Genomic DNA, 140,426 nt, shown 5'->3' on the forward strand with positions numbered 1-140,426 from the left:
TGAGCCCTATAATATGGCACTTCCTGCTCTTGTCATGGTTTGAGGGTCTTTTAAACATTTAGTTTGCAGCACACATGGAGTTCTTACTTGGCTGATAAAAATAGGGCCCATTGCCAATGTTATAAATAGGAAAGTGATCATATGGCAGAAGAGGTGGTGGTGCTGCTCACAGGGCCAGAGAAAAACGTAAAAAAAAAACTTTCAACATTTTTGTAAATTGGCAAAAACAGCGACTATTTTCATTTTAGCTAAACACAGTGAACATTGATATTTGGCTCAAAAGAGCTTTAGAAATAGGCAGAAATAAACAGGTATGATCAATGATGGATACTGACTGTTAAAAGCTTTGCCATATCTCTTTGGACCACTATCATTTTTATCTGATTTTGTTACAGTCCAGACTGACCTGGTGACCCTCTTTAAGAGTTTCCCCATTCTACTTGGCTGCAAGACACGTCCTTTTTATTCCTACATCCTATCCTTGAAGCGGCTTCTTGGATCTCATCTTGTCCATTGCAGGTTTGCTCTTTCTCCTGAACTTTCTTGGGGGTGGGGGTGGGGGGTGACATGAGTAGCCCACTTAAGCCAAAGTCACCTTCATAAATAGAGCCGTATTGTGTGATACTAAAAGAGATTTTGTGCTGTTATCAGCACGCTTTCTTCATCAATTATTTCCAGAGTTACAGATTAACGTTCTGCATTCCTTAATTTATCCATTAAAAAGAAACCAGGCTAGAATTTAAAGAACACTAAGTTCTATATATAAATAAGTACACATCATTACCACATTAGAAAATCTGTAGCCCTCCTGCAACACCAAAGTTACTGTGTATGATGTCTACAAGCTTTAGTTTTTCACCCAAACATGCAAGGATTAGAAGCTTCCAGTGGTCATTCCCCTCCTCGTGGTTAGCCTTCACCCTCCTGTGAGCAACGCTTCTCCTGTGGTCACCCCTCCTCTTCCTATGATCACCTCTCCAATCCCTGTGGCCACCCCCTGTCACCCAGGGTCACCCCCTATCCTCCCATGATCACTGCTTCTCATCTTGTGGTCACCTTCCCTACTCCGATGGTAACCTCTTCTTCTCCCATTCGCCTTCATTCTTTTGTAACCACCCTTCATTCCTCTTCCATTAGTCACCTCTCCTCCTCTCAAGGTTACCCATCCTCTGCCTATGGCCACCCCTCCTTCACCCATGGTCACTCCTCATCCTTCCATGGTCACCCCTCCTCATTCTGTGGTCACCCTAACTCCACCTGTGGACACATCATCTCCTTCTCTGGTCACTTTTCCTCCTCAGCATGTAGCTGAGCAGATATGAATTTAGAAAAAAAAAAACAAAGCTCAAACAAGCCTCCCACAAAGCAATAGCAGCTTTCCATGTTACCCACATTCAACTGGTTAGTCAATCAGTTACACAAGGCACTCAGTTCTAGGTGTACAGCTGAGACTGTGAGTACAGGGTACAATATTCTAGCAATGAGAATGCAATGCATAGCCTATGCAGAGGCAGAAGCAATTAGGGCCTGGATGGGTGGCAATGGCAAGCAGGGCATGAGTCAGAGGACCTAATAGAACGTACAATTCCAGTACTAAGTGAAAGCAATCTGTAATTGACTAATGCTTTCTGCATTGACTATAATTGTGCTAAAGTCACAGAGTCCTCTCAGTTTACATTGATCTGGGTTCTTAGTAATCCCCTAATTACTAACCTTAACTCTAACCATGATTCTAAACCTTAAACAGATAATCAATTTTAACCATGACCCTAACCCTCTACCTAATCACCTAATTACTAAGTATAGCCATGACTCCAGCGCTCTATCTAATTACTAAGCATAATCATGACTCTAGCCCTGTGTCTAATAACAATGATGCACTACTAAGCATAACCATGACTCCAACCCTCTACTTAATCACTAAAGCCTAACCCCTAATCATGAGCCTAACTCTGAACCTAATAACCAACCCTACCCCATAACCATGACCCTAACACTAAACCTAATGACTAAATCCTAACCCCTAATTATGACTCTGAGCCGGAATCGTATAACCAATCCTACCCAGTAACCACGACCCATAACATAATCACTAAATTCTAACCCCCAAGCATGAATCTAACTCTAAACCTATTAACCAACCCTGCCCCTAACCACAACTCTAACCCTGAACCTAACTTCTAAATTCTAACCCTTAACTATAACTTTATTTCCCAAGCTAATAACCAAACCTAGCCCATAACCATGAGCCTAACCCTCAACCTAATCACTTCTGGCTTGTTCACACCATGTCTGAACAGAAAAGATTATTGTTTTCTGGTATGAACAGGCCCTAAATCCTAACCATAACTCTAAGCCTCAACCTAATCATCAACCCTAACTCCTAACCATAATCCTCAAACGAATCATCAACCCTAACCCCCAACCATGACCCTAACCCTCAACCTAATCACTAGCCAAAATCCCCAATTAAGAGCCTAACCATGAATCTAATAACCAACTCCAACCTATAATTCAAACTCTAACCCTCAATCTAATAACTAACCCTAACCACTTATTAAGGGTCCTCAAGCTAGTTAAAATTTCTAACTTTAACCCATAACTATGACCCCAACCCTCAACCTACTTACTTACCCTAACCCCTAAACATAAGCCCAAGTATGAACCTAATAACCAACCCCAACTCGATTCATGACTCTAACCCTCAATTTTATCACTAACCATAACCATTTATAATGAACCCTATCCATCAACCCTAAACCTTAACCAGGATGCTAACACTCAACTTAACTGCTAACCCCTAACAATGACCCTAACCTTCAACAATATTAGCCCCCATAACCTAACATTTAAAGTATACAAAAACTAACTGTATTTATTAAAACCTAATAAAAGCTCTAAGCTGCTAACCAAAGCCCTAGTCCTCAACCTAACTACCATACTGTACATCTAAGCCTTACTCCCAGCCTAACTCCTACTCTTTACTCTACAATCCCCAAAATCACACAGTATCCTATTGTATGAACAAAATATGTTTATAAGTAGAGTAATTTGTGGTTAAAAAAAACAAATCACCCAGACATCGGCCAGGAATACATCTGATCCATCAAGTTCAACTTTCTGTAGGCAGCTCTGAGCGGTGAACAACCTTCAGCACAAGCCGAGCTGCCAGCGATTGGAGCATTTTAATTACAAAGTCAATTATTAACCGCCAGGATATTTTATTATATCAAGCCACTTAATTTGGCTTTTTGTCCTTCACGGATCAGATCAAGTAAGTGCTTGTTGTTTTTTCTTTTTTTCTTTAATATTGGTGATAAATGGGTTTTTATATTTAGTTGTATCAGAACTGAATTAGCACAGTTTGGCTCAGTGGTGGATCTGTATAGACATACACAGCCGATCTCATGAGGAATCTGCAAACTCGTTTTTTCAAACAACCCCACTATCCAAGAAATGTCCTCTTTCCTTTTTTTCATGCAGGTTCTTTAATCTATAGCAGCCTTTCTCAACATTTTTACCCCAGAGGAACCCCTCATATGTTTTTTGGGTCTCTGGAAACCCCTACTAAACCAATTAATCAGAATGCTCCTTATATTGGTGATTAGTGGGAAGAATGTCCCTTACATTGGTGGTCAGTGAGAATAATGTCCCTTACATTGGTGGTCAGTGGGAAGAATGTCCTTTATATTGGTGGTCAGTGAGAAAAATGTCCCTTACATTGGTGGTCAGTAGGAAGAATGTCCCTTACATTGGTGGTCAGTGGGAAGAATGTCCCTTACATTGGGGCTCAGTGGGAAGAATGTCTCTTACATTGGTGATCAGTGGGAAGAATGTCTCTTACATTGGTGATCAGTGGGAAGAATGTCCCTTACATTGGTGGTCAGTGGCAAGAATGTCCCTTACATTCGTGGTCAGTAGGAAGAATGTCCCTTACATTGGTGGTCAGTGGGAAGAATGTCCCTTACATTGGTGGTCAGTGGGAAGAATGTCTCTTACATTGGTGGTCAGTGGGAAGAATGTCTCTTACATTGGTGGTCAGTGGAAAGAATGTTCCTTACATTGGGGCTCAGTGGAAAGAATGTCCCTTAAATTGGTGGTCAGTGGGAAGAATGTCCCTTACATTGGTGGTCAGTGGGAAGAATGTCCCTTACATTGGTAGACAGTAGGAAGAATGTCCCTTACATTGGTGATCAGTGGGAAGAATCTCCCTTACATTGGTGATCAGTGGGAAGAATGTTCCTTACATTGGTGGTCATTGGGAAGATTGTCCCTTATATTGAAGCTCAGTGGGAAGAATGTACCTTAAATTGGTGGTCATTGGGAAGAATCTCCCTTACATTGGTTATCAGTGAAAGAATGCCCCTTACATTGGGGCTCAGTGAGAAGAATGTCCTTTACATTGGTGGTCTGTGGGAATAATGTCCCTTACATTGGGGGTCAGTGGAAAGAGTATCCCTTACATTGGTTATCAGTGGGAAGAATGCCCCTTACATTGGTTATCAGTGAGAAGAATGCCCCTTACATTGGTGGTCAGTGGGAAGAATGTTTGTTACATGAGCGGTCAGTGGGAAGACCTGGTTCGCAATCAGCGTTCCATTCCGCAGGTGATCGGTAGGGTTGAGGTCAGGGCTCTGTACAAGACATTCGAGATCCTTCACACCAAACTGGTCACACAATGTCTTTATGGAGCGCGCTTTGTACACAGGGGTACAGTCATGCTTGAACAGAAAATAGACTTCCCCAAACTGTTACCACAAGGTTGGAAGAGCACAATTGTCTACAATGTCTTTTTATGATGGAGTATTACCAGTACCCCTCACTGGAGACACCTGAACTCCATCATTTGGAGGGGGAGGGGCTCCATGTACTTTTGGTGTGCACTTTGCAAGTGCAGTTGATCCAGAGCTTAGTAAATGAGGTGAAGCTTCTCTTTGTAAAGAATACCCAATCATATGCAAGGAAAAACAGCATGATGGAAGTCAGCAGAGCTTTCCCTCAGTTACTCAGTTCTGGAGTGCACAGTCTATTTGTCTTTAGTAAGTCAACCCCATTTCATGTATTTGATTTCCAAGGAAATGACAAAATTCTACTTATCAGATGAAGAATATTGAACAAACTGCATTTTAATTTACTGTTTTAAAAAAGTATGGATCAGTTTGGCCAACACAACTTATATTTCCAGTATGTGATGCATATTGTTGTGATAGTGAGCCTGTTTTTTATTTGCAGCGTGTTTGCAGGATGTCATGTTTGTACCTGGCTGTGTTCTTCTGTGTCTCAGTTCAGGTAATGTACAATATTCTCTACCATGTGTGCTAGAATATAAAAACACAAAAAAAAAATTGACATTCCAGGAGGTCAGCTTATAATAACTGCGGTATATGTCAGAGCCATATAAATGTATTATAACTAATAATAGGGTGTGACTGTGGGGGGGGGGCATTAGATTTGACTGGCTCAGTGCTCTCTGTACTGTACTATGGTATTTGTCAGAGCTATATCAATGTATGATAATAATAGTGTGTGACCATGGCGAGACATTAGAGTGTAAGCTCCTCTGGTGCAGAGACTGATGTGACTGGCTCAGTGTTCTCTGTACAACACTACAGTATACTGTATAATAATTGTGTAGGACTGTGATGATACATTGGAGTGTAAGCTCTGCTGGTGCAGAGACTGATGAGGCTCTGTGTTCTCTGTACAACACTGCGGTATATGTCAGAGATATATAAATGTATAATAATAGTGTAGGACTGTGATGATACATTAGAGTGGAAGCTCTTCTTGCGCAGAGACTGATGTAACTGGCTCAGTGTACTGCACTACGGAATATGTCAGAGCTATTTAAATGAGAATAAGAAATACACTGAGAGGTTTATCTGTGTGCACTTCAAATATAATATGAATACTGATACAATGTTGCGATCTTTTATTGGATTTCGCAGGCTGTTTGATCTTTTTATTCTGCTGTAAGAATTAATTGACAGATTAATATTTGGGAGTCTCTGTTTGGTGCAGGTCGGGGTCTCTTTTACCCCTTTGAAAAGGATTCGGGTCCCTGAGAACTACAGAGGGCCCTGGCCCTGGTATCTGACCAAGGTAAGGGGGGGTAATAGATCCATACTTGTACATGCAGAGTCGGTGTGACCTTGTACTCAGGGGGTTTTAGCAGCTCTCCTCTCACTTCCCATAACACAGAAAGAGTTCAGGAAGAAGACAGGACAATAACTTCCAGACCTCAGGGGGGCTCTCAGCTCCGACTCTGATGGCAGAGAGTCAGGATCAGACAGAGGGAAGAATATAAATCCATCATAAGTCTGGCTGCACAGTGATGATCACATAAGATCTTGGCAGGAGGCCAGTCATGACCGGTTCTCTTTATAGAAATGCGTTTTGTGCGGCGGTCCCACGTGAGAAGCAGAACCCGTTTTCATCGCAGCGATCATCACCTATCGGGTCACGGCTGGCGCTCTGACGTTCTTCCATCTGGCATTGAATACAGTTTATCTGAGGGACACGTGATGGGGGAGCAGCACAACCTCGAACTATTCACGGGGACACAAAGCAGACATGTGGCGGCAGCGGCAACGCTTACAAAGACGCCAATCTTATTAGTGCAGGTGAATGGAAGGTGCATGGCTGTGAGCTTCTCACTCTGTGCATTAGAAGCGGCAGCAAGTCATATAGAGCCTGCCTCATTCCTGGCTGGAGGACGTCTAACAACATCTAGGCCTTTCCTCCTCAGCTTGACTGTCCCTGGTCCGCCCCTTTCAATCATTGTAATTCATTTCATTTAAAGGGACACTAAAGGTTCGTATTTTTTTACCTTAATGCATCCTATGCATTAAGGTGAAAAAACACCCGTCCGTGACCGGCCCCCCCAACCCCCTTGTCTTACTTACCTGAGCCCTGGAACTTGTCCCACTGGGACGCGATCTCTCTCTGCAGGGGGTTGTCGGCTGTTCATTGGATAGATTAATAGCAGCGCAGCCATTGGCTCCTGCTGCTGTCAATCAAATCCAATGACGCGAGTGCCGGGGGGCGGGGCCGAGTCCTGCATTTGGCGTCTATGGACGCCGAATGCTGGACTCGGGAGCGCGCCCGCAAGGTAAACCCCCCCCCCCCGGGAGAGTGCTTCTCCCAGGGGCTTATCTGATGTGGGGAGGAGTCGCGAGAGCCGCCGGGGGACCCCAGAAGACGAGGTTCGGGGCCACTCTGTGCAAAACAAGCTGCACAGTGGAGGTAAGTATGATATGTTTATTATTAAAAAAAAAAAAAAACAAACCTTTAGTGTCCCTTTAATCATGGAGGCTCAGCATCACGTGTGGGTGTTACCTATGTAAATACAGCCCAAGAGGGAACACCCACTACCCCAGACTGACACCCACCCATCAAGGCTTGTTGATATTTGCATAACTCCTCCCAAGAGCCAGCCTAATGCTTGCATACAAGACTGAGGGCTCCTGAGAGGAGTACTGAGGCAGCCCCTCCCACCAGCCATGATCCGACTGCATTGCATAGAGAAGCACAGTGGCTCAGTGATGAAATCACTGGATTTAAAATGAGGTATATATGACATCAGAATAGTTTATTTTAACTTTTCATTAGCATGACTGGGGATGGGGAGGAACCAGGGAAAGCAAAATGCTTTCTTAAGGTGGGATGGTAATAACTGCTTTTCAGCAGCAATGCGTCGGCATTTTATAACACTGGCAGTGGCGGCTGGTGCTCCATTTTTTGAGGGTGGGCAGCAAACACATTCCCCCCCGCCAGGTCCACACTTACCCCATCCAGGTCGTGGATTCCCCAGCTTCTCCTCCCGGCTAATCTGGTCTTAAGATCAGTCTCCTGTCCTGATTGGCCAAGCCGGAAGACAATAGCGAATATTGATTCGCTATATCACAAGTGGGTGGGTGGGCTCAACTTTTTTAAACTAATTAGAGCCTCAGGCTCTAATCACGTGCTTCAAAAAAAAACTCATAGAAACCTATGAGTCCGGCACCCCGCATGGAGATTAGGGGGCGGCGCCCCTGTGCCCCTTATGAACTGACCGCCGCTGAACACTGGTGAAGGAGTGGTGAGGCGAAACTGTTGGCACTTTTTGTCTTGCAGCGCTGGGGTCCTGGAAAGAATTTACAGCTGTAAAGCATCTGCATTGAGTTGTATGTTCCCTCCATATTTTTATGGTCCTCACCACACTATGTAGGAAACATACTGGTGGGTTAATTGGTGTCAGCATATAAAAATATTGAATAAAAATATTTAATAAATATAAACTGGGCCTGAAGGTGCCTACAGAGCCCAGAAAATCCGCCCCGACCTATACATACCCTGATCAGGGTCACCTTGCACATATGTATATGTCCTCCAATAAACATCCAAACAATTGGCTCCGCTGAGGCGGTGCCTTTCTGAGCACTGTCTGCCCTAAGAAGCCCCACCCACCTGATATAACCCATGACATTTCATCCACTATGATAGCATTTATTAACAATGTTTTTATGGCTCGGATGTTGTGCCTCATCCAGGCTGTTGTCAGTCATGTGCCGCAATGATGGAAGGGTTCAGTACATGCAAACTTTATGTAAAGCCTAACAATGAACGCATCTCCTCCCCTTTGGTCTGATAAATATTCCTTTGGAAATGTTTTGTCATATCTGTTCAATAAGTTCAAAATTACCTGTTGATCCTGCCAAAAGTCTTGGAGTTGATAACTTCCTGTGCTCTCAGACTGGTATCAGTTAGCATTGCCCCCTACTATCCCTGTGGACAACAGAACAACCCCACTCTATATTTTGGAGATGAGAAGAGGGGGAGGTGTTCTCTAGTCCTAACACATGTTTTTGTCTCAGGGTGACATCACTGTTCCTCTATAGACCCTGTACATGTACTTACCATGGGTTGGTCCCCCCAGACCCTGCCTCTACCTATGCGAGGGGGGGGTTCCCATCACATCTACTGGTTGGACTTACCCAGGCTCCACCTATAGTATGCAGGGATTGCCCATCACACCCACTTTACTCGTTGATCTTACCCAGACTCCACCTATAGTATGCAGGGATTGCCCATCACACCCACTTTACAGGTTGGCATTACCCAGACTCCACCTGTAAGTATGCAGGGATTGCCCATCACACCCACTTTACTGGTTGGCATTACCCAGACTCCACCTGTAAGTATGCAGGGATTGCCCATCACACCCACTTTACTGGTTGGTCTTACTCAGACTCCACCTCTAAACATCCTGGGATCATACACTAACAGCCCTGATCCCCACAATTACGTTTTTTTAAAGTAACTGCACATGATCCTGGGGCATGGTCCGGGACACAGCATTGATAGGACAGAGGACCAAGATGCGGGACTGTCCTGGCAAATCTGGAACAGTTGTCATGTATGAGTGCAGTGAGTGAGCGTTGTCGCCCTAGGACAGAAAGTGTGTTAATGGCAGGATCACCAGGTGAAAATTAAGGGAAAAAGTCTGAAAAAAGAAAACAAATGCAGCCGCCACATCCAGCGACTGGTAAGATACAATATAAGACATTATTCTTCTTGGGTTTTTATTACACTTTGAACTATTGTCCACCCAAACATCTCCCTGCTTCTTTTTCCGGTCGCCCGCTGCCAATCTTTTTTGCACTGGCCAAACCTTTCCTCTCTGACCTTACAGTAAACTCTCTTCTAGATAGAAATGGCAGCAGATCTCTGGCAGAAGGCATCGCTGGTTGGAAACGAGGATGGAATGTTTGAGCTGGATCCAGTCACAGGATTTCTGTGCGCTCTCAAGCCCTTCGATCGGGAGGAGAAGGCGAACTACACCATAACGGTAATCTGGCCTTGGTGCTTTCATATCCGTCAGAAACAGTGTGGATATCAAGTAGCTCTGAATGTGTGATAGAACAAAGGGCATGCTTAACTCACTCCAAGCAAACTCACACACTGCCGTATAATAATCAGAGCAATGTTCTTTCTTATGTTCTTCCCTAAAGGGCCCTTCAGTCTTTTAACAAGTCGGTATCATTTTTCAGTAAAGCTCCACCTTTTATCATGAAAAAGCTGCCCCTTGTGCTCCAGTCAGTGACTTTGCCTAGGCTGAGATGATGTCATCAGTCTGCTGCAGGCAGAAGGAAGCATTTCCTCAGTCTTCCCTCCCCAAGTGATCAGGCTGCAACATTGTACCTGGAACTGGGTTCTGTTTAAAGTGGAGCTTTCAATAAGACCCGGTTCACACAGGGGCAACTTGTCAGGCGACTTAGCCGCCTGACAAGTCGCTCTCCATTCTGTACAATGGAACCGTTCTAATAGGACTCAAGATGCTCCGACTTAGAAAAAGGTTCCTGTACTACTTTGGGGCAACTTCAGAGCTGCTTGCATTGAGTTCTATACAGAAGTTGTTTTGGAAGCTGTGCTGAAGTCGCATTCCATGCATTAAGGTGAAAACCTTCTTTAGTGTAGCAGCCCCCCAGTGCCCCCGGTTTACGTACCTGAACCCTGTCTTTTCCGTGCCGGGAATGAGTACACCAGCTCCAGCTGGTGTCTTGTGTCTTGATTGGATAGATTGATAGCAGCTCAGCAATTGGCTGCTGTCAATCAAATCCATTTTTTTTTTTAAGCCCGTGGCGTGTGAACACACTCAGACTCCACCCGTTGCAACAAAAAAGTGCACACCAAAAAAGTGAAACACAAAACGTGCACAGGGTGTACACATGGTCCTCCTCCGAAGAGAAGGGACCCTTGCCCTGATCCCCTGGGACGTTAGGCTCCAGACAGGGACTGGGTTACGTCACATGGTCCATCTGGCCAAAACCAGACGGACCCCGTTCTCTGGGAGGTCTGCCGAAACAGACCACCCCAAGTACTAGGTGGGGCTCCCCTGAAGGGAGACCCCATGAGAGAGGGTGAACCAAGCCAGAAGGCCATATCCACCCCCCTCACAAGACTTCCAGGGCAGGCCCAAGGACCTACACCCTACTCATCAAACGTGAAACAAAGTGTACATCCAACCAAAAAAATAAGAAAAAGTGACAAGACACGACAAACACACAAACAGTCAATCAAATCCAATGACATGGGAGCCGGGGACGGGGCCGAGCCCTGCTGCCTGTGTCAATAGACGCAACAGCAGAACACAAGAGCGCACCCAACGGGGCACTCGAGAAGAGGAGGAGCCAGGAGCGCCGCTGAGGGACCCCAGAAGAGGAGGATCGGGGCCACTCTGTGCAAAACCAACTGCACAGAGGAGGTAAGTATGACATGTTTGTTTAGATATCCTTTAATGGTGTGAAGAAGCCTTCACTCAATAGTCGGTATTTAGGGAAAGGGAGGGTTTTGGTGGCCTCGCCTTGGTTTTCATTCAATTGACAGTACAAGTAAAGTGTGCAGGTGGGGAGGTGAATGTGTGCGATATGAGAACTATGTATGGTCCACCACATCAAGGAAACCGTACTTCCCTTCCCTGTTTTTGGCACACAGGTGATCGGAGGTAACCAAACCATGACGGTAAATATAGACGTGATGGATGAAAATGACCACACACCGGTCCTGGACAAAAGCACGTTACATGGCATTGTCTGCAGAGGAACACAAGCAGGTCTCTTCAAATTTATTTTACTTCACTAAAACTAATGCCGCGTACACACGATCGGGATTATGGTCGGAAAAAGATATGATGGCTTTTCCTACGGGATTCCGCTCAAGCTTGCCTTGCATACACGCGGGTCACACAAAAGTTCTCTGAACTTTCGACCGTCAAGAACGCGGTGATGTACAACACTACGACGAGCCGAGAAAATGAAGTGCAATGCTTCTGAATTGTTTCTGAGCATGCGTGATTTTTTGCGCGTCCGAATTGCATACAGACGAACGCTTTTTCGGATAGGAACTTTTTCCGACCGAAAAATAGAGAGCCTGCTCTCAATCTTTTGCTGGCTGGAATTCCACCAGCAAAAGTCAGATGGAGCATACACACGGTCGCATTTTTCGACCAAAAGCCCTCATCGGTCTTTTGCTGGCGGCATTTCCGATAGTGTGTATGGGGCATAACCTGCCACCTTCCATGCCGGCAGCGAGGATGAGTGAATGTTCACCTTAGCCGAAACTGCTGTGAAGTCTCACCATTTCAGTGAAACGCATTGGAGTCAGTGGGATGGTTTTGTAAGACGTACCCTTCTTTACTCCTTTTTAGTCTGTTTAATATACCAAAGATGTGCTCCATCTGTTCTATAAGTGCCAAAAATACATGTTGATCCTGCCAGAAATCCTGTGTTTTTTTTTTTCAGCCTTACCAGTTATGTTGTTTCTAGTTCACTTTTGTGGACTACAGAACACCCCCCCCCCACCACCACCACCACCACCAGGTAGTTGAGATGGTGACAGCGGGGGGTGTTGTGTAGTCTAAAAATGCTTCCTATTCTAAGGTGACAGCGCTGCTCCTCCATAGATGCAGTACAGTGAGAGAGTGTTGACACCCTAGGACAGGCAGTGTGTTACTGGTAGGATAAGCAGGTGAAAATGAAAAGGAATGCAGCCACCACATCTAAGCACCCGTAAACGGCAATATATGACTTTTTTGTTCTTGGGTTTAGATACACTTTAAATGGATTCTGAAAATGTCAAATAAAACTACGAAACCTCACAAATATATTTTCTTCCCTTTACCTTGTGCATTTTTTAAATATTTTCTGTTTATTCTGTTGGAATTTGATGTTTTTACAGAAAGAAAAAAATAAAATAAACAATTAAAAATAAAAAGTAAGTGAGAATGTAATTGTGCTTTTTTTTATACTTTTTTGTGTATTAGATGGTAAAGTAATATTTATATTTAAATATAATTTATATTTATTGGTATTTAATTGTTAACAGAAAAGAAACTCAACAAATAATCCACCAAAAAAACAAAACAAAAAAAAAAAAACAACACATTCTCACCTATTGTTTTCTTTATTCTTTAAAATTGTTTATTTAACTTTTTTGTCTTTTTTCTTTTTGTGAAAAAATCAAATAATAAAATACAATAAAACACAAACTCTTTATGAAGCAATGTGGGAAGATTTTCATAAAGATATTTTTTAAAGAAAATTTGATTAAAATATAGTGAAATTAGAGGCCAATTCTGCCGAAATTTTGACAAATGTGATGAGTAACTTTAAAGTCCAAACCAACTTATCTGAAATCACTCCTCTCCTTGATAGGGGGCAGTTACTTTTTTAATTTAGTACATTGTCCATTTGTTCTCCAAGTGTCAGAGCTGTATGTTGAAATGTAGTGACTGCGAGAGGTTCTGGTGATGGGGAGAACACTCTCACCAATGGCGTCTCTGGCGTTTAAATTTGCCATACTCACCTTACCCCGCTAATGTTGCTCCAAGTCTTCATTCTGGCACACAGCCATTTCCAGGTTCCTCTCCACATTGCCAAGGATGCCAATGAGTGTTCAAGTGCTGAATTGTCCTGAAAGGAATATGCAAAATGTTGCTTGGTTTGAGAAACAGGTTACTTCGCCCAAGCCATCACTGTGTCCCTCCAATGACTCCTGTGTCTCCAGTGTCTCCAATGACTCCTGTGTCTCCAATGACTCCTGTGTTTCCAGTGACTCCTGCATTCCTGTGTCTCCAATGACTCTTGTTTCTCCAGTGACTCCTGCACTCCTGTGTCTCCAATGACTCCTGCACTCCTGTGGCTCCAAGGACTCCTGCTCTCCTATTTCTCCAATGACAGCTGCACTCCCATGTCTCCAGTAACTCTTGTCTGCTGTGTCTCCAGTAACTCCTGTACTCCTGTGTCTCCTCCGACTCCTGCATTCCTGTGTCTCCAGCAACCCCTGCACTCCTGTGTCTCCAGTGACTCCTGCTCTCCTGTGTCTCAAGTGACTCCTGCTCTCCTGTGTCTCCAGGGACCCCTGCGCTCATGTGTCTCCAGTGACTCCTGTACTCTTGTGTTACCGCCAACTCCTGCACTCCTGTGTCTCCAGTGTCTCCTGAACTGCTGTGATTCCTGCACTGCTGTGTCTCTGGCGACTCCTGCACTGCTGTGTCTCTGGCGACTCCTGTACTGCTGTGTCTCTGGTGACTCCTTCACTCCTGTGTCTCCAGTGACTCTTTCATTTCTGTGCCTCCAGTGACTCCTGCACTCCTGTGTCTCCAGCGACCCCTGCACTCCTGTGTCTCCAGCGACCCCTGCACTTCTGTGTCTCCAATGACTCCTGCACTCCTGTATCTCTGCCGACTCCTGCACTCCTGTGTCTCCAGTGACTCCTGAACTCCTGTGTCTCCAATGACTCCTGTGTCTCCAGTGACTCCTGCGCTTCTGTGTCTCCAGTGACTCCTGCTCTCCTGTGTCTCCAGCAACCCCTGCACTCCTGTGTCTCCAGCGACCCCTGCACTTCTGTGTCTCCAGCGACCCCTGCACTCCTGTGTCTCCAATGACTCCTGCACTCCTGTATCTCAGCCGACTCCTGCACTCCTGTGTCTTCAGTGACTCCTGAACTCCTGTGTCTCCAATGACTCCTGTGTCTCCAGTGACTCCTGCACTTCTATGTCTCCAGTGACTCCTGCACTCCTGTGTCTCTAGAAACCCCTGCACTCCTGTGCCTCCAGAAACCCCTGCACTCCTATATCTCCAGTGACTCCTGCACTCCTGTATCTCCAATGACTCCTGCACCCCTGTGTCTCTGCTGACTCCTGCACTCCTGTGTCTCTGCCGACTCCTGCACTGCTGTGTCTCCAGTGACTCCTAAACTCCTGTGTTTCCAATGACTCCTGTGTCTCCAGTGACTCTTGCACTCCTGTGTCTCCATTGACTCCTGCACTTCTGTGTTTTCAGTGACTCCTGCGCTCATGTGTCTCCAGTGACTCCTGCACTCCTGTTACTCCTGTCCTGCTGTGTCTCTGGTGACTCCTGCACTGCTGTGTCTCTGGTAACTCCTGTACTGCTGTGTCTCTGGTAACTCCTGTACTGCTTGTGTCTCTGGTAACTTCTGTACTGTGTGTCTGTGGTGACTCCTGCACTCCTGTGTCTCTGGCGACTCCTTCACTCCTGTGTCTCCAGTGACTCCTTCACTTCTGTGTCTCCAGTGACTCCTGGACTGCTGTGTCTCCAGTGACCCCTGAAATCCTGTGTCTCCAGCAACCCTTGCACTCCTTTGTCTCCAATGACTCCTGCACTCCTATGTCTCTGCCGACTCCTGCACTCCTGTGTCTCCAGTGACTCCTGCACTCCTGTGTCTCCAGTGAAACCTGCACTCCTGTGTCTCCAGTGTCTCCTGCACTCTTGTGTCTCTGGTTTGTCCAACACTCCTGTGTCTCCAGTGTCTCCTGCACGCCTGTGTCTTTGGTGACTCCTGCATTCCTGTGTCTCTAGTGATCCCTGGACTCTGTTGTCTCTACAGACTCTATGGCCCATGTGCTCTCCTGTGATTCAAGTTTCTCATCCTGTGTCTCCTGCACTCCTATGTCTCCTAAGACTCTGTGTCTCCAGTGTCTGCAGTGACCTCTGCACTACTTTGTCTCCTTGGACTCTGTGACCCCAGTGACCCCAACACTCCTGTGCCTTCAGTGACTCTGTGTTCCTTGTGCACTCCAGTGACCGCTGTGTCTTCAGACCAGTGTCCTCAGTGACTCCTATGCTCCTGCATCACCTGTTGACCTCACAGCACCCCGTGACTCCACATCATCTTGTGGCACCCTGAGACCCCAGAGCTTTCTGTCCCATGCAGTTACCCCAGAAACATCCTTTATCATCATGTGACTCCGTTGTGCCTGGAGCATCTCTGTGGAACCTGTGTCTCCACCCAGCCTCAGGTACACCCCTGTATTTCCTGGACTGCCTCTCTCTATGGATATGGACCCCTGCCCATGGCAGAATTCAAATGGTTAATGTGGAGAAAAGCGATGGAAATGTCCATCATATTTTCAGTGCTCCCCGGGGCAGATTAACCCTCATATTGTTCCCAGCGTGTGAGGCAGAGGGGCCAAGGTGGGATTAAATTACCCTTTTATAGATGACATTCTGGAGATGGAAACAAAGACGGAAAGTACAGTAACACATGTGACTGATTGTTCCAAGTCCTCATGTGGCGGTGGGGCTGTGATGGATGTCAGTGCGAAGCTTCCCACACACCACTGGCCACCCGCTAAAATGTCAGCACAGAGATACCGGCCCATTATAGCCCACTAATCTCCCTGGACGGCTTCTCTTATCAGCAGCCGATAGCTACAGCAAATCCCCCAACTCCATCCAGAGCTGTTCCCAAAACTGCCATGAGAGCTAAGAAAAGACCCCCACAGCCCCCCCAAATATGATATTATGTCTCATTGTTTCCTATCTAGTTTGTTTCGCTTCTGGCAATTGAGCATAAACAAACAATTATCCGAGTGACACTGTTATTATCACAATTGTGGGAGGGGCAGAGACACTAACTACTGCAGGGAAATCTCACCATTGTGGGAGGGGCAGAGACACAAACTACTGCAGGAAATCTCACCGTTGTGGGAGGGGCAGAGACACAAACTACTGCAGGAAATATCACCATTGTGGGAGGGGCAGAGACACAAACTACTGCAGGGAAATCTCACCATTGTGGGAGGGGCAGAGACACAAACTACTGCAGAAAATCTCACCATTGTGGGAGGGGCAGAGACACAAACTACTGCAGGAAAATCTCACCATTGTTGGAGGGGCAGAGACAAACTACTGCAGGGAAATCTCACCATTGTGGGAGGGGCAGAGACACAAACTACTGCAGGAAAATCTCACCATTGTTGGAGGGGCAGAGACAAACTACTGCAGGGAAATCTCACCATTGTGGGAGGGGCAGAGACACAAACTACTGCAGGGAAATCTTACCATTGTGGGAGGGGCAGAGAGGCAAACTACTGCAGGAAATCTCAGCATTGTGGGAGGGGCAGACACAAACTACTGCAGGAAATCTCACCATGGTGGGAGGGGCAGAGACACAAACTACTGGGGAGAAATCTCATCATTGTAGGAGGTGCAAAGTCACAAACTTCTAGGGGGGGAAATCTCACCATTCTAAGAGGTGTAGAGACACAGACTTCTGGGGTGAAAGCTCACCATTGTAAGAGGGGTAGAGACACAAACTTTGGGGGGAGGGGGGTGTTGAATCTCACCATTGTGGGAGGGGCAGAGACACAAACTAATGCAGGAAATCTGACCATTGTGGAAGGGGCAGAAACGCAAACTACTGGGGGAAGTCTCATAATTGTGGGAGGGACAGACACAAACTATTGCAGGGAAATATCACCATTGTGGGAGGGGCAGTAACACAAACTACTGGGGAAAGTCTCATCATTGTGGGAGGGGCAGAGACACAATCTACTGGGGGAATTCTTATCATTGTGGGAGGGGCAGAGACACAAACTACAGGGGGAAGTCTCATCATTGTGGGAGGGGCAGAGACACAATCTACTGGGGGAATTCTCATCATTGTGGGAGGGGCAGAGACACAAACTACAGGGGGAAGTCTCATCATTGTGGGAGGGGCAGAGACACAATCTACTGTAGCTGAATCTCAACATTGTAGTAGGGGCAGAGACATAAACTATGAAATCTCAACATTGTGGGAGGGGCAGAGACACAAACTACTGCAGGGAAATCTCAATTTTGGAGAAACTGTCCACATTTTGACACTTTGAGGCCCCATCCCGCCTGGCACCTGTGTGGAGGGGTAGGGCATGGTCTGTCCCATCGCACTCGACCACTCAGGGGACCCCCCCATCCAAAGCCTAATGTGAGAGAGAGGCCACACAGGCCCCCCTGGAGCATTGGTGGGGTTATAATTGTGACCCCTGCAAACTCTGATGCTACTTCTAGGGAGTGGTCGATGACCAGGGAATGCTGCCAGTGGGAACATGCTATGAGCTTTTGTATACTGAATGGGACATTCCCTGGGCTGTTGGGTGGTAAAACTGGTTATGTGAATATCAGGTGACCCCAGTGTTGTTGCTCTGTGATGACGTTATATGGTCACCATTTATGTATTCTCTGTACAACCGTCATCTCTCTTATAATAAGTGGACACTATCTTCTCCTTACATACGTTGTGTTTTATATCATTGTAGGGGTCTCATTCCTGCATGTCGTGGCCACAGACGGAGATGACCCAACCACAGAGAATGCCGACTTACGCTACAGAATCATCCAATCAGATGAGAGCTGGTTCCACATAGAGCCAAGGACAGGAGCGGTGTCCCTAACAGAGCAAGGTGAATCCCCATATATACAATAGATGACTCTGGAGTGGTACAGTAATTGTGAGCCTGGGGTGCGGGGACTTTAAACATTATGTTTCTATAATTAGTCTTGCACAGTGGCTCCTCTCCTGTACTGAAATGGCTTACTCTGATTTTACTGCACACTGTGAGATTCTCACAATGTGCATTACAAGCTGCAGTAAGTCAGATAGAGCCCACCTTATTTTGTGGGTGAAGTGAGTCTGAAGAGCAGCGCAGCCAGCCTGAGCCTAGGGAGAGGAAAGGAAATTAGTACTACAACTCCCTGTTGGATCCTTCTTGGAGTTGGGAGTCGGCAACGTGTCTGACTCACTAGCTCGGGCTGCGGAGCTGGTATGGGGGCACCTCTGGCTGCAGTCAGTGCATGCAATAGAAGTTGACCCCAGGACACTAGCATTACCCACCCCCCAGGACTGGAGGAGGCCATGCAACTTGCAAGGAGGAGGACCTGTCCTGCTGAGCTGAGCCTAGGCTGACTGTATATATATATATATATATATATATATATATATATATATATATATATATATATACAGTATCTTATATATACAGTATCTCACAGAAGTGAGTACACCCCTCACATTTTTGTAAATGTTTTATTATATCTTTTCATGAATGAATGAATGAATGAATAATTTGTAAAGCGCTGCAAATGCGAACTGAATCGCCTCAAGGCGTTGAATGTGTTGTGTTGTCAGCTTCTTAGAAGAGGTAGGTCTTGAGTTTTTTCCTGAAGGCCAGATGGTTTTCTTCCATGCGGATGTTAGTCGGAAGAGCATTCCATAGCCGAGGTCCTTGGACTGCGAACCTTCCTTCTCCCTTTGCTTTGTAGCGGAATTTGGGAATGAGGAGGAGGTTTTGGCTAGATGATCGATTGGGTGTGTAGTGTTTTATTTTATCTCGGAGGTATTGAGGGGTGTTTCCGTGTATGCATTTGTGAGTGAGGCAAAGGGTTTTGAATGTGATCCGATTCTTTACGGTTAGCCAATGTAGGCTCCTCAGGGATGGGGAGATGGACTCCCAGGGTTTTTTTCCTGTTAGCAGTCTTGCCGCCACGTTTTGAAAGGCCTGTAGGCGCGCAAGCTGAAATTGGGGTAGTCCTATGTAGCGAGTTTGCGTAGTCGAGTCGTGAATTGATGATTGTTCCAACTACTGTTGCTTTGTCCTCTTCTGGGATGAAGGGGATGAGTCTACGTAGCAGGTGGAGGAGATGGTGGGATCCACTAACTACTGATCCTATTTGATCCTATCATGTGAAGAAATGACACTTTGCTACAATGTAAAGTAGTGAGTGTACAGCTTGTATAACAGTGTAAATTTGCTGTCCCCTCAAAATAACTCAACACACAGCCATTAATGTCTTAACCTGCTGGCAACGAAAGTGAGTACACCCCTAAGTGAAAATGTCCAAATTGGGCCAAAGTGTCAATATTTCGTGTGGCCACCATTATTTTCCTCTTGGGCATGGAGCTCACTAGAGCTTCACAGGTTGCCACTGGAGTTCTCTTCCACTCCTCCATGATGACATCACAGGGCTGGTGGATGTTAGAGACCTTGCGCCCTCTACCTTCCGTTTGAGGATGCCCCACAGATGCTTAATAGGGTTTAGGTCTGGAGGCATGCTTGGCCAGTCCATCACCTTTACCCTCAGCTTCTTTAGCAAGGCAGTGGTCATCTTGGAGGTGTGTTTGGGGTCATTTTCATGTTGGAATACTGCCCTGGGGCCCCCGTCTCTGAAGGGAAGGGATCATGCTCTGCTTCAGTATGTTGGCATTCATGGTTCCCTCAATGAACTGTAGCTCCCCAGTGCCAGCAGCACTCATGCAGCTCCAGACCATGACACTCCCACCACCACGCTTGACTGTAGGCAAGACACACTTGTCTTTGTACTCCTCACCTGGTTGCTGCCACACACGCTTGACATCATCTGAACCAAATAAGTTTATCTTGGTCTCATCAGACCACAGGACATGGTTTCAGTAATCCATGTCCTTAGTCTGCTTATCTTCAGCAAGCTGTTTGCGGGCTTTCTTGTGCATCATCTTTAGAAGAGGCTTCCTTCTGGGATGAAAGCCATGTAGACCAATTTGATGCAGCGTGTGGCGTATGGTCTGAGTACTGACAAGCTGACCCCCCATCCCTTCAACCTCTGCAGCAATGCTGGCAGAACTTATATGTCTATTTCCCAGCCTCTGCATATGATGCTGAGCACGTAAACTCAGCTTCTTTGGTGGACCATGGTGAGGCCTGTTCTGAGTGGAACCTGTCCTGTTAAACCAATGTATGGTCTCGGCCACCATGCTGATGCTCAGTTTCAGGGTCTTGGCAATCTTCTTATAGCCTAGGCCATCTTCATATAGAGCAACAATTCTTTTTTTCAGATCCTCAGAGAGTTCTTTGCCATGAGGTGCCATGTTGAACTTTCAGTGACCAGTATGAGAGAGTGAGAGTGATAACACCAAGTTTAACACACCTGCTCCCCATTCACACCTGAGACCTTGCAACACTAATGAGTCAGATGACACTTAGGGGTGTACTCGCTTTTGTTGCCAGCGGTTTAGACATTAATGGCTGTGTGTTGAGTTATTTTGAAGGGACAGCAAATTTACAGTTATACAAGCTGTACACTCACTACTTTACATTGTAGCGAAGTGTAATTTCTTCAGTGTTGTCACTTGAAAAGATATAATAAAATATTTACAAAAATGTGAGGGGTGTACTCACTTGTGTGAGATACTATATATATAAAATTGTGTTTTTTGGTTGCCCCCTCCCTACTTTTGTCCCTGTCCCCCCATGTGCCCCCCCCCCCCAAATATGAAAGCTGGAGAAGCCACTGCAGAACAGGCAACCTGAATATTTAAGAGACTCCAGCCAATCCCTGGGGGGGGTGTGCCCAGAAGGTGGTGAGAAAGCTCATACATTGTCTGATGCCTGAGCTGCAGTTTTCCTGGGTCCAGTCCTGCAGGAGGATACTCTGCCCCCTGGTGCAGGGTTTTAGGGGAGGCCTTGGGGAAGACAAAATGTCCCAGCTAGTCTTGGCTTGGAGGGCTCATTTGCAGATATGTATCCAGGATCAAGCTGGGTCTGGAAGAAGCTCACTGGGAAGAGCCAGAAGGAAGTTGGTGGGAAACCAACTGTCCTATGGTGGTGTGAGTCTACATCTCCATCACTGGTGGATATGGGCAGGAGGCAACCAATGATCCTGTGGCTATGTGAGTAGAAGACCTCAGTGCTGAAGGACTGTGTGTAGCATTTAGGAGTACAGGTCACCAGCAGCAAAGAGATCCTGTGGAACATTCAGCCTTGTACAGTGCAGCCAACAGTGTGTTCAGTGCAGACAAAAATTGAGTAGTCCTCAAGTTATCCAGTTCTACAGTTTCCAGGGTATACCATATTCTCTCTCCCTATCCCAGTTTATCGTTACCAATAAAAAAAATCGAATTTAGTGCAGCCAGAAATCGAGGAGTCCTCAAGTTCTGCAGTTCTGCAGTTTCCGCGGTATCCCATACTCCTTTCTCCTATCCCAGTTGATCGTTAGCAATAAAAAAAAACCTAAAAAGAACCCCTAGACTGTTTTCTGTGCCAGTGGAAGAATGAAGAAAATTCTGTGTGCCTGGCTGTGTGAGCTCTAAGGGGGGGCGATAGGATTGCATTCACCAGTGGCTCCTACAGGTATGCGGAACACTAGGATCAGTATGACAGCCAGGGAATTAGCATTTTCAGAAGGGTTGTGCATTCCCGCTATGACAGGTTTGCTTTAACCGATGAATAACAAAACTTCTTTCACCTAAAACAGCTAATGAAAATTGTGTTGTTAATGTTTCAAGGCCCCTTCAATTCGCCTCGCTGTCATAGTGACAGAGAGGAAAAGTACAAGCAACAACGGTTTATGCCTTAATTACCATCCGTGGCTTGCCTGACACGTGACGTTGATTAATTCATCCATACAATGCACTCATTTTCTGTATGGATAGAAAATGCCAAGGACGGTCATTTCTCAGAGAAGTAGACTCCAGATAGATAATGTTTCCAGGCTGCACTTTACTCATCGTCAATGCGGCGGGTCACTCGAATTGTGTGAGTCACTGAGGCCGTCGCTTTCAGCGGGATCAGTGAATGGGCCTCAAAACACGGGACTGAGATAGAGAAGGTTTGCATGGGGGATGAATGGTCTCTGATTCACTCTATGAAACAAAACTCCAATGATAACATTTTGTGAGTCAATTATTTATAACTAAAAGTTTTGAATAAAGATACAATGTTACAAAGTACGCCTTTCATAACACGTGAGCAGACGTGACAAAGATTCAGTAAGCTGAACTATTAGAGCAAATTGGGGGGACGGGGAAGGAGATCACAAAACAGGGGCCACATGGTGGGAATTATCGGCCAAGATGTTGAACATGTAAAAGGTAACTAAAATAAAATGTATATAAGGACAAAACAATCAGACAAAAATCTGAAAATTTATAGACAATTGATGGGAGTAACCAAAGTGTGAGTAGATGAGTATAGCCCTAAGGAAAGCGGCACAGAAAAAACATTAGTGAATCCTATAGCAATGTGTTAGCAAGAGTAAGATACGCTGGTTGAAACCCCAAAAGCCAAAAAAAGCACTCCAATTAGAGCAGAAAAGACCCACAAACCAGACAACCAAAAACCGTCTGCACCATAACAATTTATGAATGCTGTGCAGCCCAGCTGCCTGCATTTTGAAAAGCAATCATGCTGCCTTAGCAACCAAGGATGCTGTGGGTCCCAGGTCAAAAGGAGGTCTTTTTGATGGTCATATAGAGAAATGTCTTATTGATGGTCATGCAGAGAAATGTCTTATTGATGGTTATATAGAGAGATGTCTTATTGATGGTCATGAAGAGAGATGTCATATTTATAGTCAATAGGAGAGATGTCTTATTGATGGTCATGTAGAGAGATGTCCTACTGATGGTTATTTAGAAAGATGTCTTGTTGATGGTCATGCAGAGAGGTGTCTTATTGATGGTCATGTAGAGAGATGTCTTATTCGTGTCATGGTCATGTAGAGAAATATCTTGTTGATAGTCATGTAGAGAGATGTCTTATTGATAGTTATATAGAGAGATGCTTTGTTGATGGTTATGTATCTTATTGATGGACATGTAGAGAAATGTCTTACTGATGATATATAGATAGATGTCTTTTTTTGACGGTCAAGTAAAGAGATGTCTTATTGATGGACATGTCGGGAGATGTCCTATTAATGGACATCTTGTTGATAGTCATGTAGAGAGATGTCTTATTGATAGTTATATAGAGAGATGCTTTGTTGATGGTTATGTATCTTATTGATGGACATGTAGAGAAATGTCTTACTGATGATATATAGATAGATGTCTTTTTTGATGGTCATGTAGAGAGATTTCTTATTGATGGTCATGTAGAGAGATGTCTTATTGATGGTTATATAAAGAGATGTCTTATTGATGGTCATGTAGAGAGATCTATTTTTGATGGTCATGAAGGGAGATGTCTTATTGATGGTCACGTAGAGAGATGTCTTATTGATGCTCATGTAGAGAGATGTCTTATTGATGGTTATATAGAGAAATGTTTTGTTGATGGTCATGTAGAGAGATGTCTTGTTGATGGTCATTTAGAGAGATGTCTTATTGATGGACATGTAGAGGTCTTATTGATGGACATGTAGACAGATGTCTTATTGATGGACATGTAGAGAGATGTTTTTGATGGTTATATAGAGAGATGTCTTATTGGTGGTCATGTAGGTAGAGAGATGTCTTATTGATGGTCAATAGGAGGGATGTCTTATTCATGTCATGGTCATGTAGAGAAATATCTTGTTGATGGTCATGTAGAGAGATGTCTTATTGATAGACATATAGAGAGATGTTATGTTGATGGTTATGTGTCTTATTGATGGTCATGTAGAGAGATGTCTTATTGATAGACATATAGAGAGATGTTATGTTGATGGTTATGTGTCTTATTGATGGGCATGTAGAGAGATGTCTTATTGATAGACATATAGAGAGATGTTATGTTGATGGTTATGTGTCTTATTGATGGGCAGGGCTGGACTGGGACAAAAATTTGGCCCTGGACTTCACCCAGACTGGCCCACTTTGACAGGTCTCTCCCATGCCGGCTTGCCACCCAAGCCCCCCCCCCCACTAGCTATTAGCCGTTCTACATTATTTCTCTTATAGGCAGTACCAGTGGGGAAGCTAGACATTATTTCACCTGGGGCAAAGAATCAGTTTGGTGCCCACCCCCCCAATGGAACAAGATTAGGCAGGAAAGTGAGGCCGCCCTCCTTCCAGATCGTATGATGAGCTTCTAAGTGTTGACTCCTGAGCATCATGTCTGTATTCAGGCGCGCTGCATAACTAGCCAGGGAGAGGAGGTGAGCAGTGCGGGGGGGACAGAGGACTGGAGGGAGGCAGCGGTCCACTGTCACTGAAATCGGCCCACTGAGCCATCGGCCCACCGGGAAACTCCCTGTAGTCCCAATGGCCAGTACATGCCTGTTGATGGGCATATAGAGAGATGTCTTACTGATGATATATAGATAGATGTTTTTTTGCTGGTCATGTAAAGAGATTTTTGTTGATGGTCTTGTAGAGAGATGTCTTATTGATGGTCATGTAGAGAGATGTCTTACTGATGGTTATTTAGAAAGATGTCTTATTGATGGATATATAGAGAGATGTCTTATTGGTGGTCATGTAGAGAGATGTCTTATTGATGGTTATATAAAGAGATGTCTTATTGATGGTCATGTAGAGAGATGTCTTATTGACTTTTATCACATTTGTATTTCCTTTCTTTTTTCCTTCAGGTGTCACCTATCTCTCTCGGAGTGATGTCAGCCATTTTCGGCTTGTGGTTCAGGTGAAGGATCTGGGCGATCGTCCTTCAGGGTTTGTGGCTTCCAGTAATCTGGAAATTGTTGTGGCAGAAAACATCTGGAGCTCTCCTAGCTCTGTCTCCATTCCTGAGAATCTGAGAGGAGATTATCCCTTCCTCATATCTGAAGTAAGTCAGAGGATCCTTCAGGAATTATTTGCTGTCACTGCCCTCCAGGAAAGAGTGTAGTTTCAGAAAAGGCAGAAAGTTCATTAAAGTTATCTAACAATGAGATTTATAAGACCCATTATAGAAAACAGAGACTTCAGTTGAGCTTTATAGTCTCTGTTAGGTTTTTATTGCAGTGTCTCCAATGGGGACTGTCACACTCACCTCTCCTGGGATGCAGCGCTGGGTCTCATCTCCATTGTACAGCTACCAACAGGCCCGTCGCGACAGGACAGACAAAACAAGCAATTGCTTGGGGCCCTGAGCTGGCCTGGGGCCCCAGCCGCGCAGCCTGCCGCCTCTTCCTATAAGCTGCAGCCTGTAGCGTGGCCGAGCTCCTCTTCCTTCCTCCTGCAGTCCGCGTGGTACAGGACTCAGGAGATTCAGTTTCCTGTTCCCGGCCGGACTGACAGGAAGTGCACACACTGAGTGCTCACTTACTGTCAGTCCGGCAGGCCGGGAACAGAAAACTGAATCTCCTGCCGCGCGGTACGCGGTAGGGAGGGGGGTTAAAAAGAACACGGGGGGGGGGGGGCATCAAGACCCATTGAGTCATCAATACCCATTTAGTAATAAAAATATGGTAGCTTGCTGGCCATAATAAAAACAATTACCATAGCTTTCTTTCCATTTTCTTCTTTCTTTACCAACCCATTTCCATCTTATTGCTTCTTTTTTGAATCAGGTAATATTTATTAAAGCTTTTTGCAAAAATTTACAAAGCAGAGAAAAGTGATTGCCTTTGCAGAAAACAAAGCTCGCGAACAGCAGTTTTAGATAATTTGCACATGTTTGTGAGAACTGAAAAATGTTAATGTGAGTGTTGGATTTAGTTATTGTGCACTTTTTTAATGTATATTTGATTTTATGATACAGTGGTGTTTTTTTGCAAATGTTCAATTGTTGAAAATGTTCAAATTTTATGCACATTATATGCAACAGAAGTATTTGCACTGTAAACCTTTTTTATTTATATAAAGTGTTTATTGAACTTAAACTGTATCGCTATGCTGTGATTCCTGTAGGCTTTGCGTGCGTGCGGGGGAGGGGGGTTGGGGGGGCCTAAATGTCCATTTTGCTTGGGGCCCCCAAATTCCTTCAAACGGCCCTGGCTACCAACACTTCTGGGACTTATTTGAACCACTGGCACTGTGGCCATATCAGAGACATACCTCCTGATTGGTGCCACAGCCAATGGTGTATTTTGGTTTTGTGCTGCCCTAGGCAGGACTAAAATCAGGCACCCCCTATCTAAATTTGTCCCACCTCTATTTGGGGTCTCTAGTGGCTATGTTAAGTCACTGGTGGCTATGCGGGGTCTCTGGTAGCTGTGTGGGGTCTCTGGTGGCTGTGTGGGCTCTCTGGTGCCTATGGGGGGTCTCTGATGCCTATGCAGGGTCTCTGGTTGCTATGCGGGGTCTCTGATGGCTGTGTGGAGTCTCTGGTGCCTATGCAGGGTCTCTGGTGGCTATGCTGGGTCTCTGATGACTGTGTGGGGTCTCTGGTGCCTATGCAGGGTCTCTGGTGGCTATGTGGGGTCTCTGATGGCTGTGTGGGGTCTCTGGTGCCTATGCAGGGTCTCTGGTGGCTATGTGGGGTCTCTGATGGCTGTGTGGGGTCTCTGGTGCCTATGCAGGGTCTCTGGTGGCTATGTGGGGTCTCTGATGGCTGTGTGGGGTCTCTGGTGCCTATGCAGGGTCTCTGGTGGCTATGCTGGGTCTCTGATGACTGTGTGGGGTCTCTGGTGCCTATGCAGGGTCTCTGGTGGCTATGTGGGGTCTCTGATGGCTGTGTGGGGTCTCTGGTGCCTATGCAGGGTCTCTGGTGGCTATGTGGGGTCTCTGATGGCTGTGTGGGGTCTCCGGTGTCTATGCAGGGTCTCTGGTTGCTATGCGGGGTCTCTGATGGCTGTGTGGGGTCTCTGGTAGCTATGCAGGGTCTCCGGTGGCTATGCAGGGTTTCTGGTGGACCGCGGGGTAGTCCCCCCCCCCCCCCCCGCTAGGAGAAGAGATAGAAATAGGAAGGAGAGAGAGATGGGGGACATGGGAAATTAGAGAAATGGAAGAAGGGGAAAGAGGTGGGGGGTGAGAGAGACACCCCCAGTGTCCACACTTACTTCACACCCTGGCCCACACACTCACCCCATACACCCCCAGTGCCCACACTCACATTGTTGGGCTGGGTGATGTAGTTGGTCTATACAAGGTGCAGACCAGCCATCATGCATAACACACAGCAAATCACCCGGGTAACATCCAGCATCATCGCTGCAGTGGGGGTCTGGGGCTGATCCGTTAATTGTTAAATTGTATCATCTTGTTACATGTAAGTATTTCCTATGCTTGCTTCATCTAGTGGTCATAATGTGGTATTTTACTACTGCCTACAATAAAAAAACATTCATTCAGAAGAGAAAATAACCTAAAGAACATTCATTACTGGACAATTCACACAGACCCTTAAATGTTAAAGCATTGTGTAAAAAGGCTGTTTGATCCTGTCTTCTCTGATCCTCTCCTTCTGTTACTGTCCCCAATCCATCTGTTGATAGAACAGAGCCCTAGGAGGAACTCTGCACATGCTCAGTTTGGTGTGTATTGCTTGAGAATTTTTTTTTTTTTTTGGGAGAGTGCATGTGATCAGCACAGGGCCAATCAGCACTGTCCAGACAGAGGGTCGGGGGTCAGCAGCCTCATAGCACAGTCAGAGGAAAATGAAAACTCCTCCTACAAGCTTTAACCAGGGCTCAGCCAGACAGTGATAGAAGTCACAAAACTGCTATATACTCAGTGGCGGACGCCCATACGGGGCGCAGGGGGGCCGCACCCCTAATCCATGCACCCAGCCCCTAATCTACATGCAGGCATCGGACGCATGGACGTCAATATTTTTTGGAAGCACATAATTAGAGCCTGAGGCTACAATTGGCTTAAAAAAGGGTGGGCTCAGGGGGGGGGGGGGGGGCACAGATTACTGCGCCCCAAGCCCATCCAGTTGTGTGACATTAGCGAATTAATATTCCTGTTTCTCCTCCCAGTCAATCAGGAACCGCTTCTTGAGACCTGATTGGCCGGGAGTCCTAAGACCCGATTGGCAGCGAGTCCCAAGTCCTGATTGGCCGGGAGGAGAAGCGACCGACAGGACTCGGGAAGAGACGCGGGGGGGGGGGGGTAGCAGCTGAAGCCGCAACCAGGATGGAGTAAGTGTGTGGCTGACGGGGGCCTGGTGGGTGAGCGAAGCGGTGATCGATTGATCGAGTGACAAGGGGGTGGGGGAGAGCGGCGATCTATCAATCGAGCGCTTGGGGTAGGGGGTGGTTGGCTGGGTGGGGACCACGGCCTGCTCCCCCCCCCTCCCAAGAAAATTGAGCACCAGCCGCCACTGTATATACAGCTGATGAGAAAAGGTATTTAGCAGTTTATATTTAACAAAATAATTGAATTTCCATGTTCTGTGTACTGTGGGAGACCAGACATAGTGAATGCAGGCTCCTGGGTTTAGTAACACTTTAAGATCAATGACACGTACAGCCACAGTTGACACTGACAGTTGCTACAGAGAGATATAACCCGGGGGCCATTCACATTATGCTGTGGGGCCCCACGATTCGTAGGTCCCCCCCCGGTATGTAGGATCCTCCCTTGTTTGGCTTCTCTGGCTGTGTCGTCATTGATATTAAGTGAGAAGTTTATGATTTCGGGAATGTGCGGGGGGAACCTCTCGGGCCACCGTGGTGGAAAATCTCCCCAATTTACCAAATTTGTTATTGTAAACTGTCACCTATATATTTAATAAGGTCTTATAGATGAAGGAGTGCAGGGCCCCGTCCGGGAAGCCATGATCCCGGCTGTAAACACTGGAGAGATGCGACCTTGATAGATAACTTCATGGGAAACGAAACGACTTGTATAAGCGGAGCCACGCGGTCTCCTTCTTAGGACGTTCTCCTTCTTAGGACCTTCTCCTTCTTAGGACCTTCTCCTTCTTAGGACCTTCTCCTTCTTAGGACGTTCTCCTTCTTAGGACGTTCTCCTTCTTAGGACCTTCTCCTTCTTAGGACCTTCTCCTTCTTAGGACCTTCTCCTTCTTAGGACCTTCTCCTTCTTAGGACGTTCTCCTTCTTAGGACCTTCTCCTTCTTAGGACGTTCTCCCCCATGTGTGCCGCCCAACATCAGATAGGCCGTCGCTCAGCGCCGCTGCCAAGACATAACAAGCCGTCTTACTTCGGTAACAATGGAAACAGCTGCGATTTGCTGGAAGTCCCGACTTATTACGAGCCGCATGTCTCTCACTACATTTCTTTAGAAATCATAAAAAATCCCTTCTTAGTGAAGGTTGATTGGCCCGATATCACCGGCGATCCCCATTATACAAACTGTTTCTATTGGCTCCCAAAATGAAGGCGTGTTTAGGTTCAATCTTCATTATCAAAACTGGGTACCCGCCCCCCCCCCCCCCCCCCAAAAAAAAATGATAATGTACTAGAGGAGGGGAGAGGAGGACATAAAGCAGAACTTCCCCTTTTGGTTTCTTTGCTCTGTTGCAAAAATAATTAAAAAAAAACACATATGCATTTTTGCTGCATTTCCAGTGCATTTTCTGGGTTTCTACTACCCAACAAATGTAGACATGCGACTCAAAAAGCGCACCAAAAACACAATGCGGGTGCATTTTTCATGCATTTCTGATGTTTTTTTGTTGTGTTTACTATTAATTTCAGCGGAGACCTGCATTGTTTTATGTGGTTTTGAAAACCGCGCCAAAGATGCTGCATGCAGAACTTTTCTAAATGCACCGCACCTGCAGTGCAGTGGTGTGAAGAGTCCCATAGGATTTGAAGGGATTGCATTTTTGTTGTGTTATTAGCACGGTACAAAAGCAGCAAAAACGCGTCAATGTGAAAGAGTAAAGTTCTGCTGTAAAGTGCAACTCTGAACAGAATTATAGTTGTTTCTAATTGTTGGGTGTGCGCCATGTCAGCACACCGGCCCTCTTTACATACCTCCCAATATTTTGAGATGGGAATGAGGGACACCTACTAACAAAGGTATGTAGGCATAGGACACGCCCCCTGTCACACCCCCTTAAAGGAGAATTAACCAAAAAAAAAAAAGTTAGTTAAATCCACAAGGGACTTTTTTTTTTTTACCACTACTATTCCTTTATATTGGCTTTTAAACAAATGCAGTAATTTAGAATATGAATGAAAGATTTAGTACTGAGAAACACTTTTTGAAAGATAAAAGGTGCATTTTATATACAACTATATGGATCAGACCAAAATGAGGGACAAATGAGCAGGAAAGAGGGACAGAGGGACATTGTTCCAAATCAGGGACAGTCCCTCGAAATCAGGGACAGTTGGGAGCTATGTTTGCGTCATGTCAGCACAACGCCCCTCTTTATCTTCTATTATAATGCAAGGCTTCCAGTATCTATGCACATCTGACAGTTAGCATAAACCTGGTAAAGTTTGCCCTTAAAGTGGAACCAAACTCTTGGTTCCATGAACTACAACATGAACTATTTTTAATTCTTATGCTGCTAGCTTTAATAAATAGATAGGAGGATATATTATATTTACTTGGTATAACCTTTTTTGTTTTTACAATTCTTCAGTTGCTCCTTGGTTTCTGGCCTAGGCCAAAATGATATCATACATCCCAGGAATCTTCATGGGAGGAGAGGAGGAGGGGCTTTCTCAGCTAAGCACATGCATTCATGCCTGAGCTAAGGGCAGGTGGATTCCAGGAAGTAAATGCTACATGAATCATCTGTCCTTACTCAAGATGGCCACAAATAGAAATGGCAGGGCGGGGTGTTTTTCAAAGTGATTTCTCAACAGAGTAATACATGGGGACATGGATGGATGGGTCAGTTTGCTTTGAATATTAAAAATGAAGTATATAGCATTTTCAATTTGTGATGCTCAGATATTCACTATATTACCAAAAGTATTGGGACGCCTGCCCTTACACACACATGAACTTTAATGGCATCCCAGTCTTAGTCTGTAGGGTTCAATATTTAGCTGGCCCACCCTTTACAGCTATAACAGCTTCAACTCTTCTGGGAAGGCTGTCCACAAGGTTTAGGAGTGTGTCTATGGGAATGTTTAGCCATTCTTCCAGAAGAGCATTTGTGAGGTCAGGTACTGATGTTGGACGAGAAGGCCTGGCTCACAGTCTCCATGCTAATTCATCCCAAAGGTGTTCTATCGGGTTGAGGTCAGGACTCTGTGCAGGCCAGTCAAGTTCCTCCACCCCAAACTCGCTCATCTATCTATCTATCTATCTATCTATCTATCTATCTATCTATCTATCTATCTATCTATCTATCTATCTGTCTATCTCTATCTCTATCTCTTTATATATATATAAAGCATATCAGCGGCCGCCACATGAGATCCAATGTAGTGGCGTGACGTCACACATCAAGCTCCATCCAATGCTTCGAAAAAAAAAAAATTCTACAGGTGAACAGCAAATGGCATGATGGTAGAGCGTTGGACCCAGTGTTGGGTGAGATGGGGTTTGGATTCCAAATTGTAAATACAGGTGTCTGTTAACTGGGGTAACCCCAGGAGGTCCCCAGAGTAGTCTCAAAGGATATGAAAAGAATGAGAATACCACAGATCCAATGTGAGTTCAGTTAGAGCTTTATTCCATTTTTATTCCACATTACAAGAATTCAGCCATTAAAGCCAATGCGTTTCAGGGACTCAAAGCTCTCCTTCATCAGGGCTTCATCAGGAGAGACAAGATAACATAAAATACTGTAATAAAAGAGAACTTAAAAAAACAAAAACAAAAAAATTGAAAAAAGAATATTTAAAAATGTCATAAGATACAGTTTTATAATTTAAGGCTATTTTCACACTGAGGCCGTTTTCAGAAGTTTTAGCGCTAAACATATCGCCTGTAAAGCGCCTGAAAACTGCCACCCCAGTGTGAGAGCCCGAGTGCTTTCACACTGGGGCGGTGCGTTTGCGGGACAGGAAAAAAAGTCCTGCAAGCAGCATCTTTAGGGCGGTTTGGGAGCACTGTATACAGCAGGAAGCGCCGCAACATGGGCGGTTTTAACCCTTTCTTCGGCCGCTAGCGGGGGTTAAAAGCGCCCCACTAGCGGCCAAAAAGTGCCGCTAAAACGACAGTAAATCGCCGCTAATGTGAGCGGCGCTTTACCGCCAGCGCGGCTGCTCCATATTATAACTCGTACAAAGAAAAGTGCACTGTCTCTTTAAAACTCCACAATATCGCACATGCTCATACTAAGCAGATTGAACAAATTATTTAACAAGAAAAGTGAACAGCCATAAAAAAATATTTCATATTCTATGCATAATCAAAAACTTACACTCTTAATTCATAACCAAGCCGAGGATTCAAATATATATATTGGTTCTGTATTATAACGCATTGTGTAATGTCACAGGTGCTCTGGAACAGTACGGAGGTCCGCTATGAACTGTCAGGAAGCTTTGTAGGAGATCTGTTCACCATTGATAAGAGTGGAAATATTTATGTCACCGAAGAACTCGACTGGGAGAGACAATCGGAGGTGAGACAATTTCTGTGTCTACACATTACTAAATCCTAACAAGAGGACCTGTGGCGTGTACATGTCCGTATGTCTAAATTCCTGACACCTGACAATGTGAAACAAAGTTTATTTTTTTTAGAAAGGCTCCACCTTTTATCATTAAAAGGCCATCCTTGAGCTCCAGTCAGTGTGTTTAGGCTGAGATGCTGTCATCAGTCTGCTGCAGGCGGGAGGAAGCATTTCCTCAGTCTCCTCAGTGATCGCCCGAGTCAATGAGACTCGGGTGATCACAGATCCGGGTAAGGGGCCATTCCCGGGCCCCTTACCACGTTGTCAGCTGTCAGCCAATTTCAGCTGATAGCGTGATGTAAAGAGAGGATTGGTAAAAAAAGCCGATCATTGGCTTCTGTTTGAAGGGACATCGGTCCCGAAGAGGAAGAGCCTCATACGTGCCCACCAGTACCGCCTGCCAGTGCCACGAATCAGTGCCCACAAATCAGTGCCCAGAGTGCTTAAGTGCCAGCAATCAGTGCCATCTATCAGTGCCCACAAGTGCCACCTATCAATGCCCACCAGTGGTGCCAATCAGTGCCTCATCAGTGCCACCTAGCAGTGCTGCCTATCAGTGTGACCTACCAGTGCCAATCAGTACCCATAAGTGCCAGTTATCAGTGCCACCTATCAGTGCCACCTATCAATGCCCTTCAGTGCCGCCCATCAGTGCCACAAATCACTGTCACCCATCAGTGCCACCTCTCAGTACCCACCAATGCCACCTATTAGTGCCCACCAGTGCCACCTCATCAGTGCCCACCAGTGCCGCCTATTAGTGCCCATCAGTGCCGCCTTATCAGTGCCCATCAATGCAGCCCATCAGTGCCCATCAATGCAGCCTATCGGTGCCCATCAGTGCAGCCTATCAGTGCCCATCAGTGTCAGTGCTGTGTTTTGGCCTAGGCCAACAAGGCCCAGGCCTAGGGCGGCACTTTGTGGGGGGCGGCAAAAAGCCGCCCCCCCCCCAAAATGGCACCCGCTCTCCTCCCGCACAGCAGGGCACATCAAGAGAGTACAGCTTGGGAGTGCAGCGGCTGCAGATGGGGCCAGGAAGCAGTTAAATCAGGAGCTGTCAAGCCGCCCCTGTAAAGCTGTGATTCTCTCTCTCTGATGTGGCCAATCATGGGGAGGGAAACAGCGGGGAGGAAGCTGGGCGGCGGCACAACCAATTAGAGCCGCTCTCTCTCTTTCTTCTCTCTTCTCCGTTCAGCTGACAGAAAGGGGAGGGGGGGCGAGCGGGGGAGTTCTCTGGTAAATGGAGCAGCGCTGTGACAGGGAGAGGAGAGATGCGGGCTGTCTGTGTATCTCCCCCGCTCGCCCCCCTCCTCTTTCTGTCAGCTGAAGGGAGAAGAGAGAGAGAGCGGCTCTAATTGGTTTCCCTGTGCCGCTGCCCAGCTTCCTGACTGTTGTTTCTCACCCCATACTTGGCCACAGCAGAGGGCCAATCAGAAGACTCTGGGGGCATCATGGGAAGAGTAATCCCTGAAGAATAGCAGCCCTGTGTGTCCACAGACATCATGCTACAGTCCCCAGCATGAATGCACTCTGCTGGGGGGGGGGTTACAGGAGGAGAAAAAGAGAGTACTGTGCTGGGGGAAGCCAGATAGGGAGCCACGCTGTACCCGCACCACCAGAGCCACGCTGTACCCGCACCACCAGAGCCACGCTGTACCCGCACCACCAGAGCCACGCTGTACCCGCACCACCAGAGCCACGCTGTACCCGCACCACCAGAAAGCCACGCTGTACCCGCACCACCAGAAAGCCACGCTGTACCCGCACCACCAGAAAGCCACGCTGTACCCGCACCACCAGAGCCACGCTGTACCCGCACCACCAGAGCCACGCTGTACCCGCACCACCAGAAAGCCACGCTGTACCCGCACCACCAGAAAGCCACGCTGTACCCGCACCACCAGAGCCACGCTGTACCCGCACCACCAGAGCCACGCTGTACCCGCACCACCAGAAAGCCACACTGTACCCGCACCACCAGAAAGCCACGCTGTACCCGCACCACCAGAAAGCCACGCTGTACCCGCACCACCAGAGCCACGCTGTACCCGCACCACCAGAAAGCCACGCTGTACCCGCACCACCAGAAAGCCACGCTGTACCCGCACCACCAGAAAGCCACGCTGTACCCGCACCACCAGAAAGCCACGCTGTACCCGCACCACCAGAAAGCCACGCTGTACCCGCACCACCAGAAAGCCACGCTGTACCCGCACCACCAGAGAGGGAGCCACGCACCACCAGAGAGAGAGCCACGTTGTTCCCGCACCACCAGAAAGACGTTGTTCCCACAACCCCAGAGCCATGCTGTACCCGCACCACCAAAGAGCCATGCTGTACCCGCACCACCAGAGAGCCACGCTGTACCCGCACCACCAGAGGGGGAGAAAGATGAAGCCACTGCCAGGGTAGAGATGCTACACTACTGACTAGAGTTGGCCTGGGCAACCCAGAGTGAGTGAACGTCCAGCCGGAGGAATCACTGTTGCAGTTTCACCGGATCTGGTAAGAGAGCCTGTTGGCCATTATACATTACTGTTCCCAGGAACTGAGCCATTAGGAAGTACCTAATCTGATATCCTCTAGGCCAACCTTAGTGACACCACTGTCCCAGAGCCCAAAACAAGTTACGGCACTGAGTTTCGGTAACTGGCCAGAGAGGGATGTGCCAGCGTGGGCACCCAGGACATCTGCCGCCCGGAGTCCCACAAGCGTCGATGGGCTTTCAGTAGCAGCCCACACCTCTCTCCCCACTGTCAGCCACACACACTCAGTACACAGCCAGGAGGAGGAGGAGCCACAGAGGAGGGACACGACTTCAGTGCAAGAACCTCCCAAAGCACCCAGCACATATCCCCTTACCCCCAAATGAAAAGATGCTGTATCGCTCACTGTCCTCCTCCCGCGGCGTCCCTCTGTCCTCCCATGAAGATGACAGGGCGGATCTTAAAAAGGAAGGGGTGTGGCCTTGACAGGAAGGGGTGGGTCATAGTTAAATTAGGGGGGTGCGCGAGCTTAGTCAGGCCTAGGGCAGCACAAAACCTAAATACACCACTGATCAGTGTAGCCTCATCAGCGTACATCAATGAAGAAGAAAAACTACCTGTTTGCAAAATTTATTAACAAAATATAAAACGGTTTTGTATTTTTTTTTTTTAATTCTGACTTTTTTAATTTTTTTTACCAAAAAATGAAAAACCCAGAGGTGATCAAATACCACCAAAACAAAGCTCTGTTTGTGGGAAAATAATGAAAAAAATGTCATTTGGGTACAGTGTTGTATGACGGCGCAATTGTCATTCAAAGAGTGACAGAGCTAAAAACTGAAAATTGGTCTGGGCAGGAGGGGGGTTTAGCTGCCCAGTAAGCAAGTGGTTAAACAAACCTGCATTCGGCCCATACTGTGAAAAGTAGAAAACCTGCATTGTGTGTAAATGCTTCTCGCTGGATCTGATTTCTGGGTCTGTATTTTCTCTCCAGTACCAGATCATGGTGTCGGCGCTGAACGATGAGGGCGTCCTCTACAGTGAGCCCTTACATATAACAGTCATTGTGACAGATGAGAATGACAATGCCCCGGTATTTAACCAAAACACCTACGTTGTAGAAATTACAGAGGCCACAAGGAAAGGTTGGTACAGTGGAGCAGAGGGTCACCTTTTATGTACAGCACCTTAGCAAGTAGTGATGTGTTTCTTGCAGCGCTGAGGTTCTGGGCGCAATCTCTAAATGCATGAAGTACGTATACTCTTACTATGTTTATGCCGGTTTATCTAATAGAAACATAGAGGTGGAGTGATTGTATTCTGATTAAACTGAGGTGTGTGTGACTGTAGTGGGGGCAACAGATGCGTTTGATGAGTCTGTAGGAGATATCCCTGCCCTACCCGCCAATCATATAAATGAGCAAACTAGGATTAGTCCGGCAGACATGTTTATGTGGCAGCCTGTAGGTAGATCGGGCTCTGCCTTCACCCCTGATGCTCTTAAATTATTATTATAATGCTCCTGGGAGCTTACAGTCTAATAGGAAGGGTGGGGGGTTAATAACTGTGAGGGATGAACTGATGGGAGTGATGAAATATTCAGTTGTTAGCTGAAGGTAGGTCAGGCTTCCGTGAAGAGATGACTAGGAGATAGCCAGACAGATTGGGGTAGAGAGTTCCAGAGGATGGGAGAGGCTCTGGAGAAGTCCTGGAGATGAGCATATGAGAGGGAGACAAGGGAGCTACAGAGCAGGAGGTCCTAGGGGGAGCGGAGAGGACAGTTTGGGTGATATTTGGAGACAAGATTGGTGATGTAGCTCATGGCAAAGTTGTAAAGAGTTATATGTCTGTCCTTGGTAGACATTGCGTGAGGTAGCACTGGACTTAAAGGGTAAGCTGTGTCAGCTTGATTCAAGGAAGGTCCTTGGGGGCCCTCAGATGTAGAGAAGTTATGGAAAAGGAGAGAACCCCAGAAAAAGTCTTGGAACTTGGAACAGTCATTCCAAAAGTTAACCTGTGTTTATTAGTATATAACAGTGTAAAATACAGCTAACTCGTTTTGGGGGTTTAAGGCCCCCTTCTTCAAGGCCTAATAGACATATTAATACCAAGTCAGATTAGTGATTCAGTTGGGTGGCTTCAGAAATTGGTGTCTAATTGGTGTATTTTTAGCACATAATTTTCTCCAAAGCTGACAAGAACCGCATTAGATGTATTAATCACGTCTCTAAACCAATAAACACAAGTTTATTTTGTAAGGACTACAAGTTTCTGATATTTTATTTCCCGAACCCCCTCCCCCTCCTCCATAATTTCTCATATATCTGTGACTTTGGGGCAGAAACATCTCAGTGTATACAGATCAGTACGGGGGGTGACTCCTGGAGAACAGAAGTTTGGAGGTTCTTATCGGTTGCTACAATTATATTAGGCAGTTTTATTGGTTGACGTGTACAAAGTCCAATGAGGGCGCCAAACCAAAGGCCTGAGTCCAAAATTTTTTAATATTGATATTTGTTCACAAAAAGACATCATCAAATATTAATCTCGTTTGATATATGTACATGGATAGAAGTACTTGATCGATTGGTCAAACAATCAATGAATTGGAAAACCCTAATGATTGTGCCACCCTTGCGTCCTCCTATCATCCTTAAGCCCTGAAGAAGGGGGAGATCTTTGAAACGCGTTGGTTGACCTATGTTGTATTTCTGTGAAGAAATATCAATATTAAATTATTTTGGACTCTCAGACCTTTAGTTTGAGGCTCATGTGAATCTTCTAATCTGGGTCCCCTGTTTTGGGGAAACCCTGCTTTTGCTGAGGGCAGCCTTACCAGAGTCTTTGTGCTTCATCACAATCTGTTTGATCTATTGGTAATTTGAATCAGAGGTCTTGTTTCTGCTTTTTCCAGTGTTGGTGATTGCACACTTACATAGCTATATATTCCTCTTTCTTTTTAATATGCTCCTCAGGTTCTCTGCTCCTGGAACTGAAGGCTGAGGATGCAGATGACCCCTCTACTCGGAATGCAAAAATTGAATATAACATCCAGAGCCAGGAGCCTCAGCTGCCCAGGGATGGCCTCTTCCATATTGGAAAGAGAAGTGGGCAGCTGACCTTACTGGACGACAGTCTGAAGCCCAACCGATATACCCTGATAGTCTCTGCCACCAACTGGGCTGAGGAACTGGGAGGTAAGCAGCCCCTAGGGACCCCAAAGCCGGCTGTGCCTGGGGGGGTAGGTGGCCTCTAGGGGCTGCAGAGAGGCTGGGAGTCGCCAAAACATGAGTTAAAGGAAACTGCCTTCGCTGACCTCCTTCTGAAACCATCAGATCTTACTGGCAGAATTGGAACTGCGCTCCTCCCCTGCAGAACCTCTCCCAGCAGTCATTATGCAGAGATTCCCATCACATTCACAGAGGATCATTAGATGGAACTAGGGATGAGCCGAACACCCCCCGGTTCGGTTCGCACCAGAACCCGCGAACGGACCGAAAGTTCGCACGAACGTTAGAACCCCATTGACGTCTATGGGACTCGAACGTTCGAAATCAAAAGTGCTCATTTTAAAGGCTAATTTGCATGGTATTGTCCTAAAAAGGGTTTGGGGACCCGGGTCCTACCCCAGGGGACATGTATCAATGCAAAAAAACTTTTAAAAACGGCCGTTTTTTCGGGAGCAGTGATTTTAATGATGCTTAAAGTAAAAAAAAAAAAGTGAAATATTCCTTTAAATATCGTACTTGGGGGGTGTCTATAGTATGCCTGTAAAGTGACGCGTGTTTCCCATGTTTAGAACAGTCCCTGCACAAAAATGTCATTTTTAAAGGAAAAAATCTCATTTAAAACTGCTTGCGGGTTTAATGTCATGTCGGGTCATGGCAATATGGATGAAAATCAGTGAGACAAACGACATGGGTACCCCCCAGTCCATTACCAGGCCCTTTGGGTCTTGTATGGATATTAAGGGGAACCCCGCACCCAAATTAAAATAAGGAAAGGTGTGGGGCCACCAGGCCCTATATACTCTGAACAGCAGAATACAGGCGGTGCAAACAAGACAGGGACTGTAGGTTTGTTGTTAAGTAGAATCTGTTTGTAATTTTGAACATTTTTAACGTGTTTAGCTCCAGCCAAAAAATCTTTTCTAAGCTTTTTGGAAAACATAGGGAAGGGTTATCACCCCTGTGACATTTGTTTTGCTGTCTTTCCTCCTCTTCAGAAGATTTCACCTCACTTTTTTGTCCCAATGAAAAATGTTTTTTGAAAATTTGGGTTTTTTTGTGGAACAAGGATTGGAAAGCATCAGTGGAAAGGAGAAATTGTTTTCCCATATTAACTCTTACAGGAGAGAATTTACCTTCCTAGGGGTAGATTTCATCTCACTTCCTGTTGTCTCCTTCCGTTTGCAAGTAGGAGTCGTTTGTAAGTTAGATGTTTGAAAGTAGGGTCCTGCCCTATATACTCAGCAGAAATTTGGGCCTTAGGTGTTGCTGTGGCCACAACACTGTAAGCCCTCACAGGGCCCTGCTGTGAAATATTAGATCAAGAATTGTAATTACATGCCCCTGTTGAACAGGAGCTGAAAAATTAGGCCTTAGGCACTGGTGCTGGTGCCACAACACTGCAACCCCTCACAGACACTCTAGTTGGAACGCAGGAACGAGCCCTGCTGCAAAGTATTGCTTCAAAAATTGTAATTACACGCCCCTGTTAGACAGGGGCAGAAAAATTGGGCCTTAGGCACTGGTGCTGGTGCCACAACACTGCAACCCCTCACAGACACTCTAGTTGGAACGCAGGAACGAGCCCTGCTGCAAAGTATTGCATCAAAAATTGTAATTACACGCCCCTGTTAGACAGGGGCAGAAAAATTGGGCCCTAGGCACTGGTGCTGGTGCCACAACACTGCAACCCCTCACAGACACTCTAGTTGGAATGCAGGAACGAGCCCTGCTGCAAAGTATTACATCAAAAATTGTAATTACACGCCCCTGTTAAACAGGGGCTGAAAAATTGTGCCTTAGGCACTGGTGGTGGCGCCCAGAACCAAAAATGTTCTTACAAGCTATCAGCGTGATGATTGAGGAGGAAGAGGATAATTACTCAGGGATAGTCACTCAGCATCAGCATAGGCAGTCTTTGAAGGGATCTGAGATTTCAAAAAAAATTATTCGGTTACATCAGCATCAGGTGCTTGGTAGCTGGTGGTGATCCAAGACTCATTCATTTTTATGAAGGTCAGCCGATCGACCGAGTCGGTGGACAGACGCACCCTGTGATCGGTTACCACGCCTCCAGCAGCACTGAATGTGCGTTCCGAAAGAACGCTGGATGCAGGACAGGCCAGTAGCTCAATTGCATACTGTGCAAGCTCTGGCCAGTGATCCATCCTCAAGACCCAGTAACCCAGAGGATTTTCGGTGGGAAAGGTGTCCAAGTCTGATCTTGCCCCTAGGTATTCCTGCACCATGTAAAACAGACGCTGGCGATGGTTGCTGGAACCGATCATACCTTGGGGCTGCGGACCAAAAAATTGTCTGAACGCATCGGTCAGACAGCCACCTTCTCCACCGCTCCTTCTTTGACTGACCGAAGCCTCAGCAACACGTTGTCCAGAAACAGGAGTTTGTAACCTCCCAGTCTCTGGGAACGCGTTGCACAGACCTTTCTGCAAGGCCTCCCGAAGATGTTTCATCCTCTGCTCCCTCTGCGATGGCAAGATAAGGTCCGCAACCTTACCCTTGTAACGTGGATCAAGGAGGGTTGCCAGCCAGTATTGGTCCTTCTCCTTGATACCACGAATACGAGGATCCTTACGCAGGCTTTGCAGGATCAGGGAGGCCATGCAGCGTAGGTTTGCTGAGGCATTCGGTCCGGAGTCCTCTGGGTCACTAAGAACGACATGGTCCGCAGCCACCTCCTCCCAGCCACGTACAAGTCCATGTGTTTCTTGGGACTGATCCCTTAAAGACTGCTGCTGATGCTGAGTGCCAGGCTCCACCTCCATACTGACACAATCTTCCTCCTCCTCCTCTTCCTCCTCGTCCTCTTCCTGTGTGATCGGCGGGCACGCAGGAACACTGTCTGGATAAAGGGGGCCTTGAGAGCTAAGGAAGTCCTCCTCTTCCTGCCTCTGTTCTGCCTCAAGTGCCCTGTCCATTATTCCACGCAGCGTGTGCTCCAACAGGTGGACAAGGGGGACAGTGTCACTGATGCATGCACTGTCACTGCTCACCATCCTCGTGGCCTCCTCGAATGGTGACAGGACAGTGCATGCATCCCTGATCATGGCCCACTGGCGTGGGGAAAAAAAACCAAGCTCCCCTGACCCTGTCCTGGTGCCATAGTCGCACAGGTACTCATTGATGGCCCTCTGCTGCGTGTGCAGCCGCTGCAGCATGGCCAACGTTGAGTTCCACCTGGTGGGCATGTCACAGATTAGGCGGTTCTTGGGCAGGTTAAACTCCTTTTGGAGGTCCGTCAGCCGAGCACTGGCATTATATGACCGGCGGAAATGCACACAGACTTTCCTGGCCTGCCTCAGGACATCCTGTAAGCCCGGGTACCTGCCCAAGAACCGCTGCACCACCAAGTTAAGGACGTGAGCCAAACAGGGCACATGGGTCATTTGTCCCTGTCGGAGGGCAGAGAGGAGGTTGGTGCCATTGTCGCAAACCACCATTCCTGCCTTAAGTTGGCGTGGCGTCAACCACCTCTGAACCTGCCCCTGCAGAGCTGACAGAACCTCTGCCCCAGTGTGGCTCCTGTCCCCCAAGCACACCAGCTCAAGCACCGCATGGCATCTTTTGGCCTGCGTACTTGCGTAGCCCCTTGAACGCCTACGGAGCACCGCTGGTTCCGAGGAAGAGGCCATGGAGGAAGAAGAAGAGGAGGGGGTGGAGGAGAGAGGTGTGTCACAATCAGCATTTTGGAGGCGTGGTGGCGGAACAACCTCCAACACTACTGCACCTTGTCCTGCATCCTTCCCAGCTGCCAGCAGAGTCACCCAATGCGCCGTGAAACTTAGGTAACGTCCCTGTCCATGCCTGCTGGACCATGAGTCAGCGGTAATATGCACCTTACCGCTGACCGCCCTGTCCAGCGAGGCATGGACATTGCCTTCCACATGCCGGTAGAGAGCCGGAATCGCCTTCCGTGAGAAAAAGTGGCGTTTGGGTACCTGCCACTGAGGAACCGCACATTCCACAAACTCACGGAAGGGGGCAGAGTCTACCAACTGAAAAGGCAGCAGTTGAAGTGCTAGCAATTTTGCCAAGCTAGCATTCAACCGCTGGGCATGTGGATGGCTGGGAGCAAACTTCTTTCGGCGGTGCAGCAGCTGGGGCAGGGAAATTTGCCTGGTACAATCTGACGTCGGTGTACCAAAAGCAGATTGCCCACAAGTACTTGGCTGTGACACACCTAATTCTACACCTTCATTCCTCTCACTGCAGGTCTCAGAGAGGACTGAAGGTCTAGTGGGGTTGGAAATCTCAGCTGATGAGGAGCAAGGAGAGATCCTCTTTGTTCTTTGGTGTGGGTCTTTTAGATACGCTTGCCAACGAACTGCATGGCAGGTCAACATATGTCTGGTCAAGCATGTGGTACCCAAGCGGGAGATGTTTTGGCCACGCGAGATACGCTTGAGACATATGTTGCAAATAGCAGCGGTGCGATCTGATGCACTCGTCTCAAAAAAGGCCTGACCGTGGTACTAATAGGATCAAATAGAACACCTGTAATTTTCTTCAGGTAGCTTTATATACTGTAACCAGACAAGCCTGCCTGTCAGTAGGAATTTAACAGGAACGGATCTAGCTGAACACTGTGAGCAGGACGCACTGCACTAAATGTAAATAGTCTAGAAGATAACAGGAACGGATCTAGCTGAACACTGTGAGCAGGACGCACTGCACTAAATGTAAATAGTCTAGAAGATAACAGGAACGGATCTAGCTGAACACTGTGAGCAGGACACACTGCACTAAATGTAAATAGCAGGAACGGATCTAGCTGAACACTGTGAGCAGGACGCACTGCACTAAATGTAAATAGCAGGAACGGATCTAGCTGAACACTGTGAGCAGGACGCACTGCACTAAATGTAAATAGTCTAGAAGATAACAGGAACGGATCTAGCTGAACACTGTGAGCATGACGCACTGCACTAAATGTAAATAGTCTAGAAGATAACAGGAACGGATCTAGCTGAACACTGTGAGCAGGACGCACTGCACTAAATGTAAATAGCAGGAACGGATCTAGCTGAACACTGTGAGCAGGACGCACTGCACTAAATGTAAATAGTCTAGAAGATAACAGGAACGGATCTAGCTGAACACTGTGAGCAGGACGCACTGCACTAAATGTAAATAGCAGGAACGGCTCTAGCTGAACACTGTGAGCAGGACGCACTGCACTAAATGTAAATAGCAGGAACGGATCTAGCTGAACACTGTGAGCAGGACGCACTGCACTAAATGTAAATAGCAGGAACGGATCTAGCTGAACACTGTGAGCAGGATGCACTGCACTAAATGTAAATAGCAGGAACGGATCTAGCTGAACACTGTGAGCAGGACGCACTGCACTAAATGTAAATAGCAGGAACGGATCTAGCTGAACACTGTGAGCAGGACGCACTGCACTAAATGTAAATAGCAGGAACGGATCTAGCTGAACACTGTGAGCAGGACGCACTGCACTAAATGTAAATAGTCTAGAATATAACAGGAACGGACCTAGCTGAACACTGTGAGCAGGACGCACTGCACTAAATGTAAATAGTCTAGATAGAAGATAACAGGAACGGATCTAGCTAAACTGAATACAGTGTATATATATATATGCAACACCTGGGATGCATATATATACACAATACACTGTAAGTGCAGCTAACTGACTGACTGTTCTGCCTAATCTATCTAACTCAAATCAAATGACACTGTCTCTCTCTCTCTATCTCTCAGCACACCGGAACACACATTACACAGGGCCGCCGTGCAGGCGGCCTTATATAGTGTGGGGTGTGTACTAAATCCCCTGAGCCATAATTGGCCAAAGCCACCCTGGCTTTGGCCAATTACAGCTCTCTCTACTGACGGCGCTGTGATTGGCCAAGCATGCGGGTCATAGTGCATGCTTGGCCAATCATCAGCCAGCAATGCACTGCGATGCCGCAGTGAATTATGGGCCGTGACGCGCCACACGAATTTAGCGCGAACGGCCCATAACGTTCGCAATTCGGCGAACGATCGAACAGCCGATGTTCGAGTCGAACATGGGTTTGACTCGAACACGAAGCTCATCCCTAGATGGAACATTTAAAACTCCAACAGCCAAAAAAATAAAACATGGGACCTTCTCTTTAAATCGGCCCTCTAGTTTGCAGACATTATTACATTGCTCCTGATATTTCTCTTCCAGGGCTCAGAGGAAGCTGCACAGTTATAATCAATGTGAAGGACGTGAATGACAATCCGCCGGTCTTCATTCACAATCAGGTAAAGGATTTACTCTTTTTGGGAGGATTCCCTTTAGGGCTTTCATTTATTATCATAACGCAATGCTGGAAACATATCCAACATTTTGCAGAGTAAGCTAGTTGTCCCTCAAAAGAAGGCGGGTATATGGGGTCAGAGCCAGAACAAGAACAACCCCAAGAAAAATCCGCTCAGTGATATGACTTTGCAGTGCTGTGTTTTGGCCTAGGCCAACAAGGCCCAGGCCTAGGGCGGCACTTTGTGGGGGGCGGCAAAAAGCCGCCCCCCCCCCCAAAATGGCACCCGCTCTCCTCCCGCACAGCAGGGCACATCAAGAGAGTACAGCTTGGGAGTGCAGCGGCTGCAGATGGGGCCAGGAAGCAGTTAAATCAGGAGCTGTCAAGCCGCCCCTGTAAAGCTGTGATTCTCTCTCTCTGATGTGGCCAATCATGGGGAGGGAAACAGCGGGGAGGAAGCTGGGCGGCGGCACAACCAATTAGAGCCGCTCTCTCTCTTTCTTCTCTCTTCTCCGTTCAGCTGACAGAAAGGGGAGGGGGGGCGAGCGGGGGAGTTCTCTGGTAAATGGAGCAGCTGTGACAGGGAGAGGAGAGATGCGGGCTGTCTGTGTATCTCCCCCGCTCGCCCCCCTCCTCTTTCTGTCAGCTGAAGGGAGAAGAGAGAGAGAGCGGCTCTAATTGGTTTCCCTGTGCCGCTGCCTAGCTTCCTGACTGTTGTTTCTCACCCCATAATTGACCACAGCAGAGGGCCAATCAGAAGACTCTGGGGGCATCATGGGAAGAGTAATCCCTGAAGAATAGCAGCCCTGTGTGTCCACAGACATCATGCTACAGCCCCCAGCATGAATGCACTCTGCTGGGGGGGGGGTTACAGGAGGAGAAAAAGAGAGTACTGTGCTGGGGGAAGCCAGATAGGGAGCCACGCTGTACCCGCACCACCAGAGCCACGCTGTACCCGCACCACCAGAGCCACGCTGTACCCGCACCACCAGAGCCACGCTGTACCCGCACCACCAGAAAGCCACGCTGTACCCGCACCACCAGAAAGCCACGCTGTACCCGCACCACCAGAAAGCCACGCTGTACCCGCACCACCAGAGCCACGCTGTACCCGCACCACCAGAGCCACGCTGTACCCGCACCACCAGAAAGCCACGCTGTACCCGCACCACCAGAAAGCCACGCTGTACCCGCACCACCAGAGCCACGCTGTACCCGCACCACCAGAGCCACGCTGTACCCGCACCACCAGAGCCACGCTGTACCCGCACCACCAGAAAGCCACACTGTACCCGCACCACCAGAAAGCCACGCTGTACCCGCACCACCAGAAAGCCACGCTGTACCCGCACCACCAGAGCCACGCTGTACCCGCACCACCAGAAAGCCACGCTGTACCCGCACCACCAGAAAGCCACGCTGTACCCGCACCACCAGAAAGCCACGCTGTACCCGCACCACCAGAAAGCCACGCTGTACCCGCACCACCAGAAAGCCACGCTGTACCCGCACCACCAGAAAGCCACGCTGTACCCGCACCACCAGAAAGCCACGCTGTACCCGCACCACCAGAGAGGGAGCCACGCACCACCAGAGAGAGAGCCACGTTGTTCCCGCACCACCAGAAAGACGTTGTTCCCACAACCCCAGAGCCATGCTGTACCCGCACCACCAAAGAGCCATGCTGTACCCGCACCACCAGAGAGCCACGCTGTACCCGCACCACCAGAGGGGGAGAAAGATGAAGCCACTGCCAGGGTAGAGATGCTACACTACTGACTAGAGTTGGCCTGGGCAACCCAGAGTGAGTGAACGTCCAGCCGGAGGAATCACTGTTGCAGTTTCACCGGATCTGGTAAGAGAGCCTGTTGGCCATTATACATTACTGTTCCCAGGAACTGAGCCATTAGGAAGTACCTAATCTGATATCCTCTAGGCCAACCCTAGTGACACCACTGTCCCAGAGCCCAAAACAAGTTACGGCACTGAGTTTCGGTAACTGGCCAGAGAGGGATGTGCCAGCGTGGGCACCCAGGACATCTGCCGCCCGGAGTCCCACAAGCGTCGATGGGCTTTCAGTAGCAGCCCACACCTCTCTCCCCACTGTCAGCCACACACACTCAGTACACAGCCAGGAGGAGGAGGAGCCACAGAGGAGGGACACGACTTCAGTGCAAGAACCTCCCAAAGCACCCAGCACATATCCCCTTACCCCCAAATGAAAAGATGCTGTATCGCTCACTGTCCTCCTCCCGCGGCGTCCCTCTGTCCTCCCATGAAGATGACAGGGCGGATCTTAAAAAGGAAGGGGTGTGGCCTTGACAGGAAGGGGTGGGTCATAGTTAAATTAGGGGGGTGCGCGAGCTTAGTCAGGCCTAGGGCAGCACAAAACCTAAATACACCACTGTGACTTTGTTTACCAACAAAACCATGTGATCAACATGACAGCACTAACATTGCGATCGCTTGAATTTGCTTGTAAACAAAGTATTAGGGTTATTATTAGTATTATGGTTATTATTGACCCCTTTCACCCACTAACCCCTTAAGAGTTCATAGTGACAGATGGATTTTATGGGCTTTTCAAATCAAATGTCCACTGTGATTGGTTTCCACCGTTATCACCTGATCAGGACCCAATCCCACAGCCTCCTGATCATTATTGTGTGACTGCGGGTGACAGTGTAGTCACAGTCCTGGGGTCCCACGATTGAGCGCACTCCAAGCAAAACTAGCAATGCCAGCCAAATGGATATATGTGACAAGACTAAATAAGGATCACCTCCTGCTTCCACATATATGCGTTCAACCAGCGGGAAGGGGTTAAAGAGTACCTAGACCCAAGAATAGAAATGTAATATATTGCATTTTACAAGTCCTTATTTTCTCCTGGTGATCCTGCCAGTGACACACTTCCTGTCTTAATCATATTCTATAATATGGGCCAGGGGTTCTCAGCTTTAGTGAGACCAGGGCTCTGTAAATTCTCCCAAAACCTTCCATGTCCCAACAGTAAAAAAAAATATATATAAAATAAATAAATAAAGCTGATATTCACATAATAAATCTATAAGAATGCAAAATATGTATTGAAATGCTGAAAGATTCAGGATGGGACTGGGTGTCACTGGGTGGGGATGGGCATTCTGAAGGTGGTTTTGGGACTTGCAGATGACTTGGTGTCCCTGTATGGGTGTTCTAGAGGGAGCTGAGGGCCACTGGGGGGGGGGGTCTGGAGGGGGCTTTGGGTCTTCCCAGGAGGCTGAGGTTCTCCAGCGGCAGACTGGAGTGCACTACAGGGCCCAGTGGGTACTGTGAGACACTGTTGGAGGTTGAGAGCACTATGGAGGGCTTGGGGCACTAAAGAGGGCTGTAAGAGCTCTCAGGGCCTAGGGGCACTGTTGGCGGTTGAGGGACATAGTGGACCATTATGGGAGGTGGGTGGCACTATGGGAGCTGAAAGGTAATGTGGGAGGTTGGAGGAATTATGGGGGCTGAGGGCTCTCACACGGTCTGGGGGCTGTGGTAGGTTGAGGGGCACAGTGGACAACTTTTGGAGGTTGGGTGGCACTATGGGAGTTGGAAGGCGCTATGGATGTTTGGGGAAATTATGGGGGCTTAGGGCTCTCAATGGGTTCAGGGGGCACTATGGGAGATTGTGGGCCAGGCTGGACCACTATTGGAGGTTGGGTGGCACTATGAGAGCTAGGAGGTACTGTGGGAGGTTAGGGGGAACAGTGGACCACTTTTTGAGGTTGGGTGGCACTATGGTAGTTTGGAGGTACTGTGGGAGTTCGAGGGGCATCGTGGACCACCATTGGAGATTAGGTGGCACTGTGGGAGGTTGGGGAATCTGCAGGTGGCTGGAGGCCTTGGTCCAGTAATTGAGAACCACTGATGTACGTAGATACAGTAATTGCTGATTAATACTGAACTGCAAATGTTTCTGAATGACTTAAGTTCATCGTCCATTACAGTCTTACAGTCTACAGTGGGTTTTAGGTGTCAAAGTCATGGTGGCGTCAGAGTTGCAGATGAGTGGTACTTGAGCAAAAGAACACAATGTTTCCAAGATCCAAACAAAAGGCCTCTTCATTGAGATTGGTTTTATTGATTAGTGCCGGGAGAATATATTGTGTGAAAAGCTCTCCCACTGCTCTGATAATCACTTTGTAAATACTCATCTGATGTGTATGGGTGAATCATGTCCTAAGGGAAGATGAATTTGCAGTATATTTCACCCTCAGCCAGAGATTAGGTTTTTATAGGGAAGATATATGAACATTCCTTGCGTCGTGTGGGGTATATCTTCCAGAGTGGTGTGTCAGTAAATTCTTGAGATGATGGACAATGGAGTGCTCCAGGCAGTGATAAAGCAGGGGGTTGTGGGAATGTAGGCAGTGGTGACAGCGATATTGGCTCAGGAACTTCATCCACCTGCAGGATGACCAATATGGCGGCTCAATAAATCTGCTAAGAAGTCACATGTTCTCTAATATTGAGAATCATGAATTGTCAGGTACTCTGCAGATTGAACTGTGTGTATGGGTTCAGGAGGATAGACACATTAGCAATTTGTTGAGGTCAACTGATTAGCAATACAAGGGGACGGGGGTATTTCACCACACATATGGAGGAAATTAGTTACGATAATGTCAAGAGCAGATCTGTACAAAGATAGCAAATTCTGGGGTTACAGGGAGGGTTAATGTTGAGGTGACAGGTAGGGCTAATGTTAGTGTTGGAGGTAGAATTGGTTTCAGGGTCACAGGAAGGGTTAGTGTAATGCCCTGTACACACGGTCGGATTTTTCGGTATCAAAGGTCCGACGGTCTTTCCGACGGACTTTCTAACAAACGGACTTGCCTACACATGATCACACCAAAGTCCGATGGATTCGTATGTGATGACGTACGACCGGACTAAAATAAGGAAGTTGATAGCCAGTAGCCAATAGTTACCCTAGCGTCGTTTTTTGTCCGTCGGACTAGCATACAGACGAGCAGATTTTTCGACCGGACTCGAGTCCGTTGGAAAGATTTGAAACATGTTCCAAATCTAAAGTCCGTCACATTTTCGACAGAAAAGGTCCGCTGCAGGTCCGATGAAGCCCACACACGTTCGAATTGTCCGACGGATTCGTTCCGTCGGACAAGTTTGGTCGAGAAGCCCGGCCATGTGTACACAGCATTAGAGTTATTGGGAGGGTTGATGTTATAGGGGGATGGTGTTATGGAGGGTTAGAGTTGAGGATACGGGGGCATTAATGTTAGGGTTACAGGGAGGGTTAGTGTTGAGGTTACGGGGGTGAGAGTTAGGGTTACAAGGAGGGTTAGTGTTAAAGTTACAGGGAGGGTAAGTGTCGAGGGAGGGTTAGTGTTATAGGGGGATTAGTGTTTAAATTACAAGGAGGGTTAGTGTTAAGGTTAAAGGGAGGATTAGTGTTAAGGTTACAGCAAAGTTTAGTTTTGGGGTTACAAAGAGGGTTGGTGATAAATTAACAGGGAAGGTTAGTGTTAAGGTTACTGGGAGGGTTAGTGTTACTGTTATCGAGAGGTTAGTGTTGAGATTACAGGGAGGGTTAGTGTTGGAATTACAGGGAAGGTTAGTGTTGAGGTTACGGGGGGGGCTTTGTTAAGGTTACAGGGAGGGTTAATGAGGTTACAGGGAGGCTTGGTGTTAAAGTTACAGGGAAGGTTAGTGTTGAGGTTACAGGGAAGGTTAGTGTTGAGGTTATGGAGGGGTTTGTGTTAAGGTTACAGGGAGGTTTAATGAGGTTACAAGGGGGTGTTAAGTTGAGGTTACAGGGAAGGTTGGTGTTAAAGTTACAGGGAAGGTTAGTGTTGAGGTTACAGGGGGGGTTTAGTGTTAAGGTTGCAAGAAGGGTTAGTGTTGAGGTTACAGGGGGAAGTTGAGTTAGGGTTACATGGAGGGTTAGTGTTGCGGTTATGGGGAGTAGGTCAGTTAGTATTAGGGTTACATTCAGGGTTGGTGTTAAGGTTACAGGGAAGGTTAGTCAAAGTTACAGGGAGGGTAAGTGTTGAGGTTACAGGGAGGGTTAGTGTTAAAGTTACAGGGCAGCTTAGTTTTGAGGGTTAGTGTTAGGGTTACAGTAGGGGGTTAACATTGAGGTTACAGGGAGGGTTATTGTTAGGGTTACAGGGAAGGTTAGTGTTGAGGTTACAGGGAAGTTTCCTTTTGGGGTTTCAGGGAGGGTTAGTGTTCAGGGAGGGTTAGTGTTAGAGTTACAGGGAGGGTTATTGTTGGGGTTACAGGGAAAATTAGTGCTGGCGCTACAGGGAGGGTTAGTGTTGGAGTTACAGGAAGGGTTGGGGTTACAGTGAAGGTTAGTGTTGATGATACAGGGGGGGGTACTGTTGAGGTTACGGGGGATGGGGGGGTTAGTGCTTAGGTTACTGGGAGGGTTACAGTGAAAGTTAATGGGAAGGTTAGTGTTGAGGTTACAGAGAGGGTTATTGTTGGGTTTACAGGGAAAGTTAGTGTTGAGGTTACAGAGAAGGATATTGTTGTGGTTACAGGGAAGGTTAGTGTTGAGGTTACAGAGAGGGTTATTGTTGGGATTACATAGAAGGTTAGTGTTGCAGGGAAGGTTAGTGGTGAGGTTACAGAGAGGGTTAGTGTTGGGGTTACAGGGAAGGTTAGTGTTGAGATTACAGTGAAGGTTAGTGTTGAGGTTACAGGGAGGGTTAGTGTTGAGATTACAGTGAAGGTTAGTGTTGGGGTTACAGGGAGGGTTAGTGTTGAGATTGCAGTGAAGGTTAGTGTTGGGGTTACAGGGAGGGTTAGTGTTGAGATTGCAGTGAAGGTTAGTGTTGGGGTTACAGGGAGGGTTAGTGTTGAGATTGCAGTGAAGGTTAGTGTTGGGGTTACAGGGAGGGTTAGTGTTGAGATTACAGTGAAGGTTAGTGTTGTGGTTACAGGGAGGGTTAGTGTTGAGATTACAGTGAAGGTTAGTGTTGGGGTTACAGGGAGGGTTAGTGTTGAGATTACAGTGAAGGTTAGTGTTGGGGTTACAGGGAGGGTTAGTGTTGAGATTACAGGAAGGTTAGTGTTGGAGTTACAGGGAGGGTTAGTGTTGAGATTACAGTGAAGGTTGGTGTTGAGATTACAGGGAGGGTTAGTGTTGAGATTACAGTGAAGGTTAGTGTTGGGGTTACAGGGAGGGTTAGTAATACAGGGAAGATTAGTGCGAGAAAGCCTCAGGATAGATTTTACTCTAAGCTCTTCACAAAATTCTACCAGTGTGATTTGATTTCCATCCATTGATAGCTAATTTTTCATATTAATAAATTTTAAGCAAAGAAAAAGAAAAAACAAATATCAGCTTAGATCATTGATATACATCTGTAATGGCTTTTTAGTGATTCGTTGTTCTTGGGGTTTTTTCTCAGTTTCTAACGTTTATTATCGCTGAGGACGCTGCGCCTGGTACAACCATTGTGACACTGACGGCGATTGATGATGATGTGGAAACGGTGAATAAAGCCATGGAGTTCTCCATAGCATCCGGGAATGAAGATGGAACCTTCCGTATTAAACCTGATGGTGACGAGAACGCCGTCACCGTTTTCCTGGAAAAGGTAAATTTTGCTGGTCGGTAATCCATGTTTAAAGGGTAACTCTGACTGTCTCTGGTTTTCTGGTAAATCTCGGACTTTACAGCAGGGGAACTAGATAAACAACTTTGTAAATAGCAAACCTTAGCATGCTCTTGAGGTATCCAGCATGTCCCAGAGGAAATCTCTATCCCTGTCAGGATTATTTTCTCCAGTGAATTCAAAAAGCAGAAATTTGAGTTTTTGCTGGAATCCACCATTTTTTTCCTTGCTTGCTATAGAATTTTAGGGATATTTTATGAAACACAGGAGGAAGAGAGCAGATGACCATCAGTGGGACCAAATAGGCTTAGGGGCAATGATTGCAGAACTGCAGCTCCTGAAATGTGTTGTCGCATCATTAGTAGGGATGAGAGAAGTGGGTTTGGCAAAATTAATTATACAGCAGTAATCAGGATTTGGTCTTTGCCAACATTTCATCAATGTTAACATTTAAATTTCACCATGTGGGTTACTTAGGTGAAATGTACATAAGAAAATAAAAACACATGGGTTTGTTTTCTAACAAAGCTGTGTGATCACATTGTCAGCTTTGACCTGGTAAATTGATTGCTTTGTTTATAAACAAATAAAATACCTATTGTGCATCAACAAAGCATTGTGATCATTTTGTAAGCACCGACGTAAGACTTCTCCACCATGCTTTACAACCTGAGTGTCATGGATGAAACCTGTAACAAACCTGTATTTATACATAAAGATTTTTTTTTTTTTGGAAGAGTGGTGAATGGTTAAGAACGTAACAAGCGTTTTTGCTGTTTTTGACGCAGACAGAGTTCATAGCCACTGGAAGAAGGACACTAATGCCACGTACACGCGGTTGGAAATTCCAACTACATTTGTGCGACCGTGTGTATGTAAGACAAGTTTGAGCCAACATCCGTCAGAAATAAATCCGCGGTTTTGTTGTCCGATCGTGTGTACGTGGCATTAGAGTTACTAGATGACACAGGGCGCTGTGAGATGCACTGGATTAATGGGGTTCGCTGATGACACAGGATGCTCTAATGGGTTATGGGGGGGAGTGGTGGTTGCGCTGTGATGGGGAGAGGACAAGAAGGGGGGGGGGGGGGACTATACTAAACTAGAGTGTATGTAACACACATGCCAAATAGCCCAAAAAAAGGGGGTCTATAACACACAAAATAACAATAGCCCACTGACTAGTGCCTGTGATAAGTGATTAAAATAACCAATAAATGTATAGCATGAGAGAAATAAGATGGCATCCAAATAAATAATACATATAATGAAGGTGCAAACAAGCCAATGAGATAATAGCAAATGGTGAACAATGGGTGAATACAATGTTAAGTGCATAGGTAGGTAGAGTGATATAAATAAATCCCATTAATAAACATGATAAAAAAATTTAAAACATGTGAAACAATAAAAATATATAAAAATATATAGAAAACAATCCCGCCACCAATGTGACACTTCTGAGTAAAGTCCAGAACCACAACAATAGATGTGTCAGGGGTAGAGGGGTGATCTGCGATGGGGGCACCTCAGTGTGCACAGGCCCCTTACCTTACAGCTGTAAGGTATACAGCATAAGTATTAGGTGCCCAAAAGGTGATGGAATCCAGGAAGTTGCAGCAAATGGTAAAGCTCACAAATGTTGTGGTATCATATGCGAAGAAAAAAGATGAACAGCATATAGTATGATACTGTTTGGGAAATAAAAGCAGGCAGGCTGAGGGAGGGGGGAAGGGGGGGTTGCACTCACTTGTGACAGATGAGCGCAAGCCTCAAACCACGAGTGCCGAACTCGTATAATCCAAAACGCTGGCCAAAGGACCCTCTACCATCTCACTCCTCCTGTGGCTCACCGCCCGTCATACATCATAAAGGTAGTGTGGTATCAAGACAAGAAAACCGCATATAGCGTAATCCCGTATAAAACACTTTTATTAACATAAATACAATCGCTAAAGACTTACACAAGGTGATAGCTGGGGGGTATAAAATTCTGCGAGCGCCGTGCTCGTAACATCAGCTGTTGTGTAGGCAACGTCCCGTGCTCCTGACGCGTATCGTCACGTCACGTGACTTCTTCAGAGGATCTGAAGGATCCCTTCCCCTCTACCCCTGATCAAGACAGGTTCCGCAGAACCGTCAACTCTACGTTGCTCTCTTGCTTCTGGATAGGCCCTCAGACAGCCTAGCAGCCAGATGTCCCCGAGATAGGCCTTAGGCTCTGGCCTAGCATCCTGGGGCAGCACAACACACGTCCACCCAGACAGCCGTCTAGGTGGCACAGAACCCCGAACACCTGATTTCATCCAAATAAATAGGCTCTCCCAGCAGGCCAAGGGATCCAAGAAAATCCCCGCCCATTGGCTGAGAAACCCCATTCATTCCTAATCTGTCCTTGCAATGCCCTTGTCTTATCTAATGCCACCAGATACCCGGGCCATATAGTGACAGAAGAGAGAAGTGCAGCAATTCCATAATTTGGGTGAAGTCAATTGACCTCCTATCAATTGATCAAGGCAACTATCACTTAGAAAATAAATTTACTAGCAACCCTGCTTAAACATCAGGGTGCTACATAATACTTTGAGTTGCAGTTCAGTGAGTAAAATAAGTATTTGATCCCCTATCAACCAACAATAATTCTGGCTCCCACAGACTGGCTACAGTATGTGCCCATGTGGTACACAGATTAGTACTGTCAATTTAAGAAGGTTCCCATAATGACAACTCATTATGTGTATAAAAGACACTTGTCCACAGAATCTTTCTTCCATTCAAACCTCACTATCACGGGCATGACCAAAGAGCTGTCAAAGGACGTCAGGGACAAGATTGTAGACCTGCACAAGGCTGGAATGGGCTACAAGGCTGTCAGCAAGAAGCCTGGTGAGAAGGAGACAACTGCTGGAGCGATTATTCGCAAATGGAGGAAATACAAAATAACCATCAAAATAACCATCAATCGCCCTCGGTCTGGAGCTCCATGCAAGATTTCACTTCATGGAGTAAGGATGATCATGAGAAAAGTGAGGGATCAGCTCAGAACTACACAGGAGGAGCTTGTGAATGATCTCAAGGCAGTTGGGACCACAGTCACCAAACAAACCATTGGTAATACATTAAGCCTCCATGGACTGAAATCCAACAGCTCCCACAAGGTCCCCCTCCTCAAGAAGGCACATGTACAGGCCTGTCTGAAGTTTGCCAATGAATATCTAAATGATTCAGAAAAAGATTGGGAGAAAGCGCTGTAGTCAGATGACACCAAAATTGAGCTCTTTGGTGCTAACTTGACTCTCCTTGTTTGGTGGAAGAAAAATGTTAACTATGACCCTAAGAACACCATCCCTACAGTCAAGCAAGGAGGTGGAAATATTATGCTTCGGGGCTGTTTCTCTTCTAAAGGTTGTCGCATTGAGGGACCAATGGACGGGGCCATGTATTGTAAAATCTTGGATGAAAACCTTCTTCCCTCAGCCAGAACACTGAAGATGGGTTTTCCAGCATACAACGACCCAAAATATACCACCAAGGAAACAAAGGAGTGGCTCAAGAAGAAGCACATTAAGGTTATTGAGTGGCCTAGCCAGTCTCCAGATCTAAATCCTATAGAAAATTTATGGAGGGAGCTGAAACTTTGAGTTGCCAAGTGACAGCCAAGAAACCTTAAGGATTTAGAGAAGATCTGTAAAGAAGAGTGGACCAAAATCCCTCGTGAGATGTGTATAAATCTGGTAACCAACTACATCAAACCTCTATCCTCTGTGCTTGCTAACAAGGGTTTCTCCACCAAGTACTAAGTCATGTTTTTGCTTGGGGATCAAATACTTATTTTACTCAATGAACTGCAACTCAGTTTACAGTATAACATTTGTATCATGTGTTTTTTTCTAGATTTTGGGTTGATATTCTGTCTCCATAATTTAAAATATACCTATGATAAAAATGATAGACCCTTCATTTCATTGTAAGTGGGCAAACTTACAAGATCTGCAGAGGATCAAATAATTATTTTCCCAACCGTATACAATATAAACTAATCCTATAAATCTCCATTTATAGACCTTAGGAAAGGAAAAGTAAAGCTGACCCCTAACCATCCCAGGTTCCCCTTTTCATGGTCATATTGTTTCCTACTCTGATTAAATTTCGGAATTGTCTCTGGGGAAGCAGAAATACGACTCAAGTCGTCACCTTCTCATCTGTGATGCCACTCTCTTCTGACGCACCATTTAGCAGAACGCCCGGCGGGTGGCTCCACTAATTAAGCGCCTTGTTTCTTGGCGCATCAATGACACAAAGGCAGCAAATGTTTTGTCGCTGAGAGGAGCGAGCGGGCTCTTTAATAAGGAGATAAAAGGATGCTGAGAAGTGGCTGAGAATTGATCACAGCGGGGTGCTGTCCCTCTCTAACCACTGACTCAGACCCGCGGCCAGAACATTTCCCTCTGACGTCATCATATGTGACGAGTGTCACCTCTTCTACGACTCATCATAACCTGTTCTCTGGGGACATTGATTACCTTAACATTTTCATCAGACAGTCAAAGCAGAACATCAAATATAATTCAATGGGAGGAGGAGGAGTGGGTAACACAAAAAGATACAAAAACGAGTACAACCCGTCTGTACAGTGACTGTGCGGAATGTGGAGAACGTGTTTGAATAAACCTCTACTGTGGTGCTTGGCTTCTTTTTTGGTGCTCGGTGTCCCCAGTGGTCCTTGTCCTCTTCTTTAGTAGTTGGGTTCTTCTTTGCTGTTTGGCCTCCTCTTTGGTGCTGTGCCTCCTCATTGGTGCTCAGCCTCTTCTATAGTGCTCGGGCTCTTCTGTGCTGTTCAACCTCTTCTCTAGTGCACAGCCTCCTCGGTGGTGCTCGGTCTCCTCAGTGGTGTTCGGCCTCCTTTGTGCTGCTTGGCCCCTTCTGTAATGCTTGGCCTCTTCTGCGGTGCTCAGCCTCTTCTGTGGTATCACCATTTTCTGGAGTATATGTACTTGTACATATGGCGCTCAGACTCTCCTGTGGTGCTCAGGCTTTCTGTAGTTCTTGGCCTCTTCGTTGGTGCTCAACTTCTCCAGTGGTGCTTAGAACCTTTCTGTGATGTCCAGACATTTCTGTAGTACTTGTCCTCCTCTATAGTGCTTGGCCTCTTCTGTGCTACTCAACCTTTCCTGTATTGCTCAGCATCTTCTGTGGTGCTCAGCCTCCCCTGCAGTACTCAGCATCTTCTTTGATGCTTGGCTTTCTCTGTGGTGGTCTACCTCCTCTATAATGTTTGAACCCCTCTGTATTTCTTCTATGATGTTGGACTCCACTGTGATACTTATCTTTTTCTGTGGAGCTTTTCTGTACTACTTAGTCTTTTCTGTACTGTTTCTTCTGTGGTGGTCTGCCTCCTCTGTAATGTTTGGACTCCACGGTATTGTTTGTCCTTCTCTGTGATGCTCTTCTGTACTGTTTAATCTTTTCTGTACCACTTGGCCTCCACTGTGATGCTCATCCTTTTCTGTGGTGCTGTTCTGTGCTGGCTGGCCTCCTCCGATGTGGTTTGCCTGCTCTGTAATGTTTGGGCTCCACTGTATTGCTTGTCCTCCACTGTAGTGCTTGGCCTCCTTTGTGGTGCTCAGCCTCCTCTATATGTAGATTGTCCCTTCTACATATAGCGAGTTTTGCTCAATGAGCCCCCTTGTAGCCAATCCTCTATAAAAATTTCTAAAGCTCCAAATCCTTCATTATACAATGCCACAGACTGGCGCAATGATGTAGATATTGCAGATAATCCCGGGATTTACTCACAGTGCAGATAAGGGGAAATTGGGAATCTCATATGGGAGATGACCCCAAATATCACCCATCATAAAGGATACAACCCTCCTCCTCAACCACATTCATCCCTCCTCCATAGTTACATAGTTGGTAAGGTTGAGAAAAGACCATGAAGTCCAACCTTTGTGTGTGCTTTTATGTTAATATTATATTGTATATCTCTGTATGTTGTGGTCATTAAGGTGCCCATCTAATAGTTTTTTGAACTTATCGATGCTCCCCGCTAAAACCACTGCTTGTGGAAGAGAATTCCACATTCTTACCAATCTGACAGTAAAGAACCCTCTACGTAGTTTAAGGTTAAACCGCTTCTCTTCTAATTTTAGTTTAATGGTCGCGTGTCTTTTTAAATTCCCTTGCACGGAAAAGTTTTATCCCTATTGTGGGGTCACCAGTACGATATTTGTACATTGAAATCATATCCCATCTCAAGCGTCTCTTCTCCAGAGAGAATAAGTTCAGTGCTTGCAGTCTTTTCCCATAGCTGAGATCCTCCAGTCCCTTTATCAGCTTTGTTGCCCTTCTCTGGACCCTCTCCAGTTCTAGCACATCCTTCCTGGGGACTGATACCCAGAACTGGATGGCATATTCCAGATGCGACCGGACCAGAGTCTTGTAGAGTGGGAGAATTATTATTTTATCTCTGGAGTTGATCCCATTTAGTCATATTGATCCCTCCTCCCTGGCCATATTCATTGCTTCTCCTCGCCCATATTTACCCCTCCTCCTCAGCTACATTCATCGCTTTTCCTTGCGCATATTCATCCCTCCTCCTCAGCCACATCCATCCTTCCTCCTCAACCATATTCATCCCTCCTCCTCTGCCACATTCTTCCCTCCTCCCTGTACATATTCATAGCTTCTCCTCAGCCACATTTATCCCTGCTCCTCTGCCATTTTCATCGCTTCTCCTTGGCCACATTCATCCCTCCTCATCATCCACGCTCATCCCTCCTCCTCTGCCACATTCATCTCTCCTCATCGCCCACATTCATCCCTCCTCATCGCCCATAATCATCCCTCCTCCTTAGCCATATTCATCACTCCTCTGCAGCATTCATCCCTCCCTCTCAGCCACATTCATCCCTCCTCCTTGGCCACATTCATTCCTCAGCTCCAGCCATATTCATCCCTCCTCCTTGGCCACATTCATTGCTTCCTCCCCGGTCACATTCATCCCTCTTCCGTAGTCATATTGTTCTCTCCTCACTGACCATATTCATTGCTTCTCCTCGGCCATATTCATCCCGCCTCCTCGGCTACAATCATCCTTCCTCCTCAACCATATTAATCCCTCTTTCTCGGCCACATTCTTCCCTCCTCCCTGGCCATATTCATCGCTTCTCTTCGGCCGCATTCACTCCTCCTCCTTTACCATATTCATTCCACCTCCTTGGCCATATTCAATATTGAGTTGGCCCACCCTTTGCAGCTATAACAGCTTCAACTCTTCTGGGAAGGCTGTCCACAAGGTTTAGGAGTGTGTCTATGGGAATGTTTGACCATTCTTCCAGAAGCACATTTGTGAGGTCAGGCACTGATGTTGGACAAGAAGGCCTGACTTGCAGTCTCCACTCTAATTCATCCCAAAGGTGTTCTATTGGGTTGAGGTCAGGACTCTGTGCAGGCCAGTCAAGTTCCTCCACCCTAAACTCACTCATCCATGTCTTTATGGACCTTGCTTTGTGCACTGGCGCGCAGTCATGTTGAAACGGGAAGGGGCCATCCCCAAACTGTTCCCACAGAGTTGGAAGCATGAAATTGTCCAAAATTGTCCAAAATGTCCCAAGAGTTACCTTCACTGGGGCCAAGCTAACTAACCTTAACATAACCACTTTTTAGGAAGGTAACTCCATTACAATAGAAATGATGGCATATGTCTGAAAGTTGGCTATGGAAATTCAGCTATAGGTCAGCACCTAAACCGCTCACAGTAGTGTATTCCTAAACTGCACATGAGAACATTTCCAATGTGACTATTTACTACAGGACCATTTACAATGTGGCCATTTACAAGGAGGCCCCTTTATGAAGAGGCCATTTATGATGTGACATTTTACAACAGGGTAATTTATTCTGGGCATTTGTGACAGGGCCTTTTGCAATGGGACCTCATCAGAAGTCATCTGAAGACCTTGCGCTAATTAAGCATTATGACATCTCTGCTCTCTTTCTAAAGGCTCATGCTTATGAAACCACCTTTTCTGAAGGTAATTCCATTACAATAGAAATTATGGCATAAGTATGAAAGCTGGCTTAAGGAATTTAGCTATAGGTCAGAACCTCTACCTCACAGTTGTGTATTCCTAAACTGCATGGCAGACCATTTACAACATGACCATTTACTATGGGGCCATTTACATCCACTTTAATTGAGTCACCTATTGTTTCTGTCTGTCTGATCATCTTGCAGATGTGATTAATATTGTGACCACTGTACCTTGTTATGGAACTACTGGGGGATATCATGTGTTTATGTTGATTAGCTTATGGGTTAATTAGATCACTGTCAGCTATTAGTTGATAGATGTGGATTAGCATTATGTGTATGTTGGCTGTTTCTGAGCTATTTTAACTATCTTACTGTTTGCATTATGTGATCAAATTCTTATCTGATCTGGTGTACTATACTCTATATTCTGTGTGAGTTTTCAAAAAAAGAGAGTTCCAGTTTGCATCTAAGCTATTGTTGGCTAGTCTTGGAGGGTCAGGTATAATATCTGGTTCCTGGTTCCAGACTGGAGGAAGCTATATCTTGCCGGAAGCACCCAAGCTGGGTGCTGGACGGTTCAGTCACAGCTAGGTTATTCTCAAGAGGACCTCTTACATCAAGGCCATTTATGACAGGACCATTTAAAATAGAACCTCATCAGAAGTAATTTGGAGACTGTAATCTAATCAACCTTTATGATGCCAAGTATTGTCCTTTTTTTAATGTTCTAACTTCTATGACTGCTTAAGCACAGACAAGAGATTTCAATCTGACCATCTTGTTGCCGACTTTTGAATTATAGGAAAATGAAGGTGGCAGTGTGTGTTTTCCATTCTAAAGGATTGTACGCAGAGCACACGATTGATGATATTTAATCTTCACATTTAAAGGAGCAGCATGGCTCAGCCAATGACAGACAGAGCTCCTCAAAATCAGTTACATTGTATTTCTTCCTTTTAGTTTCTTTTTGTAGAATTCCCTCTAATGTCCTGTATCCATCGCCGTTGTTATGCTCTTTTCATAAGCCTTCACCTTTTCTGTCGCTAAGCTCCTTTTTCATCTATCCCTCTTCGATTGAAACTCATTGAAGCCTCTCGCCACTTTCCCCCCGCCGCGTCTATGAAAGAGCCGTGAATTCAGCAACGTTTTGTAAAGGTTTTCATCCTTTTAGGGATGTTGTCAGTTCAGCCTCCCCGCTGTACGAAATTGGCACTTTGGAGCGTAGAGGGGGCGTATAGATCGTGACCCCCAGGTATGGAGGAGGCGGTAAGGGGGGGAAAGTGCTGCACTTTACCATTCTGCAAGGATGGGGGGGCGTCACATGGGATTATTGAACTGCAGCCCAGAGCAGCATAGCACAGGTGATTGTAAGCCTTGTTGCCGAATAGTCTGTGTCGCAGGGGGTTAATGCGTCCGTATCCAAGAGGACAAAAATACTGAAATTGTGGGATTTTTCCACGCAGCACAGCAAACACAAAATGGATTGCAGGCTGCTGGAGCCATCAGTGTTAAAACGTATTTTTCTAACTGCTGTACAATAACGGTTGCCGTGTATAATTTACAGAGCAGCTCCTGGGATAGTAAGTAGTGTTACACAACCCTTCGGATGTAAAGAGAACCTGTCACAGCAGCTATCACCTGACACAGAGGAGGCTTCTGTGCAGTAAGAGAATAAGAGCAGATACTGAGATTTGCACATCCCATACAGGACAGGAGAAGTAGTACTGTGCAGAGTCCATACATACAGAATAAGAACAGATACTGAGAATTATACCCAGCATACAGGACAAGAGAAGTAGCACTGTGCAGAGTCCATACATACAGAATAAGAACAGATACTGAGAATTATACCCAGCATACAGGACAAGAGAAGTGGTACTGTGCAGAGTCCATACATACAGAATAAGAACAGATACCGAGAATTACACCCAGCATACAGGACAAGAGAAGTAGCACTGTGCAGAGTCCATATATACATAATAAGAACAGATACTGAGAATTACACCCAGCATACAGGACAAGAGAAGTGGTACTGTGCAGAGTCCATACATACAGAATAAGAACAGATACTGAGAATTACACCCAGCATACAGGACAAGAGAAGTAGCACTGTGCAGAGTCCATATATACATAATAAGAACAGATACTGAGAATTACACCCAGCATACAGGACAAGAGAAGTGGTACTGTGCAGATTCCATACATATGGAATAAGACCAGATACTGAGAATTACACCCAGGTTGTAGATGACAGTGGATAACGATGAGTCAATATAATGAAATTTTTTTTTCTGGCAGGATTTGGACTATGAGCGGGTTCAGGAATATCGCCTTGTGGTTGCGGTGAAAAACGTGGTGGAGCTCCTCGGGGTGGAGTATGGTCCCAACTCTACGGCCTCCATTATAATCTCTCTCAGTAATGTCAATGAAGCCCCAGTCTTCACAGAGGAGAAATATGAAGTCCAAGTACCAGAGAACACTCTGCCTGGGGCGCTCATCCTGAATGTGTCAGCCTCCGATCCCGATATCCACCACCAGGCCGGCCTCAGGTAGCTGGGTGGCAGTCCAGGCTGCAGTGTGTGGAGGAGCACACTAGGCTCATATCTATGGACGTCTTTATAAATGGTTCTTATTCAGGTGTTTCAAACCTGGTGCAGGGTAAAGGGTCACTAAACCCAAAGGGGTCGATGGATTACCTTCTCTAGCTCTAAATGGTCCAGGCAGACAGGAAGCCATATTTACCGCAGTTCAGCGTTATAGGGGCGACGGGATTCTGTCTCATTTGTGGATATCTGGGCAGCTTTAAAGGTAAAACACCCACTTAAAGTACCAGTGATCCAATGCAGTGCTGTTCAGCCAGTCTTAAGATTTACTAAGCTATGCTGCATAGCCAGACAGGCGACACCACTGTAAATGGGTTGTAACTCTCTGGCACCCTGTGTCAGCTTCTCACATCTAGCCACCATTACTGATGAGGTCCTCCCTGTGCTCTGCTCCTCCTGTGCACTGCCTGAAGACTTCCCCTATCAGTGCCCAGTGCCTGAAACATGTTAGATCAGCAATACTGTATAATGCAATATTACATTTCACTATCATATTATAAAAACCCTCCTTGTTGGGTGATGGTGCTGGTGTGTGCGGAGGATTGTGGGGAGACGATATAAAGACAGATGTCATGTAGTTATATGTGATTGTGAATACATCTGATAAACTGCAACAAATATGTAACTTTTGGTGTTTCTATATCCAGAAATACACTCCGAGGATCCGATCATCTCACCATCTACACCAGAAGAATTCTAAATTATTACCATCGACCCGTACTATATAAAGATCCCCTCCCCTGCCAGAGCCAGAAATATTTACAATTCTGAATCAATAGTTCTGTTTTTATAAAACTGAGGCTGATGTCACGAGCTCAGTGTTCTCAGTACAGCATTGCGGTATATGTCAGAGATATATAAATGTATAATAATAATAATCGTGTGATTATGAGGGGACATTAGAGTGTAAATGTTTGTTTATTAAAAAGTCATACAAACATACAGTTTATTAATAAAAACATATTTACACAAAAATAAACAACTAAACAAAAACAACTTAAACACAATCCAGGCTAAGAAACATTTTGAGTTTTAATCAGGATGCGATTCCAAACCCCCCCATTAACCCCTCCCCCCACATCATTCACCCCGACTTCCACATCATTCACCTTGCATTCTGCACCAGCCACCCTCATTCCCTTCCCACCCCCCCACTATCATCCAATCTATCTCTCACTCCACCCCTCGGTGTCTACCGACCTCCAGCCGCACTTCTACCATGCCAAGGAGGAGGGGTTGGCACCACCATACACGCTGGTCCAGCACCCTCGACTGCCTTCACTACACTAGGAGAAACAATAGGTGCAGACACAGACTTGACAACCACACTTTCTGACACTGACTGGGAAACCACAGACTGGAGGGGCACTGACACCACAGACAGCCTCACAGACACAGATTCTGACGGGACAGAGACACTAGGATCCCCTGGTACAACCTCCACCAACACAGACTCTTCTCTATCCAGAAGAAAACATTCCTCCACCAACTCTGGCTTATTGTTCAAAGCCTCAGGGCACTGGCTATAAGGGTGACCAACCTTATCACATAGGTTACATTTAATGATGTTACAGTCCCTTGCCAGATGCCCCAGTTCCTGACACAAAGAGCACTTCTATTCTTGACAGTTAGAGGAGAAATGTCCCTTGACTCCACATTTATGGCACACCTTAGGTTGACCAGGGTAGAAGACAGTAATCCTATCTCTACTAATAAAGGCAGAGGAGGGCAAATGCTGGACCACATTCCTACACACTCTCAACCTCATTGACACCGACCACCCACCCGTCCAGATTCCTCTATTATCCACAATCTTTTTAAGTGGACACAAAGTTTCACCAAACCTCAACCAGACCCATAAATCCTCAGGGGGTATAGACTCATTTCTAGTCAGGATAGTCACAATTTTATCAAGGGGTGTCATGGGACAACTTTGGGGACAAGCCCCTTCCAGCTGGCCCCCATATACATGCCCAAACCGCTCACAAAATAGATTCAGCGATTCTGGACGCACAAATGACAAATCATATTCTAAGGAACCAGCAGGACTGATAAGAGCATAAATATCCTCTGCCTTAAATCCCATGGCTAGAATCTTATCCACAACCGCCCTCCTGAATATCTCCCCCTTCCCACCTGAGCTGTACCACATTCCTGTGTTTAATGGAAGAAGGTGCGTTAGGTGAAATTCACACAACTGGCTCCCTTCCACCACCAGCAGCATGACTTTGTCCCGACACAACCTTAGCATAATTCCTAACTGGGACAGATGACACATTAATTGGCTGCATAGGATCCTCTGAAATCTGGTTTGGTAAAGTACCCACCACTTGATCCTCCCTCCTCCCCTCCAGCACAACAGTCCCGCTCACCATAGTCCCAGAAGTACCACAGATATCAGCAGTCCCATCATCAAGTAAAGTCTTATGTTTAGAAAAAACACCAGCTGTTTCAGCGTTCATACGGCCCTCCTGCTCTGCAGTTTCAATGTTCATGCGACATTCCTGCTCTGCACTGTTAGTGTCTATGTGGGACTCCTCACAGCCAGCTAATCCTGCATTGCCTGCTGATTGCAAGGATCTGTTGGCAGGTGCAACCTCAGGAAAATCCTCCACACACTGAGAGAGATTTTCAGCAAGCACTCCTTTATCATGATCCTCATCTGATGAGTCGGTGCCACTCAAGGGAGATTCCATTTCTGTAATGGTGTGCAGCAATCCGCCATTTTCCTCAACCTTCTCCTGAGATGACCCAGGTTGCTGGGGAAGGAGGGAGGCAGATATTGACTCAGACATGACAAATCCTGAGACGGGGTAATACTGGGGCCACCATGTGAAGACACTTCCTTACCCTCATCCATACTGTTGCTGTTGCTCTGGTATCCACCCTCTGGCTGGTACTGGCACAGGCACTTTCCTTCATCTGTTGGAATCTCTCCTCATTCTCACACTTTTCTCTGAACACACTGCTGCTCTCCTTCAGAGAGGCAACCAACTTCTCCTGCTTTTTCAATGCCTCTTCCAGGGACTTCAGCTTGGAGACTTCCCTCTTACTGTTTCCAGACTTTCCTGAGATCTTCTTTCATGACAGCAAGTATCTGTTCCTCAGCAATGCAGCAAAGTCTGTTCACCACTTTAACCTGGAAGACTGGTAAAGACTCCTCTTGCATAGGGACAAGCCCAGGATCCATTGCAGCTTGAGCACACAGAGTAGGCCTCAGTGCCTCTGGAGAGCCTCCACCTTCGTCTCTCCCCACCCACTGCATGGTGGTTGGGGGAGAAACCTGCAGGACAGGCCCAGGCTTGATGTTTCCTCCAACTGAGAGCAAAGCAGAGTGAGCCAACAGCACCTTGCAAAACAGCACCACCTGGTGGAGAAGCTCCTCTGGTGCAGAGACTGAGGTGACTGGCTCAGTGTTCTCTCTACAATACTATAAGTCAGAGCTATATAAATGTATAATAATAGCGTGTAAATGTGGGGGGACATTAGAGTGTAAGCTCCTGTGGCATGGAGTCTGATGTGACTGGGTCAGTCTTCTTTGTACAGCACTATGGTATGTGTCAGAGATATATAGATGTATAGTAATAATAGTAGTGTGTGACTGTGGGGGAATATTAGAGTGTAAGCCAGTGGCGGCCGGTGGTAATTTTTTTTTTGGGGGGGGGGCGGCAAACTATTTATTCGCTGTTGTAACACCTGGGTGGCTTCATGGCGCAATGCTCTGCGCTCCGAGCCCACCCTATTTTGAAGCTTAATAGAGCCTATGTCTCTAATCAGGTGCTTCAAAAAAACACCCCAGCTGCTGTAATTCAGGCACACGGCATCCTGAAAGGGGCCGGGCGCATAAATAGCGGCCGTGGATAGATTCATGCTATGCATGAATCTATCAATTATTCATATAGGGGGTGGTGTGGATAGAGGGGGCGTGGCCCTAATGGACAGGCCTGCCACTGGTGTAAGCTCCTCCGATGCAGAGACTGATGTGACCGACTCTGTTCTCTGTACAGCACTGTGGTACATGTCAGAGCTACATAAATGTATATTAATACCAGTGTGTGACTGTGAGAGGCATTAGAGTGTAAGCTCTTTAGTGCAGAGACTGATGTGCCTGTCTCAGTGTTCTCTGTACAACACCACAGTATATGCCAGATCAATATACAGTTTGGTCCATATACTGTATATTTGGACACAGGCACAATTTTTATACTTTTGACTCTGTATGCCACCAGAATAAAATTAAAATTAAGCAATCCAAATTAATTTGAAGTGCAGATTTTTAGCTTTAATTCAAGGGTTGAACATAAATATCAAGTACAAATTTTAGGAACTGCAACCATTTTTATACACGGTCCCTCCATTTTCAGGGGCTCAAATGTAATTGGACAAATGAATATAATCATAAATAAAATGTTCATTTTTAATATTTTGTTGAGAATCCTTTACTGGCAATGACTGCCTGAAGTCTGGAACCCATGGGCATTACCAAAGACTGGGTTTCCTCCTTTTTGATGCTTTGCCAGGCTCTAACTGCAACTGTCTTCAGTTGTTCTTTGTGGGTCTTTCTGCCTTTAGTTTTGCCTTCAGCAAGTGAAATGCATGCTTGTTTGGGTTGAGATCAGGTGATTGACTCGGCCATTGCAGAATATTCCACTTCTTTTCCTTCAAAAGCTCCTGGGTTGCTTTTGCAGTGTGTTTTGGATCATTGACCATCTGTACTGTGAAGCGCCGCCAATCAACTTTGCTGCATTTGGCTGAATCTGGGCTGACATGACCAGTGCAAATAAGATGCACACCTTTTCTCTTATATGGCTGCCGCCATCTATCATACCCCAACTTTAAGTCCCCGTTATCCTTAACTACATTGATGACACAACACCTTGTTGGAGTAAAACTGGCCATAGCAGCCTTTTATTAACCAATATAAAACTATATAAAATATATATAAATATATATATAAATCTGTAACCTTTTAAACGTAACAATATCAACTGTCAGTTTCTCCTCCTGGTGGTCAATGACGGCACTTCCCAACGTAAATTCTGTTCCACATCTACACTGCGGGCCTTCTATCATAAAAGGCCTATGGCCGTGATAACATCAGCCCAAAGACAACTCGTTACCCGCAGTGTCACCATTACCATCTTCAGCTAATCAGTGTTAACTGTACACACCAATAGGGGCCCATAACCGTTGAGTCCCCCCACACTTCCATCTCCTGGGTTAGTTACCACCATCAAAGACCACCACCACCGCCAACGCTAACAAGGGTGACCCCCCTTACCCTTGGGAGCTCCTCCACACACGCAGTGCCCTCCGAATCCCTTCCTCCAAACCCATGGACCAGAGGTCAATACCCACTTCCGACAGGTGCACTCCGTCCCTTCTCAAATATAGCCCCACATCCTTCTCCAACTCCCTGTGGCGAACTACCAAACCTCCATTTCGTATGACAAACTGGCCCACCCTTTTGTTCACTTTAATCCTGGTTTTGTTTAGCCGGTCCACCGACCTGGCCAATCTCCAATTTGTCCTGGCCACAATATCGGACCAAACAATCACCATCTCAGGGAAGGAAGTTCTCAGACGTAAGAAATCGATCTTAACGTCCTTTATGAGCTCCCGGCTGGGACGCCCACCCAGGTCGTTGCCTCCAACATGAAGCACCAACACGTCGGGTGGTCTGTCCAGGCGTGCAAAATGCTGTATTTCAGGCAAAACCCTAGCCCATTGCATCCCTGGCCTGCCTACCCAACGTACACAAGCATCCTCCCTGGGAATCCCCAACTGTCTCCCCTTAGGTCTCATATCTGCCCGTTTTGCCCCCCAAAACACATAGGAGTGGCCCAATATCCATACGAGACCCCTCTTGATTCCACCTAAAAGAAAAGAGAAAAAACCACAGATAACCAAAATCAAATAACACACACCATAATCAATCCCCTGCCACAAAACAAATTCTCGACCTCCCCAAAAAACCTCGGTGATCCGCCCTTCTACTCCACCACCAAGTGTGGCCGCACATATGTACTGAATCTCCTAGACTCCCAACGGCCAATGCGCTTAACAGCCGCTTCGTCCAACCCACATCGAGCCGCCTCTGTGGCCGCTCCAATGCGGAAGGAGTGCGAAGCATACTGCGTAGAATCCAAACCCCCCGCTTTCAAGCATTTCCTGAAAACAGCCACAAACTGAAATTTTGTTAAAGGAGACCCGTCATTGTGGATCAACAAAGTCCCTTCCCTCACCGGGCGGCATCCCAAAAATTCCCTCATAACGCTCACCGGGCATACCAAAGGATCCTGCATATGGTATAGTTGCACTTTAACCCCTTTTCCAATCTGATCCGTTTTTGACCGTCTCAACCATACCTCCAAGCTAACTCCCGTGACCTTCACATCCTGAACCCCCAAGCCCCCCGAAACCTTCCTAGAAGGGCTAACCAGTTCACTTATCCGAAAGGCACCAAAAAAGGCCAGCGAAAAAGCTGTCCGGAATAGCAATGCCTCGTAAGCCGACGCGCATACTTTGCCCAACTGATCAGATAGAACTCGCAGGTTGCTAAAAGTCAATGGCCTCCTAGTATCCTTGCGTTTTTGCGACCGCCGATAGCCCTTCATCACTTGTCTCACCCAAAATTCTTTTGTGAAATCTGTCCCCCCTTGCAACTTGAACAAGAATGCCAAACCGGCGAGCTTGCGGTCCATCATCGAAACCGACACCCCTTGCTCCAGATTCCTGGAGACAAAGTAGACCACTAGCAACCTCACGTCTTCACATCCAGGGTCCACTCCCACTTGTTTGACAAGCTCAAACCATTCGGCCCACACTTTTTCATAAGCCCCCCAGGTGGATACACTCACCGAGCCCTTTATCCACCGAGTGAGGGTTCCAAAACGATCGACCACAGCCCTCGGGGACACCGAACCCCTTGTTGGTCTGCCGACGGAGCCAAGTCCCGGAATTTGTCCCACTGGAAACGAGACAAGGCGTCAGCCAACTTGTTATCCACCCCCGGAAGATGTACCGCATACAAAAAGATATTCATCTGTAAGCAGCGCAGCACCAAGTGCCGCAACAGCCGAACTACCGGTGGCGATGAAGCCGCAATGCGGTTAATCACCTGCACCACCCCCAAATTGTCGCAGTTCAAGCGGATCTTCAAATCCCTGAACAACTCACCCCAAATTTCGACTGCCAGCACCACCGGAAACAGCTCCAGCAGCACCAGGTTTTTGCAGAATCCCGCTTCCTGCCATTCCTTCGGCCAGGGTTCAGCACTCCAATGCCCCCGGTAAAACGCCCCGTAACCCGAAGACCCGGCTGCGTCCGTGAACAGTTGCAAATCGCAATTGCTCTGCGGCCCCGCCAACCACAGCGATTTACCATTGTATGTGGACAAAAAGGTGTCCCACACCCTCAGATCGGCCCGATGTTCACGGGTCATCCGGATAAAATGATGAGGGGACCTGATACCTGCCGTAGCTGCCGACAGCCGTCGGCAGAAAACCCTGCCCATAGGAATTATGCGGCATGCAAAATTAAGCTTGCCCAGCAATGACTGCAGGCCTCTAAGCTGAATCTTACGCAACGCCACAGTCGCCCGAATCTCCCTTCTCAAAGACACCAATTTGTCCTCCGGCAATCGACATTCCATTGCCTCGGAGTCAATGACTATACCCAAGAAGCTAAGCACTGTGGTCGGGCCCTCTGTTTTATCCTGTGCCAACGGGATACCAAAAATACCAGCCATGTGTTGCAATGTGGCTAACAGCACAGCACACGTCTTGGATGCTGGGGGGCCAACGCATAGGAAATCATCCAGGTAATGAATTACCGAATTCAAACCTGAAACATCCCGAACCGCCCACTCAACAAATGAGCTAAAAGTTTCAAACAATGCGCACGAAATCGAACAACCCATAGGCAAGCAGCGATCGACATAAAACCTACCCTGCCAGCAACACCCCAACAACCAACAGCTGTCTGGATGTACCGGGAGGAGGCGAAAGGCCGATTCGATATCCGCTTTTGCCATAAGCGCTCCCTTCCCACAACGGCGCACCCAACCCACCGCTGCATCGAAGGATGTGTAAGAAACCGTGCATGCATCAGGGTCGATCGCATCATTGACCGATCCGCCCTTGGGGAATGATAGATGATGTATAAGTCTAAACTTATTCGGTTCCTTCTTGGGGACCACCCCGAGCGGAGATACCACCAAATTCGGCATCGGCCGCTCCTGAAATGGCCCGGCCATGCGGCCCAATGCCACTTCTTTCCCCAATTTTTCTTCAACCACACTAGGGTGAATCAGTGCTGAGCGTAAATTCTTCGCCACCGGCGGGATAACCGTCAATGAACTAGGGATTCTAAAACCCTCCAGGAACCCTTCCCTCAAAAGCCGAGCGGCCACCTGGTCTGGGTACCTACTTAGGAAAGGCTCCATCCTTTCCACCCTCACTGGTGTCTTCCCTTTTGTTACCCACTTCTCCTGGGCGACTTTTCCCTTTTTTAAAACAGCGGGATCCTGGGTGAGATCCTCCGCAGCTGGAGCATTCGTGCTTAAAACGACAGGCACCCCCAAATTTACACGTCCCGTCATTGAATTGCCAACAGACGCCCCACTTTTTTGCGGCCGGCTGTCCGGGTGAAGAAGAACCGCCGGCCCCCCCTGGAAAAAACTGATTCGGGGCCCGAGCTGAGGACATAAGCTTCATCCAGAGGCTAATGTCCTTGTGGTCCCAGCGAAGGGAGGGGCGCACCGCCCTCCGTTGCCGGAACTGCTCGTCATACCTGAGCCACGCTGTACCCCCATAAACTCTGTATGCCTCCCCAATGGCGTCCAAGTAGCAAAAGAGCGCCGAACAATGTTCGGGGTTCTTTTCACCGATTACACTCGCCAGAATCGCAAATGCTTGCAGCCAATTAGAAAACGTGCGCGGAATTAACCGATACCGCCGTTTTTCTTCATCCTCCTTCTTACTGTCATCCGGCTTAACCCTGTCCAGGTTAAACTTTTCCAAAGGGAGAAGGGAAAAAATTTCCACATACTCCCCTTTCACAATTTTTTCCCGCACTTCCGACTTCAAATGTGCCCCAAGCGGCCCTTCGAAGCATACGTAAACCTCGCATTTTGCGGCATCCGCAATGCGAACCACGTCCGTCCTTTTCTCCCCTTCACTTGCAGCCACCACAGTCGTGGCCGGCGCGGACCCCACCGTGGGCACCGACCCCGAGGGGACTGTCACACCCGCATCAGCCGTAGGGGGCACCTCCCCCACCACCTGCAATGCTGCACTTGGAGGGACCCACACCGCGGTCTGCGGCGCCTGTCCCTCCCTACCCGACCCAAACTTCTGGATTAAATCCCGCAAACCCCCTAATAAAGCCTGCAACTGCCCGTCCGTGCCCCCAGCAGAAGGTCCCGGGCCCACTGGCATTGTACCGGCTGCCAAAACCGCCCCAGATTGCGGCCCACCCGATATGGTACCAGTCCCCCCCACATCAACCGCCCCCAATAACCCCTGTAAGGCATTTGTAAGTGTGTAAGAAGCAACAGAACGTGACTTACCGGGCTGACCAGGGGTTGTCCCCGCCGCCGCTGCTCCCGAATCCGATGGCGCCGGACACACCTGCACTTCATCCTCCTCGGACCTGCTCAGTTCTCCCTCGGACCGGTCACCGGGCTCCTGCAGGGGCTCCGAGTCATCCAGCCCCGGGGAAGAGGGCCTGAATGCTGCCGTCTCCTGACCTCGGCGACCACGCCTCCCGACGCTGGCTCCTCCCACCGCTGACACTATCTTCCTCACAGGCGTCCTGGAGACCTGACTGCTGGGCCGCCCACTCCTCCTGGAAGGGGTAACGCTCCGGACTTCCGAGCCGCCAGCCGGGGATGGGGAAAGCCCGGCGGCCGTAGACGTCATCCTCCCGCGCTGAGACCTCCCCCTGGCTGCGTCCACAACACAGGGAGCGTCCGTCCGTTCACGTTGCCCACGTCGAGTGGGCGGGGGGGGAACGCTGGGTCCTGCCGACACCCCGCCCACTGAGCTCCGCCGCTGCCGAGGATTCCGCCCGGGAACCACACCGGCCGAAACAGGGTGTCGTTTCGCCGGTCGTCCCGACGGGTCCCGCTCTGGGGGGCTCCTAACGTGGCGTGCAGCTCTGGGGGAGGCTTCTGGTGAAAAACGCTCCGGAGGCCGAGACCTCCGGGCGCGTGGAAGATCCTGCCCCCTCACCTCCTCTCCAGCTTGAGGTCCGAGGAGCCTAGCCACTTGGCTGTGCAGCCATCCAGGGCCGTGTGTGGTCGCCGCCGCCCGCAGCTGGGCTAATAAACTGTCCACATCCGCCATTGCCCTATTGCTCAGGGATATAAACTTCCTCCTCACTGTAATTCTCCCCACAATGATGCCCGGGAGACCCCTCCTGACCCTTAAATAACCTAAACCCCTCCCATTAAAACATTAACTTTTACCCAATCCCCTGCTAACAAATCTAAAACAACCTTTATTTTAACCCCTGCTGTACCCTTATCTCCCTGTCATGCCGGCCCTCTGCTAGTTTCATTCTATTCCACCTGCTCCAGGCCTCCCTGTATATCTCCAAACACTGCAGAGTTCATCCGGCTGCTTCTGTCACATCATCAATAAACACCACACTGCCTCCACCATGTTTTACAGATGAAGTTGTGTGCTTTGGACCATGAGCTGTTGCAAGCCTTCTCCACGCTTTTTTCTTCCTGTCATTCTGGTACAGATTAATCTTAGTTTCATCCGTCCAAAGAATGCTTTTCCAGAACTGGTCTGGCTTTTTTAAATGTTTTTTGGCAAAGTCTAATCTGGCTTTTCTATTCTTTAGGCTTATGAATGGTTTGCACCTTGTGGTGAACCCTCTGTATTTGCTCTTGTGAAGTCTTCTCTTGATTGTAGACTTTTACAATGATACGCCCAACTCCTGGAGAGTGTCCTTCACTTGTCTGAATATTGTATATGGATTTATCTTTACCATAGAGAGTATCCTGCGATCATCCACCACTGTTGTCTTCCATGGACGTCCAGGCCTTTCTATATTGCTGAGCTCACCAGTGCGTATTTTTTTCCTCAGAATGTTCCAAACTGTTGGTTTGCTATCTCTCTGATGAATTTGTTTCATTATTGAAGCTTTACAATGGTCTGTTTCACTTGCATGGACAGCTTTTTTGAACGCATGATGTAGGTTCACAGCAATAGATTCCAAAATGCAAATACCACACTTATGCCCCGTATACACGGTCGGATTTTCCGACGGAAAATGTTTGATGGGAGCTTGTTGTCGGAAATGTGTAGGCTCCATCAGACATCAAAATCTGTATATATCTGTGTATATATATATATATATATATATATATATATATAAAATAAATACATACATACATACACACACACATATGTATATCATATACATGTGTATGCCCGCCCAAGCGTATGACTTTCTTTACTTTGCTGCTATGGGCTCTAGCCCCAGATCTTTTGTAGACCTAGCAACGCTGGTTGCTAGGTATCTTGCATCGGGGGCCCTGAAGATTCTAGTTACGCCTCTGCTTATAACTATAGCTTGAATATGTTTTGGTAAATACATGAAAAAACTAAAATTGTGCCTGTGTCCAAATATATATGGACCTAACTGTAAATATATAATAATAATATTGTGTAACTGTGGGGAGACATTAGAGTGTAAGCTCCTCTGGTGCATAGACTGATGTGACTGCCTCAGTGTTTTCTGTACAGCACTGCGGTATATGTCAGAGCAATATAAATGTATAATAATAATAATAATAGTGTGTGACTGCATTGGGGATATTAGAGTGTAAGCTACTGTGACCGACTCAATGTTCTCTGTACAGCACTGTGGTATATGTAAGAGATATTTACTACAGTCTAATGTTTCCTTTCTATATTATATTTCAGATACAGTATCAGAGGTGACAGCAGGAATTTGTTGTCCATCCAGGAGGTTTCTGGGAAAATCCAGTTGCGGCAATTGATGGACAGAGAGCAATATGGTGACACTTACCGTGTGTCTGTGTTGGCGCAGGAGGCAGGTTGGTCTTTTTTTTTTTAACCCTGTATCATCTGAACGTAGAGTGAATGCAGCAGATACTCTTCCCTCCTTACCCACATTCAGCTGACAAGCAGTCCAGGTCTCTAGGTTGTGTATGAAAATTTGGTGAATCTGAAAACATTCATCTGTCCAGATTCACCAGGAATGAAGGGCCATTTGCCGACACTGGTCACTCCATTCACAGGGGTTGTATGGTAATATTTGGCAGCGCTGGGTGAAGGTGGGGGGGACGAGGGGTGCCGTCCTTCTACTTTTGGGCCAATGGGGTCAATTCACTAAAAGTTAAATAACGCCTAATAATATGCGGTAACAATTGTGCAAGTGTTCAATTCACTAAGAATTTTGAGTACCGAATGTGGTATTTGTTCGATTTAGCGGTGATTACCGCATTAGTTAATGCGGTAATTTACTGCACTGAGCTGGTTGCTAAGGAGCGGGTCAGGGAGCCAGCTGCCGCATCCTTAACAACCGATGACTCCCCCGGTGACAGCTGAATGTCAAAGAAAAAAGCAGACAATTAAAAATGTTAAAGAAAAAACAGTGTGGGGTCTGATATGGTTTTAAGGGGAACCCCACACCAAAATGAAAAAAAAACAAATGGCGTGGCCCCCCCCCCCCGAATCCATACCAGACCCTTATCCGAGCATGCAGCCCGGAAGGTCAAGAAAGGGGGTGAGTGAGCGCCCCCTCCCCAAACCATACCAGGCCACATGCCCTCAACATGGGGGGGGTGGGTGCTTTGGGGCGGGGCTCTGCCCCTTCCACCCCAAAACACCTTGTCCCCATGAAGATGGGGACTAGGGCCTCATCCCCACAACCGTGGGTGATGGTTGTGGGGGTCTAATCGGAATCTGGAAGCCCCCTTGCCCCCAGATCCCGACCCCCTCCTATGTGATTGAATATTGAGTACATAGTACCCCTACCCATTCACCAAAAAAGTGTCACAAAGTAAAAAAAAAACACGCACACAGTTTTTCTATTAAACAATAAATAAATAGTGTCCCCCAAAGGAGGAAAAAAAAAAAAGACGAACGCAGCCGTCGATGAAGGCTGGCTGCTTACTGCAGGCTCTACCGTCTGACATTTCTTATATAGGTAAGGGGTGGGGCCACCTGGCTATGTCACCTGGTGGCCCCGCCTCGTTGTGACGTCACATACCGGTGCATGCTCGTTGGGCCATGTTGAGTGCATGTGACCTGGTATGGTTCAGGTGGGGGGGGGGGGGTGCTGCATGCTCAGCTAAGGGTTTGGTATGGCTTTTGTGGGAGATCCCACACTACTTCTTTTTTAATTTTGGCGTGGGGTTCCCCTTAAAATACTCCTTATATATTGGGGGGTGTTTTTTTTATTGTCTGCTTTTTTTTTTTTTTACATTCAACTGTCAGCGGGCAACCCGCTGACAGCTGATAAGTCATCAATTGTTAAGGATGCAACGGCCAGCTTCCCTTAGCAAGCAGCTATTTGTCAAAAAAACAGCCTGTGATACCGCAGCTAAACCCTGGTGGTAATTATCGCATGCTTTTTTTCTCTCTGGTCTGTTCGTGAATTGGACTTAAGAGCTTTTTATGCAATATTTAGCAGCACATTTTTTTCCCGGTAAATACCGCATAATCGTTATTTTTTTGGGTGAATTAGACTTACTTTACCGCATGCGATAATTTATGCAAATGAGTAATATGATACCCTTACTGAATGCGGTGAAACTTTGCAAACTAACCCCCAATGTTTTTTTACAAATCCAGCCAATCTTTTGCTGGGCCTTCAGAAAATCTTTCCACCAATCACTGGCTGCTTTGTAAACACGTCCCTTTGTTTCTGCTCTTACATTTCCCATTACATCAGAGAGTGATTTTTTTTTATGGTTCCTTCCCAGTCTGCTGTGGACAATAAGGTCTGGATCCACACAATAAATTTCATACTTCTGCACCTGCTCTAGGCAGTTAGAGGAATGGTGACACAATAGGGTGTATTTATTTAAAAAATCACAGGTTTATTCATCTTAGGAAGATGCACATACATTCATTCTGTGTGAATGCTGGCAAAATTGAATTTTACTAGGGTAGTTTTTCTCCAGGTCCCATGTTCTTCATTTATAAGAATAGCATGAATCAGGAATATACATCGCTATGGCCACTAGATGGAGCTGACCATCGTAATATATACAGTATCTCACAAAAGTGAGTACACCCATCACATTTGTGTAAATATTTTATTTTATCTTTTCATGTGACAACACTGAAGAAATGACACTTTGCTACAATGTAAAGTAGTGAGTGTACAGCTTGTATAACAGTGTAAATTTGCTGTCCCCTCAAAATAACTCAACACACAGCCATTAATGTCTAAACCTCTGTAAACAAAAGTGAGTACACCCCTAAGTGAAAATGTCCAAATTGGGCCCAATTAGCCATTTTCCCTCCCCGGTGTCATGTGACTCGTTAGTGTTACAAGGTCTCAGGTGTGAATGGGGAGCAGGCGTGTTAAATTTGGTGTTATCGCTCTCACTCTCTCATACTGGTCACTGGAGGTTCAACATGGCACCTCATGGCAAAGAACTCTCCGAGGGTCTGAAAAAAAGAATTGTTGCTCTACATAAAGATGGCCTAGGCTATAAGAAGATTGCCAAGACCCTGAAACTGAGCTGCAGCACGGTGGTCAAGACCATACAGCGGTTTAACAGGACAGGCTCCACTCAGAACAGGCCTCGCCATGGTTGACTAAAGAAGTTGAGTGCACGTGCTCAGCATCATATCCAGAGGTTGTCTTTTGGAAATAGACATATGAGTGCTGCCAGCATTGCTGCAGATGTTGAAGGGGTGGGGGGTCAGCCTGTCAGTGCTCAGACCATACGCTGCACACTGCATCAAATTGGTCTGCATGGCTGTCCTCCCAGAAGGAAGCCTCTTCTAAAGATGATGCACAAGAAAGCCTGCAGTTTGCTGAAGACAAGCAGACTAAGGACATGGATTACTGGAACCAGGTCCTGTGGTCTGATGAGACCAAGATAAACTTATTTGATTCAGATGGTGTCAAGCGTGTGTGGTGGAAACCAGGTGAGGAGTACAAAGACAAGTGTGTCTTGCCTACAGTCAAGCATGGTGGTGGGAGTGTCATGGTCTGGGCTGCATGAGTGCTGCCGGCACTGGGGAGCTACAGTTCGTTGAGGGAACCATGAATGCCAACATGTACTGTGACTTACTGAAGCAGAGCATGATCCCCACCCTTCGGAGACTGGGCCGCAGGGCAGTATTCCAACATGATAACGACCCCGAACACACCTCCAAGACGACCACTGCCTTGCTAAAGAAGCTGAGGGTAAAGGTGATGGACTGGCCAAGCATGTCTCCAGACCTAAACCCCATTGAGCATCTGTGAGGCATCCTCAAACGGAAGGTGGAGGAGCGCAAGGTCTCTAACATCCACCAGCTCCGTGATGTCGTCATGGAGGAGTGGAAGAGAACTCCAGTGGCAACCTGTGAAGCTCTGGTGAACTCCATGCCCAAGAGGGTTAAGGCAGTGCTGGAAAAAAATGGTGGCCGCACAAAATATTGACACTTTGGGCCCAATTTGGACATTTTCACTTAGGGGTGTACTCACTTTTGTTGCCAGCGGTGTAGACATTAATGGCTGTGTGTTGAGTTATTTTGAGGGGACAGCAAATTTACACTGTTATACAAGCTGTACACTCACTACTTTACATTGTAGCAAAGTGTCATTTCTTCAGTGTTGTCACATGAAAAGATAGAATAAAATATTTACAAAAATGTGAGGGGTGTACTCACTTTTGTGAGATACTGTATCTTATGGACCCTGTATTTAGTCTTCTGGGCCCTGTATTATAATATACCTCTCAACTTTTTAAGATGGGAGCGAGGGACACCCATTAGCAAAAGTATATAGGCATAGGACACACCTATGAGATACTGTAAGTACTTAATCGCCATAATCATCTGCGCCATCTAGTGGCAATAATGCAGTATTTTCCTGATTCATACTATTCTTATGAATGAAAAACATCCAACCGGAAGAGAGAATAGTCTAATATCAATCGATTTTGTTGGCATTTCCACAGAACAAATGTACAAAGAAAAGTGAACGTTTTATGTCTCTGAAAAGGTTGTATTTTTTCTTAAATGTAATCAGATTTAGTTATTAGTTTTTTGTTTTGTTTTTTTAGTTAAGAACAACATTTAGCAGGGTTCTTCTTTAAAGGAACCAGTTACAAAGCAAAAGAAGCTACACGCTGTATTATTGACAGGCAGCTTCCACCAGAAACTTCTCACATGGGCATTGACAGATTCCCTTTAACAGCCAAGGCTTTGTACACTCCGAAAATAGCATCCATCCCGCCGGGCCTTTAATTGTTTAATATTTAATTTTGGGATGATGACTCAGAACACGAACCTGAATCACCTTGCAGACAAGCGCCCTCCATTACCCCCTCCATACCAGGGCTCATCAGTGCAGGCCCGCTCCCCAGAATGGAGGAATGCCTAGGTAGAGTTAACAGTGCTGGCTGGGCCGATGATCTAATGTAGAGTAAACGATGGTTTGTTTATTGCACTGAGTTGTTCCAGATGATTCACATCTCCATGATGTCATACGGAGTCAGAACGCGACTTCATCTCCCTCCCGTACCTGACAGTTAATTGCTGTTTAGTTGCCGTGCACAATCATATCTCACGCTGATGGGATGAGCTGGGCTGCTCCTGACTTTAAAGGAGAAAGGACAGCGTTGTTTTAGGGTCTTCGCAATCTCCTCGCCCCCAACTTGCCGAAAAGAACTCGATTGGGTGAATGCGCTTCGTAAATGCAACAAATCTTTGAAGGGCTTATAATAAGGGTGCGCCCCGCGGCATTGCTATTGTAACATTTACCTGGAGGTCCTTGATTGACTTGGAAAGTCCCAGTGTGTTCTTCTCTCACCCGATCAGGGTCCCGTGGTCGGAGGGTCCCAATGAGGGAAAAAAATTATGAAAATTGGCACACCAAGGGTCAGTTTTAGGAGATACTTTGGGAGGGATTTGTGATGTGCACGGTACAGCAGGCACATATCAGGATTATGAAATGTTGGGGTAACAAACACTTTAATCACTTAAAGTGGAGTTCCACCCACTTTTACAACTCTTCAGCATCCCTCACTAAACTGTGCACTGTAAACAAATTGGATATTTTTAAATTTTTTTTCTCAGCACCTACTGTATATCTGCTGTATTCATTTTTTACTTCCTCCTCCCTGGCCGCGGCCCATCGCATCATTTCCTGTTTGCAATGCCTTCTGGGAAGGGGCGGCAACTTCCTCTGAAACTGCCGTTGCTATGGAAACCTGACCTGAAACCTATTACACTGCTTGTGCTGCACTGAGCATGTGCGAGATCTGCAAGGATGAGATCCAGGAAGAAATACAGTCTGGCTTCAGATGCCCACACTTAAGATGGTCACGGCCTGCTGTAAGTTTATAAAATAACAAACTACTGATATAAACTAACAAAACAGACCTTAGTTTACAGACTAACTTTACTAGAATACATTAAGCTTGTGTATTATAGGGGTATTTTTATTTAAAAAGTATAATTTCGGCCGGAACACCACTTTAAGGACCGCCCCACATACATTTACTGCAGCAGGGCGGCCCTTAAGTGTAAAATCACGTACCTGTCCGTGATTTCAAATGTGGGGCGCGCACTAGCAACCCGCTCCCGCTGTGATTGGACACAGCGGGAGCCAATCAGCGGGTCCGGCAGACCCGATGTCCGGCAGGACCCACCGATCATTCCAGAGGCAGATAGAATGGCGGTCTGCCTATGTAAACAAGGCAGATCTCCGTTCTGTCAGAGGGAAAGGTGGAGAGCTTGTGTTTCTGCTAAGCAGGAACACAGATATCTCTCTTCCCCCCCAGTCAAAGCACCCCCCCCACAGTTAGCAAGCACTCCCAAGGAACACATTTAACCCTTTGATTACCCCTGATGTTAACCCCTTCCCTGCCAGTGTCATTAGTACAGTGACAGTGCATTTTTTTTTAAGCACTGATCACTATATTTGTGTCACTAGTTTCCAAAAAGTGTCACTTATGCCGCGTACACACGACCGGACTTTCCGTCAGAAAAGGTCCGATGGAATCACTCCATCGGACATTCCGATCGTGTGTGGGCTTCTGACTTTTTCTTTCGAAAATTCTGACGGACCTAGAAAGAGAACATGTTTTAAATCTTTCCGATGGAATCAGTTCCTGTCGGGAAAACTGTTCGTCTGTATGCTATTTCGCCGGACCAAAAATTACGCTAGGGCAGCTATTGGCTACTGGCTATTGAACGTCCTTTTTCTAGTCCCGTCGTACGTCATCGCGTTCTAAACGATCGGACTTTGGTGTGATCGTGTGTAGGCAAGTGCGTTTCAGCGGAACTCCGTCGGAACTCCGTCAGAAAAACCGTCAGAGTTTATTCTGACGGAAAAAACGGTCGTTTGTACGTGGAATTAGTGTCAGATTAGTCCGCCGCAATGTCACAGTCCTGCTAAAAATCACTGATCGCAGCCATTACTAGTAGAAAAATAAATAAGTAAATTAAAGAATCCATAAATATATCCCATAGTTTGTAGACGCTATAACGTTTGCACAAACCAATCAATATACGCTTATTGGAATTTTTTACCAAAAACATGTAGCAGAATACATACTGGCCTAAATTGATGAAGAAATTAGATTTTTTTTTTTTTTACCTTTTTTATTAGATGTGTTTTATAGCAGAAAGTAAAAAATATAACGCAGCGCCGTATCGCACAAAATGGCCTGGTCAGGAGGGGGGGGGGGGGGGGGGGTGAACCTTCTGGAGGTGAAGTGGTGAAGGTTAGCATCTGGATTATCATTAGGATATTAGTTGGGTTTGGAGTTAGCATTAGGATAAGATTTAGGATTGGATTTTATGTTAGGATAAAACTTAGTATTAGGGTTTGGATATGGATTAGGGTTAGAGTTTGCATTAAGATAAGAGTTATGCCTCATACACACGATCGGACTTTCCGACAACAAAACCGTGGAATTTTTTCTGATGGATGTTGGCTCAAACTTGTCTTGCATACACACGACCACACAAATGTTGGCTAACAGTTACGAACGTGGTGATGTACTACGTTGTTTTTCAGCTCTTTAGCGCCACACTTTGGGCTTCTTCTGCTAATTTCGTGTTAGTGGAAGTTTGGTGAGTGTTGATTCGCGCTTTTCTTTTTTGCCTTTTTCATTTAGCGCTTTTAATTTCGTTTCTGAGCGGCGGTTCGTCAGCCACACATGTTGCGGAATCGGAGGAGATAACGTGTTATTTATTATTGGCCTTGGAGTTATTGCTTTTACATTATTTTTTGGTTGAATAATAATGATCTGATTTGGTATATTTTCTATATTTTTGGATGCATAGAATGCACTTTTTGGTTAAGTTCTATTGGCAGATAGCATGTCTAATTTTTTTTTTAATGCACAATAAAACAATTGTGCAGAATAATACTTGGCTATGTGTGTTTACTTCAAATGACATTTTCGGAGTAGGCAGTTACATTTAAAAAAATACAATGTAAAATTGACAAGGGACACCAACATAGTTGTATCTTTGATCTTAAAAACTACGGGATAATAGTGTTGTGGTAACTTGCACAAATAAAAAAAAAAAAAAAAAAGCATAATAATAATATTCTTGATATCACTAGAAAAAAAAGCCTGTGAAAATTAGTTTGCAATAACTCCATCAGTATCACCAGCAAAGCAGCTTCATTATTATCCCATTAAAGAAGAAGAGAATTGTGCGCTGCATTTCCAGATTTCATAATTTGCCACGTCATGAATGTTAATTCTCCAATACAAACAATAGTTTACAAGACCGATCGCTTCTACTTCCGAGCATGCGTGTTTGTACTTTGGACTTTTGTCAGACAGACTTGTGTACACACGCTCGGAAAATCCAACAACACACATTTGCTGGTGGAAAATTTGAAGACATGCTAGCCAACATTTGTTGGCAGAAAATCCGACAACAAATGTCCGATGGAGCGTACACACGGTCGGATTTTCCGCCAACAGCCTGTCATCACACATTTCCCAATCGGAAAATCTGATTGTGTGTACGGGGCTTTAGGGTTAGAGTTAAAGCGCAACTTCAGTCATTTTTTCATCTTTCCATCTATTAAATCTTCTGCTTTTGTTGTTTTAACTGTATAGTAAAACATTTTTTTTCTGCCAGTATATACCTTATACAGCCCACTTCCTGTTTCTTGTCTGGTCATTAGCCTAGGCTTATGACATCATCCACAGCTCTCTCTCTCACTCTCCTGAGAGTTGGCCAGGAAGGGAGGGGGGATGAGTCATAAGAGGGCAAATGAGAGCTGCAGGGCTGCAGAGCTGGAGGTGTGCCTGTGTGTGTCTGTGTAAATCCAGGAAGTGAACAGGCAGCAGCTTCAGCTGCCCACAATTAAAATGGCTACAGCCAGACTCAGTGGAAGGAGATTTCTGCAGCATATTTGCCAAGTACAGAATCACAGTATATATAAAATAATATGCAAAGTGGTTGGAGGGAAGCTTCAGAATGGCAAAGATGTTTTTATTACAAACTATGTGACTATGACTGCAGTTCCTCTTTAAGCTGGCCATACATGGCTCATCTTGTGGTCAGAGAGCTGTGGGTGGGCCTGGGGCACCTCCTGGCTCAACACATTTGATCTGAAAATTGAAGCAAGTCATTCATTTTGCTTTCACAATTCATTTCAATGAAATCAATCCATTCACTGCTCATATCTGATGAAGTCTGCACTGTCATGATGAAGTCATCGCTGTACATGAATAGATGAACCGTCGCACTGATTATTTTGATTTATTGTATTATTTCCTAAATGAGTTCACTTTCTGAATGTTTATTTTACTTGGAAAAAAACGTGTCCTTGGGGGCCAATATTTTAAAAATAGCCTTCCAGTTTTCTAAAAATAATACCTAATGTCATTCTGCCATCTTAGATTCAAATATCTCTTTGTGGAGTTCTTTCACAAACTTTTCTACATACAACTGACCCTCCTAAATTTCCCGACCTCCAAATACAGCCGAGATAAAATGGGTGCATTCATACCTCCCAACTTTTTGAGATGGGAATGAGGGACACCTACTAGCAAAAGCATGTAGGCATAGGACACGCCCCCTTAAAGGAGAATTAACCTAAAAAAAGATTAGTTAAACCCACAAGGGCTTTTTTTTTACCACTACTATTCCTTTACAGTGGAACCTCGAATTACAAGCATAATCCGTTCCAGGAGAATGCTCGTAATCCAAAGTACTCGCAGATAAAAGCGAGTTTTCCCATTGAAGTCAATGGAACCAAAAATAATTTGTTCAGCATTGACTTCAATGGGATGCAATACCGCATGCGGCCAGAGGCAGGGGGGGCACCGGAGAGCCTCGGAAATGGGCGAAAAGACTGAATACACTTCGTCTGACCTCGGCAAACTTTGGAAAGACTTCCTACCCGAGATTTGCCGAGGTCGGCCGTGCTGTACTCAGGTCTTTCCGTGCATTTCCGAACGTGACGTTCGGCTCTGCTCCGCCCCACCTCAGGCCAAAAGCGGTACTGCACACTGCTTTGGCCTGAATCGTGCTCGTTTTGCGAGACAACACTCGCAAACCGAGTTACGATTTTTAAAAATGCAGTGTTCGTATTGAGAAACGCGCGTTAACCGCGTTACTCGCAATCCGAGGTTCCACTGTATATTGGCTTTTGAAATTGACAAATGCAGCCATTTAGAATATGGATGAAAGGTTTAGCACTGGGAAACACTTTTTGAAAGATAAAAAGTGCATTTTATATACATCTATATAGATCAGACCAAAATGAGGGACAAATGAGGAGGAAAGAGGGACAGAGGGACATTGCTCCAAATCAGGGACAGTTGGGAGCTATGGGTGAATTCTGTATCCACCTGTTGGGCCCATTCATGGCCAGATGTTGGACGGTGAAAGGACTGCTATTGGGGAGAACCTGTTTTCCAGATCTCGTTATCTTCCCAAAATAAAACCCTGTGAAGGTTGCCACTCGCAGAGGCCATTATCCCTGATTGCCTCATTGTTACACTGTGAATCGAAATGAAGATTGCCTGAAATGAGGGATTAGAGCGCACAATGGCGGTATGGCGGGGTGTCCCCACCGAGTGGCTGTTTTCTACTCAACAACATGCAAGACGGCTTCAGACTGAAATCCTTAAAGGGCGAATCAACGTTTTCAAACGGCACACACAGTAACATGCACACACATACACAAGGATCATATCTATAAAGCAATTCATCTGACATTCACCAAACATTCACTGCAGGTGAATCTGCCTGGTGTATGTCTTGAATGAAAGCGATTTATTCACCACTAGTTAAAATCACATTGACAGCTTTATAAATAAGCCCCATAGTGACATGGAAACACACATAATGACACACTTAGGGGTGTATTTATTTAAAATGATTGCAGCAATATATCTCCTGTGAAAAAGCATGTACAATTGTTCTGTGTGAATGTCAACAAGATTGAATGTTACCAGGCTGTTTTCTCTCCAGCTCAGATGTTCTCCATTCATAACAATGGTTTAAATCAGGAAAATACTGCATTATGGCCACTAGATGGGGCTGATGATCCTAGGAAATAAACATTAAAGCCCACAGAAAAAGTCAGACGGAAGCTTTTCATCGTATATTCCGATCGTGTGTAGGCCCTATCGGACTTTTTCGTTCGAAAATTCTGATGGACCTAGAAATGGAACATGTTCTAAATATTTCCGATGGAACCAATTCCTATTGGTAAAACCGCTCGTCTGTATGCATGCTCTGAAGCAAGTACGAGACGAAAGCTATTGGCTACTGGCTATTGAACTTCCTTTTTCTAGTCCCGCCGTACGTGTTGTACGTCACCGCGTTCTGGACGGTCGGACTTTGGTTTGACCGTGTGTAGGCAAGACCGCTTGAATGGAATTCCATCGGAGTTCCGTCTGAGAAACCTTCGGAGTTTATTCCGATGGCAAAACCGGTCGTGTGTACGCTGCAGAACAGTAATACCTTGGATTATGAGCATAATGCATTCCAGAAGAATGCTTGGAATCCAAAGCACTCGTATATCAAAGTGAGTTTCCCCATAGAAAATAATGGAAACTCAGATAATCCGTTCCACAGCCACTGCTTGTCTATGCAGTACCGCATGTGGCCAGAGGTGCGGGGGAGCCGGAAACACTCGGAGACGCTCGGGAACGGAGTGTCTCTAAGTGTCTCCGAGCATCACCGGCGAAACACTCGTAAACCGCGTTACTCGCAATCCGAGGTTCCACTATATTTACTATGATTACCAGCTCCGTCTTTTGGCCATATTGCAGTATTTTCCTAACTCACACTATTCTTATGAATGAAGAGCATACACCATGGAAATGAAATAGCCTGGTGACATTCGATTTTGCCAGTATTCACACCGAATAATTGTACATAGAGTTTCACAAGGTTAATAGTTCAGAAAATGTTTTCGAAATACACCCCACAGTGCCATACATTCTCATGCACTGACATGGGAACACACGCATGCACACATACACTATATTGTCAAAAGTATTGAGACACCTGCCTGTACACGCACCTGAACTTTAATGGCATCCCAGTCTTAGTCCTTAGTGTTCAATATTGAGTTGGCCCACCCTTTGCAACTATAACATCTTCAACTCTTCTGGGAAGGCTGTCTACAAGGTTTAGGAGTGTGTCTATGGGAATGTTTGATCATTCTTCAAGAAGCGCATTTGTGAGGTCAGGCACTGATGTTGAATGAGAAGGCCTGGCTCGCAGTCACCGCTCTAATTCATCCCAAAGGTGTTCGATCTGGTTGAGGTCAGGACTCTGTGCGGGCCAGTCAAGTTCCTCCACCCCAAACTTGCTCATTCATGTCGTTTTGGACCTTGCTTTGTGCACTGGTGTGCAGTCATGTTGGAATAAACAGGAAGGGGCCTTCCTCAAACTGTTTGCACAAAGTTGGGAGCATGAAATTGTCCAAAATGTCTTGGTATGCTGATGCTTTAAGAGTTCCCTGCACTGGCCAAGCCCAACCCCTGGAAAAACAACCCCACACCATAATCCCCCCTGCACCAAAATATTTGGACCAGTGCACAAAGCAAGGTCCATACAGACATGGATGAGCGAGTTTGGAGAGGAGGAACTTGACTGGCCCGCACAGGGTTCTGAGCTCAACCCGATAGAACACCTTTGAGATGAATTAGAGCGGAGACTGTGAGCCAGGCCTTCTCGTCCAACATCAGTGCCTGACCTCACAAATGCGCTGCTGGAAGAATGGTCAAACATTCCCATAGACACTCCTAAACCTTGTGGACAGCCTTCCCAGAAGAGTTTAAGCTGTTCTAGCTGAAAAGGGTGGGCCAACTCAATATTGAACCCTACGGACTAAGACTGGGATGCCATCAGGGATGGCCCATCCATTAAGGGCGCACGGGCGCCGCCCCCCCTTTCCAGGGTCGCCCCCCCCATCCATAAGTCCGGCCCCTTTCAGGAGGAAGGGCGCATGGATTCCAATGTGGGGTAGGTGTTTTTTTGAAGCAGAGGCTCTAATGGGCTTCAAACTAGGGCGGGCTCAGGGCACATAGAATGCGAACGAAGCCCACCCAGGTGTGTTACAACAGCGAATGAATAGTCGCTGTTGTAACACTGATCCTCCTCCCGGCCAATCAGGAAGCGGGTTTTGAGACCTGTCACCTGATTGGCTGAAAGGACAGGCAATCCTATTGGATGCCTAGGAGGAGGGGAGGGGACGCACGGCTGCCGAGATGGAGGAATGGAGGACATGCCCAGATCCTGCTGCTGCTGCCCAAGCCCGCTGCGATGCCCGATCCCACTGCGGATGCCCGCTGGCTGATACCTGCCACCTAGATGAGGCGGGGGGGTGGCTTTGTTTTCTTCTGTTGACTGTTACTCAGGTTGTGAGAGTCCATATCTCTCAACTACTGACACTTTTGTGATGGGCATGTCAGATGGATTGTGTTGGGTCATTCAGTTCTCAGCCTACCTTGGCTGGTTGACTTCAAGCGACAAGTTGGGTCTTTAGAATCGGTTGTTCCCTTTCCTGTCAGGATTTATTTAGCTGGTTGTGAGTGTTGTTGGTTCTTCCAGTGTCATGCATCGATTCCCGCCACTTAGTCTTCTGTTCACACGTTCTCCTAGTTCTACAGTTGGACATTGTGTGTACAGTGGACATCATGGCTTCTTCTCATGCCAGCTTGGACCTTCAGGTGGATTTTTGAACTACAGGTCATCCCCAGTTCTCAGTACTTTTCTTGGGCATGTTAACAATTGCTGTGTTGTTCACCCCTCAGTTAACTACTTTTGGAATTCTGAAATTTTAAGACTAATAGATGAGAAAAAGAGCATTTTTTTACTTTCAGTAAAATCCTTTTATTGAGGGAGGTGGGAAGTTATTCACCTTCAGGTTATACTGCCACATACAGGTAGATTAGACACTTGCAAACAAAAACTGTAGGCCAGCCTGGGATAACCCCTCCTAACAGTATGCCTCAATTGTTTGCTTGTGTCCTAGAAGGATGGATGTTTTTTCTTTAGCTCTGCTGGTAAAGGACTACCATAATGTTCCTACCTTTTTTTCTTCTCCATTTCCAGAGTATCCGTCTTCAGTCCCTCTCTCTAACTCTACTTTTCCAAAAGTAGCTTATTTTCTTCTATTGTCTACTATTCAGGCTTTGAGTCTTTATCTCTCAGCTACTGACTGACATTGCTGTGTTGGGCATCTCAGATGGATCATGTTGGGTCATTTGGTTCTTGTTCCACCTTGGGTGGTTCAAGTTCCAGCTCCAATCTGGGTCATTAGAATTGGTTGTTCCCTTTCCTGTCTAGACTCATCTCACTGGTTGTATGAGCCCTTGGCTTTTGTATGCGCCATGCATCGATTCCCTAAGCAAGGCAACCACCTGATCTTCTGTTCACAAGTTCTCCCAGTTCAACCAGGTGGAAATTGTGTGGAAATCATGGCCTCATTTGATGCAGCTTGGACCATAAAGGTACTTTCAGGCGGCTTTTTGAGCTGCGGGCAATCCCCACTTCTTGTTTTTTCTAAGCCATGTTAATGATTGTGTGCTTTGTTGCCTACCAATCAGTTGGACTGATTTTGGATGTCCCAAAAGGTAAAATTTAATAAATGAGAAAGAGAATACCTTCAGGTTATACTGCCACCTACAGGGAGATTTGACACTGCCAAACAAAAACTGTAGGTCAGGCCAGGATAACTCCAGCTACCAGCATGCATTCATTGTTTGCTCATGTCCTAGAAGGATGGACATCTTTTATTCAACTCTGATTTTAAAAGACTACTATAATTTTTTTTTGGTAGTCTACATTCTGTTGATATGTTGGGAATCTCAGATAGATCTGGTTGGGTCATTAGGTTCTCATTCCAGTTTTGGTTGGTTCACATTACAGCTCTAAGCTGGGTCTTTAGAATCATTATTCCCTTTCCTCATGGGACTTATTTCACAGGTTGTGAGTGTCCTTGGCTCTTCCAGCATCATTCATCAGTTCCAATATGTAGGGACATCACCCGGTCTTCTGTTCTCCAAGTTTTACCAGGTGGACATTGTGTGGATGGTGGATGTCATGGCCACATCTAATGAAGCTTCAGGCTAAGGTCCTTCAGGTGGCTGCTTGAGCTTCAGGCCATCCCGAGTTCTTGGTTATTTTTCTTGGGCCTGTTAGTGACTCTTTGCTGTGATGCTCACCCCTCAGGTGGATTTCTTTTGGACATCCTAAAGTTTAAAGTCTAACAGACAATAAAATAGGAATTTTTTACGTCCCCTAAAATGCTTTACTTGGAGGCCATTGATGAGCCCAGTTCCTATCTATATGTGTCTATGAAAATGCCCCTCTGTACAGTTTTGCTATAAAACTGATACATGTTGGGAGTAGGAGGGGTGTTACTGAGTTAGCCAACAGTACTTTTGTTTGCCATTATCTATTTCTCCTCTAGGCAGTAAAACCTAAATGTGAAAAACTTTCCATCACGTGTCCATTAATGTACTCCAAGAAAAAGTGAGTACAAAATCCTGTTTTTTTAACCATGCCTCCTCACTTCCTGTCACAGTCACAGTGTTGTCACCAGGGCAGGAAATGAGAAAAATCTCCCCAATCGGGACATAAAAAAAAATGTCAGGAGTTTTCACCATTAACTACTCTATCCACGATTAAACTATCAGGAATTTTTCCATGGAGGCACACTTTAATGCTTTTCTCTCCGGGTCTGTTCTTGCTCGAGTGCCGTTAATAAATTCTCCTTACATATACAGTTTATGATCTGCCCGAGGTCTGTCTGCCATGTGGGGTTTTGTTTTCATTGTGGAGACGTAGCTGAGTAAAATGATTTTTATTTTCTGATGAATGAGGCGATCGCGGGGAGTGGGGCGGACATGCTGAACCCCTTCACTGCCACCAGAGAAACTTCTTCTGTATTATACAGCATTTACGTACATTCCCAACAAAGGAGTCTTTTCTATAATGAAATATCACACGCATGAGGAGCATAAAAGATGTCATATAGAATAATAGAGACCCCCTCATCTCACCATAATGACAAGTGTAGGATGGAAAGTTCCACAAGTATTCATCAACATGGACGGAATGGAAGAATATTGCAGTTATGGGAGGAGCAGAGCAAAACCAATCAATCAATTCCCAAAACGTTAGTCACAGCTCTCAGTATCTGTTCTTATTCTGTATGTATGGACTCTGCACAGTACCACTTCTCTTGTCTTGTATGCTGGGTGTAATTCTCAGTATCTGTTCTTATTCTGTATGAATGGACTCTGCACAGTACCACTTCTCTTGTCTTGTATGCTGGGTGTAATTCTCAGCTTTAATGTCCTCTGTTAGCTAAAATAATCTAGATAACATAATGATCTTCTATTGGTGTTATTAGCGCAGAGGTTACATTTCGCCTTTCACAGGGCTGCGGCCGGTGTGGCGGCTGTTACACAGAGATCAGAGAGTTAAGAGACAGGGAGGGGGGTTACCCTTTTACTCATTTAATGATCACTCCTTTCACATTAGGAATAATTGTGATAATTGCAGCGCGGTTTAAATGCAGCTCATTGCACAATTAATCCCTCCACTCCCCCGCCTACTTCCCCGCCAGTTGTAGGCCCGGAACATCTGCAGAGAAGGAGGTGAGTGGGATTCTGGGTCAGGGACACAAACCACTACAGTGTATCACATAGTGCTAGGATATATACAGTATATACAGTGTATACTGTATATATTATATATATATATATTAAGAATTAGATATTCATTTGCTTTGCTAACACACCTGGGTGCACTGTGAGCGCAATGGTTTGTGCTCGCAGTGAACCCTTTTTGAAGCCTATTAGAGCATATAGCTCTAATCAGGTGCTTCAAAAACACCCCCCCCCCCCCCCCGACGCTGTAATTCAGAAAAGGGGCCGGACACCTGAATAGGGGGGGTCTACAGTGGCCATGAATAGATTCATGCAATGTATGAATCTATCAATATTGCACAAAGGGAGTGGCTGGAGACAGGGGGCGGGCCCAAGTGCCCCTAATTGACGCACCGCCACTGGTTCCCATCTGCTCTGGGGATACAGAAAAGGCCACAGCAGGAGCTCAGCAAATAAATGTCTCAGTCGCCAGACAGTCCCCACTTGCTTACAGCAACTACTCCACTTCATCTCACCGCCAGGTGCTGACTTCTTACTGCACTTTTTCAGACCTCCCCCTGCAAGTGGGATAACCCTTTTCAGGACCAAAATCCCTGTACTCAGAATGGGAGGCTCTTTCCCAAGTCTCTTTGAGGCTCTGAATTCCGAGTCTCAAACGAGGACTTGCCAATCCAGAGAGCACTGTAAATCAGTCCTCTTCTCTCTGACTGGACTACCCCTAGCCTGAACCCTTCACCCTCCATGGGTGAGAACCCCTGAGTACCCAAAACTGTGTTCCCATCATCCCCCATAAAAGACAATAACCCAAATTGTGGGGGCACGTATCTCCTATCCAGGACCCATCCCTGGCATCCTGTACAATATGTTGTGTATATACTGTATACAGTAAGAAACATTTGACAGACCCTCTATCTCAGATGTGAATGAACAATCTGTTAGTGAATGGTGGCACCAGCAGATGACATCAGATGAGAAATTAAACCAAGGGTGCTTTTTACGGGTCTACTCCAAAATGTTTTTTATGCTCTATTGGACCTTTCTTTGGTGTCTGGGACTGTAATATCCATTTACATGGCACATTTTCTGGAAAAGAACCAATGATGCCTGGATCGTACTTCAAATCTGTGTTCTACATTCTATCAGTCCTATCAACATTGGGTTTCACCTCTGGGGATGTCCTACACATGGATCTTGATATCTCCAACTTGATGAATTGGGGATGGCTCCACATCAGCCTCAAATCTGCCCCCTCCCCCCAACTCCTCTTTTTCATAGTCAATATATTATTGTGACACTCAGGGCCATCATCTCTATTGTATAGATATGGAAAACGAGCAGAAAGATTTTGGACTGTACAGGCCACACAAGGAGCAAACAAGGCTATAAAATCATACAATTTATTAGGAACAATGATAAAAAGATGTATGTCCGAATATACTGTATAATAACATAATGGTGCTGATAAAATTCACTGTGTGTTAGATAAGCATCAGGGATGAATGCTGATACAAAAGGGTCTTCATGTACTAACGCGTTTTGCCAACATTTTGAACTTCATCAGGGTTCATGAAAACCATACAGCACTCATCCCAGCACAGAATAGCACCGGCACAGCGGTTCCCTGGGTGGGCGTTGGTGCATAGAAGGAAGCCCTCTTCAAATGTGGAATAGACCACGACAAATCCCTAACTCGTGTAGGTCCACTAGCAGTTTTTATACTATCCATCCACTTGATTTGAGGGATTGGAAGCATTTCAGGCTACAGTTGTATAATCAATGGATAAGAAGGCTAGAGAGTCTAAAGGTCTATTCCAAACTATCCAAGCTTGACGTGATCATCTCATTGATGCTTCACATGAATAGATAGGGTTCCAGCCATTAAGCCTGCATGGTGAGATGGTTCTCACATCCAGGTTCCCTGTGGTCTGGTATCAATTGTACACAATGCTTCCAAGGAACTAAAGTCCTGAAATACATAGCATTTCGGCTTTTATCAGGGCCATGGTAAAATAGAACTCAGAAAATATGATTATGTGTGGTATACTGTGCCTGGCTAGTTCCCGATTATCAGCATTCTTAACTTTCAGGTCACATAAGCAACATTTTAGCAGCATCAGTTCTGTCTGCTTTTATGATTCTGAGATTTGTGTCTGGATACACAATTGTGACTGTATCTGAGTAGAAGGATTATCAAGGCAGCTGTAGATCACTGCACCATAGTCATTGGTAGCAGCTGTGGAGGCAACAGTGGTTAGCCTTGGAGTAGTACTGGAGTCTATGTGAATGCTTTTCATTGTTTATAAGCAAACTGGTTCAGTTTTATTTTACATTTTTTTGCTTTTATATTTTTAATCATATATTTCATATCAGTTCCTAAATATTGATATAAAACCTTTTTGCAGAAATAAACATTTAATGCATGGTGCTCCCAGAACTCACAGAAGCTGTGTGCCTTCAGACTTTCTCTTTTAATTTCATCATATGTTGCCTGTATTGAAAATGCAGCCAATGCACCTAGGGTGAATGAGACCTTGGTGACTTTTCGGAGGTCATTTCTCTGAACACTACTGAGGAGGACAATTGTTACAATACTTTAGGGCCTCTTAGGGCACATAATCTAAATACCAGTTTGCCTTCACCAGAGCTCCTGATGGTGGAGATGGAATGGAAACCATAGTGGGCCCCCAGAACACTTCACTGCAAGTGGCCCCAGGCCATGACCCTTGGAATTGCCGCACCAAGAGGAAGCAGATACTGGGGGGCTACGGTGCGGAGACAAGAGATCATAGTGCCATTGGGATCAACCAAAGGTCTTGGCAGGTGGTAAGCAGAAAGAAGTCAGACAGTCCTGGTCAGCAACAAGTAAGCAGCAAACTATGCTGGAGACAAGAGAAGAATCAAATTTAGACCGGAATCTTGGCAGGCAGCAAGTAAAGGGTAGTCAGACAGACCAAGTTGGCAATGAGGACGGCAGAAGACGAGAGACTAGTCAAACATTCTGCATTAGCAACAACAGGTAACACGCTTCAGTAGCTCCTGTTCATAGGATGCTGGTTTGAAGGCACAACACCAGCCACTTGAAAGGCTGGAGCTTAAATACCCTATTGGTCAGAGGACACACTCAGCATAATTTCAGGGAACTCTGAAAGTCCTGCCAGGTGTTCTGTTGCCTAATTCAACCCCATCTCTCCTACAAAAACCTTCACATTTCCCTCTAAGCCCTGAAGATGCTAATTTTTAATAGAATTGAGTAAAAATTAAAAAAAAAATCTGCATTCCTTAAATTCTGCAATGGGCTGAAAAAGTTGGGAAATAATGGGAACAGGGCAATTATAACTGGGGGTCCTCAGGGGCCCTAGTACAGCTGTACAAGTGTACACACTTGTAGTTATGTTCTAGAAAGAGCTGGTGGTTGCTAGTGCTACGTGAGCAAAGATATTTTTCTTTAAGCTTTTTGCACATTTTTGGTGCCACTGCCATGTAACCTGCTGATGATCTGTTTCAGGTGACGGTGGTCTTTCGGCCTCAGCAGAAGTTGTGATCCATATCCTGGACGTCAATGATAATATTCCAACTCTGATTGGAGACTATAGATCTGAATATTTCTGCACCCCAAAGAGGGAGGAGCAGAGAACTATTATCACGGCATTCGACGGGGATTCACCAGAAAACAGCATCCCCTTCACATTCAGCTTACCCAAGAATGCAGAACTGCGGAGTCAATGGATGCTGACCGCCATTAATGGTACATCCATCAACTACAATATTTTAGTGTTAAAGTGTGTCTAAAGCCAAAACGTTTTTTTAGTTTTGAATGGAGTAGGGAGTGGTTAAAACCCCTGTTCTAACCCTTTCACCCTCAATCCAAATGGTGGTGTCTATAACACCTGATTGTAGGATTCCGGGATTTGTGACAGTATGCTGGTTCAGATGTAATTTTCTTAAGAGTGAGCAGGAAATGTTGCAACTCTAAAATGTCTCCCAGGAAGAATAGGGTTAAGGACTAAAAATAATTTCTATATACTTAGCGGTCACACGGCAGCGCTAATCCTCGTGTCAATAAGTGCCATGTAGTTAAAATACAACAAACATCAATAACCATGTGGAGCGGAGCTATTAAGGGTTGTAATATTGGATTAGAACATGTGGTGTATCCCCTGTCAGTAATCCGAATCTCGTGTTATTAATTGCCAGGGACGCATGCTTATCTGTCAATGAGGAGCCATCACCTGGATTCCAAAGTCCACAAAGTGCCCATCATCATCGCTGATAGTGGGGCGAAGCCTCAGAGCAGACATGTGTCCATCACAGGTACTGTGCCCAGCCGGCTTCTGGGAAATATGCCATACAGAAGCATTAGAGGAATAGCAAACTATGGTGGCTTTTTAAAACTCTATCCTTATAAAGAGAACCTGTCAGGACAGAGAAAGTAATGTCGCCAGCACACTAGGATCTCCAAAAAATGGGTCCAAAACTTTAATTGGTGATCACATCATTACAGCAGAAAGCAACATTTCAGAGCCACACAGGACTCCTTCATCAGGCTTGTGAAGGGTCTTGTGTGGCTCTGAAATGTTGCTTTCTGCTGTAATGATGTGATCACTGATTAAAGTTTTGGACCCATTTTTTGGAGATCCTGGTGTGATGGTGACATTATTTTCTCTGACTACATACGGTTACAGCCGGTGGTCGCTTCAGCACTCACTTGCAAATACAGCCATCTCTATAGGAATGCTTGCATTGGGAATATTGCACTGACTGTCAGGACAGAGGTCGCTTACCAAAGCTTAGTATGGAAATGTAGACACACCAAATTCATACAACATGTCAACGCGTTTCGGAGCTCTAACGTGCCCCTTCTTCAGGGTTTAAAAATCTGAAATGCTGCCCAGAATTGTTCAGTGGAGGCAGTGTGTTACTTGCCAGAGCAGATACTCCTATTTTGCTGGGTGTTAATGCCTGTTTCTTCATAGGGCAGAACCCAGCATAATACACTTTAACGCCCCTGGTTGGTTTAGCTGGCCTGTGCTAGCACAGTATGCAGACAAACGTTTGCTAATGACCCTGGAAGAAGTGATTTCATGGCTGAAGCAGTAGAGAAGAGAAGTGAAGGGTGTTTTTGTATACTTGCCCAGAGCTGTTTAATAACATAATTTTGGCAGCCAGTGCTTCTAATTATAGTGTCTTGGGAGCGCAGGCACCCATACATCTTTAGCCGAGCTACGGCTGTTTATTTCGTGAGCACGGCAGCAGCGGTGAGGGCTGGGCACCCCCCACTGTTGCTTGTCCCATGAGCCCCGCAAAGAGCCAAAATACGGAGATAAATATAAATGTAAGATGACTTGTGGGAGAAACTCCACCAGGAAGGGGGAAGGACAGGGCTTTTTGGAGAATATACCACCAATCAACTGATTGCATTGTGTCCTATAAACCTTTCCAACAACCTTCTCACTGCAGAAAAGGTAAAAAAAAAAACAATCAAATATTTTAAATTTTAGAACGATGTGAGCATTTGTTTGGGTCGCTGACTTGGAACCAGCACGCAACTAGTGAAGTCATAATCATAAATCTGTACACATGTTTAAGCTCCATTAAAGTACTCAATGACAGCCAGGCAATGGGCAGTAATCTGTTGCTTCTCTTTCCACAGATCCCCATTAAATTTTGGTAATAAGTCTTAGAAGTCTGTGAATTTCAGATTTTTCCATTCCTCAGACATTTTCTGAGTGTAAAGAGTTCATGGCCAAATCATTTATCCTGGCTGTTATTCAGTCTGAAGTGGCCTTACACAGAGCCGTAGTTCGGGTTTGCCATGGTAACAAGCCTGCATCTATTCCATCCGATCTCACCCTTCACCACTCTACATGAGAGAGAGGAGATATTCTGATGTTCTGTGTGTGAACATTTACCTGCCAATCTAGAAGTGCTAAGATGATCCAGTGTTTTCACCAAATTGAATTCATGACCTCACGAAATCAAAGCACTGCTCCCAACCCCCTCCATCTCTTTCCCCACCACAAATATCAATCTCACAGCCCCAAACTTCGTTCCTCTACAACTGTCTCTCCTATAGACCCAAACCCTTCTGTCCCTTTCTCCCCCTCACCTGTCTCTCTTATAGACCCAAACCTGGTACCTGTCCCTCTCTTTCCCACACCTGTCTCCACCAACCCCCCTGTCCCTCTCTCCTCCACAACAGTCCCACTTATAGACTCAAACCCCTCCATCCCTCTCTCCTCCACAGCTGTCCCACTTCAAGATCCAAAGCCCTCCATCCCTCTCTCCTCCACAACAGTCCCACTTAAAGACCCAAACCCCCCCCCCCCATCTCTCTCACCTTCGAAACTGTCATCCTATAGACACAAACCCCTCAGTCCCATGTTCCTCCACAACTGTCCTCCTATAGACCCAAACCCTCCATCCCTCTCTCCTCCACAACTGTCCCTCTCATAGACTCAAACCCCCTCCATCCCTCTCTAATCCACAACTGTCCCTCTTACGGACTCAGATCCCTCCTTCCCTTTCTCCTCCATAACTGTCCTCTTATAGAACCCTTCCATCCCTCTCCCCTCACAATCATCCCTCTTATTAACTTAAACCCCTTAAATTCCTCTCTCCTCCACAACTGTTCCTCCTATTTGCCCAAACCTCATTGACCCACTCTTCTCCACAACTATCCTTCTAGACCTAAATACCTCCATCCCTCTCTCCTCCACAGCTGTCCCCCTTATAGACCCAAACGCTCCTGTCCCTCTCTCCTTCATAATTGTTCACTTCTAGACCCAAACCTCTCTGTCCCTCTCTCTTCCACAATTGTCCCTCTTATCGACCTAAACCTCTCTGATACTATCTCCCCTACAAAAGTCCTCTTATAGATCCAAACCTTTCTATCCCTCTCTTCTGCACAACTGTTGTTCTTCTAGACCCAAACAACCCCATCCCTCTCTCCTCCACAATGGTCCCTCTTATAGACTCACACCTCTCCATCCCTCTCTCCTTCCAAGCAGTCCCCCTTATAGACCCAAACCCCTCCCTCCTTTTTCCTCCACAACTGTCCCTTTATTGACTCCTCTCTCCTCCACAAATGGTCTTACTATAGACCCAAACCCCTCCATCCCTCCTCTAGAACTATACCCTTATAGAACCAAACTCTTCTGTCCTTCTTTCCTTCACAAGTGTCCTTTTATATACCATAACCACCTTCATCCCTCTCTCCTCCACAACTGTCATTCTTTTAGACCCAAACCCCTCCTCCACCCCTCTCTCCTCTAAAACTACAGTGCCTTGAAAAAGTATTCATACCCCTTGAACATTTCCCCTTTTTGTCACGTGACAACCAAAAACGTAAAATGTATTTTTATTGGGATTTTATGTGATAGACCAATACAAAGTGGCACATAATTGTGAAGTGGAAGGAAAATGATAAATGGTTTTCAAATTGTTTTTACAAATAAATATGTGAAAAGTGTGGGGTAAATTTGTATTCAGCCCCCCTGAGTCAATACTTTGTAGAACGCCTTTCGCTGCAATTACAGCTACAAGTCTTTTTGGGGATGTCTCTACCAGCTTTGTACATCTAGAGAGTGACATTTTTGCCCATTCTTCTTTGCAAAATAGCTCAACTACGTCAGATTGGATGGAGAGCGTCTGTGAACAGCAATTTTCACGTCTTGCCACAGATTCTCAATTGGATTTAGGTCTGGACTTTGACTGGGCCATTCTAACACATGAATATGCTTTGATCTAAAGCATTCTATTGTAGCTCTGGCTGTATATTTATGGTTGTTTTCCTGCTGGAAGGTGAACCTCCACCCCAGTCTCAGGTCTTTTGCAGACTCTAATGCCCTGTACACATGAATAAACTCTGAAGGTTTTTCTGACGGCGTTCCGATGGAATTCCGCTCAAGCGGTCTTGCATACACACGGTCACACCAAGTTCCGACCGTCCAGAACGCGGTGACGTACAACACGTACGAGGGGACTAGAAACGGAAAGTTCAATAGCCAGTAGCCAATAGCTTCCATCTCGTACTTGCTTCAGAGCATGCATCGTTTTTGGTGCATTGGAACAGCATACAGACAAGTGGTTTTTCCGATAGTAATTTGTTCCACTGGAAAAATATAGAACATGTTCTCTATCTGAGTCCACATGTTCTCTAAGTCCATCAGAATTTTCGACAGAAAAAGTCCGATGGGGCATACGCACGGTCGGAATATACAAAGAAAAGCTCCCATGGGACTCTTTCTGTCGGAAATTCCGCTCGTGTGTACGCGGCATAACAGGTTTTCTTCTAAGATTGCCCTGTATTTACTACATGGCTTCTTGCAAATTGCAAACGGGACTTCTAATGGCTTTCTTTCAACAATGGCTTTCTTCTTGCCACTCTTCCAAAAAGGCCAGGTTTGTGGAGAGCACAACTAAAAGTTGTCCAGATATTTATTTGTAAAAAATATTGAAAACCATTTATCATTTTCCTTCCACTTCACAATTATGTGCCACTTTGTGTTGGTCTATCACATAAAATCCCAATAAAATACATTTACGTTTTTGATTGTAACATGGCAAAATGTAGAAAATGTCAAGGGGTATGAATATTTTTTCAAGGCACTGTATACCCTTATAGATCCAAACTCCTCTGTCCCTCTCTCCTCCACAACTGTCCTTTTATATACCCTAACTACCTTCACCTCTTTTTCCTCCACAACTGTCACTCTTTTAGACCCAAATCTCTCCAATCCTCTGTCCTCCTCAACTGCCCTTCTTTTATATCCCAACCCCTTCATTCCTCTCTTCACCACAATTGTCCCTCTCATAAACTCAAACCCCTCTATCCCTCTCTCCTCCACAACTGTTCTCCTATAGACCCAATATACTCCATCCCTCTCTCCCCCACAACTGCCCCTTTTACCGACCCAACCCCTTCTGTTCCTCTACCCCACAACTTTTTCCTATAGAGCCAGACCCCCCCCCCCCCCCCCTCCACTACTGTCCCTCTCATGGACTCAAACCCTTCCAGCCCTCTCTACCCCACAATGGTCACAAAAGTCAACAGCGCCAACAGTCAACCCCCCCCGTCCCCCTCCACAACTGTCCCTCAAACCCCTCCATCCCTCTCCTCTCCACAACTGTCCCTCCTTTAAACCCAAACACCTCTGTTCCTCCCTTCTCTGTTACTTTTATGTTAGATAGTTACATAGTAGGTGAGATCGAAAAAAATACACAAGTCCATCAAGTCCAACCTATGTGTGTGATTATATGTCAGTAATATGTTTAAAGCCTAACTCCAGCCATTCTTTGCACAAACCTTTTTGGGTCTACCAAAACGATCTAATACCATGACTTGCCTAACATTCAGCTGATTTTCGATTCCGTTTTTCAATTAAGCTGAACCTTGCACTAGATTTAAACATGGATTGTGTCAATGCTCAAAGGACTCAAAAGGGCAGAATTACCAGGATATGTTAGTCAAACATTATGTATGAAATATCTTCTGAGTTAGTAAGACAGTATGATCAAGAGTCATCATGGGACATGGACCACATGCAATATTCAAGCCCCGATGAAGGGGGGTGTATGGAGCATCTGAATCCGATTGGCTGTTTTATGTGATCATATGATGGATCATTGAACCTACTTGGACTCTTTCATCATTTGGTCTAACATGCTTGTTGTGTTTTTATATTTGGAGTCATTTTTCCGCACGGTGGGGGAGCCTTGCTTCATGCGATCAGCCCCCCCCCCCCATCAACCAGTAAGTTCACTTAATATTTCTATTTTTCTCCATTTTACGGAATGAGTCACTTTCGCAGCTCCCCTCTCGGATATCTGGTTTTTGGGTTTCACTCTCGCTGACAGCTCTGAGGGACCTTGTCTGTATTCTTCTATGTACTTGTCACCCAGCTCACCCTCCCCCCTCCATTGCCGCTATTAAGGGCGATTATAAAATAATCTTCAGAAAATTGAAGTGCTCCACAATGTGCGCTAATCGTATCTCATTATTCTCTCCTGAAAGGGTGACTCAGACGCTTTCCCAGAGTTCCCTGCAGCACCTTGTAAATGGCATATGTAACAATTAAAATATTTTATGTTTTTTTTTTTTTTTTCTTTCCACGAGGCCTCTTCAGCCCATGACAGGTGACTGGCGGCCGACGGGAACATGTGAGGGAAATCCAAGAGCAAGGTCTAACTGATGTGGTTCTCTGCATAGAGAATATCAAGAATAAGGCAAAAAGAAATCAGTTTATTGATTTTAATGCAACGCCTGATGATTAAAGGGAAATAGAAAAAAAACTAAAATAATCCCACATATATTGAATGCAGGGCTGTTCATGCTGTGAAACTGCATCTATACACATTCTCTGTAAATAGGGCAAAATCAAATGCTATTAGGCTATTTTCCCTCCAGGCTGAATGTTAATTAAAAATCATGACCACTAGATTTAGCTGACAACCATAGTAAATAAGTATTTATTAAGGTCCAAAGCTCCATCTAGTGGCCATAGTGTGGTATATTCCTGATTCACTCTAGCTCAGTGGTTCTCAACTCCAGTCCTCGGGACCCACCAACAGGCCAGATTTTAAGTATTACCTTGGGGAGTTGCAGACTAGAGTACTGCAATCACTGAGCAGCAAGTGATATCACCTGTGATGTATTTCAGCTATCTTGCAAACCTGGCCTGTTGGTGGGTCCTGAGGACTGGAGTTGAGAACCACTAGCTCAGTGGTTCTCAACTCCGGTCCTCAGGACCCACTAACAGGCCAGGTTTGCAAGATAACTGAAATACATCACAGGTGATATCATTTGCTGCTCAGTGATTGCAGTATTCTAGTCTGCATCTCCCCAAGGTAATACTTAAAATCTGGCCTGTTGGTGGGTCCTGAGGACTGGAGTTGAGAACCACTGCGTGACTAGCTGAATAAATAACATTTAACCTGGAGAGGAAATAGCATAGCAATATTTGACTTTGCCCCCATTTGAACAGAACAAAAGTACATTTCACAGAACAAATAGCCCAGCAAATACATCCCATAAAGCCTGTGTTCCAATGTTACATAGCCCTAGCCATCAGCTATATTCTGTATATTTATGTAAAATGTGCTGTGGATAAATACCTGAACTCCTATTATCTATTGCATAGCTGAGATTTTCCATTGGCTGCTCCAGCCTCTCCCCATAACTTGCTTTGGTTTTCTAAGGCTCGGACGGTCTCATATTTCAGATAATAGGTGTAGCCTTTATCCAGGCATGTGTATGCGAACATGAATGGAAATCACAGGTAAATATGTGGGGAATGAGAGTCTCGCTTCTCATGGGGGATACTGGCAGGACCAGTGGAGGAGATTCTGCATACAGCCTTCATTGTGACTGCTAAGGACACGTTATTTCATCAGGATTTGGTTCGGTTCTGCTTTTAATGCTCTTCTTCTGTCCTCCAGTTTTGGTGTGTCATTGTAACAACAGAGCTGTATGCAAAGTGGACGTAGACAAGATGCCCGGCATGCCAACGTTATCCTCTGCGTTGGGCATCCTCCTGGGCACACTGGGGGCGATAGGTAGGTACCAGATGTGTGCTACGGAAACTGAGCTATTTGATTGGTTTAATCTAGTAATGGGCAACCTTTCAGCTTCCAGACAACAAGGGTGTGCACCCCAAAGCTCAAACACAGAGCAACAGAGGCAGTGGCTTGGGGTATGCACATGCCACGGCTGTGATGCTATGCCATGGCAGAAATTATATAGAGCAAAGCAATATTTTTTACAATTTAGATTTTTTTACTTTTTTTTTTCAATTTTAATTTATTTATTTTTACATTTTTAATTGTCCTGTTGGGGGGGGGGGGGGCTTTGGTGAAATATCAGGGGTCTAAACAGACCCCCATTGTCTCACAGTTAAGACTCAGCCTCAGCTGCACAAATAAAATGAATAGGAGGCTTCCTATTCATTTACAAACCGAAGCATAGTAAACACAGTTTACTATACTTCAGTGATGAATGGACACAAGAGCAATTGGTACTGACTGCTGACTGTGTTTATTCAGAAAAGGAAGGGACTAGTAAACGGCGACATATTTACCAGCCCCTTTCCAGTACCCCCTACAGCACAGCTGGAGGGAGGAAGATGAGGAGAAGCTGGCAGTGCTGCAGGGGGAGGATCAAGAGGATCGTGTGTCTGCAATAAGGCAGTCCAGCCAGTCCTCCTGCTCGGCAGGTGCCCAAGCCCACCTTTTGAACTTCTAGGACCTGGGCACGGTACAGGAGGGCTGGCTGTACTACCTTATCAGTAGCCCTGGTGCAGGGGGTGATTAGGGTGTGCCCAAGCACACTCGACACACCCCCTGCACACACCTCTGGTTCCAGCATGTTCTTTCCGCTTTCCAATGGTCCGATCTGGTGGTCCTGCCCCCAAATCTGTAGATATTTTTTGAGAATTAAATTGCTTTTGAAAAAAATATTTAACCATTTGCACAATGAGTGAGAGAGGGTAGACAGGAGAGGTGGCTGCCTTGGGTTCTTCAAACAGAAAAAGGGGGGGAGCAAAAAAGGCACAACCTACAACCTAGATAGCAAGAATAACTTGCTACAAATTTGTGGCACTGTTGAATTGTAAGTATGTTAACTTGCTATACATTTTCACTGTAGCAAATTTGCATGACAGACCTCTAGCAAAAGCAAAGTTGCAGTGGTGAGTCTACCGCAAGTAAAGTCACAGTGCCCCCTGTGGTGGAATGTCTATTGCACAACATAACTGAACCAGAAGTTGCAGCAGACTTGCAGAATGTTTACAAAGAAAGCTGACCTGGAGTCATGCAATGCTGGCTTGCTACAATTGTGCAACAAACTTGTGAAGCCTGGCAAGTCTAGCAAAAGCACAGCAAGTCATTTTCAAACTTGCAGCACAATTGCACAATTGCTTGCTATCTGGGAACCTACACCGCTCACAAAATTAAAGAAAAAGAAGGTTGACCACACTGCAATGCCCAGGGAAATCCAAAGTTTATTCCATATACTCCACGTCACAAAAACATCAGAGTTCCAGGTAACAAGAAGACAGGAAACAGCACTTAACGCGTTTCATGCAGAATGTACTTAATCATAACCACACCACTCACAGCTTATGGGGGGGGGGGGGGGGGTGCACTTTGGCCTTTTTACATTGGGTGCTAAAGGAAGCTTTCCCACCCCTGCTCATCAGGGATCATTGATGTTGCAATAAATGGAGCTCTGCCCCACCTGGTAATAGGGAACACATGAACTTTTCTTATTGGACTTGGGCAGAGCTGTTCTTATCACTGCTATTTACTAACATATCTGATATTGTCCCCATTGCAGGGATCATCCTCATCATTATCTTCAGTCACTTGGCACTCTCAGCACCGCGCCGTAAGGCAGGAACAACGGATGACATTCCGCTGAAGAACACAATTTGAAGACCTATAGTTATAAGTTGGAGCGTTTTGTACTGTTTCCTTCCAGCGGCAAAATAGTTTGTGTTCGGCTCCCTGTGGTTCTGATTAACCCCAAGATAATGCCCAATTTTTTCACAGATTCAATATGGCTGAACACTGCTAATTTAATACGGCCCCTCCCAGGGGAAGTATTGACACATAAGAATGTTAATATGAACAGAATATCGAAACAGATTTGTCAGCTGGGGATCAAGACACCACATCCCATAAACTAGAAAATACACATGGAATACAGAGTGGGGACTTTTAGGGTGCCAGACAGAGATAATATACTACATCATATTTTAAAATTCATATCAAATTTTATTGAGTACATTAAAAGATACTTTAAAAAAAATATATAATTTGAATAAAGAATCCAGGCATACAGTACAGCGATTATTGCTCAACATGTTTTGCCTAAAGGTGGCTTCTTCAGGAGACTTTTAATTTACTGTACTGAATGTTCACTGTAGACAAAAAGAATACACATTTAAAGACAATATCACATGGGGCCATGTAGCCCTGTTATCCATGTTTCATACATAATTAATTCATATTACAACAAAGTTACAATGAATAATCTGAAGGTCTGCTCATGATTATTCATTGTAACTTTGTTGTAACATGAATTAATTATGTATGAAACATGGATAACAGGGCTACATGGCCCCATGTGATACTGTCTTTAAATGTGTATTCTTTTTGTCTACAGTGAACATCCAGTACAGTAAATTAAAGAGGAAGTAAACCCTAATGGGTTTACTTCCTCTTTGTTTCCCTGCAAAGGCAAAGAATAATGGGCTACTATGCATGGCATAGTAGCCCATTATGTGTCACTTACCTGACACAGGAGCCTACGATGTCACCGCTGTCACCTCTTCCACGAAGCGTCCATCTTCCTTCCGGGTATCGCTGCTACGGCGCTGTGACTGGTCGGAACAGCAATGACATCACTCCGGCGCATGCGCGCGGGAGCCGCCAGTGACGGCATGATCGCCTTCACTAACGGCACGCTCAGTGCCGTAGACATCGGTGCCCGTTTTCAGGAAAATATCTCCTTAACCGTGTAGGTTTAGGAGATATTTCTTCCACCTACAGGTAAGCCTTAATCTAGGCTTACCTGTAGGTTAAAGTGGTCTGTAAGGGTTTACAACCACTTTAAAACTCCTGAAGAAGCCACCTTTTGGCAAAACATGTTGAGCAATAATTGATGTACTGTATACCTGGATCGCATGTGATCGCATGTGATCTTTATTCAAATTCTTTTTTTTTTTTTTTTTTTAAAGTATCTTTTAATATACTCAATAAAATTTGATATGAATTTTAAATATGATGTAGTATATTATCTCTGTCTGGCACCCTCAAAGTCCCCACTCTGTATTCCATGTGTAGTTAATATGGACAGATCATCTCTGGTGAAACACTAATGGAGCCTTTAAATTTGTGATGTTTTCTAAAAAAGTAAATAGGAAGAAGATCTGAAAGAAATATAATTTTTATCTGTTTTCTCCTCATATGTGAAATGTTTTCCTGAAGTGAACATAAATAGCAATAAAATGACACTGAAAAGATTTCATGTACCGTATTTGCCGGCGTATAAGGCGACTGGGCGTATAAGACGACCCCCTAATTTTCCAGCGAAAACGTTGGTTTTGGGGTATACTCGCCGTATAAGACGACCCCCTTCCGACTAGTCTGTCTGGTAGCTTCGGTAACATACTGAAACAGCAATAATAAGTCTGTGCAACTTGATCACCAGCTTTGTGAAGCAATGCTGCGATGGTAAATACCTTATGTGCCCGGCAAAATCCACTGTAGAGGGAGAACCAATGTGTGCAGAGCCAGATGGAGGGTCAGGTGCTTCAAACCAAAGCTCCGATGGTGGATGGCGAGATGGCTGTGGAAGGAAGAGGAGCCAAGGGGTAACCAGAACAGGCACGATTTTGTCCAAAGGAGATGGTTCTGATCAGCGCATTTGGTAACATACTGTATACATACTGTATACCGCGCTGCGCCAATCACGGCGAGTGATGTATTCTATTAATGAATACAAAGTCTGCTCGGATTGGCTTTGAGGGTCAGAGAGGCACGGGCTGATGATGTTACAATCTCTGCCAATCCGAGCAGGCTTTGTATTCATTAATAGAATACATCGCTCGCCGTGATTGGCAGAGGTTGGAAGCTACATAGAGTACTACTGCACATCCAGCAGGCGGCATTTTATACCGGCGTATAAGACGACCCCCGATTTTTGGGAAATATTTTTAAGTATAAAAGGTCGTCTTATACACCGGAAAATACGGTAACTATTAGAGATGACTGCTATGTGATTCCCTCCACTCCAGAGACTGCTGCAGCCTCCCCTTGTATACCCCATGATTGTGTTACAACATGTAGCACTACCCGCATAGGAGCTGCTGAATAGGATGGGTCCTCTGTTTTTTCCCTCGACCTTCTAAAGAACTAGGCAAATATAAAATGGGTTAACAATGGTAATAACACAATTTAGCATACAAAGTGATAAACAGTGAGGACTAGGCTTAAGATGACATTTGGCATTCGGATCAGCATAAAGAGTAGCAAGACCACCTCAAGTGCAGCAGTGAGCAGTAATAAAGTTTAATCTACTGAGTGCTGGAACTATACTGCCAGAGCGCATTCATGGCGGCGATACTAGTTCTAGACGACTGGATATTCACTGTCCAAAAGAAAAGGAGGATAGTAGCGGAACAAAGGGGGCTTGCAGAATAATTATTATGGGAGGGGCAGACCTTTGAGATGTTCTTCTGCCGGATATTGTTGGGGCCCTTTAAGAGTGTCTTCCCGGTTGACCTACATGCAGTATAGGTACAGTATAGATATGGTATAGTATCAGCACAGGTGCAAGGTAGATGTGGTTCAGGTGCAATAAAATGTTTGGTATAAGGCAGTATAGGGGTGGTATAGGTACAGTCTGTGCTTGCAATAAGTGCGGTATAGGGTGAAGTTGGTGTCCTGCTGTCAGTGGCTCAGTCCCTGCTAGCAGTATGGGCGATTAGCCTTTTCACCAGTCCCTAGGATGTTGCGGTGACCTCTCACTGTAGAAGGGGGGCGGTGAGAAGCAGAGGGTGAGTGGACGCTCCAGTCTCCCTGCTGCAGCGGTGCAGGCCCTGTGATGTGGGCAGTGCTGCGATGCCCCAGGTGTCTTCACTCCCAGTGTCAGGCTTTGATATCTGTTGGTATGGTCTCCCACTGGCAGCTGGATATCCAGACAGAGCTGCTCTCCCTCTAACCCCCTCAGTGCCAGGAGGAATAACTTTCCTGGACAGTTTAATAAACATCCTCTCTCTACTCCTCCTACTGCACAGTCCATGTTGGGATCTGTAGTGTAACTAGGGTTGCCACCTGTTCAGGATTCACCCGGACAGTCCAGGTTTTGAATCATGTGTCTGGGTTTCAACTGGGCTGAAATCCGGACACATGATTCAAAACCCAGACTTTTCGACATTATTCAGACAGGCATGTGGCTTGGAACAGGGCCTGACCGGAGGGTGAGGGGACACTATGCGCGCATTACTATTCTCTTTGGAGTGCCCAGGTCTGTTGCAAATTACAATCCTATAGTGTATACTAAAAAACAAAAAAATTGCTGTGCGCCGTTAAAGTGTTCAGGTTTGACTTGAAGAAAAAGTGGCAACCCTAAGTGTAACCATTATATTATAGCCATTATATGGCTACCATTCCAAACTACAACTCTCAGGATTCTCAGCACTCTAGATAGAAGTCTATAGGTTTGCTTGGCTTTAGCTCTCCCCCTGCTGGCTGGTGGAGGTTGGTGCAGCATAACATTAAAGCAGGGTTAAACCCAAAACCAAAAATGTAATATATTGCAGTGTACCAATCAGTAGATGTGGTGGCTGCATTTGTTTTCTTTTTTTTAGGCTTTTTTCCCTCTGTTTTAACCTGGTGATATGGCCAGTAACACACGTGTTGTATTAATGAGACCCCACTCTGGATGAAAGAGCACAGGGGGCGCATCAGGCAGCACCAGTGTGGGGAGAGATGATTGTTAGATGAACTAGCAGATTTAGATGCACTAACAAATTGAAGCCAAACTCCAGCTCACATTGAAGTTACAGTAACAGTTTTTTTTTCTGGATAAAGGTTTTACATAAATAAATAAAAGCTGATCATTGTAAGCACCTGTCAGTGGTAAATGGTTTGTCTCAACAATCTAACTGCTGCATCTGAAGAGAGCTTGTTCTGTTGAAAAAACAACAGACTTACTGGCTAGATCACCAGAAAGAAAGCCTAAAATGAAAACTAATGCAGCCACCACATCTAAGTATTGGTAATCTGCAATAATAAATATTAGTTTTTGGGTTAAATACCACTTTAATATCGCAGTAGAGAGATAGAGGCAAATAAAGAGTAATGTCTCCTTCTTTGTGTTGTTGTAGACCAGGGGTAGGCAACCCGCGGCACGCAAAGCCTCTTTTGCCGGCACTCGACTCCCTCCCCATCAGCAGAGCAGCGCATGGAAGTGTCAGTGAGACACTAATACATTCCAATTTCAGAATTCCCCACACCGCACCTGCACCGAGGGGGAGGCACTGCGCCCCCCACACATTGTAAAAGATGGAAAACATTGTTTGGCTCTCTAACTTTGCTGTAGCTGCGATCGTCAGCTTTTGTGATGGGTTAGAGATTGGGTGCAGTTCTGCTGGGGGGGGGGGGGTGGGGGGGTGGTCCCTGTTGTTTCCAGGAGGAGGAGGACTGTCATTGGCCACTGCTAAAGCCAATCACAGTCCTGCTAGCCCCGCCCACCATCTGGAGGAAGATGACTCGCTTGGTTGCCACTACCAATCTCAGAAAGAAGAGATTTCACTGTGATTGAGAAAACCCCAATCAGGTGACAGTTTGTGGAATTATTGTTGAGTTTCTGGGAACTTTGTTGAAATTATTCCTGAAGCTTTGCGTCACTTACTACTGAACCCCGGCACTCTGTGTCCCTTTAAGTCACAGCCGGTATTCAGCGCAATGAAAATCACACCCAACCACTTTTTCTCAGCTGCGGGGTCCCAACTTATGATCCTGCACACAGGCCCACTGCTTTCAGAAAATACCCCTGACCTGAGCTCATCATTGAGCATCCATTCCAGATGCTTGTATGTGACATCACATACATCACATACATCACATACATCCCATACATCACGTACATCCCGTACATCCCGTACATCACATACATCCCGTACATCACATACATCCCATACATCACATACATCCCGTACATCCCATACATCACATACATCCCATACATCCCATACATCCCATACATCCCGTACATCACATACAAGCACATGGGCTGGATGCGAGAGTTGGATCAGCAGGATGAATGTGCCAGGACAGGTAGATGTGTCTCATCTCTGCTTCCTTTCACCACTCTGCATATCACACATATCATAGATGAGAAGAAGGTATAGCGGTGGGGAAATTGAGCAGGAGGGGTTTAGAAGAGCAGGAGGTACAATAGTGGGGCAGATGTGCAGGGAGGTACAGTAGTGGAAGAGATGAGAAGAGATTTCAGCAGTAGGACAGATGAGCAGGGGGGTACAGTGTTGAGCCAGATGAGAAGGGGGTTCAGTGTTGGGGCAGAAAAGCAGAGGGTAGAGCAGTGGGGCAGATGTAAAAGGAGGTGTATTGGTGGGGCAGATGAGCAGGGGGAACAGAGGTGGGGCAGAAGAGCAGTGTGGTACAGTGGTGGGATAGATGTAAAGGGGGGTACATTGGTGGGGCAGATGAGAAAGCGGGTTACAGTGGTGGGGCAGATGAGCAGATGGGTTCAGTGTTAGGACAGATGAGAAGGTGATTCATTAGTAAACAGAAGAGCATGGGGGATATGGCGGTGGAGCAGATGTGCAGGGAGGTTACAGTGGTGGGGCAGATGTGCAGGGAGGTACAGTGGTGGGACAGAAGAGCAAGGGGTGGGGCAGATGTGCAGTAGGTACAGTGATGGGAGGGATGAGTGGGGGGTTCATCGGTGGGACACAAAAGCAGGGGGGTACAGTGATGGGGCAGAAGAGCGGGGGGGGGGGGTTACAGCGGTGGAAAAGATGAGCAGGTGGGTTCAGAGTTGGGGCAGAGGAGAAAGGAGGTACATTGGTGGGACAGATGAGCAGGGGGTTACAGCAGTGGGGCAGAGGAGCAGGGGGGTACAGAGGTGGGGCAGATGAGCAGAGGGGTGCAGAGGAGAAAGGAGGTACATTGGTGGAACACATGAGCAGGGGGTTACAGTGGTGGGGCAGAAGAGCAGTGGGAACAGAGGTGGGACAGATGTGCAGGAGGTACAGTCGTGGGGCAGACGAGAAAGGGGGTTACAGTGGTGGGGCAGATGAGCAGATAAGTTCAGTGTTAGGACAGATGAGAAGATGGTTCAGTGGTGGAGCAGATGTGCATGGAGGTACAGTGGTGGGGCAGATGAGAAAGGGGGAACATTGGTTGGGGAGATGAGCAGGGGGTTACAGTGGTGGGGCAGAAGAGCAGAGTGGTACAGTGGTGGGGCAGATGTACAGATGCCCCATCGTTTGTGCCATTGGGAGGAATTGTGCCCCCCCCTTTTGATGTCATTGGGAGGAATTGTGCCCCATCAGCAGTGTCATTGTGCCCCATCGTTGGTGTCATTGGTAGGAATTGTGCCCCATCGTTGGTGTCAAAGGTAGGAACTGTGCCCCATCGTTGGTGTCAAAGGTAGGAATTGTGCCCCATCGTTGGTGCAAAGGTAGGAATTGTGCCCCATCGTTGGTGTCATTGGGAGGAATTGTGCCGTTTCATTAGTGTCAGTGAATTAAATAGTGCCTCAAGGGCCTGACAAAAGCAAGCAAAGGACCACATTTGGCCCCCGGGTCGCTGTTTGGAGACCACTGTCATAGAGCTTAGTGCACTTCATTTGTACATTGCTCATGAAATGCTCCATGAACAGGGGCGGACTGACCATTGAGCCACTCGGGCACTGCCTGAGGCCCCTGGGCCACTAGGGGGCCCCATCAGGGTTGCCAGCTTCAGTAAAACCAGGGACAGTATGTATAAATCTGTGTTTTTTTTACATCTGTCTGTGTATACTGTGTGTACATGTATGTGTATACTGTGCGATTGTATACTGTGTGTGTGTGTATACTGTGTGGCCCCATAATCTCTGATTGCCCGGGGGCCCCATAATCTCCTATTGCCCGGGGGCCCCATAATCTCCTATTGCCCGGGGGCCCCATGAGTTATCAGTCTGCCCCTGTCCATGAATGTGTACTAAATCCCATTCCATCACCCAGGACAAATCCTGTGATAGTCTTCTCCATCAGCCTCCATCAAAGGCTGAATCCTCCCCTGGATCTATCACATCGGACATTTCCCTTCTGATCACAGAGCACAGAGATCTCAGCCTCTTATCGGATTCTCCCCTTCCAGCGATCTCTCTCAATGTATTTTTTCCATCCCCTGAAACATTGAAGAGACGTCTGCTCCGGGAAACCACTTCTCCAATAAACCACGAACTGTACATCCTTCTGCTTATGTTGTTTTTAAGGAAGTTTCCATCCCTAGGCTCCGCGCTGCTTTGTAAAAACATTTGTCGGCAGTGAAGTCTGTGCAGAAAGTGCTGTTTATGTCTTACCACCCAGACAGTCCTCAGTAAGAGAATAACCGAGAGAAGAAACGATTAGTAACAACCGCGATCTGGTTACACCGAGCTCATAGAAACCCATCAGACGTTATATAAGGGCGCCAAATTCTTCACATTTCTCATACTAGATATACTACTGTAGCAAAGTCTCCGGCCTTGTCCAGTCTAATGAGGACCTCCAAGGCCAAAGATAGCTGATATCCTTCAATATGTAGTGGGTTGTGAGGCATTGTGGGTGCAAAGATGGTGAAAGTCATTGGGCGCCAGACACTTCTTGGATGTAAAAGAGGTTTTATTTCTTTTGACGGTCCTTTTTTGTATTTTTGGGGGAAAGAGGGTTAGGGCCAGGACACCCTTAAGTAGTTGTATATTCAATTGGCAGACTCCGAGACTTCAATAGGAAGACAGCCATACAGGGAAAGACCCCAGCAAGGCACCACATCTGCGCATTCAGGATTGCTTTCTCCTATGTTGACAGTCCTTTAACAGTTCCTAACACAAACGTAACAGTCCTTTCAGCTTCACTACAACTGCCTCTTGTAGTTCTTCAACACTGAGCTCCCGGTCTCTCACTAGACCCACTAATTCACTGACTGAATCCCTTGAGCTCCTCCAAAGTTGGCGGTGGTATCCTCTCAAGCGTCACCCACGCCTCCCCTGCTGAGTCCCTGGCTTGGCACTCCAGCTACTCAAGCTTTACCCCTGATAACCGGCGAGGTCCCTGGTTTGACACACAAGGCTGCTCTGCAAGCGTCTCCTCCGTGGGTTGGGTTCCTGACTTGATCACCGCCTGAAGTTTCCCGAGTCCTCCGTGCCCGTTCGGTGAGAATGTGGTTCCGGTCCTTTCTTCAGTTACTCACTGTGGTACCTAGTAAAGGTGGTTGGTTCCTCTTTTGGCGAAAGCTTCCCTTTTACCTACGACCACTCGCAGGTTCTCCAGCCGACAGAACCGTCACTTCTGGTTGGACTGCAAGCCGCAATCCCAACCCTGCGCTGCTCTCTTACTTCTGGATAGGCCCTCGGACAGCCTAGCAGCCAGATGCCCCCCGGGATAGACCCAATCTCTGGCCTAGCAACGTACAATACACGTCCAGCAGACAGCCGTCTAGGTGGCACAGAACACCGATCACCTGACCTCACCCCAATATATAGATTCTCCCAGCATTCTAAGGGACTCAAGAAAATCCCTGCCCATTGGCTGAGATACCCCATATACTCCTAATCTGTCCTTGAGTTGCCCTTCTCATATCTAGTACCACCAAGTTCCCAGCCACCTAGTGGTAGAAGAGAAAAGTGCAACAAGGCCAAACTTAGGGAGAAATCAATAGAGCCCTATCAATCGACCAAGATAACTACTCTTGGCAAGTAGATTTGTGAGGAGCTCCCTGACTAAACTCCAGGGTGTTGTGTTATTGTATTCTGACATCAGAGGAGTCCCCACTGTCAGAATACAATAACACAGCAGGGACTCCTCTGCTATCAGAATACACTGATTGATGGAAAATTTTTCCTCCCTCCCTCTCATCCACATGCTAATGACATTGTTAAAAAAAACTTTCGGTTTTCATTACATACCTTATTTTAGTCCCAGCGATTTCATCACTGGGTCTCTGTGCTTCTCTATTCAATGCAGGCAGATCATGGCTGGTGGGAGGGGCCGGCAGTTTCTGTACATAACTTCCTGAAAACATCGCAACCCCCCGGCCTCAGTACTCCTCTCAAGGGCTCTCAGTCCTGATGCAAGAAGTGGGCTGGCTCTGGGGAGGAGTTATGCAAATATCAAAATGCCCCGACGGGTGGATATCAGTCTGGAGGAATGGGCGTTTCTACTTGCATACAGATCGCACCAACATGATTGGAAATACAAGTGCGGCGCTATACATATGTTGTGTACATATAAACAAATAAAGTGAAAATAAAACATTGAGAAAGTGTGAGCCAAAAATAGATGTCCATAAAGAAGAAAGTCCCAAAAGAAACTCCGTGCTCAACCAAGAATCCAGATATTGTCACAGTGACTCCCACATAAAATTCACACTGGATGAAAAGCGTCGGGTTGAGCTACGTACACACGCTACTGCACATGCACGACCGAGGTTCCGCCATCTTGGATTTGGCAAAAAAAATTGTTCCTAATGACATATGTTAAAGCATAACTATGTTGTTTTACATGTAAGTGCACTACGATTCTTTTATTAAATATTGTGACTTATACAGTGTATTGCGCTATGTGGAGTTTTATGTTTTGCAGATAATCTGCAAACCTCCCAAGATTTTGAGATGGGAATGAGGGACACCTACTAGCAAACGTATGTAGGCATAGGACACGCCCCCTGCCACGCCCCCTTAAAGGCGAATTACCCAAAAAAGGTTTAATTAAATCCACAAGGGCTTTTTTTACTATTCCTTTTATTGGCTTTTAAAATTTACAAATGCAGTAATTTAGAAATTGGATGAAAGGTTTAGCGCTGGGAAACACTTTTTGAAAGATAAAAAAGTGCATTTTATATACAACTATACAGATTAGACCAAAATGAGGGACAAATGAGGAGGAAAGAGGGACATTGGACATTGCTCCAAATCAGGGACAGTCCCTCGAAATCAGGGACAGTAGGGAGCTATGATAATCCGTCCACTGAGGACGCATGAGGTTTCGCTGAAGCAACTTCCGTGATTGGTGATCGGCTCTTTCCTCATACTGATTGGTTGGAGCCATGCTAGATGTCATCTGAGCCAAAGCGATTGGATACAAAACTTAAACCACGCCCACATTAAGGGGTCGCTGGCTCTCTGGTACCCCTCCGGTGTGAATTTTATGTGGGTGTCACCATCGCCGTGGCGAAAACTGGATTCTTTGCTGACCTTGGAGTTTCCTCTGGGACTTTCTTCTTTATGGACATTTATTTTTAGCTCACAATTTTTCAATGTTTTATTTTCACTTTGTTTTTCCCTTTATTTGTTTATATGTACACAAAATACATATTGCACTGCGCTTTGTTTTTTCCATTATTAGTGTGCCTAGTACATACCTCCCAACTTTTTGAGATGGGAATGAGGGACACCTATTAGCAAAAGTATGAAGGCATAGGACACACCCACCTGCCACGCCCCATTAAAGGAGAAGTATACCAAAAAAAATGATTAGTTAAACCCACAAGTGCTTTTTTTTTTTTACCACTACTATTCCTTTATATTGGCTTTTGAAATTTACAAATGCAGCCATTTAGAAATCAGATGAAAGGTTTAGCACTGGGAAACAGTTTTTGAAAGTTAAAAAGTGCATTTTATATACAACTATATAGATCAGACCAAAATGAGGGACAAATGAGGAGGAAAGAGGGACAGAGGGACATTGCTCCAAATCAGGGACAGTTGGGAGCTATGCTAGTATCAGGGTTATAGTGCTTGGCTGCTGATCTAGTTTCCCAGCGCAGATAACCTTTTCCTTTTTTCCAACACCAACATGAAGCTGAGCCTTCAGGATTGAAAGGACTGAAATCCAGTGAATGAAAGGGGCAAAACAGTCAGGCTGGGGAGGAAAGGGCTTGATGATGCAGGATGTCCTCCAGCCAGAAAATGAGGCGGAGCTCTATCTGACTTGTTGCAGCTTCTAATGCACATTATGAGAAGCTCACAGTGTGCAGTGAAATGAGAGTAAGCCATTATAGTCCAGGAGAGGAGTCGGTACAACTGTGCAAGACTGAAGAGAAGGCCGGAGGTCAGATAAAATGTGCCTATCTCTGTACAGACACTGGAGCGGTGATTCTGGTTCTGTCCTCCCGGGTTTATTTGTCACATCTCAGACGCCTCTGTCTGCCATCCTGTCCCTATAATTATACCATGTCAGACGATTATTCTCCGGCCTCGTACAATAGTGTTGTTGCGCTCGGTATATCGCTCGGTTTACACGGCTCGGTGATTTATTATTGGATTTAGCGAGCGCAGTGGAAGAATGTGACCCGCCGAGTGGAAAACTGGATTTCTCTTGCTAATAAATGACAAGCATCCATTATAGTCACCCGGACGGTAATAAAAGGCGCTGATTTAGAGCAGGTGGCGTCTGAGTGGAATAAACTCTCCACCAACTTCATCAATCACTCAGAATTAGAGGAGGAAACCTCCATTGGACCGGGAGGGACTGCAGAACTCTGATGGTGGAAGAACTACAAGTCCATGCAAGCCAGGGAGCTGTCATCTCCTCCCACAGCGCTACAGGAGTGACATCATCAATCTTCGAGTATAAGATTTATTATACAGGAGTGACATCACCACTCTCCAGATATAAGATATACAGGAGTGACATCATCAATCTTCGAGTATAAGATATATTATACATCACCACTCTCCAGTTATAAGATATACAGGAGTGACATCATCGCTCTTCAAATATAAGATTTATTATACAGGAGTGACATCACTACTCTCCAGATATAAGATATATTATATGGGAGTGACATCACCACTCTCCAGTTATAAGATATACAGGAGTGACATCATCAATCTTCGAGTATAAGATTTATTATACAGGAGTGACATCACCACTCTCCAGATATAAGATATATTATATGGGAGTGACATCACCGCTCTCCAGATATAAGTTATATTATACAGGAGTGACATCACCGCTCCCCAGATATAAGATATATTAAATGGAAGTGACATCACCACTCTCCAGATATAAGATATACAGGAGTGACATAACCGCTCCCCAGATATAAAATATATTATATGGAAGTGACATCACCGCTCTCCAGATATGTTATATTATATATCTGTGACATCATGGGAACTCCGCAGTGGCATCCTCCATTTCGCTGTCAGGAAAGGTTTCCTTTAGTCGGATTTCTGATCTCTAATTCTTCATCCGGAAATATTCTGTGTTGATCCTGGTGGAGGATTTCCGGATAATTCTGGGATCACTGTAGGAAATCGTCTCTCCTCTAATCGCTCTTCTGTAATCAACTAAATACGGCCTGACAAAGCCACCCAATATTAATTAATTGTCTTGGCACCTCCCACCGCCTGCCGCTACACTCATCCGAGTCCCAGTACTGAGTGTCAGCTCCATGAACAGCCACAAATATTATTCAGAGAGATTTTTGTGACACCCCACTGATATCATCAATGTATAATAAACTCCTCTGATATACATTGACTAATTGTGGAATATGTTTTCAAAGGGTCACTCCACCCAAAAGAGGGGTTCCTACCATCCCTGTGCTGAGTTCCAGGGTCTTTACATCTGCTGTGCCCATTATGAGGGGTTCCCACCATCCCTGTGCTGAGTTCCAGGGTCTTTACATCTGCTGTGCCCATTATGAGGGGTTCCCGCCATCCCTGTGCTGAGTTCCTGGGTCTGTACACCCGCTGTGCCCATTATGAGGGGTTCACACCATCCCTGTGCTGAGTTCCTGGGTCTGTACACCTGCTGTGCCCATTATGAGGGGTTCCCACCATCCCTGTGCTGAGTTCCCGGGTCCGTACATCTGCTGTGCTGACAGAGTGTGAGGAGAGGAGAGCCGATCAGCGGCATCTCCTCACAGGGGACAGCTAAGCATGTAATCAGGGCACTGATCATCAGTAACCTGATTACAATTAAGTGCCCACCAGTGCCAGCAATGATTGCCCACCACTGCCAGCAATCAGTGCCAACCAGTGCCCACAATTGCCACCAATCTGTGCCCACAAGTGCCAGCAATCAGTGGCCATTAGTGATGCCAGTCAGTGCTGGCTATCAGTGCTGCCCATCAATGCCCATATCTGCTGCCCATCAATGCTCATCACTGCTGCCCATCAATGCCACCCATCAATGCCCATCAGTGCCACCTATCAGTGCTGCCTATCCGTGCTGCCTATCTGTGCCCAACAGTGCCGCCTATCTGTGCCCACCAGTGCCGCCTATCTGTGCCCATCAGTGTCGCCTATCTGTGCCCAGTGCCACCCATCAGTGCCGCCTATCAGTGCTCATCAGTTCCACATATCAGTGCCCATAAGTGCCTCCTCATCAGTACCCATAAGTGCCACCTCATCGGTGTCCATCAGTGCAGCCTATCAGTGCCCATCAGTGCCACCTCATCAGCGCCCATCAGTGAAGAAGAAAAATTACTTATTTACAAAATGTATTGACAGAAACTAAGAAAAACTTATTTTTTTTCAAAATTGTTGGTCTTTTTAAATTTTTTTTTGTAAAAAATAAAAAACCTAGGCTCTATTTGCGTGAAGAAAATGATAACAATTTCACATGGTTACAGTGTAGCATGACCACGCAATTGTCATTCAAAATGTGACAGCTCTGAAACCTGAAAAATGGCCTGGCCAGGAAGGGGGTGTAAGTGCACTGTATTGAGGTGGTTAAAAGGGCACTGAAGTAAAAAGTGATCCATGGACTCCACCACTCCTCCACACTCCACTCTCAGGCAGCCCCGATCAATCATGGAATGAAACTTAAAGTTGCCCTTCCCATATAGTTTTCCATGAAAGGCAAGCCAAACCTGATCCCTAAACTTCATTGGGATTCTCTCCAAATTAATAAATCGCAAACCCACCCCCAAAACCAGGCTTGGGCAATCCCTTAAGGCCAGTGGTTCGCAAAAAGCAGAGCTTATGATCCACTTCTCAAGAAGTTTTCTTTGGAAGAGATCTGAATTCTCCTGCTGTTACTTGCCACTGCCGAAGTATTTTCAAACACGGGGCAACATGAGCCGGGAGCTTATCATGCTTAACCCCCAGGCTTTTCACTAGCCCACCATTTTCCCAGTCTCGCAGAAGGGGTCTAAATCAGGACTGGAAAATAGCCACCCACCCAGGCGGTCTCTCTGCCAACATGCTACCAAGATTGTACTTCACTAACATCAGAGAGAAAAAGACTACAGGGTTGATCATCCCTAGACCACCCTCCCGCCTAGGAAGGTAAGTCACATTCCTTTTGACAAGGTTTATTTTGTTCCCCCCTAACAACTGGAAGAAACCACTATAGACCTCACCCTGGTATAGAGAGAAACTGGAAAAACGCAAACAAAACTGAAACTGACATACAGAAAAATCGGAATCAGGTAAGTCTTGATCAGATCAACCTTTTCCCTCGAGGAAAGCTGCCAACCTTTCCAGCTTGCCAACTTGGCATCGGCATTCTCCAGCCTGTTAACCCAATTTGCATGACCATAGTCATCTAGGCCAAATTCAATGCCTAGAGCTCTAATTTTTTGTTGGGGCTCTGGGAAGTCATCCGGGAGAACAAAGCTCTCACCCCCCACACCCATCCAGAAAGCTTCACACTTGTCCTGGTTGACCTTTGAACCTTATGCCTCTGTATGCTGCCTTATCACTGAGACCACCTCCTGAGCCTCCCCAGTCCCAGAGACAAAAACAGAAACATCATCAGCATAGGCCACAACCTTCAAAGGAGGCTCACCAGCGATGCCCAAAGGTACCCCACACAATGGTCCACTCTCTAGCCTTCTAATGAAGGGATCGATTGCAAACACATATAGCAGAGAACTCAATGGACACCCCTGACGCACACCCGAGCTGACCACAAAAAGCTCCCCGACCCAACCATTAACCAGAGGAAAGCTTTCAGCCCCCTTGTACAAAATCTTGAGCCAATAAATGAAACCACCCCCCATATTTGCCAAGAGGAGCCATAAGTACTCATGATTAACCCAATCAAAGGCCTTAGCCTGATCCAGTGTCAGCAAAAATTTACCCCAACCAGCAGCCCTACAACACTCCAAGGCCTCCTGGACAGCTAACACTGCTGAGAAAGTGCTTCTACCCTGGACCGAGTAGTGCTGGTGGTGGGATAACAAACTGCCTGCCCCTGGTGATAATCGCCAGAAGAAAATCTTTGCCAGTATCTTTCTATCGACATTAAGAAGACTAATGGGGCGTCAATTCCTAATCATCGAAGGATCTTTACCCTTTGACAGAAGGATCAATGCAGATTGTCTCATGGAGGGAGGGAGAGAACCCTCCTGAAAACAGCCATTAAACACCTCCGCAAGGTAGGGAGCCAGGATTGTCTTAAAACATTTAAAAAATTCGGCTGTCAAACCATCTGGCCCTGGCGTTTTCTTGATGGCTAGTTTATCAATAGCCTGGGCTACTTCATCTGCAGTAATTTCCTCCATCAAATGCATCAAAGCAACATTACTTTCCAGACCTGGTGTAGAGTCCAAAAAACCCAACATCCTTGTCTGATCAAGGTTCCTTCCTCCCAGGAGATCGGCATAGTATGACCTAACAACCTCCAGGATCCCTGACCTAGACTTTTGTCAGAGAGCTCGTACTGTCCTTCAGGCCATTGACCGTCTTAACTGCAAAGCTCTGTTTACAGTTCTGGTAAAGGTCAGGCGAATGGTATTTCCCGTAATCCCTCTCCTGAACCAAAGAGGCGTGCCGATCATATTGATGTCTCCTAAGGAGGAGCTTCACCTCAGAGGTCGCCCCATAATCTCCTCCATTCGAATTAAGAAGGTCAAGTTTCCTCCGCAAACGCTGGTAGGTGATATACTTATCTTGCTGCTTCCTTCTTCCTATTGCCTTGAAAAGCCCAACAATCCGCTGTTTTACAAGCTCCCACCATTCTGACTTATTGTTGCAAAACTGTAGGATCCTAGTAACCTTTGCTTGAAAAAAATCCTCAAAGGATTGTCTTACTTTCTCATCTTCCAGAAGGGCCAAATTCAATCTCCAGATACCCCTCCCCCTAGGTGGCATATCTGAGGCATTCAAAATCATAGATAGAATACAGTGATCGGAAAACTCCACTGCCTGACACACAGGTTCCGAAAAAGCAGAGTCTCCCTTTAAAAAAAAAATCTATCCTACTCTGACTAATACCTCGCTGAAAAGTGAACCCCGTGCTGACTGGGCAGCTCTTATTGTGCACATCTACCAGACCTGCATCCCTAACTATCGCATTGAGAAAAAGGCTGTCATAGCCCAGCTTATCTCTGAAACCTCTTCTGTCTTTAGACCTAGTAATGGTATTGAAATCACCTCAAAACCTGCTGGGCAGTAAAAAGAAAAAATTTGTAAAAATGCATTTCCTGTCCCATTTCGTCTGGGGACCAAAGATGTTAATCGGGCGCAGGTCCTGCCCCCTCACAGAGACGTCCAAGACCATGTATCTCCCAATCTCTACCCCAAACACCTGACGGCATGTTACCAGACCAGAAAAAAGGACTGCAACCCCGCTGTAAGGCTCAGCCGCAAGAGACCAAAATGAGGGACCACGTCTCCACTCCTTCTTTACCAGATGTATATCGGCCAGACTACTCAGATGGGTCTCGTGCACAAACAAAATGTCAGCATCAAACTCGCTAAGCAAAAATAAGGCCATATGACGAGCACTTACTGATCTTAAGCTGGCAACATTAATGGTTACCACTTTTAATGGAGTGGGAACTGCCAATAGGGTAGTTGAGGCAGTTGTTTCTTAGCCTGACTACTCCCTCTCCCTGGAGAACCAGCGCGCTTCATTGCACCCTGGCACTCATCATCCATAGAGGATGCTGAACTCAATGAGTTCCACTCATCGCCATCATCTGACAGGACCCCAAACTTATTTGCCAAAGGCAAAACCTTAGGATTTAAGGTAACTGAACCCCTTTTTTTTCCTTATTTTGCCCTTCCACCTTCTATCCTCCAAATCATTCTTGGACAAACCGGAATCAACAGCTTCCCCACTCCTACCCCACCCCCCCCACTCTCCCTTCCCTTATCTACCACCAGTCCACCATTTTCACCATTTACCCCACTCCTCTGCACCCCACGATCCTAAATAGAAACTTTGCAGCATCAGGGGGGCTGGCACCACACTTGACTCACCTGCCCCAGCACCTCTTGCTGCCTCTGCAATTTTGGAAGACATTAGACACAGAAGGACTGGACACATTCTCGACAACTGAAACCTTACATACAGACTGGGAAGACACTGACACACTAGGCAAAATAACACAAACTGGGAAGACACGGACACACTAGGCACACGCACAGACTGGGCCACCACAGACTTGGAAGACACAGACATATTGGGTATTGGCACAGACTCGGATGGACTCTGAGCATCTTCCATGTCCAGGCAGAAGAACTCTCATGAGCTCAGGCTTGTTGTGCATTGCCTCAGGACAGTGACTGTACAGATTGCACCTTATAATGTTACAATCCTTTGCCAAATGTCCTACACCCTGACACAGAGAGCACTTTATCGCTGGACAGGAGGATGCAAGATGCCCTTTATCTCCACACTTGTTGCATAGCTTTGGCTGGCCCAGGTAGAAGATGGTCAGCCTGTCCCTCCCCAAGAAAGTTGAGGATGGTAGATGCTGGACGACATTGTCAATGACTTTTAATTTTTAACTGCACAGACCACCCCCCATCCATATTCCCCGATCATCCAGAATCTTCTTTAGGGGTCTGAGGACATCTCCATACCTCCTCAACCATACAGATAAATCCCCTTGTGGTATGGACTCATTGCGGACAAGAATTGTCACCATTTTAGTGAGTGGCTGGCGTGATACAAGCTTGGGGGTGACCCCTTTCCAGCCCTGCAAGCCCCTACACACGTCCTCTATTTCTTCCAAAATATGGCCAAAGACTCCGGACGGATAAAGGACAAATCATACTCATAGGAACCGGCCGGACTGATCAGGGCAAAGATATCTGTGGACCTAAACCCCATCTGCAGAATTTTATCTACCACTGCCTTCCTATGCGGAGGAAGTCCTCCACGCTCCCATTTAAGCTGCACAACATTCCACCTTTTAAACATTGAGGAAGAAAAAACATCCCAGATCCTGTAGCAGCAACACCAGCATACGTTGCCACTGTGCCAAACGCTGCCACTGTGCATATTAAACGCTGCCACTGTGCCATCAAATGCTGCCGCTGTGCCCATCAAACGCAGCCAATGTGCCCATAAAACGCTGCCACTGTGCCATCAAACGCTGCCACTGTGCCATCAATTGCAGCCACTGTGCCAAACGCTGCGACTGTGCCCATTAAACACTGCCACTGTGCCATCAAACGCTGCCACTGTGCCCATCAAATGCAGCCACTGTACCCATCAAACGCTGGCACTGTGCCATCAAACGCTGCCAGTGTGCCCATCAATTGCTGCCAGTGTGCCCATCATATACTGCCAGTGTGCCCATCAAATTCTGCCAGTGTGCCCTTGAATGCCCCCAGTGTGACCCCTGACTGCTCGCCCTCTGCCCGGCACTTACCCTGTCTTAGTGAAAGAGCGACGAGCAGGGTCCTCCATGCGTCTCCTGCCGTCCTCATCTCTCATCCTCTCCTCCTGATAGGTGACCAATAATGGCGCCTGTCGTTTTAGCCAATCAGGTGACAGGTAACAGACCCAAGCACGTGATTGGTGGAGAGGCGATTTAGTGTTAGGAAAACGAATATTCATTCGCTTTTCTAACACAGCTGAGTGATCTGCGAGCACCCATCATGGAGCTTGCAGGTCACTTTTTTTTTAAGCTTATTAGAGCCTATGGCTATAATCAGATGCTTCAAAAACACCCTCGCTGCTGTAATTCAGACGCCCCCCGCAGCAGCGGCCATAGATAGATTCATGCAATGCATGAATCTATCTATTGGTGATAGAGGGGGTGGCAGGGGAGAGGGGGCGCCTTAATGCATGGGCCGCCACTGCCTTAGACACAATCGAACCTGCTGGCAGAGAGTCTGATTCAGCTGGGATAGCAGTCTTTGGATTAACAGAGACAGGACCCGCCCTCTCCCTTTGCTTGAACAGACTCCTGGAGAGTTGTAGCACTACTGCTCCCAGCATCTCCTCCACCATTCTCAGGAACAGTCGCTGTGTCTGGTCCAGGCAAAGTCACTGCATCGTCTATGGCGCTCCTCTCTGAAGACTGAAGCTGACAGTTATTCCCAACACTCTCACCAACTTCTTTTAAATCTGAAGCTTTGTTTTCTGCAGGTAAATCAGACGGTATTGTATGTTGGACATGCCTATGGGTCTGAGCTGACGGCCCGTAACACTACAACCCTCAGCAAGCCCATTGTCATTAAAGTTCACACCACCATCTTGCACACACACTGTACCTGCTTGCTGTGCTGTTACTTCTGCAATGTCATGGTAGACAGTGGGATCAGACTTCCCCCCAGTTGCTGCAGACTTCATGGTGGATCTTGCTCTCTCCACAGGTCTCTCTTCCACAGGCCTAGGAACGGTATCCATCTTCTCATCATCATCCGAGGAAGCCACATCCAAAGGGGATTCCAGCTCAGGGATAAACTCCAGCATGCCAGTACATCCCTCAACCTCCTGCTCAGATGGTATACCAGACCCTGGTATAGAGAGAAACTGGCAAAGCGCAAACAAAACTGACATATAGAAAAATTGGAATCAGGTATGTCTTGATCAGATCAACCTTTTCCCTCAAGGAAAGCTGCCAACCTTTCCAGCTTGCCACCTTGACATCAGCATTCTCCAGCCTGTTCACCCAATTTGCATGACCATAGTCACCTGGGCCGAAATCAATGCCTAGAACTCAAATTTTTTGTTGGGGCTCCGGGAAGTCATCCGGGAGAACAAAGCTCTCACCTTCCACGCCCATCCAGAAAGCTTCACACTTGTCCTGGTTGACCTTTGAACCTGATGCCTCTGTATACTGCCTTATCACTGAGACCACCTCCTGCACCTCCACAGTCCCAGAGACAAAAACAGAAACATCATCAGCGTAGGCCACAACCTTCATAGGAGGCTCACCAGTGATGCCCAAAGTTACCCCACACAATGGTCCACTCTCTAGCCTTCTAATGAAGGGCTCGATTGCAAACATATATAGCAGAGGACTCAATGGACACCCCTAACGCACACCCGAGCCGACCGCAAAGGGCTGCCCGACCCAACCATTAACCAGAGGAAAGCTTTCAGCCCCTTTGTACAAAATCTTGAGCCAATCAATGAAACCCCCCCTCCAGGCCATATATGTCAAGAAGGAGCCACAAGTACTCATGATTAACCCGATCAAAGGCGGCCTTAGCCTGATCCAGTGTCAGCAAACATTTACCCCAGCCAGCGGCCCTACAACACTCCAAGGCCTCCCGGACAGCTAACACTGCTGAGAAAGTGCTCCTACCTTGGACCGAGCAGTGCTGGTGGCGGGATAACAAACTGCCTGCCACTGGTGATAATCGCCAGAAGAAAATCTTTGCCAGTATCTTTCTATCGACATTAAGAAGGCTAATGGGGCACCAATTCCCAATCATTGAAGGATCTTTACCCTTTGACAGAAGGATCACTGCAGATTGCCTCATGGAGGGAGGGAGAGAACCCTCCTGCAAACAGCCATTAAACACCTCCGCAAGGTAGGGAGCCAGGATCGTCTTAAAACATTTATAAAATTTGGCTGTCAAACCATCTGGCCCTGGCATTTTCTTGATGGCTAGTTTATCAATAGCCTGGATTACCTCGTTATGAGGGGTTCCCACCATCCCTGTGCTTAATTCCTGGATCTGTACATCTGCTGTGCTCATTATGAGGGGTTCCCACCATCCCTGTACTGAGTTTCTGGATCTGTACACCTGCTATAACCATTATGAGGGGTTTCCACCATCCCTGTGCTAATTTCCCGGGTCTGTACACCTTCTGTGCCCATTATAAGGGGTTCCCACCATCCCTGTGCTGAGTTCCCGGGTCTGTACACTCACATTGAAATGAGGATGTTTCTACTTTAATATAACTAAAAGAATCACAAGCAGAGCGCTGGGGGCGGGGTTTCAGTCGCTCTGTGTTCATGGTCTAAATGGTGGATTTTCATGGATTATGAATCAAGCAGATTAGTGTATCAACTGGGCCGTACTGCTAATGGGGAAGCCCCCTCCACCATAGGCAACCTCGCACACGGTGGAGATAATTAAACACAACATCTGCCACGCGTTCCACCATCGATCCTGGTGAGATTTGGGTCAGGAATGGCACGTGCCTGCACCCCTCCCCCACAGAGAGTCCATTGATGAGTGACACAGATCAGATTGTGTCAAATAATTAGGGCTCTGACCAGAATACGCTAAATCACAGGTTAGCAAACAATGTGACACAATGTAGAAATCAATTCTATTGCTTGTACCACCATCACAGAGTAATCAGCAGTGGAAACTGGACACAAACTAGCTGTAAAACAGTGAGTTTATTACACTATAGTAAGCAGCTGAGCGAGTTATAGATGATCGGGGGTGGAGAGGTGAAGGGCACTCTTTACAATTTGCAGTTTGTAATATTAAAATTGCGCTGTATTTTTCTAAATCCTTTATTTTGGCAATGCAGTGGAGTACCTACCTTTCCCATCCTCCAATCTCCACTCAGCAATAAATTTATTTATAATAAATTCCAGCTCAATCAAAGTGAATGGAAAATGCCTTTTTGTGGAGCCAAATGAAATCTTATTCCTTCCCCTCCCCTAAAGCCGCCCATTAATCAGCCAGAGCCCAGGAGGGCGGCAATAAAATAAAGCCGCAAATACTGAATTCCTTCCCTGGGATCAGGATTATAGTGTTTATACAATTCATGTCCCAGTGTATACACTCCGAGATCGTGGATGGAGCACGCAACATCACTCCGCTCTCTAGGTGTGTGTACATAGCGATCTGCAAGAACATGGCATGAGATCATCCACAATCAGGAGATTTCCCTCCAGTAGTTTGTGTCTCTGCCCCTCCCACAATGGTGAGATGTCCTGTAGTAGTTTGTGTCTCTGCCCCTCCCACAATGGTGACATTTTCCTGCTTAGTTTGTGTCTCTGCCCCCCCACAATGGTGAGATTTCCCCACATTAGTTTGTGTCTCTGCCCCTCCCACAATGGTGCGATTTTCCTGCTTAGTTTGTGTCTCTGCCCCTCCCACAATGGTGAGATTTCCCTGTATTAGTTTGTGTCTCTGCTCCTCCCACAATGGTGAGATTTCCCTGCGAAGTTTGTGTCTCTGCGCCCTCCCACAATGGTGAGATTTCCCTGCGAAGTTCGTGTCTCTGCCCCTCCCACAATGGTGAGATTTCCTGCAGTAGCTTGTGTCTCTGCCCCTCCCACAATAATGAGATTTCCCTGCATTAGTTTGTGTCTCTGCCCCTCCCACAATGGTGAGATTTCCCTGCGAAGTTCGTGTTTCTGCCCCTCCCACAATTGTGAGATTTTCCTGCTTTGTTTGTATCTCTGCCCCTACCACAATGGTGAGATTTCCCTGCGAAGTTTGTGTCTCTGCCCCTCCCACAATGGTGAGATTTCCCTGCGAAGTTTGTGTCTCTGCCCCTCCCACAATGAACAGGAGGGGAGCACCAGGGAAGACAAAACATAAGCAAATTAAACATCCATTTTAACCATATTGGGAATTCTTCACCAGCAGCTCGCCAGATGTGCGCTCTTGTGGGCGGGTGTAGTTCAGCCTCTCTACACAGGTGGCGCTGTTGTTGTCCATTTACTCCACTTCCGGCACCAACGTCTGATGCCCCTCTGACATTGTTTTGCTGGTAAAGGTGCCACCAGTCACTGGAAGAGGCGCCCACCTGGTACCCCATATTTCCGTTGGGCCCCATGGACCATCCTCACTACCTGTCCCAGAGGTCAAAGGTGAAGTTGCCATGTTTGGCCCTTTTCTGTTTATCGGCCCGTACCACGTGACGGCGTGCACATGACAGGCACACCGCATCCCCTTTGTCTCCTCACACCTTCCCAGCCTCCCGATTCTCCCATGTTTGTTTGTGTAACCAGGGAACCGCCAAGCCTATCGCGGTGACCCCGGTGTCAAGCCAAATATAGCTCGCCATCCTTGTATCCTAACAAGAGCAGCGAGTGCGGGGCCCCTAATTATAGCAGGCGCGAGGCCGTCTGTTTTCAGCTATCTGGATTAAACTTAGAAGGTCTTTCTATTTTGGCTCGTGTTTTGTGCGGCACGCCCGATTCCCACCCGCACCCGATCGCCTTATCGCTGCCATTCCTGGACACCTGGCGCAGCTCCTCCGCTAAAATGATTCTTATTATTATACAGGATTTATATATTGCACCAACAGTTTGCACAGCGCTATAATGGCCTCCGCCAGGCTCATCCATTTTTCATGGCGGTGGGGTCTGTCCGCGGGGGCCCGGCCCGTCAATCGCCCCCCGTGTAATCGAGCCGTGGCCTTTGTGTTTACATCTCAGGCGGCATTTTTCCATGGAGAGGGCAGGGGAAACCCGATCCGTCCCAACACACAATTCCTGGTGTCAGCGTTACCGGGAACAATGAGGCTCTGGGATAACGATCGCCAACTGGCAGCGAGGACTTAACGCTTTCACTGCCGACCGATTCCACATCTACTAATAGAAGACGATCGTTCCCCAAAATCGTCTGCTTCTGGAAATCACAGAACCGATATAATGTAAAGTTGTGTTTCTTATTTCCCGCAATACGCATAGCAACGTCTTTTCATTAACAACTTGACTACTGGGCATTTTCGCCCCCTTCCTGTCCAGGCCATTCTTAAGCTTTCAGTGCTGTCGCATAGTTTTTATCATTTTTTTCACGCAAACTAATTAATAATTAATCACCATTGTGTTTTTTTTTTTTTTTGCTAAACAAACGAATAAAGACCAAAAATTCTGGAAAAAAAACAAAACGTTTTCATAAATTGTTATAAAATTTTGCAAACAGGTAGTTTTTCTCCTTCTCTGATATGCACTGATAGGCTGCACTGACATTCACTGATAAGGCCGCACTGATGTACATTGATGGGGCGGCACTGATGGGCATTGATAGGCACTGAAAGGCTGCACTGATAGGCGGCACTGATGGGCACTGATAGGTGACACTGATGAGGAGGCACTGATGGGCACTTATTGGCAGCATTGGTGGGCACTGTTGAGACTGCACTGGTGGGCAATGATGAGGCTGCACTGATAGGTGGCACTGATGGGCACTGGTAGGAGACACTGATGAGGAGGTACTGATGGGCACTTATTGGCAGCACTGGTGGGCACTGTTGGGACTGCACTGGTGGGCAATGATGAGGCTGCACTGATAGGTAGCACTGATAGGCGGCACTGATGGGCACTGGTAGGCAGAACTGATAGGTGACACTGATGAGGAGGCACTGATGGGCACTTATTGGCAGTGCCCTGATTATCAGTAACGACGTCTCTTTTAGACAGTGGTCTCCAAACTGCTGCCCAGGGGCCAGATGCGGCCCTTTGCTTGCTTTTATATTGCCCTTGGGGCACTGTTTCATTCACTAATACCAACATTGGGGCATAATTCGCCCCCACTGACACCAAAGATGGGGCACAATTCCTCCCAATGATACCAACAAATGGGCCCAATGAAACCAATGAAGGGGTACAATTCCTTCCAAGGACACCAAGGATGGGGCATTGTTTTTTCCTCGCTGACCTTCTCTACTGCCAATGGCCAGGATTCAGCCCCCCTAATGTTCATATGACAGTAAACTGACCCCCTGTTTAGAAAGTTTGGGAGGTATTTGTGCTAGGAGGGAAAATTTGGAGGATGTGTACACAGAGGGTTTTTTTTTAGGGGGGGGGGGCATTTCGCATGATGGGAGGGACAAAGATTTGTGCAAGGAGAGGGGATTTCAGTAGCGGGCAGATTTGTACTGGGGGGGTGACACATAATTTGGGGGGGGCACAGTTTTGCATGTTCGCCCTGGGTTCTACATGGCCTTGTCCCAGCACTGGAGGGGAGACTGAGGAAATGCTTCCTCCTGCCTGCAGTGGACTGATCACTGGGGGAGAGGAGACTGAGGAAATGCTTCCTCCTGCTTGCAGTGGACTGATCACTGGGGGAGAGGAGATTGAGGAAATGCTTCCTCCTGCTTGCAGAAGACTGATCACTGGAGGAGAGGAGACTGAGGAAATGCTTCCTCCTGCCTGCAGCAGACTTGTAACATCATCTCAGCCTAGGCAAAGTCACTTAATGGAGCTCAAGGATGACTTTTAAATGATAAAAGGTGGAGTTTTTCTGAGAAATGATCCAATCACAGTACATTGTGGCATGTCAGGGATTTACTTATGGAAACTTGATGTCAGTGACAGGTCCTCTTTAAGGTTCCCCTCCCATGCCGGGATCGGAGAAGGGTACGGGGTCACTCGCGGCGGAGTGTAGAGTGTCGCTGACACGTTTTAATGTCATCTTCAGAATCCGGCAGGACTTTGAAGCGCTCCGTCAGATTACCGTCTACAAATATTTAAAGAAGAGCCTTTCATGAGTTTCATGTAAGGCACTTATCACCGCCGGGGGAAAGCAAACACGGATTACGGCTCTCTATATATATCCCGCCATTCCTGGGGCCCGGCCACGGCCACGCCGAATGCGGCACAGCGACCACTTATTAATAACTATTCATTCCAGACTCTGCCTCTGTGCCCATCGAATGCTGCCACTGTGCCCATTGAATGCTGCCACTGTGACCCCCCCCCCCCCCCGCCTGCTCGCCGTCTGCCCAGCACTTACCCTGTCTCGGTGGGGCAGCGGGTGACAAGGCGAGCGATGTCCTCCATGCGTCTCCTCCTGTCCAATCACAGCGCCTGTCATTTCAGCCAATCTGGTGACAGGTAAAAGACCCGAGCACCTGATTGGCAGAGAGGTGGTTCAGTGTTAGGAAAGTGAATATTCATTCGTTGTTCTAACACACTTAGGTGAACTGCAAGCGCCAAGCATGGTGCTCACAGGTCACCTTTTTTGATGCCTATTAAAGCCTGTGGCTCTAATCAGGTGCTTCAAAAACCCCCCCCGCCGTTGTAATTCAGGCGCCCTCCACCCGAAAAGGGTCTGGGCGCCTGAATAGGGGGTGGCAGCAGCGGCCATGGATAGATTCATGCAATGCATGAATCTATCCATTGGTCATAGAGGGGGTGGCTGGAGAGAGGGGGCGGCGCCTGTGCATCCTTATGGACGCACCGCCACTTCATGCATTAGGTTGTGTTGCGGCATCGCATGGTTAAATGCATTATATCGCACTTTGCCCATAAGCACATGCGTGACACCAACCAACCAACATGACCCTGATGAGATTATATGCACAAAGCTTTCTACAGATTTACAACTGTAAAGGAGTGTACTTCCCCTTTAAGTCCAGGGTCACACGATCTCCGGCACACAAGCAGGCGACAGTTAAGCTTTGAAAACACAAAACATCAAACTTCATCAATATTTCACACCGGTCTTAAATATCGGAACACACTGCTCTACCTGTCATCTCCTCCGTCTCTTTCCGATCGCTGAAATAAGGATAAGGAGTGACGCGTTTCAGAGCGGTCTCCTCCAGGAGTTCAAGATTTGGGGATCATTCTACGGAGGTATAAAAACTGATTGACTTCATCAGTCCTCTTCAGTTCAGCACCTCTGTGGACATGGGGGCCCGGTGCTGGACATTTACTGCCCCAACTACATACTTACCAACATTATGGCCCCAGATCCCAGGACCCGCCCACTTTCCACATTTCATCCACCCACTTTCTAGATGGGCACACCCAAATCACACCCACTCTACAGGTTGGTCCAAAAGCCCGCCTCTAAATATGCAGAGACTGCCCATCACACCCACTTTATAGGTTGGCTTCACACTGACCCCGCCTCTAAATATGCGGGAACTGCCCATCATAGCTACTTTATGGGTTGGTCCCACACAGACCCCGCCTCTAAATATACAGGAACTGCCCATCACTCCCACTTTATGGGTTGGACCCACAGAGACCCCACCTCTAAATATACAAGAACTGCCAATCAATTCTACTTTATGGGTTGGTCCTACGCAGACAACGCCTCTAAATATACAGGAACTGCCAATCAATTCTACTCTATTAGTTGGTCCCACACGAGTGACGCGTTTCAGAGCGGTCTCCTCCAGGAGCTCAAGATTGGAGGATCATTCTACGGAGGTATAAAAACTGATTGACTTCATCAGTCCTCTTCAGTTCAGCACCTCTGTGGATATGGGGGCCCGGTGCTGGACATTTACTGCCCCAACTACATACTTACCAACATTATGGCCCCAGATCCCAGGACCCGCCCACTCTCCACATTTCATCCACCCACTTTCTAGATGGGCACACCCAAATCATACCCACTCTACAGGTTGGTCCCAAAGCCCGCCTCTAAATATGCAGAGACTGCCCATCACACCCACTTTATAGGTTGGCTTCACACTGACCCTGCCTCTAAATATGCAGGAACTGCCCATCACTCCCATTTTATGGGTTGGTCCCATGCAGACCCCTCCTCTAAATTTGCAGGAACTGCCCATCTCTCCCACTTTATGGGCTGTTTCCACGCAGACTTCGCCTCTAAATATACAGGAACTGCCCATCACTCCCATTTTGTGAGTTGGTCCTATGTAGACCCTGTTTCTAAATATGCAGAGACCACCCATTGAAGCCCTTAATACCTGCCATTAAAGACTTTTTAGGTTGCTGCACACGTGTGGTAACTTAAATAAGGTTGATACTGTGATCCTGGGGGTATGGCCCTGGACACAGCATTGGTGGGAAAGGGGGCCTAGATGAGGGACTGTCCTAGAAAATCTGGCCAATGGGCATCTACCAATGTATGCAACTATTCACATGTTCTAACCAAACATACCCCACTATACATACAGAGTAAGCTGTGCAAGTGCTTTTCACAGACTCCCGCCCCTGCGGAGCACAGAGCTCCGCCTCTACACTTCCTCATAACCAGCAGAGAGGGGGAGGTGGCATGGTGGGTACACTCATTCTTCTGCCTTGGTACTGATACCCAAAGGACCAGTCCTCACCCAGGATTTCCTTGAACTTCATACCAAACTGCTGAGGCCAGCTGGACCCAAGCCTTGGCTCCACTCTCCCTAGTTTAAGGGCATTCTTATTAGCAATTTGGTTTAGGGGTACGTTCTTGTTAAAGGGATAAAACATGTTGGCCAACATTGCAGAATTCTTTCTGAAATTGCTAGCTGATCCTTCAAACTGAAGTGGACCTGTCATCAGATATATAGTAGTGCAGCAAGTAATGTGTCCTTATAACACTTGTTGGTATTTGTTTACCCAGATCACAGTATTCCTTCCGACAATTACTTCATCTTCATCTCTAGAAGGACAGCGCCATCTTTTTCCGGACTCAAATGCCGACTCAGAGATGACACAGTCATGTATATCCCGAAGCCTGTGCTGTGTTCACAAATGTCTGACACAGATCAGCCCCTGCTGCAGGCTCTCACCTTGTGACTTGCTACAAAGTGACAGTGTTGCAGTCTGGTCACTGGTGGAGGGGAGACTGAGGAAAATGCTTCCTCCTGCCTTCAGCAGACAGATCACTGGGGGAGGGGACACAAAGGAAATACTTCCTCCTGTCTACACAAGACTGATCAATGGTGGAGGAGAGATTGAGGAAATGTTTCCTCCTGCCCCGCAGCAGACTGATCACTAAGGGAGGAGAGACTGAGGAAATGCTTCCTCCTAGCTGCAGTAGACTGACCACTGGGTTAGGGGAAACTGAGGCAATGCTTCCTCCTGCCTGCAGCAGACTGATCACTGGGGGAGGGGAGACTGAGAAAATGTTTTCTCCTGCGCAGACTAATCACTGGTGGAGGAGAGACTGAGGAAATGCTTCCTCCTGTCTGCACCAGACTGATCACTGGTGGAGGAGAAATTGGAGAAATGTTTCCTCCTGCCTGCAGCAGACTGATCACTGGGGGGGGGGGAGGACTGAGGAAATGCTTCCTCCTGCCTGCACCAGACTGATCACTGGTGGAGGAGAGACTGATGAAATTCTTCCTCCTACCTGCAGTAGACTGACCATTGGGTGAAGGGAGATTGAGGAAATGCTTCCTCCTGGCTGCAGGAGACTGATCACTGGGGGAGGGGAGACTGAGGAAATGCTTCCTCCTGCCTGCAGCAGACTGATCACTGGGGAGGGGAGACTGAGGAAATGATTCCTCCTGCCTGCAGCAGACTGATCACTGGGGAGGGGAGACTGAGGAAATGATTTCTCCTGCCTGCAGCAGACTGATGACATCATCTCAGTCTATGCAAAGTCACCGCCTGGAGGTCAAGGATGGCTTTTTAATGATAAGAGGTGGAGTTTTTCTGAACAGTGAAACTTTTGGATGCCAGTGAAGTGTTCTGACTTTGAGGATCAGCGGTTATGAATTGATGTTGGTGCAAATATCTCATGGAAAAAAAACGCGTTTGCACGTATACGTGAAGCCGCAGTCCGCGGTGCCGCGGTAAAATGCCGTAAGCTGCAGATTTGGCACGCAGCGCCCCCTGCAGCTACAAAGTACTCAGCATCAAGAGGCAGCCATCATCACCTAGCGCAATAAAACAATCCCCCTCCCATACACAGCAAGGAGACTACTCCACGGCCTAAGTGGGTGCTGTTAATAGCAGCTCTTTGATTCGCAGTTATTGAACGGCGGCTATTTTTGGAGCGCGGTCTTAGAGAGTTCAATGAACAGTGAGGCCTATGATTAGCAAGGCTTGCTCTTTATAGCAGGGCAATATGTCGCTTGACTCCGGCTAAATATAATATAAAGTGCTAGGCACAGATATGCGTCCCAGCCAAATGACATGGAAAATATGTTGTCACACGTGCTTAGTGTCATGTCACAGCTCAATGGTGTGTTCACCGTGAAGGGCGCAGGAGACCCAGGGCATTGTCCACCTGGGGGCCGCAGAAAAAAAATGAGTGTACATTGAATAATCAGGACTATCCAGCTTATAATGAGCTTTCATATGAGGGCTCCCATCTTTTTTGGAAAAATGCGCAGTTACTCATTTTTAATTACTATCAGGAGCGTAAACTGCGTTTAGGTGTACAAAAAAAAAGAATATTTTTGGATGGAAAAAGCTGCAAACACACTATGAGATATTAACATAATCATACAAAATGGCGAAAAAACATGCTGCGCTATTTCCAACACTGTGAATAAATGGAATTACCGTATTTATTGGCGTGCAACACGCACATTCATTTTAAATTAAATTTAAATTTTAAATAAGGAACTTATTTAAGCAAAATAAGGGTCAGTGCCCATCTGCAGCCTCACAAGTGCCATCAATACAGCCTCATCAGTCCACATCAATGCAGCCTCACCATTGCCATCAATGCAGCAGCCTCGCTGTTGTCATCAATGCAGCAGCCTCACCATTGCCATCAATGCAGCAGCCTCGCCATTGCCATCAATGCAGCAGCCTCGCCATTGCCATCAATGCAGCAGCCTCGCTGTTGCCATCAATGCAGCAGCCTCACCATTGCCATCAATGCAGCAGCCTCACCGTTGCCATCAGCGCAGCAGCCTCACCGTTGCCATCAGCGAAGCAGCCTCACCGTTGCCATCAATGCAGCAGCCTCACCGTTGCCATCAATGCAGCAGCCTCGCCATTGCCATCAATGCAGCAGCCTCACCATTGCCATCAATGCAGCAGCCTCGCCATTGCCATCAATGCAGCAGCCTCACCATTGCCATCAATGCAGCAGCCTCGCCATTGCCATCAATGCAGCAGCCTCGCCATTGCCATCAATGCAGCAGCCTCACCATTGCCATCAATGCAGCAGCCTCACCATTGCCATCAATGCTGCAGCCTCGCCATTGCCATCAATGCAGCAGCCTCGCCATTGCCATCAATGCAGCAGCCTCACCATTGCAATCAAAGCAGCAGCCTCACCATTGCCATCAATGCAGCAGCCTCGCAAATGCCATCAATGCAGCAGCCTCGCCATTACCATCATCGCAGCAGCCTCACCATTGCCATCAATGCAGCAGCCTCACCATTACCATCAGTGCAGCCTGATCGATGCCCATCTGCAGCCTAGAGGGGACAGGGAGGGGGGCGTGACGAGCGCCGACAGATTACATACAGTGAGAATTTCCTTTGATAGACAGAACAGTGGTCCAATGGCGGCCCAGGAGACAGGACTTCCTATTACAAAGGCCGCCAAGTAAACAGGAGATTCTCACTGTATGTAATCTGACGGCGCTCTTCCCGCCCCCTTCCCTGTCCCCTCTGAGGCAGCTAAAATTGAAGTATTGGCGTATAACACGCACATGCTATTTGCACCCGATTTTCATGGTGAAAAAGTGAGTGTTATACGCCAATAAATACAGTAGTTAAATTCAAATAAATGCACAAAAATAAGTGTAATATTCAAATGTAGGTAAATACTCATATGCAAAGTCCAAACGTGAAATAAACATAAATATCTAAAAGAAATTTGATAAAGGTGACCACATTCACCCACATAAACAATTAGAAGACGAGGGTATCCTGAAAGAAAGCTGAGAGATCCTCCACCAGGTAACACCATGCAGGCTTACCAGATAGCCACGACCTTCTAATTACAGAAAGGTTAGAATGCGCATTAACCAAAAAGGCTCAAAGGGATCTTCTCAAATAAATCCTCATGCGCCACTTATCATAAAAGGTGCATTCAGGGGAATTTCGTGCCCTGGAAGATGTCAGGTGTGACGAAATCCGTAGGGCAAGGCCTGCTGGGACGTCATCGCGTAACCGAAAGTCCGCAGGAAGCCATTTTGATTATCAGCCGTTTAGTGTTTACAAGCGCTTTTGCACTTTTTAGGGGGTTGTAAACCCTGTTACACCACTTTTACCTACAGGTAAGCCTATAATAAGGCTTACCTGTAGGTACAGTGAATATCTCCTAAACTTGCACCGTTTAGGAGATATTCACTGTATCCACATGTGCCAACGTCATCGGCGCATGCGCACTGAAATAGCTCGCTTGTGCTGTTTCTTCGGTAGGGGACCGCTGCGGGGGCTTCGATCTAAGGTAAGTATTTCATAATGAGTTTCTGATGGTGACATCTGATGTAAAGGGGGGCTCTGATGGGGACATATAAAATGTGGATGTGATTGGCCTACTGTGACAGGCACAGTGAGGCTGGATTTGATGGGCACAGTTTTGTCTAGCAGTAATGATACATAATCACCATGATAAATGGCTATTTACAGCCCTGTATTACTCGGTTATGGAGGAGAAAGGAATGAAATAGTTTGGGTCCATACAGAGGTCAAGTCCTGGGAAAAAAAAAGTGTGGGGACTCACCCAAGATTCCCACCCCCCACCTCAGAAATAAAAAAGTGTGTGTGTGTATATATGTATACAGTATCTCACAAAAGTGAGTACACCCCTCACATTTTTGTAAATATTTTATTCTATCTTTTCATGTGAAAACACTGAAGAAATGACACTTTGCTACAATGTAAAGTAGTGAGTGCACAGCTTGTATAACTGTAAATTTGCTGCCCCCTCAAAATAACTCAACACACAGCCATTAATGTCTAAACCGCTGGCAACAAAAGTGAGTACACCCCTAAGTGAAAATGTCCAAATTGGGCCCAAAGTGTCAATATTTTGTGTGGCCACCATTATTTTCCAGCACTGCCTTAAGGCCCCTTTCACACTGAGGCGGTTTGCAGGCAGTATTGCGCTAAAAATACCGCCTGCAAACCGCCCCTAAACAGCCTCCGCTGTTTGTTCAGTGTGAAAGCCCGAGGGCTTTCACACTGAAGCGATGCGCTGGCAGGACGGTGAAAAAAGTCCTGCAAACCGCTTCTTTGTAGCGGTGAAGGAGCCGTGTATTCACCGCTCCTAAACCGCTCCTGCCCATTGAAATCAAGCCGCGCTGTACAAGGGATTTTAACCCTTTTTTGGCCGCCAGCGGGGGTTAAAACCGCACCGCTAGCGGCCGAATACCGCTGCAAGAACGACGGTACAGCAGCGCTAAAAATAGCGCTGTTGTACCGCCGACGCCCCCACCGCCCCAGTGTGAAAGGGGCCTAACCCTCTTGGGCATGGAGTTCACCAGAGCTTCACAGGTTGCCACTGGAGTCCTCTTCCACTCCTCCATGACGACATCACAGAGCTGGTGGATGTTAGAGACCTTGCGCTCCACCTTCTGTTTGAGGATCCCCCGTAGATGGTAAATAGTGTTTAGGTCTAGAGACATGCTTTTCCAGTCCATTACCTTTACCCTCAGCTTCTTTAGCAAGGCAGTGGTCGTCTTGGAGGTGTATTTGGGGTCATTATCATGTTGGAATACTGCCCTGTGGCCCAGTCTCTGAAGGGAGGGGATCATGCTCTGCTTCAGTATGTCACAGTACATGTTGGCATTCATGGTTCCCTCAATGAACTGTAGCTCCCCGGTGCCAGCAGCACTCATGCAGCCCCAGACCATGACACTCCCACCACCATGCTTAACTGTAGGCAAGACACACTTGTCTTTGTACTCCTCACCTGGTTGCCGCCACACACGCTTGACACCATCTTAGCCAAATAAGTTTATTTTGGTCTCATCAGACCACAGGACTTGGTTCCAGGAACCCATGTCCTTAGTCTGTTTGTCTTCAGCAAACTGTTTGCGGGCTTTCTTGTGCATCATCTTTAGAAGAGGCTTCCTTCTGGGACGACAGCCATGCAGACCAATTTGATGCAGTGTGTGGAGTATGGTCTGAGCACTGACAGGCTGACCCCCCACCCCTTCAACCCCTGTAGCAATGCTGGCAGCACTCATATGTCTATTTCCCAAAGACAACCTCTGGATATGACGCTGAGCACGTGCACTCAACTTCTTTGGTCAACCATGGCGAGGCCTGTTCTGAGTGGAACCTGTCCTGTTAAACCGCTGTATGGCCTTGGCCACCGTGCTGCAGCTCAGTTTCAGGGTCTTGGCAATCTTCTTATAACCTAGGCCATCATTATGTAGAGCAACTATTCTTTTTTTCAGATCCTGAGAGAGTTCTTTGCCATGAGGTGCCATGTTGAACTTCCAGTGACCAGTATGAGAGAGTGAGAGCGATAACACCAAATTTAACACACCTGCTCCCCATTCACACCTGAGACCTTGTAACACTAACGAGTCACATGACACCGGGGAGGGAAAATGGCTAATTGGGCCCAATTTGGACATTTTCACTTAGGGGTGTACTCACTTTCGTTGCCAGCGGTTTAGACATTAATGGCTGTGTGTTGAGTTATTTTAAGGGGACAACAAATTTACACTGTTATACAATCTGTACACTCACTACTTTACATTGTAGCAAAGTGTCATTTCTTCAGTGTTGTCACATGAAACTTTTGTGAGATACTGTATATATATATAATATATATATATACATATACACACACAATGTCCTCAGGCTGCTTGTGTTGATTGTGCAAAGTGGGCCCAGGCCACGGGCTGCTCACTCTTCAGTGCCCTTCAAATGCAGCCAGATCAGTCCATCCAGTTCAACCTGAGAGAGTGAGTGTGGGCACGTGTCTACAATTCTCCCTATCCCTGTACATTGTGTCTCATTAAGATCCTCATCTATTATACTAGGGGCAATTTTGGACAGAAGCCAGTTAACCTACCAGCATGCCTTTGGAGTGTGGGAGGAAGCCGGAGTACCCGGAGGAAACCCACGTAGGCACAGGGAGAACATGCAAACTCCAGGCAGGTAGTGTTGTGGTTGGGATTCGAACCAGCAAACCTTTTTACTGCTAGGCAAGAGTGCTACCCACTACACCACTGTGCCGCCCGGTGTCCCCAGCAGTGCAGCCTGATCAGTGTCCCCAGCAGTGAAACCAGATCAGTGTCCCCATCTGTGCAGCCTTAACAGTGCCAACGGAGGTCACACATTGGGGAGGGGGGGTGTCATTCCAGCACGCCTGTCCTCCCCTCTTCGTTCCTCCTCCAGCGACCCCTGTAACAAGGTCCCACCTCCTATAATACACGTTGGTGACACTGGCATTGTTCCACCAATCACTGGACTCTAGTAGGCGGGACCTTGTTACAGGGGCCGCTGGAGGAG

The 140,426-nt window shown here is 46.4% G+C and overlaps 1 protein-coding gene across 2 annotated transcripts; it reads left to right on the forward strand.

Annotated features, from left to right (window-relative positions):
• The first annotated feature begins 3,225 nt into the window (after window positions 1–3,225).
• On the forward strand, window positions 3,226–105,255 carry CDH16 (cadherin 16). Of its 2 annotated transcripts, XM_073605701.1 has the most exons (18): window positions 3,227–3,274; window positions 5,233–5,289; window positions 6,022–6,102; window positions 9,689–9,829; window positions 11,476–11,593; window positions 18,080–18,223; window positions 25,092–25,288; window positions 32,763–32,888; window positions 36,420–36,570; window positions 38,401–38,622; window positions 44,858–44,934; window positions 52,343–52,531; window positions 62,886–63,136; window positions 75,133–75,266; window positions 95,026–95,265; window positions 95,715–95,831; window positions 102,957–103,073; window positions 104,851–105,255. In XM_073605701.1, the coding sequence occupies exons 2-18, from the start codon at window positions 5,245–5,247 to the stop codon at window positions 104,946–104,948; spliced, it is 2,448 nt and encodes an 815-aa protein (XP_073461802.1). In that variant the 5' UTR covers window positions 3,227–3,274; window positions 5,233–5,244; the 3' UTR covers window positions 104,949–105,255. The 2 variants fall into 2 exon arrangements, with proteins under 2 accessions (XP_073461803.1, XP_073461802.1); XM_073605702.1 differs by lacking the exon at window positions 102,957–103,073 and having other exon boundaries at window positions 3,226–3,274.
• Window positions 105,256–140,426: the final 35,171 nt, after the last annotated feature.

This window comes from Aquarana catesbeiana, linkage group LG11 (genome assembly GCF_042186555.1).
Source record: "Aquarana catesbeiana isolate 2022-GZ linkage group LG11, ASM4218655v1, whole genome shotgun sequence".
Taxonomy (NCBI): Eukaryota; Metazoa; Chordata; class Amphibia; order Anura; family Ranidae; genus Aquarana; species Aquarana catesbeiana.

Excerpts from the sequence above, each read along its gene's own strand:
- CDH16 (XM_073605701.1), top strand. The coding sequence starts at position 5,245 with ATGTCATGTTTGTACCTGGCTGTGTTCTTCTGTGTCTCAGTTCAG. Across the intron at positions 32,889-36,419 it reads ACTGGGAGAGACAATCGGAG|TACCAGATCATGGTGTCGGC; the intron begins GTGAGACAATTT and ends TTTTCTCTCCAG. Across the intron at positions 95,266-95,714 it reads GATGCTGACCGCCATTAATG|GGACGCATGCTTATCTGTCA; the intron begins GTACATCCATCA and ends ATTAATTGCCAG.